This window comes from Streptopelia decaocto (genome assembly GCF_964273445.1).
Source record: "Streptopelia decaocto genome assembly, chromosome: 1".
Taxonomy (NCBI): Eukaryota; Metazoa; Chordata; class Aves; order Columbiformes; family Columbidae; genus Streptopelia; species Streptopelia decaocto.
Window position 1 is genome coordinate 24,033,666 of NC_138663.1, and position 121,896 is coordinate 24,155,561.

The 121,896-nt window shown below is 39.8% G+C and overlaps 2 protein-coding genes across 3 annotated transcripts; one reads left to right on the top strand and one right to left on the bottom strand.

Moving 5' to 3' along the window:
• Positions 1–26,218: 26,218 nt before the first annotated feature.
• Positions 26,219–35,825, bottom strand: LOC309453154 (hyaluronidase-1-like; the record flags this gene model as incomplete). Its single annotated transcript, XM_082076360.1, has 3 exons — positions 26,219–26,644; positions 27,788–27,877; positions 34,908–35,825. 3 exons carry the CDS (start codon positions 35,823–35,825, stop codon positions 26,219–26,221), a joined length of 1,434 nt encoding a protein of 477 aa, XP_081932486.1.
• A 35,281-nt stretch (positions 35,826–71,106) lies between these two features.
• Positions 71,107–121,432, top strand: WASL (WASP like actin nucleation promoting factor). 2 transcript variants are annotated; one of them, XM_082043695.1, is made up of 12 exons: positions 71,107–71,600; positions 97,937–98,071; positions 99,284–99,370; positions 99,914–100,010; positions 104,197–104,220; positions 108,777–108,945; positions 112,253–112,295; positions 112,705–112,858; positions 113,675–113,692; positions 116,109–116,629; positions 118,102–118,210; positions 120,419–121,432. In XM_082043695.1, exons 1-12 carry the CDS (start codon positions 71,481–71,483, stop codon positions 120,478–120,480), a joined length of 1,539 nt encoding a protein of 512 aa, XP_081899821.1. In that variant the 5' UTR covers positions 71,107–71,480; the 3' UTR covers positions 120,481–121,432. The 2 variants fall into 2 exon arrangements, with proteins under 2 accessions (XP_081899821.1, XP_081899822.1); XM_082043696.1 differs by lacking the exon at positions 113,675–113,692.
• The last annotated feature ends 464 nt before the right edge of the window (positions 121,433–121,896 follow it).

Genomic DNA, 121,896 nt, shown 5'->3' on the forward strand with positions numbered 1-121,896 from the left:
GGAGCTACAAGTAAGTCTTTTGCATTCATGTTGCCTTGACTGAATGCTAGTTAGGTCTGTGTTTCTTTTTAATAAAGAGTGGTTTTCTTGGTAGCAGAGGCGTGTAGTAGTCTTTATATCAGAAATCCAGTCTTTTAAAGTAAGGACTTTTCCCTAAATGCTCAGCTGCAATCCCTCCTCCCACTCTCTCAGAGAAACAAGCCTGTGTCTCATTTGTTTAACACATTAATAAATGGTTCATAGGTACAGTGATGACTGGGAAAGCCTTTCCCTTTATTACTGTGATCATTTCAATGACCTGTTCCTGAAGAAATTTGGGAAGAGGCTAGTCTTTTCTTTGCTGAAATCGGATTCCCCATACAGCAGGAAAGTGCAGAGCTGCTCCAGCCTGAACAAACCTTCAGAGAACCAATGCTTGAGCCTTCACCGACCACATCCCGTGAGGGTTAATGAAAGAGCGACATTTTCCATAGTCACACCTAAGGTGTAACTGCAGCCAGTCCTGGCAGATTTCTACATCACCTTGCTTGTCTGCTGAGGGAGAATCCTTACAGAAACATGGATTTCGGGAAGAGCTAATAAGCTTCTGCTTTCAAGAATTACTGTTTACCCAGGACCCTAGCAGAAAATGGGTTCTTTGCCATCATTAAGACATATGGTTTTGTGCTCTCCTTGGAACAGCAGACCATTGACTGTTCAGGAGGCTTACCTTTGCTTAATAGAAGAGGCATGGGCTGAACTACAAATCTTGTTCAAATAAGGATCTGAAACATCTTTTTTTTGATAGAGTGATGGTGTGACACTTCTGTCAAAACAAAGAACGAACTACTACATGTACTAATAGGTGGTTATCAGTTGTTGTAGTTTACAGTGTATTTCTCATTTCTTCTTTCCCACTCTCTCAAAACATGTTTGTAGCCAAAACACATACACGAATTCCCAAATAATCAGAGGAACAGAAGCCTGCAACAACAGCTGATATCTCACTTCTAAATACTCAAAAAATCACATGTAGCTGAGACTTTTTTTTTTGCAGGGAGTTCACAGGATATACCAGACTGTGAAAAGTGATCTGAGTAAGCAGCCCCACTGGCTAAGTTCACATAGCAGAGGGAAGCCACAATACCGCTTAATCTTGTTCTATTTTCTTTTTTTTTTTTAAAGAGGCAGGCCTGTTCAGAAAACCCTGCACTAAAGTGGGAGCCCAGGTCAAAATTCAGGTACTATAAAATATGATTTAAATGTAATTCTGTAATTTTCAGAAAATGACACACCTCAGAGTTTCACCAATGGGGCACAAGGTGAAAGTATATGAAAAAAGATACCAGAGATCAGTGATGTGTTCCGCTATTTTAAATAAATGACAGTGGTGATTAAATTATTCAATATAGCATAAAATAATCTGTCATAACTGAGAGTAATAGGGCTCAGATAGGTAGTTACTCTTTAATCCCTTCTACGTGAAAATGAGAATAAAAGAAACAAACTCCTAACTATTAAGCTGACTCATTAACTGTACTTAGGAGCCCTATTCTCATCAAAATGAAAGCAGAATACAATTTAAAATGAGTGTGCAATGCAATCTGTAGAGTGTTTAAAATGCTGTATTTAGCATTGTTATAGCTGAGTTTAACCATCATTTCAGGGAGTCAGGCACCTGAATTATGCCAAGGCAAATCTGTTTTGCACTCGACTGTCAAAGTGATTTGCAGCAAAACCCCGTACTAGGATTAAGATCAACATCCAGACATCTGGAACTGGTTGAGCGATAAAGAAAAATCCCTGTCTGTAAGATCAAGCAGCAGAAATGGGCAAGAAGGTGCAGCATTTCCCTACAGCTGCCTCGAGGCTAATGGGAAGAAAATAGTTTAGTATTGAATAAGTTAGGATGACTGGGACAAGGGCTGCCTAAACAGAATCAGAGTTTCTGATTTAATTCAAAACACTAAACCTTGCTGTCACTTGGATCTGTACCTCCTAAGTGGCTACACATGCAAATGGGGTTTGCCTGATTGGATCCAGATGAAGTAACAAGTCCGTGGATTTTACAGTCTCTTCACGGTAGGACTGCAGCCAGGTGCCAGCTTCAAATATTCGTCCTTTGCGGCATGACAGTAAATAGAAGCAAAAAGACAAGATATCTTTATCAACATAAAACCAGTAGGAAATGTGGTACAACGTGTAAATACCAGAGAATTACTACAAATGGAAGTTCCAAATAACCTGAAATTCAGAATTACTATCAAGTTCCCCATTTCACAGGGACTTACAGAAGAGCCTAGGAGGCTGATCAGCAGGTAATAATATCAGAGCAGTTTTCCTTATGTTCTCATTCGCGACTACAAATCCATTTCAATAACCTTAGTTGCCTCTGCTAAAATACTAGATGGAGTGAAAGTCATACGTAGTTTCATTTATTTGTGAGGTTCATGCAGATTTTTAGCTGACTGTTCGTTAGTCTTTTGGCTAGGTGAGAGAACACTTAAGGTTATTCTCATACCTTATACCAATAAATAATGTTAAATACTGAATCACATAGGATACTTACTGATCATCTAAATGCTTAGTAGCTTATCAAAGCCTTTAAAAACTTAGATAATAAGCTCTTTTACATGAATTTAGATATCTTTTTTGTTGAAGTGCCTACACAAGCTTCTTCAAAGTTTGTTTTTACTTGTAATACATGCCTTCCACTCTATTCTAGGAATATTCTAGCATGAAAGAGGCACCTATCAAGGTCTCAAGACCCTCGTGGTGTAATTCCCTGGGAGGCACCCCAGCCCAATGCAAGGCCTATTGAAACCAGGGGAAGCTTACCATTTACTATATATGGCCTTAGGTCAGACCATCAAAAGCACTGACCAAAATATTTCTGTGCTTATCATCTGTCCTCCAGTTTTTACTTTCATATGTTATTATTTTCACATTATATTGCTAAGAAATGTTTAGCTTTGCAAAACATAAAAGGAAGAATCACAATTTGTACTATAATAAGATAAAGTATGTTTATTATACTTAAAAGCATCCATGCTCATGGACACACAGAGATTAGTTAATTTTATCACTACCATTTAGTAGGTATAATAACATAAATTGAACTTTAATATTCTGCAGGGAAAAAGCCTACAGCTAGGATAATTGTTCCACTGTCAGTTTTATTATTACATTTTGCATTACATTCTACATACCACAAGCAACAGTTTTAACCACGCAGCTGCTGAGACCCCAGGTGCAGATTTCCAAGCTTGTTTAGGTGTCTAACTCCTACTGAAATCCAAAAAAATAGTTTAGTCACCATAATGCCTAAATCTTAAGGTTATGCCTAAATCTTAAGGTTATGGACGTCGAGGGGAACCCACAGTCTCAAGTTTAAGCCATGCAATTCTTTATAGGATACTCTATGACAATTAGATCCCAGAAAAGAAATTTGCAAATGCCAGCACATCAATTGATGATCTCGAAATGTAGCCAACAAGAAACACAAAGAAAACAAAACAGAAATCCAAAACATTCTAGAACTGGAAATCAGAAGTGCTCCTCACAGAAGAACAGAAGAGAGGTGATTTGATCTTAGAGGTGCAGCTGACAAAAATTTATACCAGATCTCAGACAGCCTGAGTGTCCAGCCTCAAAAGGAGAGGGATGCCAGCAGACGTTTAGCTTTCCCTGTGAGAACAGACTCTGCACATGGGGTACCCTGCCAGGGGGTGACCTGCTGTCATTTGGGAAGTGTCTCCTCACTGTACCATCCTGCATGTCATTACTGCAGATCTTGGCTGCTTGAACCTCACAAAATCATCTGGCCTGCCAATACTGTTGTGAAAGAGATTGAAACTCGGTAGATAATTCTGAAATATCTGAAAGCCCAGTCTCATTGCACCGGCCTGTGCTTTGTTGTTTATCTGCCTGGGCTGTAATAATTAAAAATTACATTTCTCCATGTAGCTGAGGTTTGGGGTTCTTTCTCTGAAAGCAGAATAGCAGAGGATCACTTGAAAAAAACTGAGTCACTGCAAGAAAAAAAGAACCCTCTGTCTCTCTCTGGAAAGAAGCAATATGACAGAGCTGGTTTGTGCCTTGATAAAAAGACATTGCACCCCTGCCTAAAGAGGAATTGTGGCCTAGTATTAAACCAAGGCTTATGTGCCTGGACTGATAGTGAGGTGGGAAATAGGGTCCTCTGACCAAAACTATAATCTCCAATAACATCTGTCCAAGGGCTACTTACTACAAACCAGCTAAACCCCACTGCACCTGAAATGGTCTTCAGGAGGTGCCCTCTCCCATAATAGGTTAGCTTCTGATTTAGTTGTCCCACTTCAGTGGATATGTTGGGTGGGAGAAATCTGGGTCTGTGTACCTGGATGCATGTTTGGATACCAAGGGGTATCATAACATTTGTATAAGATGCATCAATCTATTACAGACAGTTACTAATTTAACATATTCGCAGAAGAGTTTGAAATTTGGTTTTGTAAAACACTGGTTCTCTTTCCCATCACTTAGTTACTAAGAGAAGTAAGATGTGACCTTAACAAAGACAGCAAGAAGAGTCAAAACTAACATCTGATCAAATGTTGCTCAGAAAACTTTAAGAGACATTTTATTTCCTATTAGCATGTACTTCAGTCCTACAGCACAAGCAGAATGTCAAATGAATCATTTTTACACCTTTCTTTTGAAAAATCCACCACAATCAGCTCTGTGATTTTAACAAGCCATTTTTTTCTGAGAAAGACATTCCACCAAGAAAAAAAAAAATCAATGAAAATATCTCTAGTTTTGTTCACTATAAAAATATGTCTTAGAATATTTTAGTGGATCTCCTGCATTTGTTTTTTGAAAGAAACATCCTGAATTTCTCCTTTTTTTTTTTTTTTTTCTTTTAATGAAGGATCATTCTAAACTCAATTTATTTCTTATTGATTGGCTGTGGTTTAGTCACAGCCTCCCCTAACTCAAATGGAATTTAAAATATTTCTTTCTACAATGGAAATGTCAAAAAAATAAAATTAAATTCTTCTGATGCCCTCAAAAGCACCATTAAGAGTGTTCTTTCACCTTGCAATCGTTTGTTTAACATAGTTATTATGGTAATAATTCACTGAGCTTATATATGAGGATAATAGCATGTGTTTGAAGAATGAAAAGCTGCTAAGAGGTGCAAAATCACAAAGGTCTAAGCCTGTGGGATATTTAAGTTTCTGGGACAAAGGAATAATGGAGACCAGTAGAAGTTGGATGATGTGTTTCAAATGTTTGCCTAGGTCAAAGAGAAAAGAGCACGGAACTCAGCATAGGTCTCATGGGTCCTTTATATTATTTGCGGCTACTTGTCTGTTATTTTTCGAGCTACAGAGATTCTAATATAAAGACAATTATATCACATATATATGTGTGTATATGCACATTTTCATGTATATTCTTAAAACCAAAATGACTTCTAATTGTTTCATTGAAACAAATTCTCATTCAAGAATACTTAACCCCTGGGAAACTGGGAAGCTGAGAAGCTGGGGCTTCACAGAGTGCCCTGGAGACATGCTGGATATTCTTTCTGCTCATTGTCATCTCTAAAAGAGCATTCTTCTCCCTACAGACTGAAAGGAAAAGCCTGGGAGACCTTCCACCCCCTCCAGAGGACAGCTGTACTCTTCACTGGGTTAAGAACTGGCTGGATGGCTTGGCCCAAAGAGTTGCGGTGAACATAGTCAAATCCAGTTGATGGCCAGTCACAGATGTGTTACCCAGGGCTCAGTATATGGGTCAGTTCTGTTTAATATCTTTATCGATGATGTGAATGAGGGGATTGAGTGTACCCTCAGTCAGTTTGCAGATGACACCAAATTGGGTGTGAGTGTTGATCTGCTGGAGGGTAGGAAGGCCATACAGAGGGGTCTAGCTGGATCATTGGGCTGAGGCCAATTGTATGAGGTTCAACAAGGCCAAGTGCCGGGTCCTGCACTTAGGTCACAACAACCACAGGCAACACTACAGGCTCAGGGAAGAGTGGCTCGAAAGCTGCCCATTGGAAAAGGATCTGAGGGTGCTGGTCAAGAGCCAGCTGAACATGAGCCAGCAGTGCGCTCAGGTGGCCAAAAAGGCAAACAGCATCCTGGCTTGTATCAGGAATAGTGTGGCCAGCAGGACTAGGAAAATGATTGTGCCCTTGTACTCAGCATTGGTGCAGCCCCACCTTGGATACTGTGTTCAGTTTTGGGCCCTTCATCTTAACAAGGACATTGAGGTGCTGGAGAGAGTTCAGAGGAGGGCAAAAAGGCTGGTGAGGGGTCTGGAGCACAAGTCTTGTGAGGAGCAGCTGAGGGAGCTGGGGCTGTTTGGCCTGGAGAAAAGGAGGCTGATGGGAGACCTTATTGCTGTCTACAGCTACCTGAAAGGAGGTAGTAGTATGGAGGATGTTGGTCTCTTCTCCCAAGTAACAAGTGACAGGATGAGAGGAAATGGCCTCAAGATGCACCAGGGAAGGTTCAGATTGGATATTAGGAAAAATTTCTCCACAGAAAGGGTTGTCAAGCAGTGGAATAGGCTGCCCAGGGCAGTGGTTGAGTCACCATCCCTGAAGGTGTTTAAAAGACATATAGACAAGGTTATTAGGAACTTGGTTTAGTGCTAGAGTTAGGTTATGGTTGGACTTGATAATCTTAAGTGTCTCTTCCAAACAAAATGATTCTATGATTCTATTCTATGATTCTATTATTCTATTTTATGATTCTATGATCTTACAATGGCAGTTGGGACTTAAGGTTATTGTCAAAGACGAGAAACTTGCCTGAACCTTGTTGATTGCATCTTTATATTAGCCATGGGGTACTTTCAGTAACTTTAAATTTAAAAGTCATTGAAATATTGTCATAGATTCAGGATGGAAGTAGACCTGTTGGAGATGGAGTTCCTGCTCTCAGCACTACTTATAAATTTTATTTTATGTAGTTACGACATTAAAAAAAAAAAAAAACAAACACACACACAACACAGGGAGACCTTTTGTTGTTATATTAGAATATATACATTCCTTTCTCAGTAAAGATACTACTCAACAGAGTATGGCTTGTCCTTTTTCTTTCCTGTCTCCTGACTCTTTCATTCCTTTCTATCTCATGGAGGCCTCAAAGCATGAACACTTCATCGTGCAGGACATGAAAGAGGAAAATATGGGCTTGAATTCACTGAAATGGAAAAGAAACTAGAACCCTCCTCTCGTCTTTCATTGTCTGTGAGGATGCTCTATCCAGTATGCCATCCAGTAAGAGGTAGCTATGGGTAGACTCTTTCTCTCTTTACAAAGGGAAGAAGTGAATCTTGTGGCATTTTTTTTTTCAGTAGTAGCAGACTTCTGCTGTCCTAATTGTGGCTGTCATCTGGGCAGAAACCTAGCTTATATAATCCTAGAGAGCCTAATCTCAGAAGATGGGATCAAGAGCCAGACATGTTCCTATGGTCTGTGCATTTTTGACTCAGTCTTCAAGATGCCCCACTCTCTCCATGGCTTATGGACATTAGACCTTGGCGCACAGCTGCAGGGTTTGGATTATGTTTGGGACCATGAAATGTCTAGTCCCCAGCTGCAGAACATGTGAGAATTTTTGTTGGATCGACTCTACTATCCCTCTTGTCTGACTGAAACCAGCCCTTTGACTAAGCAGTAGTTCAAGAAGACTCACCAAATGCAAAAGAAGCAGGCAACACACTGCAAATCTTCTGGTGAGACAGAGTCTGCAGAGCTCTCTGGATGGTCATCAGCAACTTCCTTCAGTCAGTTCCTTCATAACCCTGATAATAGTGGCAGATAAATGTCTCTACCATTACTTCCAGATCTTCATTTGATATTTCTCCTCACATAATAAGTCCTTGGTCCTCTGAAGCATTCATCTGGAAGCTTTTAGGATTCAAATGTAGATATGTCTAGGCTCTCCAGGTTCTTTGCACATGTCATCCATTGTCCTGACAAAGATGCCTACTGCACAACTCAGCTGCTGCTGTGTCATTGATAATGCAGGGTCCTAGTTTAGCATCAACAAAATTTTGCACTTCTGTGCAGTCACTCTGTAAATGGTAGAAAATATATTCTTAGCTGTCGTGAAACTATTCTATTTTTTTTTACATTCTGAAAAATATGCAACATATAAGCAGCCTGCATTAATTAATTCATTCAGGACAACTTAAATTTGTGTGATTTAAAGTATTGTTAGAGAGTTTCTACAGAAAATATAACCCAGTTGAGGTGCAAAAGGCTTTAGCAACTTGCACCCCTCAGAAAACCCCCCAGTCTGTAGATTCCCAGAATCACAGAATCACAGAATGTTAGGGCTTGGAAGGGACCTCAAACGATCACCTAGTCCAATCCCCCTGCCAGAGCAGGAACATCTAGATGAGGCTACACAGGAATGTGTCCAGGTGGGTTTTGAATGTCTCCAGAGTAGGAGACTCCACAACCCCTCTGGGGAGCCTGTTCCAGTGTTCTGTTACCTTCACTGTGAAGAAGTTTCTTCTCAAAACCTCCTGTGTTCCAGTTTATACCGATTACCCCTTGTCTTACCATTGGTTGCCACCGAGAAGAGCCTGGCTCCATCCTTGTGACTCTCACGCTTTACATATTTATAAACATTAATGAGGTCACCCCTCAGTCTCCTCTTCTCCAAACTAAAGACACCCAGCTCCCTCAGCCTTTCCTCATAAGGGAGATGCTCCACTCCCTTCATCATCTTTGTTGCTCTGTGCTGGACTCTCTCCAGCAGTTCCCTGTCCTTCTTGAACTGAGAGGCCTAGAACTAGACACAATATTCCAGATTTGGTCTCACCAGGGCAGAGCAGAGGGAAAGGAGAACCCCTCTTAACCTACCAACCACCCTCCTTCTAATACACCCAAGATGCCATTGGCCTTCTTGGCCACAAGGGCACTGCGCTGGCTCATGGTCATCCTGCTGACAAAGAAGCCATGGTGTACACTAGAAACACAGGCGATGACAGTGTGGCTGTGTGACAAGACTGTGGGGGTCTGGAGATGATGGGGCTTGGGTTTGTCACTTGACTGACTTGGAAAGAAATTCACCCTCCTATTCACATTGACTCTGACAGAAACCACAGCCAAACTTTTGCAGAAAATTGCTGAAGTAATTGATTTTGCTGAGGAAGACTGAACACTTTATTTTCAGCCATTCATTCTCATGCTGGCTGGGGTTTCTATACTATCTGTCAGGAGAAAAGCAGCCCAGAACACCCATTTCACACAGCTTCAAGGATAAAGTCTTTTCTCTTGTCAAATTTTGATGTGTGGCTGTCCTCTACAATGAAATGGCCAGGGAAGGTTCAGATTGGATATTAGGAAAAATTTCTCCATAGAAAGGGTTGTCAAGCAGTGGAACAGGCTGCCCAAGGAAGTGGTTGAGTCACCATCCCTGGAGGTGTCTGAAAGATTTATAGATGAGGCTCTTAGGGACGTGGTTTAGTGCCAGAGTTAGGTTATGGTTGGACTCGATGATTCTATGATTCTGTGAAAGCTCTAGGACATGAAGGAGTCTTATAAATCAATCTTTGATTTTAACGTGGCTAGGTCTGATATCACATAATACAAAGCTTCTCCATCTGATCTCAACAGCCTGCTTAATTTTTCTTCCTCACACATTGCTGGGCACCACTGGTACACCTAATTTGGTGTGACTGATGTGCTAATCAGGCTCTAGATGATGTCCTATTGTTTTATCCAGCTGGAAAGAAATATGACCAGGATGATAGTTATTGAGAAAATGTCTTCCAGTGCCTGATGTTAGCCATTGGCTTCCTTCCCTGCCACTGGTTGCCTGTGAGCCTCACAAGACCTTGTTGAGCCGGGAAGAACAGACCATGTCCCATGGTCATCCTGACTGTGGGACAGCAAAGACTAGTTGAGCAATCAGCTCTGCTAGTATCAAGTACTCAGAACTGGTGCAGTCAGGCAGTGTCTATTAACAGGATAAAATTAGAGTCTTATACATTGCATTTAAATCAGGCACAGGCTGACCTCTGAAGGAAGTTAAATTTATATTTAGACAAATAACAATATCTGCAGCTCCCAGAGAACTCTCTCCAATACTGTTAACAAGATCTCGCTACAGCGAAGAGTAAAGACATCACTGTCAGACTAATTCAGCATTTTGCAGCCTTTCTAAAGTAATCCAGTGGTTTGTTTTGTGGCTGTCCCTCACACTACATTTTCTTTTCATTCTGGTCCTTATGAACTGTATTTTATTGTGGCTAAAGGTTTGTTGTCTAGAGTAAAAGATTATTAAACAAAAAATGCAAAGTTGAGTACTGCCTGAAATGTTGGTAATAAGCAAGTGAACAAACGCTGAGAAAAAAATGCATTTTAATTTACTTTTATGCAAAATTTAATTATAACTATTGGATATCTCATCAATTACTAGAAGCAACTCAAATATTTTCATTAAAATGGGATTTTTAACATGAGAATTCCCCAAAGGATTGCCTCCATTCTGTTTTCGCTGATAAGGGGAAAGAGAGAACCATTCCGCTATGTCAATCAGCTGTTTTCCAGTCCCTCACCAGTTCGAAAGCTGTGATTCCAAAGGCATGCATTGTTCTTTCTGCTTTCCTTAGGAGCTCACTCCGATTCTTATAAAAACCTTAGAAAAAGAGCCTGTAAATAGGCACATTCTATAGGAGGGAAAATGTCAGCATTGCACAACCTTAAATGAAAGGCAAAATGCAACACTTGGGGAATCCTGAGAATTTCAGTTTCGATTTTCATGCTGTTTCTAGGGTTTTTTCAGATAGATACCTTTCACTTTACCTTTTCCTCATATCGCAGACTGTAAGGAGAGGATATTTGGTGCTTGGATGTTTATCTTTTATTTGAACAGTGATTATGGACCATCAACAAGTGAATTACTACACCACAAGCACTGAAGATGAAAGACCATTAATATGCAAGTGACTCCTTAGACATCATCATTGATTTAAGGGAGATGGAGGGTCACAGCAAATCAAAAATCAAAGGAGAAAAACTTCACAGAAGTTAGTTGCCTGAAGGGGAAAAGAGGTGGAAACTGTGCATCATGTGGCAAAGGGGCTGCACACCAGCCTGCAACAGGTATTGATCTTTTCTCTTCTTGCAAAGCTAAGGAAAGGCAAGCTGGATGAAACCACGAAAGCAGGTGTCTGTACCTCCCTTAAAACCTACGAACAGGCTTTTAACTTAAAGACAGAGAAGCACAGCCCCTTACTGGGAAATGTAGTGAGTGGTGGCAGTGGTAGGGGAATAGTGGGACCTAATAGGAGAGGGGGTTAATGCCCTTTCCCAGGCAAGGTACCAGCTTCAGACTCTGTACCTGGGCTGGAAGACTAAACATAGCCCTTAAAAACTGAAAACAGCTCACTTGCTAAACTCTGAAACACAGAAATTGAGACCTGCATCTATAGTCACTGTCTGCAGGGAAGAAAGAAGCCAGGGCTGTGGCAGGTTATGCTGCTTTTTCACAGGCAGCTGTGAAACCTACTGTCTTCTTCATCCAGTTTCTGATAGCATGTCCAGAATCATATAAAGAAGGACTAGGATAAGACACTTATCTTGAAGATACTTGTGTGTGTGTGCAGCTGATGTGAGCAGTACTCCTTGGTTCTGCTGTACCATCTGCCTGCTCTGAGGTAGATACAGGACTAAATTAAATGTTTTTGAGATAGATGCATGCAGAAAGGCTGCTGGTTTCAATTTCCATTTCTGATGTAACACTGAGCAAGTTGCTAACATCTCTGCCTCAGTTTCCCTTCTATAAAAGGGGCAGCTATCTGCGTATTAGTGATTGCATATGTAGGCAGAAGAAAGCATATCAGGGAGAATTAATGTATAAAGTGCCTTCTACATACTACACCAAGTTGCTGAAATCCTTCAAGCTATTCAAATGCATGTTTGAGTATAGCCTAGTGATGAATTCAAGAAAAAAAAAAAAAGGTATTTAAGGACGCACTTTTTCTTTGGAACATTGAGCTCTTTAAAGCATGTGGATAATTAACATGAACCAGCAGAGCTGGCCCAAGTAGGAGGTTTTCCATCCTGATGCACCATCTGTAAGAATGGTTAAAGCATAAATGCAGCCCACATTGTTCCAGCAAAAGCTTACCACAGAGAGAAATAAAAAGGGTTCATCTCTATAACCTAGTGAAGTATACAGTATAATCTTGGAATGTCGTGGAGGAAATCCTTATGGATTCATTCAACCTAAACTGAGAAAAGTGCAAAATATTTTTGAACATTTGAAAGGGGTTTCCTAATGTCAATGGAAGGACACAGGGCTGCACTGCTATCCCAGAGCAAAGAAGGTTCTTTGTTTCTCAGAACTTCACTCTTCATGCAAGAACCAGTGCAGTTCTGATCACGGAAATTGTATTTATGACAACCAGGGTATAAACAGTATCCCCGTAGGCCCTTTGGTCTGATTTTCACTCCTCATGCTAACTGGCTAAATGTTCAACATCATTTGCTGAAATACGCCCTTCCACTTCGGTTATGAGTTTCCTGGACTTTCTTCTGTAGGTATCTTTTGCATCCCACTTGCAGGCCCACTGAGATCTCCAGTGCTCCCATTCTATTACAGGTAATCCACTGAAGTCCTTGGCTGGGATGTTACAGATGTTTTTTTCCAGATGAGTTTGGAATTTGAAGTTCTAAGGTAGGCCACCATTAACAGGCACTTCCTGTGATGTGTACCAAGGATAACAGCCAAGCCTATTAAAATAAAACATGGTTGCATTCTGCCCTCTTGCTTTAGCTAACAGGCTTCCAATAATACAGAGTATTTTCAGGTTCAGTACAACATCATGGCTCAGGGAGCTAAGATCTGTCAGTTGTTCCAGGTGGCTATGCAAGGTGTCCTCTCCCAAACTGGTGGTCGGGCTGGTTTCATTGCAAGGGAAGTCGAGATGGGCACTGTGCCAAGCCATGCCAGGGGCTGAAATGCGAACAATACATAACAGTGTCCCATTTTCAGGCAGTACTTTCATGACTTAAGAGACAACACTAGGAGACAACTTTAGGACAATCTCCCAGTTTGTCTGTAGAACACAAGAGAAGAGGCATTAGTGCTTATTCCATATATAGCTATACAAATTGTTATCAGCCACTTCTAAGGTATCTACCATGGAGGAACAAAGTAAGCACAATCTAACCCAAAAAAAGGGGAAAGATTCACAGATGTAGTAAAACAGTGTAAGTCTGTGGAAGTCAGGGTTAACACAGTTGCTTGTCTTATCTGTCCAAGTCTTAATGAAATCACCAAGGATGTTGCCATGACTTCAGTGGGCCAAGGGACATCTTAGTGGCTGTGGCTGTTGCAGCTGGAGAGGTTGACAAAGAAACAGTTTGTTTATTCTTCAAGCTTTCTCAGCAATAACAAAGATAACCATAAAATCAGTCCTTGGCTTTTATCACCATCTTCACAGCTTCATGAAGATCCCTGACCTGTCTAGTATAATGCTAGCCAGAGATACTCCAAATAGCTCTAAACAAGCACACATATTTCATTGTCATTGTGTAGCACCATAAAGGGATAAAAGTTCAAACCCCTGACAGCAATAAAGCAGATATAGGAAAGCTTGCTCTGAGCTATTTATTAGCATGGCTGCAATATCACATGGAGCTAGTGCCTTCCAGACCAGCTCTGACAGCCCTGCAGGTCACTGTGCTGTGCAATGTGCACCTTGATGCTAAGGCCTGTGGCCACTGCTACAAGCAGAATCATTAGTCAAAAGGTCGCTGCTGATTATGTGTGTATGAAGCAGAAAAGAAACCAGATGTACAGCAAAACCTACATACTTAAGTTATACCTAAGAGAGAGAGACACTTACATGACCTCCAACTCCAGGCTGTCCCCTGCATTCAAAACCCTGGGGAAATCTTGCAAAACTGTTCGGTCAACCATCAGGAATGATAATGGATTTGTATTTGAGTCCTACTTGTTGTTCTTCTCCCTCAGTCCTTTCCTATTTATCTCTTCTGGGAGTGTAACCTGTTGGAGATGAGGATCATGGGTGTTGTATGGGCAGACAGACTATTACAAATACTAATGGCAATACCACATCTATGTTTTCCTTCCTTTTTCTCAAAACAAAAGAAAGCAATCAGGAATATCTATGCATCTGAGGTGCTTTTATAGACCTCCCCACTCCTTCATTTCTTTGCTATTTTAGGGTAGGACTAGCATGACCTAATTTCAGGTACCCACAGCAAAAATATTAACATCCAAGTCAGTCAACCTAGGTACTTTTAATAAGCTGTGGATGCTTTTAGGATACAGTCATCTTACAGTCTGAGACATCAGTGTCCAAGATGTGCGTGTTCCTCCTGCTGAGCAGGCAGGCAGCCCACAAGACCAATGCAATGTGGTGTAGACAGTGCAGTACTCAGCATTTCATCAGAGAAGTCTCACCCCGTGAAGCTCTAAATACTTTACATTTAGTGAAAATGAGACCCAGGTTTTCCAAACCACTACCCACATATCCACAAGTATCCTATCAGCATTAATGGGCCTTTTGGAAAATGGTGTTAATGAAAATTAACCTGATTTGCTGAGTATCTCTCAGAAAGTATATACCATACCAAGAAATCAAACTCAGCAAACCCGCTCTGGCTGGTCAGCATTAGAGGCCAATCTGAATTTTCTCAGGAGAAGCTGGAAGCTGGTGGATTGGCTCTTGTGAGGAGACAAGCAAACAAAGGAACAAAGAACTGGCTTTAGAGAGTCAGGCTTGCTGCCTCACCTCCCCCAGAGGGACGGAGAGAAGGGACATGGGGCTATTGCCAGCCCAGCAGTTCTGCCCCTTACTCCAGCCCCCGTTGGGATCACCATGTGCTTCTGGCTTTCCAGGAGGGCTGCAGGGAGGCTGCAGCAGCGGTGCCCAGCACTTTGCTCTGCTTTGTCTACAACAAACTGGGAAATGCAGGGGCTTTGCTGTGCTGGTGCATGATCACTGAGCGCTGCTCTCACAGTTCACAGAGAATCAGAGCTGTAAGAAAATCCTGGCAGAGGGCAGCAAATCCCTACAATTATTATTATTATTTTTAAATTGCAGCATGTGATTCTAAACTGCAGGATGCTGAGTTCCCCCTGTGAAAGCTGTACCACCCTCCTGCCCCTCTGCTCCTGTGCCAGTCACAGTCTGGATGGGGAGGTGTCACTAGCTGGGCTGGACACATCCCTGCTGTGTTTTACTCCCAGTTTCAGGGGGCACTTCCAACACAGGATCTGTGTCACTTGGCACAACACAGCAGCCACTTGTGCCGTGGGGCACCTCGTGGCATCACCCAGTGCACCACAAACCCTGGAGCAGGCAGAGCCAGTGCTGCCCAGCCAGGCTGCCCCAAACCCTGTGGGGCTCACGGGAGCTGATCTTGCTGGGCTGTGCCCACTGGTGGGAAGTGGGGAGGCTCAGTACTGCCCATGCTGTGGGTCTGCACATCCCTCGTCAGGCAGGGCTGGGGTGTAATTAGCTCTGTCCTTTACTGTGTGCTGGAGATACTGGTTTGCTGCCCCAAGGCCCTCTGAGCTGACACATAGGAAAGGCGGTATCAGCAAGCTGAAAATAATAATGGATAATGAATGATGATGATTGTGATGATTATAACAGTAATGGTAGTAGTAATAATAATAATAATGGTTATTGAAGACTGCAGGAAAGCAGCAGACCACGCCACCCTTCCGAGAGAAATTTGTCATGAGGGACTTAACACAGACAGATATTTGTAGTTGCTCTATTATTAAGGAGAAAACAGTTACTACTTTACATTCTGTGTGAGGGCAAATCACTGAGGTTTACTGCGTGCTGAGTTTATTTCATTTGATGCATTTAACCATCACACAAGCATGTACATATTCCATCTGGGAGCAGGTTCTGAAGTCACTCGTTTGCAGCATGCAGGAAGGATGCCTTGTGTTCAAGCTCCACTCGATATTTTTCCCTTTGCACAGGCTTTTCAAATTTTCTTCCAGTTGTGCGAGATTGCACCATGCTAAAAAATCCTTCTTATTTTTTTGCTAGGTATTTCTTTCATTTGTATCTGTCGTAGTTGAAAAGAAATGGAATTAACGTATCCACTTATATCCCTCCTGCTAATTGTATTTTTCTCTGTAAACCAAGGCAACTCAGAGTCAACCCGTCTTGGTGCCTAGCTGACAGTGAAAATGCACAGTGGGCGGCAATTCCCAACAAAGAAAAAGTAGAAATCATATTTCTTTATTAGACAGGAAACAGCTCTAGCTAAGACTAAGCAAAGTCAGCTTAAAACAGGCTGTTCTGAATTGAATAGACAGTCCTTGAACCAGATCACAGGATACTGCTGAAAAAAAAATAGCTGGCTAAATGATAAGAAAAAGACTAAGCATTAATCAGATGATATAAAGCCTGTATCCCTCTCCCTCACTTAATCTAGAGCTGAGCAACATACTTTCAAGCTTTGGCATTTGTCTTGTAAGAAAAATCCTACTCCAGTGACATTACATTATTTGTATCAAGGGATTAGAAAAATTACAAGTGATGAATAAAGACGATGATCTTTTCTCCTTTATGGTTAACCCTGTAAAAACACCATGATATTGACACAGCACAACCTTGATGGGCTTAAAACAGTCTGCCTCAACAGACAAGCCGACCGCCAAATACCCTTATCGAAGACGTGTGATTTTTGAAACAAGACTTTCACACCCAGAGAGATCAAATAAAAACCCTGCACTTTTACAGAATAATCCCTTTGTCGACTTTTTATCAGCAAAGCAAAAGTTTGTGCACTCAGAACTCTGATGAGCTGGAACAAGTTTTGTCCAGTTGAAGTTTTGCTGTCAGCAGCAAATCTCGCTCTTGTGTCAGTTCTGGATTTGGAGGCAATGTGCTCGGGGGCTGCTGATGGAGGAGATGACCCTGAGAGCCGCAGAGCTTGCAGCAGCCTGAGGGAGGACAGTATGGGAAGATGCATGGCTGCCATCCACTGCCTTCCCTCATATGGGTGTCGCAGGATGGATCTTGACAGTCTTGGTTTAGCACCTATTTGAAATATATTGAGGTAAGTCACAGGTTTAGTAGATTATTTCTAGTAACGCTTAATTTACAGCCAATAAACAAAGTGATTTGAAACAATTCAATGGAATTTGTTATAATCAAAACAGTGACTTGATTAAAGATGTGACAATGGCAGGGTCATACTATACTTACAAAGAGATTAATCAAATTACATGCACATAAGCACACATGTAAATATGGTGTAAAACACATACATACAGGGTTATAAATCACACACACTAGCACACACTAACCCATGGATATGTGAATATATCTGTAAGTATGTGCAGGTATACCTATTACTAAAATTTCCCTCTTGAGTTTAGGGAATTACCCATTTTAATGCAACATTCTCAAGGCGCAATTCATCAAGACTTCAGAGATCTTTGCTGTCGGACTGCAAAGAGTTAGGCCTTCGGAACCCTATGAAATCTTTAGTAGATGATTATCAAATTTTCATGAAGTCAGCTCGTTCAGGCATCCCCATAAGAGGAAGGTTCTGGTCACAGCCCTCTGTGATCCAGGAGAGCTCAAAAGGGTCTCACTTTAGGATCACCACTTGTAGGGTCACAAGATCATTGACTTTTAGTCAGTTAAATTCCACTCTGTCCACAATTAGGATGAGGTAATTTCTGGTGCTTTCCACCATTTGTCTACGTCCAGAACGTTTCAGATTGTAAAGTTCTGGTACCATCCTGCTTGGGCTAGGATCCAGCTAGCAGGTGTGTTAGGTTGCCAGGAGTAACTGACTGTTGCCACCTTTCTCGGGCAGAAGGGAAGTCTTTTCCTGTATGGGAGGAGCTCCAAGAACACCAAGGGAGTGCCTTGGTGCTTTGTCTCACTGCACTTGCATAATGGGAGTTGTTGTCCCTGGCATGCCCTGTTTGTCAGAGTATCCAGGTGCCTGAATGGCCCAGGCAGGGGGGTTGCAACCACCACAGCGGGGACTCATTACACCAGGACATCCTTTAGCGATTTGCCTCAACGACATTTTGCAAAGTATCTCTGTTATGTAAGTAAAAGCAGGGAGCTGAATATTCAGCATACTGAATAATAAAAATGGCGCAGGACCTCACCTCACCGTTATCTGACTGACACAGTGACACTGATGCATTATTATAGCTGAGATTCTAACTGCCAAACTGCCAAGGGATATTTTATAGTGTGTCAAATTTAGGGCAGAGCACCCTCAAAATGCTACAAATTACACTATGCATCTGTTGCAGCAGAGCTATTTCCCACAGCACCTGTAAGGAATATTGGAAAGCAGATACTTGTTATGATGAAAATTTTACTTACTATAATGAAAAATTGAGACTGCTGGACAGAGGAAAGCAGATTTTAGCAGACGACATGCAAGCCTGTGTGGAGGTCATCAGGACAGTCATCTGGTCTCTATCAACTCAATCACTTTTGCTACCATAGTGGACTTTTCTTATGATGTACTGGAGAGCACTTGTGTCCTGGTGGCTGACTAGGTAGATGAACTCCTGAATATGGAAAGTGAAGAAAATTGATCAAGTGTCGTTATGCTTTTTACTTCTCCCCCACTTAATGGTGCCTAGATGTCTCTCATCTATATACAATTACAGTTGACAGTTGTCCAGCCTAGGAGATTAGATTCATGCTTAGTCCTAGCAAAAAGGCAGATGGTTTGATGGATTGATTTAATGGCCCACAGAAACATCAGTCTTTATGTTTAGCTTGTACTTCCCTGATGCTCTTGATGCCAGTGACTGGGTCATTTTCTGGCATACACTGAAATAATCACAAAGCTTCTTTGGCCTATGCCCCACCTGGTAAGGTTCTCAGTGCTACATGCCACTATTTCCCACCTGTTTTAAACACAAAGCTTTTTCCAGTACCCTCCCCTTTCCAAAGAGCTTAGCCTTTGCACTAGGAACTATATTTTGGATGTTTTTACCATAGAATCAACATAATGGCCTGGATCTGGGATAACCTGAGTGGTCTGCATTGCTACCATGTTGTCTTCACGTAACAGCATGTTAAAAAATCACACAGATTACACCATGTGCAAAGCAGCTACATTCACATTGTTTGAGGGAACGTCAGCCTCCAGATGTGAAGACAGTGTTCAGGACTGGGCTTAAGCTCTGACTCCCAGGATGCCCAGGTTTCCTGCCACATCACTTATTTATCTGTAGTTCAACATACCACCGGGATACATTCCTGTGTAGCCTCATCTAGGTGTTCCTGCTCTGGCAGGGCGATTGGACTAGATGATCTTTTGAGGTCCCTTCCAATCCCTAACATTCTGTGATTCTGTGATACCCACACCGTGAAGAGCCACGTTCGGGATACATGTTTAGAGGTCCACAACACAGTGTAGCCAGACACCTGACTTCAGGATGTGTTAGAAAAAAAGCGGGAGCCCATTTTAAGGCATCAGAACTGCTTGGGGTGTCTCCTCCAGGGAGCTCTTGAGTACATGGTGCATCCATGCAGCACGGACCAGATACAGGCTTCATGGCATGTCACTACCATCCTCTTTTTCCTACATTTCTGAGATTCCTGAGAGGAGAGATCAAATACCAACAGATCAGTGCCGTCTACTCTTATTCCTCATAGTATTTTGAATAATGTTGAACTGATTCTTTTAAGAAGTAGCTTTCTTCTCTGTCCACTTTCCTGATTCAGTTGTGTGGCAAACACTAATTGAAAACTAGATAAATTATGCTTGATGTTCTGAGCATGTTCTTCTCACGAAAATTAAACAAAAGGTTAGCCTTGCACAATAGGAAGGAGTTACCTCTCCTCCCACTGACTTTCCTGGGAGTCCAGAAGAGTTGCTTTGTATTTGCAGTAGGGTAAAACTGTGCCCCCAGACTGTGCAGAACAAACTCCCACACACACACACACAGGAGTCATTACAGTTTGCACCCAGCACCAGCAGATTTGGTGACATTCCTTTCTTCCTACTCTTACAGAATAGCTGTAACACAGCAACAAAAAAATAAAAAAGCCATTTGATTCTCCTCCCCCTCCCATCCAAAGCTGAGTATTACATTAGAACTAAATGTTATTGTTGGAGGAAATACAACAACTCAGTGTTGTCAGTCTAAGGGATTATTGCAATTATTTTAAGCCAGGAGTCATGTAAACCTCGGTAAGCCTCATGTATGGATGGACAATTTGAACAAATGTGCTGAGCCTCGCTCAGTGGCCATGCTCCAGCGCAGCCTCTCCATCCAGCTCTCACCAGCCCTCATACGACCTGCTGCTTCCCTGGGAGCATTGAGGGGATATTTTGAGGAACTGCTGCTGATTGTCCTTGCAGCAGCTGGTGAGTGCTGGGAGCCAATGGACTAATACCAGCCTAAAAGGAAAATCCAAGGGTGGGAAAAAACCAAACATCTTGTGCTTGGTTTTCAGCTACTGCAAATCAATAAAGATATACCAGCTTAGATCAGATGAGGTGGTGCACCTTTAAGAACAGAGAAATCACAACAAAATTAAAATAGAGGATTTCATTCTGGAAAATCACAAATCAAATAGTTTCTGTCAAAACTGGGATAAGTCTGCCACTCAAATTTGGATCTTCGATGCAGTCAGGTCAGTTTATTATTGGGTTTTAATCCAAGTATACTCAAACCTGAGTATTGCTGCTGAGATATGAATTCAGTAATGGTGCTTACACATCACCATTCTCTCCAAATCAAGGTGCATCAGTGCCTGAATTCCTGCAGAGGCCCAGAGAGAGCTTGTCTTCTTTCTCGCTACTTCTAGGTTTAGAAAAATTGTTATTTGTCCAAATTCTACAAAATAAAGTTTTGCACTGACATTTAAGAGTACTTGTCTGTGGAGCAGTCCAAAGTTTCTGAAGGGCTTCAGTTCATGCTTTTGCTAAGTAATGCCATGCAATCAGCACTGCTTACCATTTTAGGCACCCAAGGACCTTGCGGGATCTTTGTGCATGACTCAGTTTCATCAGGCTTGAAGAAGCACCTTTGACAGAGCTGCAAAATGTCACCACTGGCCCTGCCAGTTTACATCTCACCTAGGGACAGTGCGCCCCCTCAACTCCTACGGCAGCTGCTGAGGATGAGGAGGAGCAGGAGGAAGATCAGCATTGCCACTGGGGCCCGTGCTCTCCCAGGTAGGGGATCCCTATAGCAAACCACTCCACCTTGGATCCCCATGCCCACGGATCCAAGGCAGCCCAGAGCAGGGATGCAACATCTGGCATGAGCCTGTTTTAACATTCCCATTGAGAACCTTGCGCTCAGCATTAAAATGTTTATATTGAAGTTCACTTCCATGGGGAGAGGCATGAGCAGCTGTATACAGGGGCAGGGATAACAACACAAGGTGAAGGCAAGCGTCAGCTTAAGAAAACCCAGCTGCCCTCTGTGTGCGTGACCCACTGTGGCTGAGGAGTGAGGTGTCAGCCCCATAGGATTTCCCCTATCAGTGGGAAATACAGGGAGACTGGACACAAAGCCAAGGTAAGGAGAAACTTCAGTAAGGGAAAAAACTAAATACTTCTTGTTTTGCTCTGGAAACTCAGCACCTAAGGGAGCAATATAAAAAATGCTCCTAATAATCTGCTGTCTAATTGACTGAGAAGGTTATTACTAGCATAGAAACAAACATCATTTTTCTAGAAGCTGCCCACAAATGTCAGACTGCTTGACTGTCTGAGGAGAATAAGCAGGACTGATACTCTGGGCTGCTTTGCTTCTCACAGATATTGGAGAGCACCTTAAATAAAAGCCAGGAGAGTTCTTGCTGTAATGGAAAAATGAGAAAGGAGCTCTGACTCTTTCTGAGAAAACAAGCTGCCAGCATGTTAAATATCATCCTAGTCAAAAAGTAAATAAAATGTCTGAAGAGGCCACATTTATTGTTGAAATAGGAGCAGCCACATGCACGAAGTTTAAAATATTGTCCTTTGAAATTATAGAAGTCTGATTATTTTTAGCTTGTTAGGTGCTGTTAGCTTCCTGCATAAGCAGGGTTACATAACAGGCACAATCCGAGGGCAGCAGAGGCCATACGTGCTAAGCTATAGGGTTACGCAGCTGCCTCCAAGCTGGCTCCCACCAGGCAGAAAACAAAGCCTCACAACCCCACAATTGTTCTGCTGGTTCTGTCAAACTTGGATTACAGACGTGGATTACAATATGCACAGACATGTGCTTATTCATATACACGTGGACATGTAGTTATGTATGTATATTAACACAAAGATGTATCCTCCTGTTTTCTTATAACAGCTTAAGCCAGGTATTTCTTGAATCAGAAAAATACTACCTTGAAACTACTCTGGTGACATTAAATGAGGGGTTGTGACTGTTGAAAGAAGCAAAGTTAAATCTCAAATGCACTCTTACTTTCGGAAGCTACCAAAAGTGTTTTTCCCTCTTTCTACTGACCTCTAACTGCTCCTCACTGCTGCGTGCTGCGGGATGTGGAAAGCACACGGTGCCATTGCTGGATAGGAACAAGTTAGGGGCTTTAATGTCATTAAGCACCATGTGACATCATGTTTTTCCTGTGTTTTTGTTTTATTTTTAAGAACTGGACTTTTGTCTCTGAGAAGCTGTACTGTTCCCAGCATGTATCGTTCTTCGAAGTGCACTTATTTTTAGAGTAACCTGTATTTGCAAATACTCTCACAGTCTGGCCCAGATTGACAGGAAATTACTTTTCCTGAAATGTAAACAAAAAAGAAGTTGTGGCTACCACAGTGTCTTAACTGTATCAAAGTTTCTTTGGTAAAGTCTTTCATATGTCTTGCTATTATGTGTAATGTGCAACTTTAATTCCCTACCTACAACAAATGCTTTCAGTGCAAAAATGAGGCAATTTCTAATTTAAGCAATATTTTCTTATTTTAGCAATTTTTAACAGAAAAAAATGCCCAAATGCATATTTATGCACAGTATTGCAAATCCAAACTGGTCTGAGATTTCATTCTGTTGGTTTTGTCTGTGAAGGCTGTTAGCAATTTTTTTCTATAACAATATCATTCCCATTTTTACAAAGCCAGTGACCATAGCAAAGAACATTGCATTGGAAAAAGCTGATGTAACACAGAAATGCTGATATGATTATGTTCAGCCAGTGAGGTTTTCTCATATTTTTTCACCTTAAAGACTCAGTGTCAAAAGGAGACTTCAAAAAACACGTTCAATATTCACTCTTTTCAAGTTGTGCCACTCCACATGAGGTTTACCTGCCCTGCCCTTGGCATCTGGTGAACCACCAAGGTCTGGGCTGGTCACTGCCAGGATCCCTCAGCTTTGGGGGAGCCCTGGCACAGCAGTACTCCCCAACCTTGGACTGTCATGCTGCCCATGGTCCCCAATGGAAGCAGAGAGGAAAGCAGAGGGTGCCAGGTACTGCCTCTCCCCTGCCACATGGACCCCAGAAGACAGGTTGGATGAGCCACAACTGATGCTGCCAGCTGCATAACAAGGCTGGCTATTCACAACATATTGTCTTGAGTGGCACTACTCAATTTATGGCTTTGCTACCATTTCCCTGTGGGTTTTTGCAACTTCCTTAGCCCTGTCTCAGCCGCGAGAGCAGCGCAATGTGAGTCAGGTAGATTAATTAATCTGACTTTAGAAAAAAAGCATCAGGGGATGCACCATTTTTTTTAATAAGGGAACTTTTGACCTGGGCGGTTTCTCAGTCCAGGTCATCACAAAGGCACTCAAACTGATGCACCGGCACAAGCAAGAGACAGCACAGCATGATACAAGGATGAGGGGAAAGCCTGGGAGTGGGAAGAAGATGACAGTGGCACCTAAATATGGCCAGACTAGGACTGCAGCCCCACACACCTCCCTGTTAGATGGAAGTGGAGCGAAATGAGTCCCAGCCTCTCCATAAATTTATAAGTTGATCAGAACATATAACATTTTTTCAAGTGCAACACTCAGCAGTGGCAAGAGAGGAGAAGCATGTGAACACAACATTCACCCAAATTTCAAAGTTTTAGAATGCTAAATCAGCAAATTTGAGAAAATCTAGAAGCCTGTCAGTTGCACTTCTATTGATATTGTTTATCTTCTGATGAGAAGCAGAGGGTTAGAGGACTCCACAGCTCAGCATTTGGCAAGAGTAAAAAAATGGGGGAAGAGCGAAAACATGAGGTCTGAGTCCATTATTGTCTTGAAGCAGAGGTTGTTCAGATGAAATACAGCAAATCCTTGTTCCTGTTATCCCCAGAAACCAGTGACCACTTCCCAGGATCAGTTATGCTTTAAGAGTTGGTTCCGGCTAAGGACGTCATCATAAAGGTTATAGTACAGTTCTCTGCTGTTTCAGACTCTCCCTCCTCCAAATAATTCTAACACATACAGAAAGTGAATCATGTCTCTCCAAAGACTGGACCATACTATTAGACTAGAAAAAAAAAAAAAAATCTTTGTAAAATTATGTGTACCAGAATGATCAGGCAAGACCTTCAACAGTATTAAATAGGCTGTAATGAAATGTGCACTTTGCAAAGCTTTCTCTGCTTGCTATTTATTATGTGTATTTGCTATTTATTGTGCTCCACTAGCATCTGGAGTTTGATTTGATCTAAAGTATCATCAAAGACAGAAGTGCACTTATAAAGAATTGTCAAGATTGTAACTATATTATACTGTTTGGGAGGATCAATGAAGCAGGAAAAAAAACCAAACAAACAACAACAAAAAAAAAAACGACAAAAAACACTCCCTTACTTTCGAGGTAGCTGGGCTTTGCAAAAAGAAGCTTCTTCATTTGAATTTTGTTTCACTGTTCAGACCTGGACTAAGTAAATCAATTAGTTCATCACTCATTTTGAAGACTAATATTAATTTGATTCTCACAGAAGATAAAAAATACTTCTTACCAAGGTTTTTACTGTATTTCACATTTCTCTACAGGGAAAAGGGAAAAAGACACCAGGGTGTCAGCAAACTCTCCACTGGAGGGGTGCTGAGTCCCCTGATCAGTGCAAAGCGCCCATGAAAGAAGGGAAGGGAGCAGACGAGACTTTGGTCTCCTTTGTTGTTGGGCCATTTGGCCCTGAAGGTGGTGCATGCTCTGTGGTCCTGTCGAGCAGCAGGCTCCAGCCAGCCTGCATGATCCCATCCTGCATCCACCCAAGTAGAGGGCACTAATGGAGCATCACACTGTGACCGTATCCTGACAGGTGACCGAGGGCGTAGTCACCTCTGGGGTAAGGGGATCAAATGCATACTAGCTTTGGTACCAGCTGTTGTAGTTAGTGGTCCTACATGGGAGCTCACAAGACATGGGAGCCCTTACCTGCAGCTATGCAACCTCTGCCTGCTCTCAGTCAGCAGCACAGCTATCTCCAGCCTCACCGCTGGCAGCTGTAGTTGTAAACAACTTCCAGTGGCATTGTCTATTGGTAAATATTATTTTCTTTACAAAAGAAAGGGTTCTAAGTAGCTGAAATAGAAAGAAAAAAAATGTTTAAAATTACATTTACTTAGATACTTGGTTCCTTCAGTAATTATTAAGAAACTCAGGTCAAATTCTGATTTTGATCTTCTACCTAGACAACCTGGTGATGAGGATGCAGAACCGGACTTGTGATTCTTCACGAAAATGTATGAGCCAAATTCAAAGACTTCTCCTTCCAGGCAGTTATACTACCACAGACATTCATACACTCTTCTGTGTGAAGTGGTAACCTAGACTAAAGAAGGCCATTGGGAAAATTTACACCTGACATAAACTGACAGAGCTTCATGGACTTTAGTAGGTCTCTGTCAGTGTACCTTATTGGAGAAAGTACATCACAGACTGAATCAGGAATATTGCCACCTCACCCACAGCATTTGTATTGCTTGTGTAAGCTTCTCAAAAAGTACCAAAATTTTAACTGATGAACATTTCTGTCAGTTTAACTGAATTCATGCTATCCAAACAAATTATATATATATATATATATATATATATATATGTCTCTACACAGTTTATTCTTATAAGCCTACAGAAATAATGGAAACATTTACGAAGTGACTCACAACATTTAAAAACACATTTCAGTGACATAATGCATGGGCAAAACAGACTAAAACTATTTAGTCAACAATGTTTTTTCCTTTGTAATAAAAACTTGCTAAGGACCAGAAGTCTTAGTGGTACCATTTCTTATTTCCTTGCCCTACCTCAGAAGACTTTAGTGAGCAGCATGAATTAGAAGCTGCGTGACTCCTAAGAGGAAGACATAAAGCTTTTGTTTTCTTGATCTACTGAACACAATGTGAGCCCAGTGCTCCATTAGATTTTGGTCAGGCAATTCACAAAATATTCCCGTCCAGCCCTGGTAACACTGACACATGAATCTCTGCCTCATGGCTTCAATACTCTCCAGGCTGGGTTCACCAGTCACCTGGAACCTGGGGCCCCTGTCTGAGTGACGGGCTTGGATCTTAAAATTAGCGGGTGACAAATGGAGGTAAGCAGAAGAGTCGCTGTTTTTGCGGATACATCTTCCGTTCTTCTTGCACAAGACTTTGCTACAGAGTTTGGCTGCTGAGGTCACATTAATGACATAATGTCCTAAGGGTCCATCAATGTACCGTTTCACAGTTGAACAGCTCTCCTGCAGGAAATAAGACCATGACACATTACACAGTAGCTAGTACTATGTCCCAATTTATTATATCTAAGAAGATGCTAGATACAAAACTGTTCTTGGCTAAAGAAACCTGTAGAGATAAATCTTGTTGAATTTACATACTGGAGTATGTAAATTTAAGTGAGTTTACTACCATGGGTAAGATTAGCAAAATATTAACCTTTACTATATTGTCCATTTCAATGCTTCATAGCAACATACAGTATTAGACTAGGGAGGAGTCCTAGTAAATGGAAGAAGAATTTATATGCTAATCTGAGACTAACTAGTTCCTTAACTGCTGACTCGGAGCGGTGCATGGGACTAACAGGTTTTAAAAAAACATGTTTAGTCACTGCTTTGGTCCTGATCTCTCCAATCCCTTCAATTTCCCAGAAGCCACATCATTTTCAGAAATCAGCACAGATGTTGCTGCAATTGCAGCTGGAAAATTCCAGTTCAGATTTCCCTCATCCTCCACCCAAGTCAGTGGTGCTTTGCCAGAGACTTGAGGAAGAGACGAGCAGACTGCACAAACACCATGGTGGGCACCAAAGCCTAACCCAGGTTTAGGAGTGGGAGCTAGCCTACTGTGCCTCCTACGAAAGTCAGTGCAGCCTCCTACCTCCTCCATCACTACAAGCAGGATTATTTGTAAAAACTTGAGGAATCTGTGAGGAACAAGTAGGCCTTTTCTTGTAGTAGCATCGTTTTCCCTCTGTCATTTCAACACAAACCCCACCAGCAAAGAGAGGAAATACCCTCCCTCTGGACTTCATTCCCTCTCTGTGGATCTCTACAAATGACCACAGCTACAAAGTAGAACACTGTAAAACAAGCTGTGCTTATATTTTTATGTATTGCTCCACAACATGTTTTTCTTCTAATTTGGACTTAATATTCCATGGTACTACCAATGACCTGCCCAAAGTAATGTGCTCTGAAGCAACAGGACTTCTCAGCCTAATGAAAGTATAGAACTAATGAGGCCCGAAAGTAGAACTGACCCACTGTCCTCAGTCACTGGCTGATGATATCGATAAAGATAGGTAGGTGCTACGGAGGGTGTGGTGGCAGAGAAGAGGTATTGAGGTGATTCCTAAATACTAATAAACTGATGTGACCCACCTTTGAGCTGGCATATTGCATACTGCCCCAGAGAACAACTCCAGCTGCTCCCAAAGCTGCACTTTCGCCAATGGTACTGACCAGATCTGTCTGAAAAAGAAGGCAAAAAAACAGACATCAGAAAATGAAAGATATAAAAAGCACTAGGATATGGGCATCATTATTTTTTCCCCGCAGAGGAGACATAGGTCCTGTGGTATATTCTTCAAAATAAATCACTATTTAGCTTAGAAAGCTCTTCTGTGGATCTCCAAAGGTTTGCATAGGTTACATTCATGACTGTGACTACTAAACAATGGAATAATTATAGTTTATTCATAATGAGTCCTCCAGCCAAACTGGTGGAGTAAGAATTGAATGATCTATTTAATCTATCAATCTGTGAATTATTTTAGCAGGGCCTGTTGCAATAGGACAAGGAGTAATGGTTTTAAACTAAAAGAGAGGAGATTCAGGCTAGATACAAGCAAGAAACTTTTTCCAATAAGGACGGTAAAATAGCGGAACAGGTTGCCCAGAGAGGTGGTGGATGTCCTGTCCCTGGAGACATTCAAGGCCAGGCTGGATGGGGCTCTGAGCAACCTGATCTGGTTGAAGATGTCCCTGCTCATTGCAGGGGGGTTGGAGTAGATTACCTTTGAAGGTCCCTTGCAACCAAAACTATTTTATGAGTCTATGATTCTGTGATTCTATGATTATCATACCTACGTAGGCACCATTTTTGGCAAGTGATAATATGCATGATCACACATTATGGGGTCACCCTTACAGTGTCTGATTACAGTTGATAGGCTTTAGGCAGGTGTCTAACTCGTACTGTTTCAGCCATGCCAATGCAGTTATAGACCTGCTGTTCCTACAAGCATGAATGGCATTATTCCAGGAAACATATCTTTGGAAAATGAGACTCTCCCCCAGTGCTACATAGTGCCAAATGAGAAAAAAAAAACAAAAAAAACAAAAAAAAAAAAACACATATCTGCATACTGACTTAACCATGTCCACTCTCAAAGTTGCAGCAACAAGCAATTGCAAGTAATTGAGTTCCAGCAACAGCAGTAATACAACTCTGCCAGAGCACAGACTGTGTGTAGGACAGGAGTCATTGGTGCCTTTCCAACAAGAAGGCAATGCACCTTGCAAGCGACTTAAAGCCATTCCCTGAGACCATGAGCATTGTATCTAGAGAAATGCAACTAGATCTTAGAAAATATGGACGAAGGACCTTCTTCCTCCCTCAAATTTCAAGGCGTGACCAATTGCATCTAAAACGATTTCTACCTACAATACGTGATGAGAAAGTAATTCCTGATAAGTGTTTGTAATGACAGATATTGCAATATTTCTCAATTTGATGAAGAAACAGCAAATTCTTTTAAAAAGTTAGTGATGGTCTTTAAGACAGTCTTTTCACCTCTTCTTAGGAGAAAAGAATCTGAAAGACCAACCAAATTATCACACTATGGTGATGGCATCTTAGAAAGGAAAAATTATAGTGTGGAAGAAGCATGTTATTATTGTTAATTACTACTAAAAAAATTATTTCAATCTGTAAGTGGGCCTGTTGATGTACTGATGCATAGTTAAGGAGTCGCCATTCCTGAAGCATTTATGGCCCAAGAGATACAAAAGAAGGCACAAATAAATGCTTTGGAAAAAGGAGAATCTGCTGAAGAGTTGAAGACAATTACACAGAAGTCAGAGTAAGTGGTGACTCTGACCCTTAACCGAAGTTCGGACAAAACAGTGTGGGAAAACCTGGAGAAGTCTGAAAGAGTAGAGTTTGCCTACTGGCTCTTACTGTAGATTTTAGAGTTATTTAAAGTATAATTGGTCTCATCTAAAGTTCGTGTTGCTGCTGATCATCCAACCAGACTTTTAGAGAATGTCATTAGTCTTAAAAGTATATAGTTCAGAACTAGTTTTATAAAAGAATAGTGGTGTGGGCTGCAGGTGCTACTTTCATGTGGGAAATGATTGGGATTTTTTCTCCTATGAAGTATGTGAATTAAAGATCAAAATATCAAATGTTAAGAGAGTGTGAAATACAGCCTGACCTCTTGGTAATGAGGGTTCCCAGGCTTGCTTCATCCGCAAAACATTTTATGAAGATTATCCAGATACAAAGGCTGGATCATGATTCTACATTGGCCAGATGATGGTTGAGTGATTTAGCAATAACACAGTTCAGATGTCATTAACAATTTAACGAAACTTGTCAGACAGCCAAAATAAATAATCCATAGATGTTTAGCATTTCTGGATGAACTTTGACATGAGCAAACCCTGAAATAAAGATTTTGTAAGTAATATGCTTTAGAGTTAGGGTGCTTGACCAGAAGTCAGTATATCCATCTTTTGTTCTTCCATATTCCACATCTTTCTTTTGTTGCTTTTAGAAATCATTTATATTCAGATCCACAAAGGAATTTCAGCGCTTCATGTCTAATTCCTATGGATATAAAATAATCAAAACCAAGAGCATGACCCTTAAAGTTCACTTAGTCCTCTGGGTGTGTGAAGTCCAATGGCACTGATAATTTCACAGCTGAAGTTCCTGAGGCACCTATGCTTCCACTTTCCCACACACCTAGAATCATCACCTTGCCAATGCTGAGAAACTCAGTGCTTTTCTCAGGCTAAGGACAAAATCTGGCATTTGATTGGAAGGTACATTCCCCTAGGGATGCTTAAAGGGCTCTTGTAGCACCTGCACAGGTATTGGATGCTGGAAAAAACAACAGCTCACTGCAAAAAAAAAATGGTATGGGACTTCATTTAAACATTCTCCTTCCACCTTATATTTCCTCTTTTTATATTCTTTTAAAGAAATGTCAAGTGCTAAGAGTCCTCCCCATGGGGAAAGAGAATTAGAAAGACATGGGCTGAATTTTTCTCTCTCACCTCATGCTTAAAAGATACATCATCTCCTGCTAACCCTCCAGTGGGGGTTACCTTCACCGTGAGGTAACAGACAACATCTAGAGAGATGGCATTTCTCTTTCTGATGCCATTTCACTTTGCACCAATTCAATGAATGTTCAAAGGAGAGCCAGAGAAACAAGTGGGGACCTGACTACAGCTCACAATGAATTCAGCTTAATAATTAGGTAACTTGCCCACAAGGAAAGAAGTAGCATTTTAGACTGTCATTTCTAGGCCTAGTTCCACCTTTCACTGAATGGCTGACTCATGTTCAGTATCTCAAAAACCATCAGCACAGAAGGGCTCTTCCCTGCATAACCTATGCACAGGAAGTTGCACCTTCTTTTTTATTTTTGCTCTCTCATATGTTTGTTCTTTCTGGTCTAGTGATTCCCTAACTGTTTCCTGGTGTCTAACACAAGGCTAGGAAGAGAACTGAGCCAAGAGCTCCTGTGCCAGGGCTGGGTGCTCTGACCACTGGATGGTCACGCAAAGTGGAGGCACCGCTGCCCCCCCATCTCCTGCCACAGATAGGGTTAGAAAATAAAAGTTTCGCCCCAGATTTGGGGTGTTGTGAGAAAACAAAAACAAAGTGCCTTTCATAATGTCTGGGAGGGGCAAATGGGGAGCAGAGATAGGGAGGTACCTCCATGAAGCCCTGACTAAAGCACATGAGCTCTACCAGTGGTGTCAGACACGGCAGTCTTGGTTTTGGGGCTGAAGCCACCACTGCTCCTCACACAGCACAGCTTGGCCTTAGTGGGGGGTCACTGGCATGGCTCTTCCATGTGAGTGTAAGAAGTATGGAAGAAAACATGCAAGTTTAAAAAAGTTTTAGATCTCATTTTAATATGAGCATCTTGGCATATGTCTTGGTGGGAATCCTATTTTACTCCTTGTATCAGATCCTCATCCATCAATGTTAGAGGACTGTCCTGAAGAGGCAACTTTATGGGCCAGCTGCCACTTAGGTGGCTGGTATTTCTCCAAGTGATAAACAAGTCAACAAAGCCTCTATCCTTCTGGTGCTCATTCTTGTTCAGGCTTTTGGGGGCAGTGTGCAACAGCCAAAAATCCTCAAGATCATGCTGGGCTGTCTCCAAGCAGACAGTGGATTTGGCAGTGGAGGAAGCCCTAGTTTCTATCTATGCTTCTCCAGATTTTGATCAGCCAAGTTACTGCACTAGGCATTAAAAAAATAGGTGAGCCAAATCATTTCAGTTTTGGAGCCTGAGAGGAAACAGGACAGTCAGTTCTAGTTACATGTTGAGGAAAGAAAAATAAGTACCTCTGTAATTTTTCCTTTGAATTTTGAACAGTTTAAGTTACAGACATGCTTTTTCTGTATTCAGGAATTGCAGCACTAGCATGACATGGTTGCAGGGAACGGTCTCTGTACACATGCACACCTGGCTATCACAGAAGACTATCTATAGGTGAATGAGAGAAATGTTACCCATTATTCATCATTTGTTAGTTGTCATCCTGCTTTACTAATGACTTCAGCCATCTAGTCAGGAAGCACAGATGCTACTGTGTAACTTCCCTCTCCCACATGTTTAGTAGTGAATTGTCAATGCAGACGGTTTCTACATACCCTATAGATGGTAAACTGCTTATACACATCTCCAGCAAATACAGAAAACTTTCATAATGATTGGGATCCCAATTCAGAATTCATAACCTTTTCCCGAGAAAAATAAGCAGGATGCATTTCTCAGATACCTTATACAAAACTCACCGGATTTCCAGGTGCAGTCAGGGTGAAAGGTACAGCACACGTAGCTACAGCGTCTGTTTCAGACTTGGGTCTTTTGTCTTTCTGAAGGTCTGCTACACCTGTGTCTCTCCCTCACTGACTCTGACTCACAACCATTTTTTCTGTATTCTTCTACTGTAATATTTACTATATTTTTCATACTGTATATGGAAGGGCTTACACATCTAGCTTGAATGTGTCAACAATTATTTCTGTTGGAGCAGAATGTCACAGCTCTTGCACAGCTTGTGGAGCAGAACAGCGGTACTCCTGGCCCAGTCCCTGTCAGAGCTCAGGTATCTGTTAGCCTGCCATCCGTATTTTTCTATGGCCATTTAGCCTGGATGTCATTGTACTATACCAGCTCCTTTCCTTGTCAAATTCATGCACATTGTTGCTGGAGCTTGAAAATTTCATTCCTTGTTTGTAGGTTTGTGAGCACCACTTAGGGGCATGTCATGGGTCAAATGAGAAGCTCTAGTCTGGTCTAAAATCTGAACACACAAAACCATATTTAAAATACCTTAGTGGCTTCGGAGCTATGAGGGAAAACAAGCACACTTTTTTCCTGATAATTCCTATTGAGAGTTTTCTTAATTGTAACCCTGTATGTTCCTGGCAGTCCCCAAGCTGTTTGCACAGATGTGTAGCATCTGAAGACACATCAAGCCCTATCCCTGTGGCTGCCTGCAGAGATGGGTCCTGTTCTTATTAGAAGAGCATAACCCAAAGATGTTCCTCTGGCTATGCAGGGATCTTCCCTGGCTGCAGAGTTGTATAGTGATCTTTAAAGCATCCAAAAGTAAGTGGCTACGCACAACTGAAAAACAGCCCAGCAAGTTCAAGAGTATAACTTAAGAGGAATGTCACTCCAAATTGCCACTCTACTGTTCAGAAAACAGCCTAGGCAAAAGAGTAACTTTATACCAGCACGGATTTTGAACTCGTGCATAACTGGTAGCAGCATATTACTTTTCATAGCTTTCAGTTACATTTGTGGTATTTTTATATCTATCAAGAGACTAATTCATATTATAAAAATGTATTATTACAGCCAGCCTGCTTTTGAAGGATGCTCATTTATTTCACAGCCTGAGTTCTTCAGTGAAGGTGTTCTGGGGGAAATCCTGCCTGTAGCAGCCCCAGTGGCCCTTGCCCTCATTGGGACCCAGCCTGGCCTATTTGCCCAAGATTTCTGAGTCAGCTAGGATGTGCAGTTTCCACATCACACAGAAAATAGCTCCAAAGAGTCCCTGGTGATAAAAATGAGGCAGACGGAATTCATGATTGCTTCTACGTCCCACTTGCTTCCTGGGGGCAGCCTGAAACACCTCTCAGGCTGTCAGGGCTCCAACACACCTCCCCAGCTCCAGCTCCAGCTCCAGGCTGAAGCCTGGACTGACCATTGCCTTTTCCTTTGCCCCTTCTCTCCCTTTTGTTCTGGTCCAAGTCAAGAGCTTGTCTCTGGCAGCAGCAGAAGCAAGTTCTCATGCACCTCTCTGTACACCAAAGGGAGGGAGAAGCCCCAAATGCCCTTAGCCATGGAGGGGTTGTTTCCATGAGCTCCCTGGACCAGACATCCTCCCACCTCATGGAACTGATATTGATCAAAGCAAACGTTCTTGTACTTGGGACAACTACTAGAGAAATGAACTAGCATCTGTGCCTCTCCATTATATATATAAACAAACTCAGAGCCACAATCATCATTACACATGCAGAAAGTCTGGGACTTGTATGCATATATTTTTACTATCAATATTGTGGCCAGTACGTATTTATTGCACTTAATCATTTGTCAAAGGAACATTGCATGACTCAAAAACTTGGTTTCTTTATTAAAAGGACTCCACAGTGTTAGCACTAAATGTTGGATTGTGAAGACATTTGAATATGTTGTACCTCTGAAAAGCAAGATGGCCAATGCTCATCCTGCAGAAGTTAGGAACTCCAGGCCAGACACATTTACTTGACTGCTTTGTTTCTATACTGAGTGAATTTACATTTGGATAAAGAAACGAAAAAGCCCTGAGGCTCCCTTCTCATGAAAGTTTATCTTTCCATTACACTAATTAGTTTTAAACTTCACAAAAATTTGTCAAGTTTGTTTCACAAGCTGTCCTGAAGAATTAAAATATCAAAATGAGTTACTTCCTTAAGGAAATGATTTCTTTGTACTTTCTTTTTAAATCGCCCTCATTAAAAATACACAATGTCATCCTACAGAAACAGACCAAAGCACTGCAACATTAACTCTTGAAAGGTGTAGGGTTTTGTACTGTGGCTACACTACAAAACCCCCTTTTTAGAGGGGTTGCCTTAAATATGAAAAATAAATGCATAAGTGCTTTTATATAAGGAAAACTTTTAGAAAGTATTTTTTTCTACGAAGCTGTTTTCTAATCTCTACATTTCTAAAGATGTCTATCTGCTTACCTCTGTTAAAACATGAAAAGTATAGGCATAAAATGGTCTGGAATAAACAAACACAGGCAAAACATAGTCTTTTCTAGCAATTGAGGCAATACGTATTGCCTCCTTAACCCGATAGTGAACAAATTTGAGTGCATTTGGACTTGACTTCAGTATATAATCCAGGTATATAGAAGGGTAGAGAGCAGTGCTTTCCTTCCACAGCCAAAGCAGGAGGTCATTGCGGGAAGACTCAATGGCTGGACATTTCCCCGTGTATCTTTGGGGGTGTTCTTTGTAATCGTAATTATAGCAGTCTGGGTAAAGATAGTAACCCCACAAACCATTTGGTCTCATATGCTCAGCCAGAAGGATAGTGTTGTTCATGAAACTCTTGCCAGCATTTTCAAATTCCTCTTTAGCCACTTTCCTAATTTTGTCTTCTGACCACTGAGGATGGCGTCTCCTAACCATCTCAAGAGATTTATTTCTATAAATGCTTTTATTGCCCCAGTTCCTATCCCACTGGGGCCTCCAGTTTTCCCAGTCAATGACTGCAAGTCCCTGAAATTTCTTCATAGGTATGCAATAGTCAATGTCAGACTTTGCTTTATTAAGGTGTTTGATAAGACTTTCATTTTGGGGTACCCCTCCATTGACAGGATCTCCATTATCTGAATAGTAGGGGTAATATCCCAAATGCGTGTGATAGAAGATTGTCACATTGGATCCACTCAAAGTCTCATTAGTGTTGGATGCAATGTCAAAAACACTGAGATCCAGGTCCACCTTGTACCGTAGCCTGCACTGCTCAGTCGGCGCATTCCAAACAACAACAAAAGGCTTGTGCAGAACCAGAGGGACTCGTGTTGGCTTCGGCAGGTGAGCATTGACCGTAGTAAGCAGCGCTGTCAGTGCTGACCATTTGACCCAAATATCCATGTTACGTTTTTTGCTGGGAAATTGTTTTGATGTGTCCTTGAAAACAAAAACAAGAGAAGACCCTGAAGGCAGGTAGGATGACAAAAGGAGGTCTTTTGGTTTAATTTGGTTATCTTAAGATTATACCTACCACAAAAAGAGAAAAGTGCAAAACTATGGTATTGTAAAAATTAAGTATAATTTCAAATACTTTGAAAGACTTTTTGATAGACCTCGTTGTCTAGAAGTCTGTTCCGATGCTCAACTTTTTTTTGCTTTCCTTATCACAAAGATACATCCTACAGTTGATTCAGACCTCACCTTAACACTTATTTGCTCCCTGGTGTCTTTAAAAAACTGAGTTAATAAGATGATAACTTAAAACAACAGTATAATAAAAAGAATGTACTGCTCATTTGAAATCTAAGCTTCCAAGTTTGTTCTGCTACAGTCAGTCTTACTTGCCTAGAACATCATCACAGTGCATCTAAGGCCTTCTTCACTACCTATGTATGCTAATGGTCACAATATGAAAGGTAATTTAAGCAAAAGGAAGACACTTCTCTCTCTCACAGTTTAATCAAGAGAACTCAGAAATGCTGCAATTTTCAGCATATCTGTAAAAAGTGTATTGTTATCTACTCCTGATTTTAAATCTCATTTTCTAAATGAATAGATGTAAGAGTGATAATAAATCTGCAGGCTAGAAGGGTGGTTCTATCAATGACTTAATGGTTTAAGCTACTTATTACACTGAAAGCAAATTAAATATCCATATGTCAAAGAAAATATGTTATGTGGATTTGAACTAGCTGGAAAAGCATGCCTGTATCTTTGAAAAAGCGACCTAATCTGTAGAAGTGGAGGCTTATTAGCACTAACCTTTCCTTTCAGGGTCTGCTGTTTTCCCTGAAAGTCACACTGGCCTGGGAACTAGTAGTGCTCTGGGAGCTGCCAGGGTTGCAGGGCTTCTGGTACCCCAGGCACTCACACCCCCACTTTGCACTCCCTGGGGCAGCTGTTCACCCAGTGCCCACAGTCAGCTGCTCCAGAATCTGCCTCAGCTCCTATCGCTGTCAGCTCTGTCCTGGCTTTGCCTTGCAGGTCTGTTTGCTGAGGAATACAGTACCTGTTACTAGTGCTGATGAGCAAACACTACACGGTGGGGTCCAGCTGATGTATCAGCTTGAATTCAAAGATCATAAAAATTGTCTGCTCTTTTGTGCATTACTGCACCTACAGAGTGTTTCAAAAAGATGGACTCATTTTGAAAGGATAAGCCTTTGAAATTGAGTCCATCTTTTTGAAATGTATAGTATGGCATGTCTTATCCTCTCAGTTATCTTCCGTCATCTGTCTGTCAGGTTTCTCCACTTTAATCACATCTAAAATCACTGCAATCAGCCTGCATTGCAGTTTCAATTAATACACTAGTTATATGATTTGGAATGTCCTGAAACCGGGTATTTCCCAAGTTATCATATCATAATTAGCCTAGCTTCACTTGTCCCTGGTATTTTCTCACTTGGTTAACACCAGTTAACCACTTAACTCCCTTCTGAGACAAGAAGAGCTCTTCACACCTATTCATCCATTAGCTCACTGCCGGGATCCCTAAATTTCTTGCTTTCCAAACCAGTATGTTCAACACACCACTCTAAATACTAGACTTTGCAGCAGTCCTTGGGTATTACCTTTTAATCTGTAATGAAATGACAAATCTACAGGAAGGCTGCAGGTACCCTTATTCAAATCTGCCAGCAGACTTATTAAAGAAAAATCTTTTCCACTGTTTGAAAATCTATTGGCTCTTATGAGTGATATAATCCAGGATGTCTCCCTTTGTCATTTGTCCCTTATATTCTTCTATCCTCTGGGTTTGATGTTTCTTTTCCTATCTGCGACTGCTCTCCTTGCCTTCTGCTTTTTCCATGAGTCTTTTTATCTCCTACGGAACAACCTTTCTATCCTCTATCCCCAGTCCTGTGTTTTTCCATCCTTAGTCACAGAAAAGCATTGCATCCCCCCGGTCAGTGGTCTGGTACAAGAACACCTTCCCAAGAGGCAGAAGGACACAATTTGCATTAAGCAATGGCTGCGGGCAGCGAACGAGGAGCAGGACTGTGAGGAGCCACAACGTGGGACTCCCCAGGAGCAAGTCCTCGTTAGCAAGCTGAAGATTTATGCTCCTGTCCTTTCCTCACTCACTCATCATCTAGCTGTTAGAACGTACAAGCGTGACTGTTGGAAAAGGATGCCTGGTTATTTTCACTCCACTGATCTGCTAGAAGGAAATCTTACTCTTGCAACTGATACATTTTTCTCTGCTTTCCTGCAGAGTCTTGCATAATCATCTGAGTAATGTCATAGGCTAGAGGAAAAAAAAAAAGCCACAAAAATGCATTTGCCTTCCTGTTTTATACAAACTGATGAATGCATCACAGTACTTTGCATTCCTTCTTTGATGCAGCAAACTTAGTACATTTGTGAGTGCTTTTTCATTACTTAGACTGGATTGCTTTGCAGTACGTGAGAACAAGCCCATAATATAAACAAAGATTTTCTCAAAAAATGATAGCTCAGATGAAATGGGAAAAGCACCAGGAGAGAAAAAGAACTTTAGTGAATTTCTGTGTAAGAAAAGATCTGGGAAAAAATCCCAGCTGCCTATTCCCACAACCCAAATGCTGATATTGTTCAGCCTTGTGTTATCATGTACATATAATGAGATCATTTTGTCAGGTATTAATGACTAATACAGTACAGTTCTTGTCTAGATCTGACAGCCCTAGGCAGTACAATATTGCAGATAATAAATCATAACAGAGAGAGTCCACGAAATAATAGTGCAGGATAATTTTAAGTCATATTTTTAGTTCCTGGCCAATTCTTGTCACTGTCCCTGACAAGGCTTTAAATACCAGGATTGTTGAGGTCAGCAGGGACCTCTGGAGGTCATCTGGTCCAAAGCCCTGCTCAAGCAGGATCACCTAGAACTGGTCACTCAGGACTATATACGAAACACAAGAAACAAAATGAAAATGTTTATCTTGGGTCATGTTGATAATTCTCAAGAGTTTTCTGATCAAATTGTCATTGAAGTTGTGAAGGAGCCTGGACACCTTTGCTCAACTGTGGACATGCAGATGTCTACATCTGCAAGCTGAACCCCCCCCCAAAAAAAGGGGCAGGAATCTGTCTAATCCTCTTCAAGCTGTTTAGAAGTTATGGGTCTGGTTGGTCAAGACCAGTTATTCAGGGTCCTCCAGTGAATACTGGACACCTCCCAAAGCTAGTATTAATTCTTTAATTAAAGTTACATGGAATTAGTCACCCAGCTGTCTCCATTAACCTAGAAAGGGAGCTAAGAAATACCTAGATAGCATGCCTACCTTTTAGATGGCTAAAGCATGCAATTGCAAAGCATCCCACTTTTCCTGCTACATTTTATTACACACAGGACAAATTCCCACATACACAATTCCTTAAAGGAGCGACAATTACAAAAAATTGTCATTTGAAAAAATTCCAATCCAGTTGCACTAATTTGCAATTACTTCTGGTGTTATTTGCACATAGGTATTTAAATACAGTTGCTTACTTTTTCTTTAAAAAGATATCTGAAGCCAAATGAAACAAGTTTTTAAAGAAACGGGCAAGCCTATAGGTCTGAAAAAAGGGGAAAATAATTTATCTATTGTTTCACAAATACATGAAAGAACCTATAAACAAAAACAAAACATCTTTTATTACAACTTCCACTGTTGTATCTTTGGACTATGGCTTTTTTAGTCTCATGCATTGGCAGTAATTGGGCTGCTTTAATCCTTGGTTTTTAATGAGCACAGACACTAACAATTTATTCTTGAAGCTCATTATCAACCTTTATTCAAATTTTCCTGGTTTTCTGATTCAATGACATATTATCATGGTTAATTTAACCTCCCAAGGATGCACAGAGCTTTCTGAGGCACTGCAGTGTTTTTAGAGCAGAATCTGTTCTGAGTGTTTCTGCTCTATATTCTAAAAACAAAAATGAATTCTTCACAAGTGAAAGAAGTGGGGCCTGATCACAAATCCATTGAAGTTGATGAGGTATTTTTGATTGTATTCATGAAAATTTGGATCATGTTCTCACTGCACAAAATAACATGTAGTTTTCTATTTGCATCAGCTTGTGCTATGAAGCTTAAGGTGAAGTGAGTTACGGCTGGATTTCAATATATCCTTTAATAAGTGTGGTAATATTTGCTATTTCTTCAATAGAAAAGGAGAGTTAATTTCTGTATATTTCTTTCATCATTTTTTTGTAAAAAGAAACAAGAACATGTTTTCTTTTCCCAAGTAAATGCTCTTAACTTCATCCAACTTTTATTTCAACTGTGTTTATTGGTCAGAATTCCACTATATTTAAATTTCAAAATCGTTGATAACAGCTGAACTAAATGTCTTAATTGCACACTTAGATTCCAAAATAAACAGCTTAAAATTAGTCAAAATATAAACTCTCACCCTAAAGAAACCTATTTGCACACCATGTGTTCCACTACAGCCCAATAGTGTTCTCCAGATGGTCAGTTCTGCTTCTCTGCTGGTTTTTATTGATTATCCCAGCATTCTTTGCCTGGTAACACATGATGTTACAGCTGACACTTTTGATTATGATCCATATGTGGATCATATATTCAGCCAATGTGACTTCATCACAGCCAGCAAATGCATCTTCTGATTTTACACTCATCCCTATGCTGACTTCTCAAGGAAGTATAACCCATACTTTTAGCTATAATACCATTCTGTGTTTTCATCTTCTGCTGAGTTTAATTGTTCTCGATGCCCAAAGTATATAATCTGTTCTGGATGAACACCTCATTTGCATGGACGTATTAGCTATTCAGATTTCTCTTGCAGAAGTGGGACATTTTGTTTTGACCACCTATGCAGTTTAATGTCAATGGGCAACAAGATCAGAAGAATCTTCTATCAAATTAACATTTCAGAAAGCTTAATAATCTTTCACTGTATAACTTAGTTAACAATTGATATTCTGGAGATTTCATTTCATTTCATTTCATTATTTCATTTCATTTCATTTCATTTCATTATCATTCTTTACTCACAAGATACTGAAGTAATTTTTGTACTATTCTGGAGGAATTGGTGTAATTTCTCCAGAGTTCTAGTGACGAAGAATTACATATGGAGAAAGAGATTTTAAGCAGAAGTTGCAGTGAAGCAGAGAAAGCATGTAGATTTAGACCTAATTTCAAGGAGGATTTAAAAAGGTGGTTTAGCTGACATTTCAATCTCTCTGAAATACCATAAAGATGGTCTTAAAAGCTAAATCACGTAATGATTTTAAAACCTGGAAGGCCACATCCTATGATTAAAATGGTCTTTTCTCACTCCTTCAGTTCAGGCAGAGAACTGAAAACTACACTCTCCGTTTCAAGGCTGTTGAAATGTGGGCAGTGTCATGTGCAGTGGGAAAGTAAGAACTCACAGAGATGTTGTTTTGCCCATGAAGTACAAGTTAGGCTGGATATCTTACACTGAACTCCATCATTATTTCAGAGTTCACAAATATATTAATAAAAAAATGTAAAAAGGTAAAGAATCTGAAGTTCCTACCGTAACAGCCACTTCAGATTCCCTCACTAACCAGTGTCTGGCTAGCATAATTTAAAATCCAGAACAGGAAGGAGGTGAAGTTAAATTATAGAGGAAAGGCAATTTTTCCCAACTTATCTAGCAGAGAAGAGTCATGCTTTGTGGCCTAAACTAGGTTTACAACACTTTACCCAGCTTGCTTTCAGCCTCCCACATGCACTATTGACTGCTGTCTGGCAACTGCTGAGTATAGCACTGCACTTTCTTTAATTATAGACACACATTCGTTTTGATTGACATTTCTCATATCTGTAGGGAAGAATTTTGCTTGGAAAATAAATTAAACAGGATGGTACTTAAAATGGAGATGAATGTAACTGGATTGTTTGTGTTCCACTGAGGAATGTGCAGAATTGGCAGCTAAAATAAATGTCATTTTTTGAACACAGGCTGGCCACATTTGAGGTAGAAATTATTATTGTGGCTAAGAAATATGGACATTTTAACTGTATTTTAAAATATTATTTCACCATAGAATGACATTTAAAAGTAGCTTGCAAATAACTTGAAAAATCTTGTGCATCAATACTTCATTCTCTATAAGATATGATTTATATGCACACAATATGCATTTAAAATATATCACGTATTTATCTGCACATGTATGTGTATTTCTCTGTCTTCCTGAGAAATAAAACACAGACCAAATCTGTCCATCCTGTCCCTGTCTCGCTCCCTCTCCACTGTTATCCTTCTGTTTCAAAATTATATCAGAAGTCTTGCTTTTCCTGGTTTTGTTGAAAAATGGCTTGCATTAGATAAGGTGGTAAGGTGGACACAGGCTGCATATCTATGGTGACTCCTTCTATGTTCCCAAAGTGTAAAACTGCATTACAGAGAGATTAAATATCTCTTAAATTCTCTTGACTTACATGGCATCCTAATTCTCCAGCTGTATTTCTCAAACTAGATTCCAAATTAGAAAGTAAACAGAAGAAGAACACTATTTTATTTGCAGTCTTCCTTACAGATCAATAAAAGTGTGAAACAGACATATGATTGACTTTTTCTTTTGTGATTCATATTACAGTTCACTTCTGATAGTTGAACAGATATAAGAGTTTGCAAGGCACAAATAACATCCTTTTATTTTTGTACAAAATATGTAAAAATAAATCCAAAGACAAGGAGATGGGGATTCAGGCCTATGCTATCACTGTTGACATTTTTGTAAACTGTGGATTATTCATTTTAAAGCAAATGGAAAATGCCAGAGAACATTTGTGGGTACGTATCAGATTTTTACAGTAAGTGATCTGCTTAGGCATTTCCTGTTTAGCTTTACTGTTTCTGTTATGTGCAGCTCATGTCATGCCTTAATTTGAGATAAAGGACTACAAGAAGGCATGGGAATGAAAGAGAATAGAATTGGTATTCAAAAGATATTCTTCCCATGGAACTCATAATTCTTCTCTTCTATTAAAAATAACAATTTTAATATTTCATGTGTCCTCCTCTATCCTAGTCTATCTGTAACATCTTTGTTGGATATTCATTAGAGGCCAGACTTTTACATTTTTACACACATTGTTTCTTATGCCAATCATAGAATCATAGAACCATTTAGGTTGGAAAAGACCTTTAAGATAATTGAGTCCAACCATTAACCTAACACTGCCAAGTCCACCTCTAAACCATGTCCCTGTGCATCACATTTACATGTATTTTAAATACCTTTGTGCATGGTGACTCAACCACTTCCCTGGGCAGCCTATTCCAATGCCTGACAACCCTTTCCATGAAGAAATTTTTCCTCCTATCCAACCTAAACCTCCTCTGGTGCCACTTGAGGCCATTTCCTCTTGTCCTATCTCTTGTCTCTTGAGAAAAGAGACCAACACCCACCTCGCTATGAGCTCCTTTCAGGTATTTGAAGAGAGCAATAAAGTCTCACAGCAGCATGTGCACTTGCTTCCCAGAAATATAATTGTATCCTGGGCTGCATCAAAAGAAGCATGACTAGTAGGTCAAGGGAGGTGATTCTCCCTCTCTGCTCCACTCTCACAAGACCCCACCTGGAGTACTGGATCCAGATCTGGGGCCCCCAACATAAGAAGGACATGGACCTGTTGGGGCAAGTCCAGAAGAGAGCCATGAAGATGATCAGAGAGCTGGAGCACCTCTCCTATGAAGACAGGCTGAGGCAGTGGGATGTTGTCCAGCCTGGAGAAGAGAAGGTTCCAGGAAGACCTTGTAGCAGCCTTCCAGTACCTAAAGGGGACCTACAAGAAAGCTGTAGAGGGACATTTTACAAGGGCATGTCATGAAAGGACAAGGGGTAATGGCTTTAAACTGAAAGGGGGGAGATTTATATTAGATATAAGGAAGAAATTCTTCCCCATGAGGGTGGTCAGGCACCAGAACAGGCTGCCCAGAGAAACTGTGGATGCCCCGTCCCTGAAAGCGTTCAAAGCCAGGTTGGATGGGGCTGTGAGCAACCTGGTCCAGTGGAAGGCATCCCTGATCATGGCACAGGAGGTGGAAATAGATGATCTTTAAGGTCTCTTCCAACCCAAACCATTCTATAATTCTAAACTTCTATTAAAATCTTGAGTATTATACCATTTTACATATCTAATACATTAATTTAGATTGTATGTATAATAGGAAGCACAGACTGCATGTTTTTATTAAAAAGTTTGATGTTTTGTTATTTTCAATTCCATTCCATCTGCTTCTATTGCATTATAAACTGGAAATGAACATATTCTAGGGTAAAATATTCTCCATTTTTTAAATCACAAATTTTATGTTAAAAGTATAATCTTTTATATGCAATTTTAATATTTATTTCTTCCCCATATGCAAAGAATGAAGGGGAAAAAACAAATTGTATTTTTTGCCTTCTCAAGGGTGCATATTGATTGTCGTAACTGTTAAAGCCTTAATTCCCTGAATAATTAAGTCTAATGGCCTCAGCAGATATCAGCATTCTTCTGGCTCTGGCCCTTAATGGGTAAAAATAAAACTGCCTACCAACAGTATTCTGAAAATAATTTCTTACTGTTTTATAGATTTTCCTTTTAATCTATTGCTAAATAATTTTAACTGAAGATCGTGAACATCAATTGGTATTAACAGAATACATCCTACCTTTGGGCACGTATGTTAATAGCTTATAAGAATAGGTAATAATTTACAACAAATAATACATGAGTTTATATTGATGCAAAGTGTTTAAAATAGTTTAGCTTCTTTCACAGCATCTGCTTAATTCACACATTCATTTTTTGAAAAGTTTATTGTTATTAGAGGCACTTATGAAAGAGAAAATTAAGTTGAATTGATAACACAGAGAATTCCTACAATAAGGTCTTGGCTTACTCTTGAGAAAATGCTGTAAGCTAAATTAACTTTAGCTTTCTCAAAGAAAAATTATGCTTTCAGATGGTGTAATTCAAGAAAATTCAATTGAAATTAATTGAGGGGTGTAAATCTGGAAATATTCCAGTTGAATTAATTGAGTTATTAAGCATTTATAATCTTGTGAGTGGAAAAATGTGTCTTTTAGTCAGCTAAAAAACCCTAATACATTAGCAAATGCTTAAAACAGTTGTGTATTTCCACTGTAAATCTCTGCTTGCAGTAAATAATTCATATTCTTTGGATAAGACAAAAGGAAAAATTATGCTTTGCTGAACAAAAACTCAGGACAATTTGGAAAATGTGCGTACAGCGTTTGAGGTGAAATTAACTTCAGACTTTACTTGCATGCCAATACGCAGCTTGTCTGGTGTCTACATTGTCTCAAATGAATTAAAAATCTCTCTAGCTCCATAAAATACCCACCACAACATATTAATACAAATCATTAATAAACAGAACCCATTGTCAAACAACTAACTGCATCCTCTTTTCAGGTCCTGTTTGTAGGTGATGGACTGCCTTACTGTGAGTTATCTTGAAACAGTTACTCTGAATGTTTTGCTTCTAATGAAAGAAGTATTTTTTTACTTTTCATATGGGATTAAATACATGACCAACATATGATTTCTAGGTGTGCTGTGTTTCATGCATTTAAGTGTTGAATTAAGGAATCAAATTCTGAAATACCTTTAAAGTAAAAATATTACTCTTCAAACACGAATTTTATTCACAAGCAGCATTTCAGGATCCATTTTCTAATTTCAAATTGATGTTGCACATTGGAGTGTAAAGCACCAAATAGCTATTAGACAGAAATTTAAAAAAAAAAAAAAAAAAAGAGAAAAAGAAATACATATATATATATATATATATACACCCCAGGATTGACATGCTACAGAAAATAACACAGAAAGACTTCCTAACTGGTAGACTATAAGCAGAAGTGAAAACTTTGTCTTTACTGATTATTAATTATGTAAATAACATGGCACTTACCTCTATAAAATCAGGGAACAGCAGAAAACTTTGGTGGAACAACTTACAACAGCTGACGTGTTTGTCCCAGGAATGTGCTCTTCCTAATGAGTGGGCTTTTAACTAATGAGAAACTGAGGGCAGAAGATAAGAGCAGAATTTTTCCTAAATACTCAACATGTCATCGCAATGTAAGTAAATAAATTAATTTAAAATTTAGATATATTACTTGTAAGCAGCCTGGCTCTTGCTATAATTATTTTGTATTACTTATTTTTATGGCCTGATATGGCAATGACCAGACTGGTGTTTGAGAAGAATTAAATTGTGTTTTGAGTGTTATGCTCTCTGGACTCAGCAGCAATGGGCATTAACAGCAGGGACAGCTCAGCCACTGTGGCACAGGGAGAAGCAGGGATGCTTACAAAGTTGAGCAAACAAAATAGTTCAGAAACAGCTATTTTAAAGATCTGGCTGGATGGCTGAGCCCAAAGAGTTGTGGTGAATGGAGTTAAATCAACTTGGTGGCCGGTCGCAAGTGGTGTTCCACGGGGCTCCATATTGGGGCCAGTTCTGTTTAATCTCTTTATTGATGATCTGGACAAGGGGATTGAGTGCACCCTTGGTAAGTTTGCAGACAACACCAAGTTGAGTGGGAGTGTTGATCTGTTCAAGGGTAGAAAGGCTCTACAGAGGCATCTGGACAGGGTGGATCAATGAGCTGAGGTAAACTGTATGAAGTTTAACAAGGCCAACTGCCAGGTCATGCACTTGGGTCACAACAACCCCAGACAGCGCTACAGGCTTGGGGAAGAGTGGCTGGAAAGCTGCCTTGTGGAAAAAGACTCAGGGGTGTTGGTCGACAGCTGGCTGAACATGGGCCAGCAGTGTGCCCAGGTGGCCAAAAAGGCCAACAGCATCCTGGCTTGTATCAGGAGTAGTGCGGTCAGCAGGACCAGGGAAGTGCCCTGTACTCGGCCCTGGTAGGAACACAGCACGAACACTGTGTTTTGGACCCCTCACTTCAAGGACATTGAGGTGTTGGATTGTGTCCAAAGAAGAGCAACAAAGCTGGTGAAGGGTCTGAAGCACAAGTATTTATGAGGAGCAGCTAGGGAAACTGGTGTTGTTTAGCCTGGAGAAAAGAAGGCTGAGGACAAACCTTATCACTCTCCACAACTACCTGAAAGGAGGCTGTAGTGAGGTGGGGGTCTCTTTTCCCAAGTAACTAGCTATAGGACAATAAAAAATGGCCTCAGGTTGCACCAGGGGAGGTTTAGATTGGATATTAGGAAAAATTTATTCACAGAAGGGTTGTGAAGCAGTGGAACAGGTTGGCCAGAGAAGTGGTTGAGTCGCCATCTCTGTGGGTGTTTAAAAGATGCGCAGACGAGGTGCTTGGGGATATGATTTAGTGTTGGGCTTGGCAGTGCTACATTAACAGTTGGACTTGATGATCTTAAGAGTCTTTTCCAAACTAAGTGATTCTATTACTCTATTATTTAGGCATAAACATCCCTAAAACTTAACCCAAAGTGCTCGGTCCTTGAGCACTGAACCCTGAACATAATACCTGCAAGTGGACCTTGGGGACCACTGGTTCCTGATCCTGACAGCTGAGCCAGTGGGATCATGTGAGTGATCAAAGCAGGGCAGGAGCGATCAGCAATATCACAGCACCCTTGTGTGCTCCTCAAAGACACTTTTAAAATTATTCAGCATGACAACAGCTTAAACAGCTGTATCTTATCTCAGTGACCAGTCAAACCCCAATCAGACACATAGGAATGGATAGAAGGATGGTCAAGGGCTTTTGTGTGTCATAACAGTGTAGACGAGGAGGTCAGAAACGTTCACATTCCGATGTGGGAACTGTGAAGTGTAAAAGAAGGAAACTCTGAGTTTCCTCGTCTTGTAAAGCATGACTGTTGCCATTTAAGTACTAAATTTGAAATAAATACAGGAAACAAGAAAAGAGAATTATTGGAACAACTACAGACACTGTTGTTGTTGTTGTTGCCACATTTGTCTCCGAATCTGCACAGCTATTTGAATTAAACAGGAAATAAGTAGCTCCCTGAGCCCTGGAAATAGTAAAGGCCAGTTTCCTATGGGCCTGTTTCTCATCCTTGACTGAGCTCCAGACTAAGGTTTCCCAAGGATGAGGCAGTACAGAAGATCTCTCCTGCGCTGGTTCTCCAGCTTGCAGCATGACTCCCTTTTTTTCTTGTGTTTTGCTCAGCAGGTTGTTTCCATCGAAGGGCAGAGATAAGATTGTCTCTGAGACCTGACTGATGTTTGCTGTCAGGGGAGGACATGCAGTTACACAGACAGACAGACAGACTTGTGTCCATATCTACAAGCTCTGCGAGGGCTTTAGTAGGGTGAAATAACTTCTCAGCACTGACTGTTGCCCAATGCCTTTGGTCAATATGACCGAGAACGCATTTAACAGCTGTCCCAGCCATGCCATGTCCCACCCCTGCCACGCTACTGAGGTGCCTCTCGCTGCCCCCCTGCAGCCCCTCTGCCTCACATGACAGTCCTGAGCTCAGGGTTCTCATTCCAGAGCGCAGCAAGGGGGCTCGCCCAGCAGGCCCAGCTTTTCCTGAGCACCTGCTGGGACTCAGCAACAGCTTATTCTAAACAAAGCACAATTTATTCACCTAAAATAGAACATATAACAAAGAGTAAAATTAAACAGACATCTTTTTTGTATTCGGCCTCATATCCATCTTCCTTTTTAAGCTATTGTAAACACCTCTTCAGCCTAATTATCTCAGGGAGTAGAGATCAACCTGACGTATGGGTGAAATGCCTTTTTCTCAATGTGCTTCTAGCTGCATCTTTACCTTGGAGCCCAGAACTGGACACAGTACTCCCCCTTTACTTTCATTCTTGTTCCAGATCTCATTTCACTCCAAGAAAATGTTTTCCTCTTTGTTATCCTTTTCTCAGGTGGAACAATATAAAGAAAATTGAGGCATAATTCACAAGGAATTAACTTTGCTGATTCTCTTTGTTCTATCTGTTCAAATATACCACACAAAGAGTAACTTTCCAATTAAATGATATTTATAATATCAGCATGTAAGAGCCAAATAAATACATAGCTGTGCACATGTACTTGGTTTATATACATACCTAGGTGAAATCTTTGATATAGTCAAAAAATAGACCTGAAAACATTTTAAACAGAGTGGCAGGGTGAAAAAACAACTCAGATTAACCAGTAGAGAGTATGGCATTTCTTTACCTAAATTGGGAAAGAACAACAAACTTGAAATAAACAGCTGGCACCTACCAAGATACCCCCCACTCCAGGGTTTTACTAAGAACTGCACAGAAAAGTGAATCCTGTAGGATAAACAGGAGACAAAGATAACACAAAAACTTGCTTCTTCAAGACATCACAAGTCATTCGGGCAACACTCTGAGCTACTGAAACAAGAGAAATACCCCCAGCCAGTGGGGAAAAAAGCCATGAAGAGCACAAAGCATGTGTTTAGGATGATGAAACAGCCCCAAACAACCCAGAATGGAAGAAACAGCTTTGAGACCAAGTAGTTTCATTTTTACAGTACTACTTTATGGCAATAGTAATACTCAATACAAGTCGGTGTGATACTCTAACCCACCACAGGTTTCAGCTTTTCACCTTTTCACCTGCACTTGGCATTAAGAACCCAGGATGTTTCATTACTGTTGTTATTTTTGCTTGATATTGTGGTTAAATTTGATATTTGAGAAATGGAGATGATGAGGGAGGTGCAGCAGTTGCCATGAGTCAGCAGCTATTGATTCCTGCCATCTGACAACCGATGACTGTGCGTCTATATAAATAATTCTGACAGATGGGAGGAGAATGACACCAGGATTTGCAGTCGAGCTCCTGTCAACATCCTTGTGTGCCACACAAAGCTTCTGCTAGATCTAGAAGCTCAGAGCAGCCTTGCTTTGTGTCACTGAACTTAGGTGGTGGGCATCTATATTGGGAGCCTCAGCCCCAGCCACGCAGAAAATATTCTGTGGGACAGAAGGAACGATGGGCTGCAGCAGAAGAAAGGGTACTGTAGGTAGAGACTGTTGGAGGAATAATTCAGAGAAAGACTTATGCTTCGCTTTTATTTGAATTACAAATGAAACCTAAATCTTTAAGGGAAGAAATTTGAGTAAGAAAGCTGTACCTAAGTAGAGTGGTATTTGTTTAGAGCTGGAAAGGAAGCTCAGCTGTTCTCAGCCTTTTATTATCCATCTAAAAATAACATTTTTATTTCAAAGTTTCATTCCTGATAAATACGACCCAGCTTCCTATGCATCAAGAGAGAAATGCCTCCAGAAATCACAACATATGGATTGCCATTTTAATAAAATGTAGTCTGTTCTCAAACACAGAACTTGTTAGGGTTTGGAGTTTTTTTTCAGGTAACTGACAAATTAGTTAGAATGTATGTTTCCTAACTAATTACTAAGCATGTATTAATATTAGTGTTCAAAGACTATAAGAGAAACACGAAGTCCTGATATATACTAAAATCCAGGTTCTGTGCCATGTCACAAATGCATTCTGAACAAAAAATGCTTCTAAAAACTTCACAGCTTATTAAACAACTGGACAAATATAAAGAATATACATTTAGCAACAAAATTACTTTTAAGAATTTTAGAAAAAGTTAAATTCAATGCTGCCTATAGAATAACTCCTTATGCTCCATAGCTAGGAAAAAAAGCTGGAGAAGGCATGTGAGAATAATCCAGTATTAGACTGAGTTTTAATACTGATTTTTAAAATAAATGTTGTGAAATTTATTAGATCTGTGGGCTATGGGCTTCATTTCAAGTCCATACATGAACCTGGAACTGAATTCCACTCCTAAGGGTCTATTTTATTTAAAGTTAATGTGAAGTAAGAGGGCTCGTGCCCCTGTGGTCTGATTTCCAAGTCGCATCATTGCCTAAAGATGCAAATAGGTACTTACTGATATTGTTAAAAGCCGTTTAACTGATTAAGCCTCATAGGTCTAAGGGCTCATATCTGTAAAATTATGCAAATATTTAATTCCTGTTCATTGGTGACTTGAGTGCAATCAGGCACCCAGCTATCTTTGGCTGTAAGACTGATAGCACTGAACCAGGGTTGTTGCTTTTGAAAATATTATTAGTTATCTGCACTTTAAGCCCCTATATAATTTTATAAATCTATCCCTTCAAGGGTTTGAGAGTTAAAGGATTAGGTCCCTCTCTTGCTTTTCTGAACACATTTAATCATGAGTAGTGGACATTTGATTTTATGGGTAGATAAAGTAAAACTAAAACACATCCTAAAAATATCTAGCTACCCATGAAACAGAATAAACTGCCTCTCCCAGCTTTCTGTTCAGACAGGGACAAGTTTGGGATGCTGATACCTATGGTTAGCTACCTTTTTGTCAAAACTTCTCACCAGCAGCTTTTTGGCATCCTCTTGTGACAGGATTTCAGTCAAGTTTGGCTGGCGTTAAGGACACTGAGGTCACCTCTGCCAGAAAAGTGCTTGGCCCCCATTGCCAGCATTCACACTATGACCCAGTGTCATATCCAACCTCCCTGGAGATGCAGGACCAAATGCAACCTGCCCCACTTATTTTGCTGGGAGACATCAGACTGCCTGCTGCTGAATTGCCAATGCAACCCATGGATGTCGAACCATATAGATACATATTTATTTGTTTATTTGTTTGTTTGTTCAGAGAAACTCCTACTGGAAGGAGTTTCTCTGAATAACATATGTACAACCTGCCTGTGAGTGGCACTTCTGCCATGCAGGAAAGGACAGTGGGTGTGCACAGCTTTAGGGTGAAATAAAGGCCAGACCTGTGAATACCAAGGCAATTACTAATCAGCCATCACCAATGCAAAGTTTGGGTTAGCAACCTCATTTTGTTAGGAAAAAGATCAGGGATTTAACAGTGTTACAAGGATATTTTGCAGTTAGGTTAGAGGTTCCAGCAAAGGAACATCTAATGTTCCCTCTTAGCCTAATGAAAAATATAAAAAAATTGGAGATAAATCCCCTTCACTTTCCTTATGTTTTATAAAGAACCTAACAAATCTATTTAAGACAGAACCTCTTTTTACTGAAATGCCTCTGCATTTCCACAAATATCTAGTTCTGTGGGTAAAGGCAAAAACCATGCAATTTACTACCATTCTTTGGATGTATCCAGGGTTTTGGACATCTTAGTTTTTAGGTATTCTAAAATACCTATGAGCTCCTGAGAATATGCTCAGCAAACCAGACTTTTGCACTTAGATAGTGGAGATCTCACTCTGGTGATGATTATGTTTACAATACAAAGATCCAATACAAAAATAGAAAATACATTCAAAACTTAAAGCTTGCAAACATTTATAAACTTACCACACTCACAACATCATTTTGGAGAGGTAAACACTTTAGTGACAACTCTCACAAAATCAGATCTGTGGCTCCCAAACTCTTGGTGCATCTATCAAATAGGGAAAAGTTTGACGGACCAGCTGAACACATTTCCCTGAAAATAAGAGTCAATAGGTATGAGATGCTGCTGTCTGCAGAGACAATTTACTTAAATACCTTTTTTCTTTTTTTCTGTGCCATTATTTTGGCACTCCTTTAGAAAAAATGTTGTACATTCACTTTTTCCTGAACACCACTGAACTTTCATTGTCACATCAAAAGGACTTGTAATCTCATCACACAAAAAAAGAATAAGTAACAGACCTTGTTCCTGGTTGAACAGGGGAATGAAGTTATATTTAAAGTGTAAGGAGGAAGAAATGGAATTTATTGTTCAGCTTCATGCAGAGAGGTGGCTGACTCACAGGCCTGTACAGCTGATGATACTTGCAAGCAACAGCAGGAGATAAATGAATAAGGAGAAAAAAAATGTCAATTTATGTTGACTGAAGAGGAAACTAAAGAACAGCCATAATTTCCCACATACTTCTGCAAGGCAATTTTCTTCTATTTCTATTGTATAGCCAAAAAGCAGAGGATGGGGCCTGTGGCTAAATCATATCTCCTCAATTTTCGTAGATTTCCTAACGATATTGAAAACAAGCAGAATCATAGAAAACTCATAAGATCAAGTTATTCCTCCATATTGAAGGAGATTTTTCCTTTCCACCAGTTGAGAAAATACTTATTGTGGGAAATCAGTCTTCGCTTATCCAAAAGCTAGCTTGCCCTTTTCTTTGTTGATCACTCAGGCTCATGATATTTTGTCAAAAAGTTGTTTGCCAGCTAGTAGCAATATGATAAATAAAGATATTTGCAGAAGTGTTCACTTTGGTCATGCCCCTTGACCTTTTAAAAGCTCTTTGTGTGGGAGAAGTGAAAGGTGAAAGACTCTAAAAAGTGCTGAAGATGAAACTGGGATGGGAGAACCATGAACCAGCACGTCGAATTCACCGGCGCTGCACACCTTCTTTACACCTGACTAAAACAGAGAGCAAATAAGTGATGTATGAACCTCCTTCCCAACTCTTTTTTCCTTCTTTGCAATATTTTTCTCAATTCTTTCTGCTTCCTGTCTGAATGAGAACCCGTCTTAGCCAGGCAGATCGCCTGCACCCTGCTACGTTTAGCCTAAGGCAGAAAGCTAAAAATCAATCCCAAACAATCAGATCTAGTTTTGGAAAAAAAAAAAAAAAAAAAGAAGTTTTCCATGAATTGTAGAGAGGAAAATAAGAGCAAACATGCAAATGTTTTTCCCTGCCAGAAGAACACAGTTTGGATCATGTGTTCCAAAACTGCCCAGATACAGAAGTTACGTCTTCCTGCCTCTGCTACTCCTTCCTCCTTCCTCTTCCTACCAAAGGGCTTTGTTTTGCTTTATGAGGAAACATGATTCAATTTTAACTGTGAAACACAAAAGCCACTGTCTGAAATCAACACTTTTTCACAGAAGGGGTGTTAATTATGACCTTAAAGACTACCAAATGAGGAGGGGTTTACTCTAAAAATATTGTATAATACAAAAAATATTATATTATATAGAGGAACTATTTGAAAATATGGAGTACTGAGATTTCTAATAAGATTTAATCCAAATTATATCCACTTATTTGTAAATGTTAACCTTAATTTTGAAGCTCTTTCTGTTTCCTCTTTATTCATCTTCCTTCCTCTTTGGAATTTTAATAAAAATGAAATGTATTTTTGCTTCTTACGTAATGAGTAAAAACCAAGGGCCTTGCAATATAACTTCAAATCCAGATTTTTGTGCAAATCAAGGAAGTAGTACAGTCATTTTCCATATGATTTTGTGTCTCATCTCCAAACTAGTTTTTGTTTTTCAAGCACAGGCTGCATATGCATACGGGGAACTCCCATAAGGAACCGGATTACTTAGGTATCAGAGAAACACCCTACGTGACTTAGGCTGCGACACATCCTTAGGCTTTCAGCTTGCCTAAACAAACAAGGTACGGAGCCATCATACTACCCTGAGTCATGCAAAATCCCATGCTTAGGCAATCTGAAGGGATCTCTTTTGACACCCATTGGGATGGTAACGTGCCTCAGGTGGTGAATAACCTGTTTCCTCCAGAATTAGGGGTTGCCGTATGGATGACACCATATCACCTGGGCCAGGCAGAAGCCAGGGTGCGAGTGGGGAATGACATTGAGACAATGACTTGCTTCACGTATTGGAGATTAATTCATGCTTTGTCATCCAGCTACTTGTATTAGGGTTTCTACACTTCAGAAGAGTTCATTGGGTAATAAAAACAATTTCAGCCAGTCACACTGCTGTTGCTAACCATGTGAATGGAAGTAGTTTTGGATTATACTCTCAAATAACACTCACAAGACTGCCTGAAAGATGTAGAAGCCTATGTGATTTGACTTGTAGTAGGAATCACACACACAATTCATTTGAATAAAAGACTGATTTTTCCACCTTAACTACAGACTAATATTTCCATGATAAAACACAAAATCACACCTCTATTCTTAGTAAATGAAAACATTTTCTTATCATGCATTGGACCGACAATGATGCATATGGTCGAGTTTGCCTAATGTTTTTGTGTCATTAGCCATTATTTTTGGGATACTTGAACCCAAAATAAAAGCAAGGAGACCCTCCACACAGTTTTGCTCCCCTGCCGTTTTTTTGGGTGCACCACAGAGGAAGCAGCTATTAAATGAGTATGAGGGGAAGCAGAGAGGGGAAGCAACCAGGGAAGCAGGTAAGAGATGCTGTTGTATGGATGGGAGAAGGTCAGTGCAAAGTTCAGAGTAACCAGCAGCACCAGAAGGGAATGGGCAAGGGGGAGCCAGGAGTGATGACAGACAGCTGCCAAGGGGCTGCCTCTTTTGCCGTGTCCTACTCTTTCATTATTTGACTTCAAGATGATTGTACAGGTGAAGTGTTATACAAAACCATAAATTTGTTTCTTATTTTTTCAGGTTTTCACCTGCAATGAGGTGAAAATAATAATAAACAGCAGTCACAATCCCAAAAGGTCTTATTCTGAAGGGACTATAAAATGATACTGTGAATGTTCTGCTTTTTCACACTCTCTCTGCATTTAATTTAAAAGTTTAAAGTGTTTTGTCTTGTTTTACTAACTGCCAATGTTGTAAACTCAACAGCAACCTAAAGAAAAGCTGGGAGCCGGTAGATTTCCACCCAATTAATCATTCCCAGCAACAAACTCACTCAAGATGTGTTCTCAGCCACACACTGGCAAACCCACTCCTTTTAAATTGCAGCTATATCTGTGCAGATCACCCATCTTCAGTACATTCCCTTAGATATAACACTTTGAAATTTGCTAAACAATTGTTTTTATGGTGCACAGAAAGAAACAGAAACCACTCCGATTGAGTGCTGTGACCCTGAAGAACTGTCAGTGACAATATGCACAAAAAGGCTATTTCTGTCACACAGATTAGCAAATATGTCCCTGAATTCCTGCAGGATGTATCTTATTCTTGTGCTAGAGGGCCACCATAAGGACCATATGTCATTTAAATCCCATTTAAACACAATTTTAAAGGCACTAGTAGGACTTCTGCACTCCATCACCCTTTTCATGGGGATTAATTTGTTAAGTGTAATTTTTATACCGTTTTCAACGCAAAATTTTATTTTACCTTGAGGAAGTGGCACCATCTTGTGGGTGAAAATGAAAGTTTTTTTTCTTTAGTAAATTTAGTTGTTTTTTACTTTTCTCTCATTTTCCTCTTGCTCTCTTTTTTGTTCTCATAATTCTACAGAGTAGCCTTTCGAGTCTAAAGCATAATCATTGTTTCAGAAGACTTGAGAGCAGAGCTGTGCTCTGTTATGCAAAAAGTGCACAATATTTTGATAACTTCCCATGGAACACAGATTTCTGAAACATTGGCTAATGTCTATGAATGATTTTTGAAAAACCCTTTTGAGGTCAGCCCCAGAAAATGAAAACAAACAAACAAACAAAAGGCAAGCTAAAATATATTTATCAATAGCTACATTTGCAGAGGCAATGTGTTACTCCCAGAGTGAGCCAAAATTGTTCAAATTCACATATAGAGGATTTCGGTTTGCTTAAAAATGGAGGCCCATGCCTTCACTTTGAGAACTATCAAGATGTAGACTCATTTTTGTCAGTCTTTTTTTTTTAATCTCAGTTTCTTCTACTTTTAAAGGACTAGTCTGGCTTGTCAGCAACCTCCTGTGGAGACAGAAAAAGAAGTTCAAGAATATTGCTGATGGCAGAGTATAACTTGCTTGTTTAATATGCGAACAGCTGTAGGAATAAGAGTAAAATGTGTAGTGTGCTTGAGCTCATTCATTCAAAGGCATGCCCATAATTACCATCAGGTATCCCAGTGGGCTTCAGCTCTCTTTAGATATCACCAATACAAATGTCTATACCTGAACTTGTCACCAAAGCTACCTTTGAAGCCACTAAGGAGTAACAGTTGCTTTTAAGGTGCAGTTTGTCTCATGGTATACAAATACCTGAAATAGATCAGCTGACTCATACCCTTAAAGTGCCTATTTCTCTTCTTTGGTTATAAAGGGAAAATGATGTGATTAGCACAGATGTAGAAGCTACTGGAGTGATCTGCATGCAGTCAAATGAATCCCACCCTTTGTGCCTCATATAAATGACATTATTGTGATTTTTTTGAGCCCTGTGGATGATATTTAATTCAGCACTTCAAATGACTTAATATGGACTATCTTAAATATAGATTTCAAGAACAAGCTCTAAAGATCAAAACTGAATTAAGAGCCACTAAAATAGCTTAATACAGGGCTGCACATGCTGTGTCAAGAGATTGGTGTGATCCTTTGTGGTGAACCTACAAGAGGAACTATATATTATATCACTGGTAGCTTTACATTTAGAGGCGTTTTCAGTTCTTTTTGCCTTTGGTAAATGTACATACAAAATGGCATTCACAAAAGTTAATGTGTGAAGTAACATTAACTGCTGTTTTTAATCACTGAAATACAAGTTAACCCTAAAATATTTCTTGTTAATTGCAGCTATTTGCCAAAATCAACATGCCAGAATATCAGCTGGCCTGTAAAGCAAAACTCAACACAAGAGTACCCTCCTTCCAAAACCAGAAATTTGTGCAACGAATATGGTTCTGCAATAGCATTACCCCTTGTGAGTGAAGCTCAGAGGCTCTGTCCCTGTTGCTGAACAGAAGGCTGGACTTCACAGCATCTGGGTACAGCTCCTTCCCTTGACCACATCGCAGGACTAGACACTCCCAGAAGCATGGGGGGAAAATGGAAAGGCTGGTCGCTTTTGCTGTGCAACAGTTCCCCTAGACCTGCAAGCTGTGGAGATCCTTTCTGGTGAGATGAAGAGGTGGGGCAGGTCTTGCTCATCCTCCTGATGTGATACAGGACAGCGGTTCAAGAGCCTTCTGCTGCCCAAAGCTCGTGTGGGAAAACAGAAAACGCCCAAGTGCTTCCACCTTCACCACCATGGCTGGACACACCTGGCACCCACGCGTTTCTGGACATGGCTGTCACAGTTTCCAGTTCTTGAAGGTTAAGCTGCTAGGGGAATTGTTCATTTAGGTTTTAGGCCACACCTTATCCTCAAGGAGATTAAGGTCTCCATTTTGGAACTGCTGACTCAGGAAATACCTACAGGGATTCCAGGTGGGATATATCTTCTCTGAGATCACAGAATCACAGAACTCTTTCTCATGATGTTATCTTCTCTTGAGAAGGGCTATTCCAGGACATTACATGGATGCATGTTGTAAAATAATGGCAGTATTTAATCCTGAAGAAGCAAAAGAATATCAAGACATATACCTCTTTCTCTACATATATATACATACATACGAAGTTGTAAAGGCAAATCATAAGAAAATGCTTCCTCAAAATCTTATTTAGCAGGGCTGTAATTAGTTACCTGTTAAATTGTAGAAATTAAGCAATACAGATTAAAATGGCATATAGCAAACCAGCCCAACTATTCACCTGATGAAGAAAGACATCAGAACCTTGCACAATAAACTGAGAACATTTATTAGAAAAAATGAAAAGTTACAGAAATGCAGTATAGACACAATTTGGGTAAGATAAACTGTCTAGAAGTTAAATGTCCACTGTTTAAAGAAAGAGGACAATCCCTACCCTAACACAAAGCTCCTGGCAAATTTAGGAGTTTCCCTGAGCTCCCTGGCTCCACATTTGCAGTAAGCATTTGCAAAGACCAAAATCATTACAGAAATACTGCCTTAGGCAAGGCAAGAATCTGGTTGACCCTTTGGCCAATTCTTGGACTGATTCTCTTTTGATGCTAGAAGCAGTCTAGCTCATTTAAATGCCAGTCACTCCACCCACCTTTTCATCTCCTGCTGTGTTTCTTGGGTTGAAAATGTCACTGAGTAGAAGCTGTTCCCACAGCACCCCAGGCCCAGCAGCGAGCATGATGCCACTTGAACCTTTCCCCAAACCTCTTCTGCAATTTGCAGCACATGATTGCAGAATAAAGACAAGTGCATAATTTCAATGTTAAGTTATTTAAAATTCAAACTTATCCTCATCAGTTTGAAAAAAAAAGTTGGAGTGAGAATGAGAGAACTCAAAGCCAGTTTTATAATTGTAGAAAGCTTGGTCACCGTCATTCGTCATGCTGATTGCCATGTTAATTGTTATGATATCTGCACTTTCATGATCTGCCTGTATTAGAATGGGCAACACCTTAGTATAGTTTTGCTTTTTCAGCATTTGTGACAGGGCAAAATGAGGGAGCATTAGAAATACTAGAAAGAAATTTATCATTATGAAATGGAAGACATCAAAAGATTTATGCAGATTTATCATCATCAAGATTTAGCAATCAAAAAAGATTTACTTAACATGCAGATAATAATAGAAGACACAACCAAAGCAGGAGAATTTGGAATTTCTTCATTCAGTAATCATATATTTTTTAAAATCTTAATCTTAAAGTATTTTCAGCAATATATCAAAAATGGCTTTGATAGACCAGTGCAGGCTTTTAAATCTTAAAGCAGGCAGTGGCTGAAAAGTGGCTCAGCAAGGGTTTAGCACTGAGCTATGGTTGTTTGGGAATCCAGGGTTGTTCCCATACCTTTCATTAGTAAAAAAATCTCATTTCCCTCACTAAAGATAAGACTACATACTGAAGAACCAGTCAGGTTTGCAGTGCATTTAAACTCTCATACATCTACTGAGCTCAACTTGCAGCCACTACGGATCTCTTTGATTCATCGAAAACGTTTACCATAGGAAGACATTTATATTTACTTGCCAGCTGCTTACAAAACCCACAAACACATCAGCACTCTGAGAGAAGGAGGTTTTTCACATCATTTTAGATTCAAATTATCCTGGATGACCAGCAGCGACTTCAAAAATCCATGTGAGGAAGCAGAGCTATTCAAAGCTTTCTAAGAAAAAGCTCTACCTTCTTGGAAGTCCTGCCTGTCCTCAGGGCCCTGGGCTATAAAATCTCATCCAGACAGTGCAGACACATCAAAAGTTCAGTTATAGCCTTAGCTGGTACAAAAGCTCTAGTATAATATGCATTTGAAAGGCCAAAGACAAACGATACTCTTCTAGATGGTCCTCCTCCAGTGAATGTTTTCTTTTATTCATGTGGCCAGGATGCATCCCTATTGGAATAGCAGTACAGGACAAGAAAAATCAGTGATTATATATGCACTAATACACACACATATATATATATAAAAGCATACATATCTATACACGCACAAATGCCCCCATCTATGCAATACATGGCAATTTTAACAAAGTTAACTGTATACGAGCATGTCGCTTTCCAGATTGTGGGCTATCATGAGACATGAAGTACCGATGTGTTACAGACTTGTGAAGTGTCCATTTTGCAGAGGGAAAGGGGGCTACGAAAGCCCTGCAAGTCTTTAGAGGGTATATTATGACTGATTAACTTCACGGACTGCATTGGTTAATGGCTGATTTGGTTTCCAAAAATCTCCAGTTGCTAGCTCAGAAGAGTGTGTTGAAATACAGTTCACTTGTGTAGGTTGTTTACTGGGGTTTTTTGGTTCACTTGTTAAAATTTTAGGCCTAACTTTAGCTATTCGTTTTCATCAAAAGAAAAACATGTACAGCAAAACACAAACTTTGCACTTTTATTAGTAACTGTGCTTTTGAGGGAGAAGGGAATGCTAGACCAGCCGACCACTAACAGTGAGCAACTCTTTGCTTTAAGTTAACAAAGACGGAATAACACAGAGAGTCCGAGATGGTGATCAAAGTTAGTGCTACAAGACAGAAAGTGTTGATATCCATACACTCTGACAGTGGCAGGACCTCACTGTGTTCCTCTCTCGGTTTTCCACTCTTCTGATAAGCACAGTGCTGAGCTGCACAGGGTTTGTGTCCACACATATCACTTGCAATTCCCTTGAGGTGCCCTTCCCCAGGAAGCTGACACCAGTGCTGTATCTTCAGCGATCTAGAGGCTGTGACAGCAGGTGAAAACAAGAAATTACTTGCACAGCATCATATGCATGACCAGTAGAAGGGATCATGTTGGGAGTGGTGGGTTTTATGCTCATGTATCTGTGTAGGTTTTGAGAACTGCACTGAGAACTGCCCAGCACCGAGGAGTGTGAGTGTCCAAAGACTTGACTGTGAGCCCAGCCCAGTGACTAGGGGCAGCTTTACAAAAGTGTAATCATGTGCTGGGATTCAATCAGAGCAGGAACCTCACATGCTCCCAGCCTGCTGGTGTTGTCTTCTCTGCTGTTCCAGAAAGCTGTGCAACATCTTCTCATCTCCTTTTTTCAGCATTCTTCCTTTTCATCATTACAACATCATCTGTGATCTCTCTAGTTGTCTCCTCAGTGTGTGTGCTCAGCATCCTGAGTGGGTTGACTGGCCTTTACATTTGCCAAATGATTATTTTTAATATTGGAAAAATTATTTTTCCCTATGCATATTATTTTTTCTGTGACAAGAGTGGCATTTACATTTTTTATCATTTTTAGCACATTTAGGTTTTTCTCTTATAGGTTAGCCAGAGGTTATAAGGGTAAAACCTGTGGCCAAATTCCACAGTTGCATGAGAGTGACCTCAAAATGAAGCCAAATCAATAGTTACGGGAGACAGAGCAAATGTTGATGAATCCAAAGTAAGTTTAGAGGACATTCTTTTTCTAAATTTTATACATTTAAAATACACACGAGGAAGTATTATGATAGTTATTTTCATTTTATTGACATATTTGTTTCAAATTATGCTTGCAAGAATAGTATCCAGCTCTAATGCGGTATTGAAAGAAAACTCAACAATTTTTAATTTATGTGGCTGTTGCTTTATTCCTGTGGGCAAACACTATTCAATTAATCGCTGCAAGCTGGTGAGTCCTGTTTCATTAGATATCACATCCCCCTGATGGGATGCTAGAGGTGTTCTAGCCCAGCAGTTCACAGCCTTATTTCTTTTCATAGCTACACAAATTCTCTGCAAACCGTTCTCTGAGATACCGCAGCTTAGTGCCCCCGCACCCAGTGAAAGAAATCTATCCTTCAGCATTTATAGAAGTGTACTGTTTAATAGGATTGCATTTAAATTTCTATAAAGGTTGTCAATCCAATGCTTATGACTCAGAATGGAAACTTCCTCCTAGAGAGACTTCATTTAACCACTGATACAGAGAGTGAGCAGTATGCTATAAACTTTCTTTTAAACTAACCAGTAATCCATTCTGCCTTCAGCAGTTTTATTACTTTTTATTAAATGCAGTAGAGATTGTCTATTATTGGAAGGTGTTAAATAGAATGAAAAGGCTTTTTGACAAGACCTGCTAGACATATTTTATAATGTATTTTCTATTCAGAGCAATTTCTTTGCTGCAGACTAAACAGAGACTTAATCAAGATTTGACAGATTTGTTTAGAAGCAACTCTTCTTCAACAGACCCAAAATCTTTTATTATTTTTACACAACTTAAGACAGAAGGATTCTGAATTCCTTCCATAGCAGTGACTGGTTTTATTATTACTTTTTAGATGGTAAGATACCTAAAAGACAAATATGTACAGAAAAACTGAAGGGATTTTCTGAATTATTGAGTCCTGTTCTTTCATGTTAAAAGCAACACTTTATAGCATCACTTTGATAAATGTCTTGAGCTCTGTCTTAAAAGCAGTTCATTTTTTTGCCCCTACTTAATGATGCTGGAGACATGTGACAGACTATCCTCACACTTTGGAATCTGTAAATGTCTGTCTAAATGTATCCATTATTAATTTCTAAACATTTGTCTTGAACCAATGTTGCCCTTACCTTTAAAAAGAGCTATTTCTTCTCTGATGTGTCCCTCATAAACTCCCTAGTCACCTGATAAACAAGGATGCAGTCAATGTAGATAGCTTAGAAATTACGTGTATGCACAGAAATTATATCCAACAGAAATTGTGTCTATTCAATTATCAAGAAGTACATTATATTTAAACTTTTTATAACTTTTCTCTGGTCTTCCATCATTTTGTTTTGCCATGCTACCTCATCTCCTCTTTCCTGTTCTCCCAGACATACTATCTTTCCTCCGAACCTATTCCAGCCTAAATTCAACGTGTCAAAAATGGGCATAGAGAATTACATACGTTATTTCTGATCAGGTGCACGAGGGCCTTGCACAACGGCACTAACGCCCCCTGGACCTGCATTTCCCTTTCCATGGCCACACTGTCAGGGCAGCTCCCAGCCTGCCTCAGGCCTCCCCCTACGTCATTCTCAACCCAGACACTTAAGCACAGCATTTTTTACTACTAAACTTCATCTCATTCCTATGACTCATCCCCAAAGCCACTGTGCTCTTTCTGTCTAGTATTCCAACCCTCCTTTTATTCAAAGACAATAAATAACGGATAAGTACAGCTCATATTGCAAAATTAAGCAGGCTGCAGGTTATGGATTGCATCATATTTGAAATAAGCCACACAATTACAGAGACTTTAGCAAACATTCTGTATATTCAAGAATGATATTAAAAATTGAGTAGGTTATTATTTTATAAAAAACTTTTTTCAGTGTAAATGCAATTTGATTTTTGTCTTCTGTTTTGAACATTTAGAGTTCATGCATTATTCCAGTTAACACCAGGTTATTTCAGTGTGAAGGAAGTCCCCATATGACACAGTCCTGTCTAATATTCTCTTTCAGCCTTGACCATGCACACAGAGATAGATAGCCAGAGAAAGGATAAGTACAAGTACAGTGCAGCAGCTGAAGACACCTGAACCTGCTTTGGAGACTGGAACTATGACTCAGTTATACTTGGTTAGGGATTATGGGTTAAAGAGCATCTTATAACTTGTAAGACTGCCCATATTCCCAGAGTTATGCTATGGTTATAACTATGTGCAACCTAGAAAAGAAAGTGAATTTATTTCTCATGGTTATATGTTGACAATCTAGCTGGCATTCACAAGCAGGAGAACATAATGCCTAAAGGCCATCTCTTCTGCCACTAAGAACATTTCTCATGTTTTCTCGTTCTGAATTGATCACTGTAGCTAGCAGAAATCAAAACACCTAACGAAATAATTATCATGATGTATCATTATGGGAATAATCCTATATTGCCTATATATACTGAAATATCATACCTCAGCCTACTGCAATGTGTAGGTAGTATTAAATTGGTAAAAAAATCATAACGACCCTTATTCCATCTGCTTTAAACAAATGACTTTCTACCACAGCCAAAAATAGCTTAGCTTTTAGGAAGTTTAGTGAAAAATTAAACCCCCCTAAGGAAACACCGTACAGGCTATGCTTATGGAAAATTATTCTCACAGTAATCAGCTGTACATGCTGTCAAACTGGTTCTGTTCTGGTTGCTTAGCTGTCTACCAACCTCCTCTGGCTTTCCGCCACGACCTCTGTGAAAGAGCTGCTATAGCAGTACAAAGTATTTTCTCAGAAAGCCTTATTAACTGTGCCGTACAATTCCAGTTTTCAAACAGCTACTGACTGTACTATAATTATTTTAAGAGTATTTTAAATGAAGATTTTTTTTCACCTTTTCAATAGATACAAGAAAATCCAAGGCCAAGAAACCTGACTAGACAAAGCAGGTCAGCATTGCATATTACACAGTTACAGCAAGCACTGCAAAATTAGAGTTATGAGCTCAAATAAAATCTCTTCTGGTCCTCTTAAAAGCCATAAAAATATTCTATCAGCTGAAAAATAGCAAGTCTGAAGCTGAGAAGTATATATTTTTATAAGACTGATGGTAAACTTGAAGAACTGTGACATCTTAAAAAAAAAAAAAAAAGTATACATCCTCACAAATTTATTTGTCACAAAGAAGTACAGAAAGGAACTTGACTAAGTTTCTCTCCTTTAGGTTGTAGCACACAGAAACAGTACTCAGCAATGGTCAGTTTCAGGAGGCAGGTTCCTGTGGATGTTCTCCAAGTTTAACATTTACTCCCTCCAGATCTGTTGCTGGGTTCTCAGACGTGTTTACAAGGCACCTGGGCAGTAAATCTCTATGGAGCTTCAGGCACTGCTGTGCTACACAAACAGCAGTATTTTAGTTAGCAAAAGAACAAAACAGCTAGATTAATTCCCATAGGACAGCTTCTTCAGGTTGAGCTGATGAGCATGAATGAAGTAGATGTCCACATAACGCACTGATAGCATTTGTACGTGCCATCTTAGCATACCATGGGGAGAGGCCTTAATTGAAGGTAATAATATGGTAGCCAGGAAAGCACCAATTAAAATAACTTGGCTGTCTGTGCTAAATTCTAGATATTCCTAGGGTCTTAAGGAAATCTGTTTATCTTTATTTACTAGGATGCAATCAAACCCAAAGATTTACTTTCAGACTTCATTACCTCTGAGGTGAAACAACTGGACAGACTGCAGATTTTCTTGTTGATGCATCCTACACATAAGCAACCGTCAATTGACTGCACATATAATTTTGAAAAGAAAAAAAAAAAGGATGGTATTCATCCACCGTCTCAAACCAGCTTGCAGCATGTTCAGTTGCATTTTGTTCATATTTGTTAAAGCTCCTACCCCATATATGTGTTAAGCTTCTAGATTTGTTAAACATATAATCTTTTTCCTATAAAAACAACACAGTTCGCTGCACCAGTGGCTCTAGTTGGCCTGGAGCTGATGTAAGTAAACTCCCTGAACACAAAAATCAGGCTGATCAAGATAAGCATGTTCTCAATCTTGCTTTATAAGGTGGAGCCATACGCCTTCAAGAACACCAAGAACACTCATGCATAAAGGCTGTTCTTTTTCTTTTTTCTTTTTTTTTTTTTTTTTCCCTAAATCTTTGCATGAACTAGCAAAACCACTCAGAAGCAAGACAATTAAAGAAGCACTAATGCACCAGAGACATTGTGATGCAAAAAGGAAGCCCCAGGTCTGGCCACATCTGTCAGATGACGGCTGACCTTGGATGGGATCTTGCTCTTTGGCCTCCTAGAGAGAAGTGGCAGTGGAACAAGCCTGGCAGGACACGGCCAGCCCTGACACACCACGGGGCTGCAGGAGGGATCTGTTAGCGTGCGCCCAAGCACAACCCCAACAGGAACCAAGGTGCAGCTCATGCCAGTTCTTTAGGGTTATTATGTGCCAGAAACAGAATTAAAAGAAAAATTTAAAAAAAATTAAAAAAAAAAAAAAAAGAGAGAGAGAGAGGAAGAAAAAAAGAAAAACTACATTAAAGTTATTAGGTCATCCATCAGGATCCAAATTGTGATTGTTGCTGAGTCACGCTACATATTTGCCAGCTGTTCATTGACCTATTGGGAGTAAACTACTGATCTCAAGCTGGTTCTTCAAGGGAGACTATGTACATTATACTTAGCGCTTTCAGTAAAAAAGGTGGATTTTAAATGCGGTTGCTTGTGCTCCCCCCACGCAGTAAGAACGAGGCTTCCCGGTCAGAACCACACTGCTGAGGGTGGGAGGTCAGTCACGCTGCAAACAAGAACTGACATTTCGAAGCAAAGATTTCTGTTGTTAAGGAAATGTGCTCTAACAACAGATTTGCAGACTGCTGTAAGGAAAGAACATGCTTTTCTTATTTTCTTTTTTTTTTTTTTTTAAACTGGTAAAGTTCTTGAGCTTTATGGTGGCTGATTAATGGCTGAAGGGAGATTTCATTATATTGGATTTTAGAACCTGTCAGGAAACTTAGAGGGAGGAGTAAACATTCCTTTCAATACCTGTGGATAAATCAAAATAATCTCATTTACTCCACTCATGGTTATTGCTGGGTGTAAAACTCAGGAGTCATACCTCTGCTAAAGCATAAACCAAGCAAAGAGAATAAAGAGTGTTTCAACAACCCCCACGCTATACAACTCTGAAGAGAAGATTTGATGCAAGGTTAGCTGTGCTGGGAAAGAAAAATGTTTTCTTCCAATGTGCAGAGCAGCTAGAGAACTGTTCCACGGTTACTGCAGACAATGATCAATAAATAAGTATTAAGAGGAGAGAGGATGCCTCAAATTCCAGTATGTCATTTGGTCCATCTTCTCCACAGTCCTGAAAAGAAGACTGATACAGTCTGATATTTCAGGCCACAAAGGAATTGTACAGGAGCTCTTGAAAAGAGGTTGATCTCCCCATAACAGATTTCAAAGTTAACCAGAACTGCCCATATCTTACCCCAGCATATTCAAAGTATGACTCTACATCCAAAGTAAAATCCATGTTATCCTCTGCTGAGCAAATCAGAAGGGCAAAAATAGCTTCCCTTCAAGTAAGCAATCTGAGGTTGAAAACGAGGGCTAGAAAAGCCACAGCAAACAGAAAGACAAACGTAACAGGCACTACAGGGAGAGAAAAAGTTCTAGCTGGCACCCAAGATGGCATTCGTGCAAGAAATGAAAGAAGTTATTGTCCCACAGCATCAGTTCTCAGGCTCCAGCCTGCTCAGTGTGTGGCTGGCCCACAAAAGGAGAGGATTCGTCCTACTCACACTACATGTCCACATCCACACAGAGTTAGCAGGGGCTTTATTGACTAATTAAAAACTTAATTGTCAACTTTGCAACTTCTGTGGCTACTTCATGTCCTTCTATAACTGAAATCTACAGGATATAAATTCAATACAGAGGAAAAAAGCCATCATAGGATCCAGATCCTCTTTCTTCCAGACTATTACCCACCTGAAACAGACAATATAACATCTCTGAGAAAGGAAATGCAGCGACCGAACCTGAAATCAGCCATAACTTAATAGATGACTCAGTTACCTCCAGAGTGAGCTGGGATTCCTAAACATTTAAAGGTTCAGTGCACAGAAGAATAGAAATGAATGAACCTCTTGTCAGTAAAATAATATATCATTTGCCATCAGTTCAGTAATGATGTAAACCCAGTTCTCTTTGATGAGGTCTGTTGAGAAAAACAATATGTTTCACTTGAAAAAAAGAGAACTTGTCTTCACAGCTCAAAACCCACTTCCAACCACAAAGACAGCTCCTTTTTTCGGTTGCCACAAGCAGTTTTGCTGTAAGTGGACTGGTGTTTTCTACAGGCTCAACCAAATAGGGTGTTGAGGGAAAGAAGCTCTTCCCCACTTTTGTTCATTTTTGGTCTGCCCTGTGGACATTCCCGTCCCGTGCGGTGACCATAATCACAGGCTCTCACCCTGGATCTGCCCCAGCCGTGCTCATGTGGTCACTGCAGCACAGTCTGCACTTGTCCCGGGCTGCTCCACGTGTCACCAAGCATAACAGGGGATGGAAGAGTGATGGTAGGAAACATTTCTTCTATGGAGAGCCACATTCTCCTTTAAGCCTGCTCGTTCTTTGCTGTAATTGATTCTCTTCATCTTATGGAAAAGAAGAAAACCAAACTGCGTGGACCTAAATTGAGCACTGGGACAAAATAAAGATTTAGGAAATACAGTGGCACTACTAACAAAAACAATAAATCCTTGGAGAACTAACTTATTCTTGCATTTAGATCATTCAGATTTTGCTAAAACCTTTAAAAATATTATCACTTGTAGCACTAGAAAAATGAACTTTAAGTATAAAGTTTTCCTTACCCTTTTACTCCATTTTCAATTGTAGCATGTTATTTCTGAAATTGTGTGAATATTTAAACTCTGAAACTCAAAGTATGAAAGTATGAAAAATTACCATAGAGGTAATTTAAAAGACAAAATTCGGAGATACATATTTTCTGACAAAGATTAAGTTTGACAAGGATAATAAAAACTGTTTATTAAATAACTATTTATAATACAAACCTTTACAATCATTACACTTGCTTATATTGATACACATTATGTCACTTCCAACGTATTTCAGTATCTCAGTGCTACAAGCTTGTATACCAAAACAGAAAAACACAAAAGAAGAGCAGCTCTCCGTAAAGCTTATGGACATCAGCCGTGGGTAACTACAGTAAGGAATTCAGAGGAAAGCCTCAGATAAACAATGACAACAGTTTCCCTGAGACAGGTCAGAAGGAGCATTGTAATTTCTTCAAAATACAGACATGTAATTCTAGCTGGTGGTCTTCCTTGAGATAACTTTGCCTGAAACTGGACATTTCATGCAGGAATAGCAGCTCATTGCTGGTATTACTGCAAATATAAATATCAAAGGCAAAAATCTATTTTCCAGTGGGTCCCTTAGACTCAACACCTAATACTGATATTTCAATTTCCCTTCAGGACTCGCTGCTTTGCTATGATACAAAAACAGAAACAGCTTTTGCATAATTGATGAAACACAGAGTCTGGAAATAGGCCTTTTTTTCCTTCCCTTTCCTGCCTGCCCCTATTAAAAAAGCAAACAAAATCCTAACAATAGAGCCTGAAGGTTAAAGGGCCCTTATGAACAGCTACCAGCCACCTGGTCTGAGAAGAACAGTATGAAGCAAAATGTATCACGCATAACACCCAGAACTCTCTTTGAATGGCCTGATTTACACCATAGGGAACAACAAAATAACAGAAATGAGAAAAAAAAAATCAAGGAACATAAGTGGTCAGAAAGGTCAGGACAGTACCAGCATGTACTCATCAAAAGTGTACTACATTTTTAGCTATTTACACTATGACCACCAACAGAGGTACATAAATATCCTTGAAATGGCTTTGGCTATGAAATAATTGTTTTATGAAATAAAAAAAAACAAAGCAAAGCCAAACCCAAGTTTCTTGTAAAGTGCTTCCATGTGTTTTATCTTTTCATGTACACTTTCAACAAGCATAATGCTGCCAATATTCTTTAGCTAAAATATTTCCCCGTCCAATAAAATATACACATACTTATACAAGAAAGGAGTGAAAACTGAAGAACCTAGGATTGCTGAGAAGTACTTTGGAAGCATTGGTTCCTACTGTGTTGTTTTGTTTTTATTTTTCCTTTAGAGCAAAGGCCCAAACCACTTCTGCAAGATCTGCAGATTGAGGAGGCCTGTATATGCATATATTTTAAATTATTTTTATACTGGAAGCTCAGGATTTTCCACCATATCCTCCCTTCCTTACACTTTTGGACACAGTTACAGGCTTTGTTAAGTAGAGGGATAAGGGCCTATAAGCAGAGCAGAAGGGTTTGCCATCTGTTCCTGCTCCATCTTTTGGAACATACGAAGTCAGTACAGCTTTGTACAAAGACTTGTGTTCACAGGTTTTCCTCCTGAGCTTCTCTAGTTCCTCTCCTTCTATGCTTCTTCACTTCTTTCCTATAATACAAAGTAAATAATCACGGGAGGATTTCTGTAGCATCTTGCAGATGGACAATTAATTTAGCAGGGGATATGAACCCAACACATTCTTCACCTAAAAACAGGAGCTCACTTTGACAGCTGTTTTTCACTTTTGCATGCGAGAAGCATGAGTATTTATTTCATGCAACCAAAAGCCAGGCTGGGCATAGGGCAGCTGTTCTCTGCGTCTTCAGGCTTCAAAAGGTCTTCCACTTCCATCCCAGCTATTTGCTGTCACATGTGGAGAAGCAGGGGGACTAGAAATCTAGCTGACTAAGGCTGCCGACTGTATACGTGATTCCCCCTCAGCAGCCGACCCCCCGGAGAGCCTGAAGTACTTGCCACTGTTTTTAGGTCTTTCACCTGAGGCTGCGGCCGGCTGGCCGGGCGGGGGGGCTGGGAGCCCCTCACCTGCCCCTGCGCGGGGGCACCAACGGGATCGCCCTGAGCACCCGACCCGCGCAACGATACACCGCACTGGTGCTGAAACGCTGGCATTTCTGTGGAACGACTTTTGAGCTGCAAATTAAATCAGGTTTCATCAAAGATTTAAGGGCTTCTGGCACACCCTCGTTCCCGAGCCCTGCGCGAGGCGCGGCTGCCCCTGGCACTCGCTCGGTGACGGGCCCCAGCCGAGCCAGTGGTGCCGTTCCCGGGGTTTCGGGACTCCCCCTGCCCCAGGGCAGCACGGCCGCACGGTTCCACGGCCCCTCGCCCGCAGCAGCCCGCGGCTCCCCCTGCCGCGCTCCCCTCCCGCCCCGCCCCGGCGGCTCCCGTGTACTCCGGAGCAGCGCTGCGCCGGCCCCCGCAGCCCACCGGACCCCATCCGGGGCAGGCGGCGGTGGGGACAGAGGCGACCGCTCCTTCCTCTTCTTCTGCCTCTTCATCTCCCCCCTGCTCCCCGCCTCCGCAGCCGCCGGGCCGGCCTGGCAGGTACCGAGGCGGAGGGCGCGGGCGGCTGCGTTTGCCAGCGGCTGCCGGGGCGCGCCCCGGTGGGGCGGGAGCGGGAGCGGAAGGCGGTGCCCACCCCCCCCTCCCCGCACGGCGCATGGTCGCGGCGGCAGCGCGCTCGGCGGCCTCCCCTCTGGCTGCCGCGCGCTGTGGTCTCGCCCGCCCCCGCTGCCATGTTGGATCGTGCGGCCGCCGGAGCCGGGCCGGAGTTGGAAGTTTAGCGCCGCTCGGAGCGGCGGGTGCGATCGGCTGCCGGCGCGGAGCGGTACCGGCGCGGCTGCACCTCCTCCCCGCGCCCCCTTCGCGGGCGGCCAGCAGCTGTCCGAGGCCCCGCCGCCCCTCTCCACCTCCCTCCTTCCCCGGCCCCGAGAGGGAGGCTCCGCGATGCGGCTGCTGTGAGGCCGCGGCGGCAGCGGAGGAGGAGGGGGCCGCGGGCGCCAACGGTCGCAGGGCGGTGAGGGCAGCGCCGGGCCGGCCCCGGCCATGAGCAGCAACCCTCAGCAGCAGCCCCCGCAGCCGCGGCGGGTCAGCAATGTGGGGTCCCTGCTGCTCACCCCGCAGGAGAACGAGAGCCTCTTCAGCTTCCTTGGCAAGAAATGCGTGGTGAGTCCCGGCCCGCGGCGGCGGGGAGCGAAGCGGAGGGGACGGCCCGCGGCGCTCCGGGGCCTGGGAGCCCGAGCCCGTCCCCACCCCGGGCGCGGAGGGCCGGGGGAGGCAGGGGGCGTGTGAGGACAGGCCGGCCGGGGCGCCGCCAAGTTGCGGGCTGCGGAAGTTTGAGCCGGCCCGGCCCGCTCCGCTGCCCCGTCCCGGCGCCCGGGAGGGGGGCGGCCTCCGCAGGCCTCGCTCCCTGCCCGCGTCGCCAGTAGCACCCCGGGCGGAGGGAGCGGAGCGGGGGGTGCCGCGGGCAATGAATGGTGGCGACCGCGGCTGCCGGGGGCCCCTCGTCCAACCTGGCCCGGCTGCCTGCCCCGAGCGCCGGGCCCGGCCTCGCCCGCTGCGCCGTGCGGGCTCCAGCTGGAGCGGTGCGCACCGGGGCGGTTCCGAGACCGCTGGGACGGGCTCTGTCCTTCTGCCCTACCTTGTGCATTGGTATCGAGCTCCCGGTGGGCAGCCGGCGGGGCTCAGCCCGCCCGTGTTCTACAGGGGAACTGACCAGCGAGGGAGCAGCCGCGGGGCTCGGCAAAAGTTCAGCTGCTCGGCGAGGCTGGGACGAGCCCCAGGTGCACCTGCGGTGTAACAAAGCAATGTTGGCGAAGTTAAAGGAAGGCTCGTATCAGTGCTAGGCCTGCCTTGGGTGTAGTCTGTGCTTTTCCTAGCCTAAACAACAGGTTCATGTACCTAAACGTGACCCAAATACATTTTTTTCCTGTTTTTTATATATATGGCAACATAATAGTTAAAATAAAAAGCCGTGTAGTAAATGTCTTGCCAAGTATATCAGTAAGTTCTTAGTTTTCAGAATACTTTCTTGCGTGTTAATATAGAACTATATTAAAACTGCATTTATCTGTATTAAATAACTACTTGAAGGCCTCAAAAGTTAAAAACTTTCTTTAGAAAATAAACAGCTTTTAGAAAAATTGTATTTTGGAAAAAATGAAGAAAATAAAGCTGCTTTTTTAAAAAACAAAACAAAACAACAACAAAAAACCAACCAACCAAACAAACAAAAAAAACCAAACACACACCATTTGGTAACCACTGACAATTATGTTACCTCGCTGCCTTCTGATGCTTTGTGTCCAGCACCTAGCATACTCAGGCACTGTGCATCTTGCTGTAATGTTATGACTGGTATTTAATGAACTTAAAATTATGATTTAAAACAGGATATCCGTGCAGTCATAATGGATCCACATAACTCTTTGGACTTTGAAATGGTATTGTTGATCAAACTGGCTGTTGTAAGGAAAGCATAAGATGCGGTAGCTGAACAGGAAGTAGTTGATATTTACACTGGGGTGGGTTAAATAAGATGCTGTCACAGTAACTAAGTTAAATGGGTCAGAAGGTGTGACCATAAAGTATGTAAAGAGAGACTGCTTTTTGAAAACCTATACATTGATAAAATAACTCACTTTCAATTTATTGAACTACTTTCAGGCACACTTTTCATATGTTTAGCTCATTTGCCAAAAAAACCCAAACTTTTCTCTAAATTCAAAAACAGTGCATGAATTTGCGTAAGTTGATTTCCAGTTTGTTTTTCTACAACTCATATTTTCTTGTCAACTGAACGTACTTTTCGTTTTTGTTATGCTCAGCTATAACACTCACCTACTCAAGTTCTCAACTTTTCTGCATAAATAACATGTTGAAAGCACACTTTGGAGGTAAATATCTTCACAGTATCTGGTAGTCATGCAATTTGTGATGGGTTGATAGTTTCATAGACATGACTTTATATCTTTCTTGAAACTACCTGTTCTTGCAGTTTACATGGAATCTTGGATGACTTTTCAGCTGAGGTTCTTCTAATTGTGGCCTGTTCTCTTCCCCTTTTCCCCCAGCCCTATATGCTCTCTAGGTTAAGCCTAGGCTCTTCTTGCTGTAATTCAGGGTCTCTGCTCAATCTTGAGGAGTTAAGCCTTGAAGCTCTAGAGATATTTAACCAGGCTTGTTTGATTTATTGTCACCAAAAAAGGTGACAATTCAGAAACTAATTAATGAACAGATTGAACATCTCTGTCTCTTGGAGGGCAGTGTCTATCAGAGAAGTGGAATGGATGCCTTGAGATGGTAACAGCTTTGACTGTCTAACTGGAATCCATAATGTCTGTCTGTCAGAGCCTGATGGTACTCTTGACCTTCTAGCCTGACTCAGTGTTGGCATGCTTTGCTGATAAATTCCTTTTTACTGTAATGTACATGATATTTGATCTCTTAATAACTATGTTTGAATTATTAATTAGTGAAACTTCAGACTGTAAATGCTACTTTTTAAGAAAGGAAAATCTTGTGAGTTTTAAAGGATGGCACAAGCTTGCTTTCCCATCAGCTGGACTGACTGTGCTACGCGGTGGTGTTTCTGTCTGTGTGGTGCATGGATGGTATTGGATGTGACATACACTTGCCATATTGGCACAATTTTAGGTTATGTTTGACTTGACCTTACGTTTATGTCACTAGTGAAATAAATGACAGAGGAACAGTTGAGACATTAAACTATTATCCTAGAACCTCTATTTGTAGTAATAATTTATAGTGTTCTTATGGAGAGCATAGTGCTGGTATCAGTCCTGAGGGACTTGGGCAAGAAAGCCTGTGCTTTCTGGACCTGATTTATTTCTACCGTCTTTCCTTTTACTCTGTTTTTGACTGATAACAAGGCAGCTACTTTGAAATAACATTGAGGATTTAACTGCTTGATTTTTGCTCTGTGGAAAAGTGAAGGAATTTATCAAGTAGCTTAATTTTGATTGAGCGCTCGCAACCTATGAACTCCAATGCTGACATAATTTCAATGGCATCTTAAGTAATGATGACTGATAAGCACAAAAATTATCCGGGAGTGGGGGAAGTGGTGAAGAGCCATCGCTGTGTGTGTTGCTGAGGCTGATACCACTTTCTGGACTACTACTGATACTCTGGGAATCTTGTCAATTAGGAGGCAAATGTACACACAGGTTACTGATTTTTTTTTTTTTTTTTTTCTTTCCCTGCTTGCTGAGCTGTAAAACGCTTATCTAAATCTATAAGCAATTAAAATACCTTCGCCCATAACAGATCAGATTTTCAAGACCAAGCCACTGGCTAATAGTCAAAGCTGCAGCTATGTTAATTTAATTGAAATATGAATCCAAATCTAGAACTACTTGCAGTAGTTGTCCAGCATAAGGTAGCCCTTTAGGACTTTAATTCTTGCTTAGGCATGCAACTAATTTTCATTCAGGTACATGACATTTGTTATCTAGGTCAGGTGTAAAATTTACTATCTGTAAAAGTTTTTTCAGTAAATATTTGTAATGTAATGAAGAAATAAAAGTCTGTGTCAACTTCTGCTAGGGTGAACTATGAGATTACTTTTGTACATGTTAGTGAAGTATTTTCATGGTTATGCCAAACTTAGAAGTTTTTGCTTAAGTCTGCTTAGTTATAAATCAGTCACTTTGATTTTCTTGTAATGAATGAGATTTGTAAGAAAAAGCAAATCTAGGTGTCCCATTAATGACTTTTGATAAGGAAGGTATTTTTATAATTTTCATGACTAATATTGGTCAGTAATGTCACTGAAAAACTAGTTTATTCTGTAGAAATAATTTTCTATCTGGGAGAGGCCTTAGGAAAGGAAATATGAGAAATGTGTACTTGATAACATTAGAAGTAGGTGATGGAGTATGGATATTGTATACTGCTTACAAGTGGGACTCAGCACTTGGATAATGTCTAATGAGTAAGGCTAGGATTAGGTTATTATTTGTAAGATCATGCTATGGTTGATATGGTAAACAGGAACTGGAAAAAAAAAAAGCAAAAAGAGAAGTGACACAGCAGCAAAGTAAGAAAACTGTTTTGGCTACTTTTAAAGTGCATGTGACCAGAATAATGTATGTCAGAGCCAAAGGACAAATTACAGTAATGGTTGACATAAAACAAAAATAAAATCCAGAATGGCAGATATAGCTCTTAATTGATAAGAATTAAAAGGTTTTATCAAGAAAGGATTTGCAAGATTACTTGTGTGCATGAAAACAGCATGAAGTAAGACTTGAAGGTGGGCTGCAGGTCTGAGTAATGGGCAACTTCACGTGGCTGAGAAGTGTTGGGACTTCAGTTTGAGTTTGCACTGCAGGCCATACATCCAAAAAAGGTTGAGATTGTAGTTTGAGAAGAGTCCTCTCTTGAACAGATAGGAAGAACTGAGTCACCAGTTCAGTGCTGGTTATCTTTGCATGTGGTTTTAAATGAGATGCAGAGGGAGAAGACAAAGTGTATATGATAGGGTCTTGTGAAACGGAAGAATATTGAGAGTTACGCCTGGATTTCTTTTGAGGTCTGTCCTGTTCTATCAAGAGACATGTAACATCTTCAGATGCCTCACTAATATCCACTGCAGTCACTTCCCTAAACAACTTGTCAGCAATGATCTGCCCTTTTAGAGGGAATGATACTGGCTTTTGAGAGTTCTCTGAACCAAATCTGTGCCTAGAAAACTGATTTTCACAGGGATGGGTCAGGTCAAGCTCTTCAGAGCAGGTAGTTTTGCCATCATCCTCAAACTGCCTCTGTGTATCTAGATTATGGTTAGTTACCGTAAAGTGTTTCTCATGCTTATCTTCCTCACAATTTGCTATTAAACTAAGGTGGTGAACTGTGCAGTAAACAGATTATTTACTTATGGATGAGGTGTTTTGAGACCACATGTAAACATGCCACAAGGCATTGCAGCTCATAGCTCTATATATTTTAGGCAAAGCATCAATTCACAAAGTGTGGAATTCAGTTCAGGACTAAGAAACAATAAATTTAGATATTAAAATCCCATCATTGTCATTCGACATTATGGGCTGCTATCTAAATCTCCTGTTCAGCCTAAGTTAGAAACTTAAAATTATCAGCTGAATTTCTGTCTTTGTTTCAGTGACTGTAGTGGTTAAATCTCTTCTGACCGTGCTTGTGGCTCACAAGCTAGACACAGAAATTTGTATCTTTACAGGCAAGGTGAGTCCTGCTGCAAATTTCAGTCACTGTTCATCTCTGTTATGAAGTGTTATGTGTTGTTAAACCAAAGGTGATTTAATAATATAGGACTGGAATAAGTATGTCAATCTATTAAGGCTTCAGCACTCATCCATTCTCTTCTGAGCTACTTTGTAGATCTTCCCTCTGGTTTGGAGGTAGTCAGGTGTCTTAAGTCTCTTAGCATCTCTGTAGTTAATCTGCTGGTGAAGTATACCACTCGTGCACCTGATAACATGCTCTGGAATCATATAGTTTACAGAAACAACAGGATGAAAACAATTTATAGTCACAAGCTGTTGTGTCATAACTTACCAGCTCTTCACAGCAGAGTCAGGTGAGGGAGTTCGGAAGACCGCAAAGTTTTAACGTAAGATTCAGACAAACAGTCGTGTTTTGACTACAAGATTTGCACCAAGATGTCTGGATATCACTTGTTTAGGAGAACACTAATGGAAGATGTAGTTTCTTGTTAGGAGATAAAGATTGAGTTTGCTATTTTGTGCAACTATGTAAATGGAAAGACTCTACTTTGTTTGTCCTTTAGTGGATAATTGATGTGGTTTCTCTGCAATATCTTGTAATAAATATCTATTTGAATGTTATCACTAGAATGTTTCCTCTATGATTATTTTTTGTGGGGTTCTCAAAGGGTTTAGTATAAGCCAGATTTGTAGCGAGCAGAGCATACAAGATCCATCTTATACCATGCAGTTTCAGGGTAAAAAGGTGATAGTGGAGAATGTTCTAACTGTAGATTTTGAATCTCTTATGTCAGTGGGGTTCTGGTATTTCTGCCTGAAAAAACTTCCCTGTCTTTTCTGTAGGGCTTGTGACCCTTATTGCTCCACCATTACTGTCTCTAGTAGTGCTGGAACTAAGAACTTGTTTACTACTATCATGGTAAGTAGTGGCAGCAGTTGCCTCTGGCAGCTCCTAGCTCAGTGCTGGAACGGAGCAAAGTGTTGAAGTGGTTTGCATATGATGAGTGAGTGTCGTGTAAGAACTTTGCAGTAGTTCCGTAACCAACATGATGGAAGGCTTGATTCTTTCATTGACCTTTTATAGACAGCTCTGCAGTGTAGATGGTGAGCTTTAAAGCACTCTGTTTGTCAAAGGAAGTTTGTTGTTCACTTAAGCAGTGTGGTGAGATTTATGGTGTCCTTTCTTCCAGTGAGCATACTTCATAGGCTCGTCTCTTGAGGAATCTCTGAAGTACAGAAATAAAATGGAATATATTGCAGGAGACATATGAAATCTGTCATGGGCACTAGAAAGAGTTGCATATTGGTAGGTTAGGGTACAATTTCCTCAAGAAGAGTTGGCATTATGTGTTACTTGGGCACAGAGGGATTTTTTTTTATTGTCCAGTTTGTTTTCCTTGTAACAGTAAATCATGCAAAATTGATTTAGTGGAACTAGAAGTATATCTTCATGGGTGGTTTTAAACAGCCCACTCTACCAGGGCATGACTCAGTCAGATGCTGTACAAGATAGTTTTATTTCTCAACATATTTGCTTGACTACACTGCTACACTAATTTCTGTGGCTTCCAGACATGTTGTTTATGCCTGGATAACCAATAAAATGGGCGCAGTAGGTGAGCAGTTGCCTTTGGGACAGTTCCAGTTAAATTCTAAGATCCTGAAGTGTGCTGTGGCCTTCACAGGACAGGAGCAGTGTACTAGAAGGGCCAAATGGAAAAAAAAAAAATGTAATGCAAGGAATCATAGGGACACTTTTTTGGAAAGCTGCTTAATTCTTCAAATTCAGTAGTGTGTTTTCAGCTAGTCATGAGTTAAAGGTAGACAATTTTCCTAACACCTTATCGTGTTTATGCAGTGAATGACACTTCAGGCAGCTCAGATTAGAATGCCTGTGTTAAGAATGTATGATTCTGGAAGAAGTTCATTAAATTAATTACTCAGTTCCTGTAGTCTTAATGATCTGTGGAGAAGATCATTGCTGACAAGGAAACTGTTGCTGCAAAGCTGCATGGCACACTGGCAGATTTGCAGATTGCAGCTCACCTTGGGCACTTGCTTTCGTATATGCATCCCACCTTGTTGAAACTGTTTTTCCTGTACTGTTTATTTGGCTGTCATTAAAATCCTCACTCTAAAGCAGTTTTTCTTATTTTAAGTTTTCTCAGAAGTAGTGTTAATGCATTTTCCAGTTCTCCTGTGTGTCTACCTTAAAGCAGAAAGATCACATTAGAGCTTGCTGATCAAGGTCGTGTTTCCATTTCTGTAAGATAGTTTCACATACCGTTTTCCCCTTCAGAACTTTGTGTAAATCAGAACTCCCCTGCATTCATCTCATTTCCCTTCAAAGCGAATGTGTTATGTTGCCTTTATCTCCCCTTGTTAATTAAACACTAAGCAGCATCAGGGTGGTATAGTTATACAGGAGCCTGTCTCTGCTCACCAAGTGTATTTTGTATGCAGGGGTTCTATGCCTGCAATCTGAGAAATGCCAACTTAACAAGAGAAAATGTGTCTTTTCTCCTCTTTGAAAAGTTAAGAAATCTGTATTTCATTATTTGCATTTTAAACTATGGAAAGATAACCCTTGTCTCTAAGATTGCAAACACTTTGAAAATGCATTTACTTCAAGTGTTATTGATGATGGTTTTCCTGAAAGTTAGCCAATGCTTGGTAGGATTATTTACAAGAAAGATTAAGTTAAAATATGGATTCCTAAGTAACATTCTCTGAGTATTAAGTAACAAGGCCTATTACTTGCCTTCCTGTGTAGACTGAAGAACAAGAAGAATATATGAGTATGGGAATTTGGCACTAATTTATAAACACTTTCTCCCCCCTCAAGGTGATGGCCAAGAGATTTATTCACCTGTATGTGATATGTGGATAAAAAATAATATTAATTTATTGTATTAATATCTTTGGGTATAAAATTTAAGAGATTTTTTATATCTTTCTTTGTATATTTTATAACAGAAGCAGTCATTTATTGACCTAAAAAGAATCTTATTTTCTAGATAGAAGATACATCTGTTAGATTTTTATACAGCGGACTACTGTGAAGTCGGTAATGATACTTTAGAAATCAATTTAACCACTATTTCTCTTGTAAGCCACATCCTGCTGATTTGCTTTAAAGTCCTACACAGTGACCTCTGTACCTTGACTCTTGTGTCTCCTTACACTCTTTTATCACACTTTAACAAGTTCTCTTCTGTCCCAGCAAAAGGGTTTCCTCCCCTTACTTCCTCTTTCCCCTTTGTACCTCAAGTGTTTCCAGGATCTTCCTTTCTCCCTCCAGCCCCTGCAACTGTAATCTACACAAAGGTCTCCAGGTAGAGTTGTCTCTCCTCTTCACCATTCTTCCCCTCACTCCCTTTTCCCGCTACTTCTCAGCTCCACAAGTGCTTTATTCTCAGTGATGAACTTGGTGTCTTGTCAGACATGCAGTTCTGCCCATACCCAGGGCTGGTATAGACATGGCTTGTGTTCTTCTAACTCAACAGAGCATTGCACAAGGAAGAAAATGAAGAGATGGTCTCTATGCCATCCAGCTGTTTGCTGCTGCATACACAGACTGCACTTCAGCCTCAGATATGACCGTTAGAGATTTCTCTCCTATTTAATCTTTACTGGCCCAAAATCATTGTTAATGTTGCTACTGAAAAGAGAATGGTAGACAGGAGAGGGGGAAGCAAAAACTGGAGTATGATATTCCTCAGGCTTCTTGCACTGCTCCACCCTCTACTGCTGCTTCTCCAGGGAGGACCAGACTCTCCAGTTCGTAAGCTGCTATATTAAGAAACTGTATACTGGAAGATACAGCTTCAGCAACTCCACAGGCTCAGATTTGAAACCACAGAATTGCTTAGTCCTGCTTTAAGTGAACTGTAAGTTATTTCCTGCTCCTCTAACCATGTGACAGCTCTCTCTGAGCACAGCTAAGATGTGGTCATTCTTTGTAAGCAGACTTTTTTTCTTTTACTCCCCCTCAGTTAGCCAAAGCAAATAGAAACATCACTTGGCTTATGACATGGAATATACACAAAGGCATCCAAATAGGCTTCTCTCTGTGAAACTGTGCTTAATTTTTGTGGTTAACTGAAAAGAGGAAGAAAACTATGAACATCCTGTTAGTGGTATGTGTTCTGTACAATAGCACAGGGAAAAGCTTCCCCTCGTTTTTGCAAAGAAGGAAGCAGTAGTTTCTGATAAATAAAATGCAGGGATGTTTTTTCTTTATTTGCCTTTATTCTGTAGTTAGGAATCTCTCAGATATGAAATAGATTTTATAACTGGGCACACGGAATTCTTTGTGTTTATATTTTTAGTAACCTGGCAATTAACCATTAAAAAAAAATAGGTTTGGGGCTTAGTTTTCTGCAGTTTTATATCAACCAGTCTTTTTTAGCCATACAGTAGGTGTTGTAATTTTGACCTTTCTTAAGCAATGTGGGCCTCTTTAGGTGTTATACTGCACTTTTAGCACTGTTCTCTGTTTGTGTAGCTGCAACTTTAAACTGAAAACTCTATAAGGTTTTAAAGTGTCATTGCAACAGAAGATGCTGGTTGCACTTGATCTCTTGAACTCAGTAGTGATTCAACAAACTGCTTATCTATTTAAGAAAATAATTTGTTTTAGTTTCGTCTTTGAGAGATTTGCCCATATGCTATTCAGGTGCCAAGATTTATATCCTTGAGAGATGGTTGCTATATCTGTATCTCTGTACAGGGTATGCCTTTCCTTGCCTTATTTCAAGCATGTACAAGATGCAACACACCCAGTTGCATTATGTTATTGTTTCATAGCATGAATGGAGATGGATTTCTCTAGGAGGTGTAGATTTTACTTATTCCATGTAATGGTTTTCACTCATCTTTTTATGTCATTTAGAAGGGCTCTCTTTTAGGGTTTCTGTTCTTCACTGAGACTTTTCCTTAACAGTCTCTTTGAACACCTCTGGCTTTTGCTGCCTGTAAGCAAGAAGTCCCATCTATTCCAGTGCCCTCTGTGCTGTTTAGATGAAGGTTGCTTATTGAACAAGTGTTCCTGCTGCTCTCCCAGCTTCACACTGTGTAACCCAGGGGTCCATCCCTCATGCTAGCCATACCTGTCTGGACCATACTTTTCTGTTCCCGATAACCAGAACTGACAGGCTCAAAATATGAGATTGCCACCCAAGGTACATTGAAGCTTAGTGGCAGAAGGATGTGTCTTGTCCTTTCTCTCACCTCTGGTCAGCCAGTTGTGATAATGTATTGATGCTGACAAACTTAAGTAGGGCAGTAGCACGAACTCAGGCACTGTCTGTGACTGTCCATGGTGTTTAATTTGTTGGCACACTCCCTGGCACAGGTTTGGGTAATGCTAGCTAGTGCTCGCCCAAATTAATGAGCATGGGTTTGGGAACAGAATGGTGTAAACACATAGATGGTATGGGTAGGGCCATCCTTGCCCAATTGGTGTTGTGTTGGGAGGAGAGTGAGTTCCTCTGTGCAGATGTGCTTTCTGCTGTTGCCATCAGATCCAGAAAGTGCCCCTGGTCCTAGTTACTAATATTTGCATAACCAGTCAAAGGTACCAGGAGACAAAAGCAAATAAGTGCTGGGGATAGAGAGACAAAGTCAACCATCTGTTCTAGTGTTTTAGTAGCATGTACATCACAGAATAAGAGTCAGTTCTGCTGCTCTTCTCATAACCGTCCTCTCTGACATCAAGCCAGAGTCAAACCTGGTTTTCATGCCAGCAATGAAATTCAGGTTTGTCTCTTTGCTGTCAGAAATTGCTTTTGGAAACCTGAGAAAATGCAGGTGACTAGAAGTTTCCAGCAGACAAAAATGTGCCTGTGCTTGTAGCAACCTACTGCAGTAGACAAATGAACAATTGCATCTGACATGCTGTGAACACAAGCTTGTAGGGCTCCTGGTCCTCTTCTCCAATTTCAGGAGAAAAAAAATCTGCTAAGGAGATCAGGCTAACTTGTAGCTGTGCTTCTACAGATTGCATTAGGTACAGCAGGGGTGACCTTAGAGGCTGCTGCATTTTGCTTATTTCTTGATTACAGAGCACTGGCCTACCAAGAAAATGAGTTCCTGTCTAGAGCTTTCTTTTCTGATGAGTAGTTTGTAAGTAATTTAAGAGAACTGCTCATCTTCAGAGACTCCAGGGATGTGCTGAGGTCTCCTGGAATCTTCCCTGCAGCTGCGTTTCGGAACATTTTAGCAGGTTTATGTCAGTTCAGACACAACAATTTGTTTCCCACTTAAGCTCTAGAGACAGTTCAAGGGGGTGTTGGAGTGTAATTAATGATAGTTTAATCATCACATACTCTGTCTGTTCTGGCATCTTGCCTCAATAACTTCATTCTGTCCCGGATGTAAAGGTGTGAGCTCTGGAACCTTTTCAGTTCTGTCTTCTACATCCACTAGTTCTGTTAGATAGTGTTTAGATGCCTCAGTTCTGTAGACAATTACCTGAAGTTTTTAATTTTTTTTTTTCTCTAGTGTGATCTCTTCTTCCTATTCAAGCCATATTTTTTCCAGTGTCTGGTTTTGTAAGTCAGCACTGGGAGGAACTGCAGCCCTGGTGGTGCTTGGCACTGTAGAAGCAGTTCTTCCACAGCAGGTAGTCATTGCTTCAGAGCAGAAAGGAGACAACAATCCATCATGGATTTAGAAGCTGAGTGCTTTTAGTCTTAATTTCAGGATGGTGACTTGCATGTCTATTCTGGCTGCGATAATTGCTCTAGCAGTGAAATGACGCAGTACCCATATCTGTGTCACTGGAAATAACTTCTTCTCCAAGGTCACCACATACAGACAATATCACTATGATGTAAGTCTGAATTAGCAAAGGGTGTTCTGTAGTTGTCTTATTCTGAATAAACAAGCCAGCCGTAAATAAGGATGTCTGCCATGCGTCATTAAGGCTGTTTTTTCATGTCAGGTGCTTTTGGCACTTGTTGAAGTGCAGCGTGGTGCCCTGGTTTGTTGGAGTAACCTAGTCCTGAAGTGAGGTGACATGTCATTTCTTTGACTCTGGGATTCTTCAGAGGACTGTAGAGTTTGTCAGAGAACTGCAGCTTTTGCATGGGGGTTGGCAGATTTAGAGATCTTAGTTCCATATCAGCTAATATAAAACTCTCAAATCCTGTAGCATATTGTACATCACATGATGGATGGCAGAGGCTGTCTTCTGAAGGATGCACTTTTGAATGACAAATGTCCTATGGGGTGCTTTCATCGCTAAAGCTAGTCTTGCAATTTGTCTGTAAATCTGCTTCATCTTTTGTAAATAAGTCCATGTGCCTGGGAGTGAATTCTGGACTACCGGGAAATTGGGCTTTCCTTTTTCTTCCCAGGTCTCGTCAAGGTGTGGCTGTGTTACTGGCATACCCCCATAGGGAGAACATTGCTGTTTGTACCACAATATTGAAGTTTCTGGCAAACAATATAATTCCTAGATCTTCTGAGAAGCCAGTTATACAGACTTTAATTGGATGTTCCTAAAATTTGCTATACGGAACCTGTAGCAACCGTTATGCATTGCTGTTATGTAGGTCCCACTCCTTATTTCTTCCAGGAGACTGGAAGAGAGATCCTGTTTTTATACTCTATATTTCTATTTTTTTAATAGGGTGTAATTTTTCTTGAATGCTGTCTTGATTGGGTGATCAGCTTGTTTTCTCTAAACTGTATACTCCTGGGACTGATAGTATCTTCTGTATACTGAACATAAAGAGCTTCCTGTTTTTATGCTAACAGATTGAGGCCGTTCAGGTGCTCAGAGCTATTGGTGTAGTTAGTTGATCACAAAGGAAAGGCATATCCACAGAAAAACTGGAAACTCAGTGTCTGCTTTGATAAGGAGGACCTCCTTTCAGTCATTGGGATTTAAGTTATATCTGTACCCTTATGGGGGAATATCTGGTTTCCAAAAGTGTTACACATCTGAAAAAAGTAATCAGCATGTCACTACTAACCTTTTTAAAATAATTTAATGGTTACAACAAGTATTAATTAAGATTTTTTTATTCTGTTAGTGTGGTGTCACAATGTACTTGCTGTCTTTATAGTGTCATAAAAGCATTGCAACTTATCATTGCACAAGTGGAGGTTTTCAGAAAAGTGGCAAACACTTGACCTGGCAGTAGGGCTGTTGCCAGCTCTCCCAGGCAGCAGGAACCAGTGACATTGGGTGTTTTAGCCTCACTGGCAGCTCCAGAGCAGGCCAGAGACTTGCAGAATAGCAATCAAATCTGATGCTTGATTAGAGTAATGATACTGGCTGATTGCACTGCCAGTGCAATACAGATTGATTGTTTTCAGTATTTCATTTTTACTGGGATCAAAAGCAAAGCTGTGTTAAGATCTTTTTCATTAAATTTGTTATTTTGGCTCAGCTTGCACTATTACATTAATTCAGACAACACTCACCAAAAAGAGTAAAGTACAGTTTCAGACCTAACATTTCTTCTAAATGTTCTTTGTAATAACAATTTTCTGTCTTAAGAGTTTTTAAAAAATCTTAAACAACTGTGTTCATGTCACAATTGTATTGGTGTGACTTTGTGGATTCTAAGCTCTTTTATTTATCTAATAAATATTGATTGTCTTTATTGTTAGCTTTGTTTCTCACAAAATATAGTGCTACTTCAGTACAGTTGTAAGTAGAGTAAAATAATTGTAGTATTATCTGTAAATTCAGGCTGGGACATATTTTTAACTTTTCGTGTAGCATATTTGTAATTGCTGCGGAACAGTGTTCACAAGTTATGAACTGGAACAGAGCAGTACTGGAGAACTAATTATCTTCAATTTTTTTTTTTTTTTTTTTTTTTGGTGGGGATACTTTTGTTCTGACCCATCCAAACATAGGAATATTTAAGAATAAAAGACTGAGAGCAATACCACTGGCTCTGTTCCTCAGTTCTGCCTATGGTTGCTCATTAGAACCACTACATGAAGTTGTACTACCAGCTGTGCACTGAAGGAAAAAATTACTATTAAACTGGAAACTGGTGAGGGGACATGAACACCAAAGTGTTGAGTACAGAGGAAAAATACATCCTGCTGCCATCTTTCTGCTGTCTTTGTTGTATAAATAAACACTTTATCGTTAACTGTAAATGAACAAGTTCTTTGTAATTTGTGCTGTTGTGCCCACCAGAACAAGGAACCTGGTGATAAGAAATTTTCTGGCACCTTACAGAGTTACAAAGGAAGAATCTTTGCTTCAGGGAAAGAGTTTTCCCATTCAACATCCCTCTGTGCATTTATTTTTGCTTAGTAGGTAGAAAGTTCAGAAAGGAAGTTGTAAACTCTGTTGTTAATATCTGGGCTTCAAGATTGTTCTCCGTCTGAACTTTTTTGCGAGTTCTAGCTTGGCAGAGGTCACTTGTATCCGTTTATTTTTTCACCTTGAAAACTGAGTATGGGGAGCTTTTCTTACATGGTATAGATTTGAGAGTTCATCATACCTGGGTTCATAATGCAAACAAAAATCTTGAGCTGCAGATCCCATGCCACAGAATATTGCTGAGGCCAGTCTCTTAATGCAGTTTCTAAGAGACCTAAGTAGTAATGCCAAAAGCTAAACTAAGCTATCTCTAGCATTTTTTATTATGTAGCCTTGATTCCTCATTAAAGAAACTTAGATGTATGGGTTGATGATTGCCCTTATTGAAGAGCTGTGTGGGAACAAGGATAAACTACTTTTGCCAGGTGATTATTTAGTCCCTCTCGCATTGCCAGCGTCAGTGGCTTTTAGTTTGTGGGGCTGAGAGGAGACCTTATCGTTCTGTACAACTACCTGAAAGGAGGTTGTAGCAAGTTGGGTGTTGATCTTTTCTCCCAAGCAACAAGGGATAGGATGAGAGGAAACGGCCTCAAGTTGTGTTTCTTTACCAAAAGGGTTGTCAAGTATTAGAATGGGCTGCCCAGGGAAGTGGTTGAGTCACCATCCCTGGAGGTGATTAAAAGACATGTAGATGAGGTTCTTCGGGAGAGGGTTTAGTAGTGGGTGTGGTAGTTTTAGGTTAACAGTTGGACTTGATCTCAAAGGGCTTTTGCAACCAAAACAATTCTATGGTTCTCTGATTTAACGGTTTTTGCTGGTCAAGGTTATCATGGGAGAGACAACTGAGAAATGCCAGGTAGGTGGGAAATTACTTTTATTTCATAAAAATAACTTTCTTTTTGCCATTAAGTTTTGAGTCATTTGCTTTGTGCTCTTTGTTCTTCCATCTTAAGAATCAGGTGTTAATATGCTGTTTAAAAAGTCAGTGATGACTTATCAAAGCATTAGTAAATTTGTTACAAAGAATTTACAGCTATGGTTTGTCTAAATTGAAGGTAAGTGACTTACATTAAGCCCAAGATTTGCATAGAATTGGCCGCATAAGACCACCATTCTGCAACACTGCTTCCAAACTACTAAAGTTTGTTAATATGTGGGTGAATTTAAGTGGCTTTTGACCTCCACAGTACATTAATGAATGCAGTGCTTTGGGCCTACAAAGGAGGAACCTGTACAGGCAGTGACAATTGTAGCTGTTAGATTGTAGCTGGGGTTTTTTTAATCAATAGTTCTGAAGGCACTTTACAGAGGTAGACGTCTGTGTTTCCATATTACAGATAAGGAAACTGGGGCATGGAGGAGGAATAAACTTCACGCAACAGGCTATTGCCAGAACTAAATGAAAAATAGTAGTCCTGCAAGCATTCAGGTGATGCTTTCACTTTTATGTGCATCTTCTACTGTGAAAGAGCTTTTAGTGTTGCATTCCTGGAATGAACTTTTAATTTGGCCAGGGATCATATAACTACTACATCTTCATGCTGCTTTTTCCTATAGTAGGACTTCGAGCTGCGAATAACTATTCATAGCGGACTCCATTGTTGGTATAAAAAAACCTTATGTACAGTTATGAGTTTCCTTATATCTGACTTGAATTTTCATAGCTGTTGTGTTCAAACATGAACTGCTGAGGGAGGAATTAAAACCTGTAGAGCCATGGCAGAGTGGAAGTGTGTGGGGGGGTTGCATCCCTAAGTACCTTTATGTAAGTGGATTGAGGCTGCTTTAGGCGACAGGACACAAGTTCTATACACGATTGTGAGACCAGTGCTGGCTATTAGTCAAAGAGGTTTTATTTTTAATAGCCTTTTCTGAAATTTGTTAATATTTTGAAGGGGTTCTTTGTTTTATGTTGGCATGAAGTTAATGTTTTCTTATAAAAGAGTTTTTTTTCTTTTAAAACAACTTAAGCTGTTTTATTTCAGTGTTCTTTAAGTATCTGAAGTCAAAATTCCTTCTGTTTTTCTGTCCTCAAGTATAAAGATCATAACAGAAGTTCACTTAAGCATCACCTATGCAAAGCAAATATTCCTTTTTGCCTTTTTGATTTTTTTTAAATCTAGAAGTACCAGTATATGCTAAATGGCATTTTCAGGGGCTCATTAGTGAGTGTTCCGAAACTGGGATAATTTGAGAATTTCTGAAGCTTATGCTTTACATCCTTTCTTTAATAAATTTAACTGTTCTGAAGATTTTTACTTGTAAACATGATGATACATATACCATTAAGTGGATCTATAAAGAACTACAGTGGGTCTAATTCTTTAAAAAAGCAACAACAATGTTGTATGTTCAAAGAAGGTGTGAGGATCTGCTTATAAGAACCTGCATTAAATATGAAGCTAGTATGTAGCATCTGGAAAAAGGTGGTTATGCAGAAGACTGATTGATGAAGGCTGAAGAAAGAGGACCGTAGTGCATGAACGCAATAGGTTGCTGGTAGAAGAGGGGAGGATGTTGACTCAAAGGAGCTGGTTTCCCTTATAGCTGTATAGGGAGTGGAACAAGGCAAAACAGATTTGAACTCAAATTTTATCATGTGAGTTGTGTGAAACTCAGGATTCTCGCCTTGAATCTGTATGGCTTGAAACACCAATCTGTGTGTGTTTTTTTTTTTTTTTATATATGATCATGAAACATAGTTTTGAGAACCAGTTACTCTGCATATCTGTACAGTTCTCTATTTCTGTAAGGATTATTCTAGACTTGTGAGTCTTGATTACTTTAAAATGGCTCAAAATCAAAAGGTAGACTTTAACGTTTCATCTAAAAACTCCCTGAGCTTTGAAAAGAAACAGTCTCATGTGCCTTGATTCTGAGTGTCTTGGGAGGCTGGGGGTGGGACTCCAAGACAAAGTGTCTTCTGTAGTGAGAATTTTTGCTCCATGGCAGTAGGACAGTGACAAATTTGTGGACAGCCTGTTGTTCTGAAAGTAACTAAACATACAACTTTACCAACAGAACAGAAAAAACTGTGTCTTGTCACATGTCTGCTGATTCCTGACCATCTGGGGTTTGAGCAGTGTTGGGCAGGGAGAGTTGGCTGAGGAAGCTGTGGGGATGCTCTGCAGGTCAGCAGGATGTGACCGTGCTCAGCTGCTCCTCAATGAAACCCCAGGTTGTGTGTGTCATCTGGGAAATGATCTGCTCTGCTGAGATAGCTTGGCATACTGTAATTGGGAGCGTGCTTGTGGTTGTGGTTATGTCACATCTCTGAAAGGCTGAAGTCTTACACGTGTTGTCTGAACTGAGGTTGTAGGATTTAAAAATAACTTTATTCTGTGTCTGATAAAAGCATGTCTCTTTTAATTAATCATGTGCTGCTTGATTTGGTTTTACATGCTATGCCATTTACCCACATCTTAATTGTTTGTCTTCTGTGATCCACGGTTGTGCAACAAGTGTTTGAAAATGAGCTGGCCAGTTTTAGCTGAACTGGGGGTTCTGGGAGGTACTAGAAGTGAAGTGAAATTGCATCTGAAGACACACAGAAAAACGTGACCTGTTTGTAGCTGGCCGAATGAGGATTAGGAGAGAAGGATCACTTTGAACAACTGTGGACTTAAGTCTGGACAAGCCCTCTTACAGTTTTTTAGATTTATTAAAGAGCAGCCCCACGTTTCATCCCTTTTTTGTTGTAACATCACTCAGTGATCACTAGTACCTTTTTCGCATCAGTAGCAGATTTTCAGTGAGGATATTGCAGCTGACTTGTGTGCTGATCAGAACAAGCCAGGGAATCTGTTCTGGGGTGTTAACATTTTTGGTTTTGGTCTCTTGATCCTTTAAGTGTTTTGGGCTATGTGTTGTGTGGAACTGTCTTTTAACTTAGATTAAGATTCTCATGTTTCAGAAATGATAGGAAATATGAGACATGTTTTTTTGCTATTTTAGAAAATCTTCCTCTCTTCCTTCTCCCTTCAAATAAGAAAAATGGAAGCATCTCTTGGGCAGTGGCTTTATTTTTAATATAGCCTTACTTTATGTATGGAGAAAAAAATACTAATTTCTTAGCATCTGTGCATAGTGCATTTTTTAAATTGGTAAGCAATCATAGGAAATTAAGAAATGAAATGCAAGCTTTAAGCTTAAAATTGAACACTTGGTGATTGTAGCACATAATTTCACAAACAGAACTGGTGAGGCCTCAGTGTCCTCAGTTGAGTAATTTTTCAACTTACACCAAATAAAGCTTTTCTCATGTGATTATTGGGTATTTACAAAAGACTCTCTTATGTCAGTTCTGTCAAATAAAGGGAAATCTTGCTTTAGTTTTCCTGTCTGTGAAGCAATCAGTCTGTCTTCCGAAAATAATGTCCTGTAAATGGAATTAAAGTTAGAAGATTGTTTCCAGCTGCTGAACTTCTTGAAATCTGCCAACAAACTTCTGAGGTTCTGTATCTCTTCTTTCTGTGGGGAAACTAATTTAAAATCCTGTCTGTAGCATCTGAAGATAACTTTTTGCAATACAGGTTTGTCTTTAAAGATTAGATATTAGTGATTTGTTAAATATATCTTTAACAGTTATAATAGGTTTAAAAACTGAAGTAATTACAGTTTACCCTAATTGCAAATAAAGAAGTATCCAAATCCCCAGTGGACAAACACTGTCGCATGTCAGACTAATTTATGAAGATTCTGGAGGCAACTTGGTACAAAGACATAAATCATAGGCCAGTCTGAGAGTTACAAAATCTAACTTACTAATAACCAGTTTCATAGTCAAAATATTGTGCAGTCCTTGAAAGTATTTTTATCTACAGAAAAGTATGTGTGTACTCTCAAGATAGTGTTATCACACTTTTTCTTTTTTTTTTTTTTTACAAGATATAGTAAACATAAGTAGGCCCATTCCACTGTTATTAAGGGGGAAAGGCTAAAAAGACAGTCAGATGGATCTGTTGTACTCGTTCTTCTGTCATCTCGGGCCATAATTCTTGTGGGCCTTCAGATGAAGGTGTCAGCAGGAAGCCAAAGCAGTCTGCCTTTAGTGTCTGTAGTCTTTCTCCTTCTGCTGCTTCTTCCTATTTCCATCCCTTCCCATTTAGAACAGCAAAAGTAAGTAATTACTAGTTGATACTTCTGCATACTTATTGAGATCTTTAAAATTTGCTGGCAATGTGTAGTTGTGTTTCTATTTCTTGCTGTTATGCCTGATTTGCACCTAAATTATCATACTAGACATCTGGATTACCTGTTATCCAGGGCTAATAAATATTGTAGAATTCTGAACCTGATTAAACTCAAGTTTTCTAAGTTACTGTGAAAGTGCAGGGAAGTATTTTTGTCTACTCTGTGAAATGCCTCTGCTACTTAGGTGGAAATTGTGAGGGAAGCACACTTGCATGTTGTTTATGTGGCCTAATTAGTTTAGGGATCATCTGAATAGTGGCAGGCTTATTCAGTTCACTCAAAAGCACTGTTGGAGGAGATGGCAGTGCATGCCTTCCATAGGATTGCGTGGTGATGAGAACATTCACCCTGGAAGTGGGTTATCAGCCTTTCCTAGCAGGAAGGGAATGTACTGTTCCCACATGGCAGGAGATGTCCTCAATGCCAAGAAAATAGCTTCACTGTGCAGAAGGAAAATGAAACTGCCAGAAAGAGCGAACAGAGCTTGGCTGTGTAGGCCACCAAAGGCCTTCCCTTGAGAAGTGAGGAGGAGGTTCCAGCACCTGATCCCTGCAGCAGGTTTTGTTTATGTTTCTGTGTTAAGAGTGATGAGGTTAAATGCATAGGTGTGTTGAGCACAGAAACGTTTTTGGAAGCTCCATAGATTTATGACACTGAAGATGATTGCAGAACAACAGGAAGATACTGTTGCTGTCAAACTTCAGTTTTGTTTGCTTTGAGTAACATAAATTTATTCAAGTATTGACATTTGAGTGTGTAATTGTTTAAACAAACTTTTTTTGAGATAAACTAAGATTTCAAGCAATATTTCTGCTTGGTTGGTCGGTGCTACATTCTGGAGTTCTATCTCCAGAATACTTGTAATCTACAGAAACCAATATCAACCACTGAGTCCTAATTGCCTCATTTTCTGTGGATTAGTCTTGATTTCTCATAATGTTAGCTGCCCTGTATTCTCACTTCTGCTTCTTATCTGTCTCATTCATGAGTCTTGATGAGTTTCCATACCTTCTGCTGTGACTCAGATAATGCTAGGCTGTTAGGGATTGCCGTGGTACTGAGGCTTCCTGTCCTTATTGTGGTCAAGATTAGAGTTACACCTATTTGATTTCCGCAGTGAAGTGGTACTTGACATTAGCACATCTCTATTCCTGAATCTTGCTGTCTAAGGAAGAGTCAATGAGTAGTGACGGCCCTTGATTCTTGCAGAGTCACCCTAGAAGCAAACTATGGGCTATCTTCCTGCTCTGTTATCAAAAAGGAAATGAGTGACGCAAGAGCACCCAGCATCACCTGGTCAGGCCTTCGCACATTGGCTTAGCCATAATAAGGATTTCCACTGTAGTAGGTCTTAAAAAATGCTTGCCACAGGTACCTTCTCATCAGCTGTAGTATTGCTCAGGCCATTTTTTCTAGGTGTCTGCTTTAAGAAAAAGATAATAGAAATATTGATTTCTGTTCTCACAGGGTTTGAATTGCACACAACTATTCACCATAACTTTTTTTCACAGAAGCCTTACAGAGTCTAATTGTGTTCACTGTGACTTTCAGACCAAAAGTCTTCAGACCTGATTTAGTGAAGAACATGAGGAAGAAATTTTTTACAATTAGGGTGGTAAAATACTGGTACAAGTTGCCCAGAGGGTGGTGGATGCCTCATCCCTGGAGACATCCAAGGCCAGGCTGGACGGGGCTTTGAGCAACCTGATCTGGTTGAAGATGTCCCTGCTTATTGCAGGAGGTTTGGACTAGATGACCTTTGAAGGTCCCTTCCATGCAGCCCAAACTGTTCTATGATTTCAAGAAGCTACAGGCATTGTGTCAGCATGTTTATTTTTTTTCAATAGGTTATTCTGCGTGGAAACAATGGCTACTATTTGTATTCTTACATTACAGGGCAATGTCTTTTTTTCCCCAGTTTTATTTGTAGAGTACTTCCAGGGGCTGGGAAGGGTGACTGAGAAAAGCAAGCCTGTCATGTGAGATTAAATTACATATGTATGCAGCGTTCCTGCACATTTATTGGAAATAATGTGACTCTTAATATTGGAGAAAGATTGGTACTCGCGGCTAGTGTGTCCTCAGTAGTACTGTCAACATGTAGCACATAACAATACTGAGCCATTAAAATAATGCATCAAACTTAGTTGTGTTTTTGCATGCACTAAAATGGGAGTGATTAAGCACTGGAGCAGGTTCCTCAGAGGTGATTTGCAGCCTTTAAACTTAACTGGACAGGACCTTGAGCAACTTGAGCTCTAGACTTTTACCCTTGCTGTGAGCAGGCGGTTGGACTGGAAGACTTAGAGGGGCCATGTCTGACCGAAGTAATTCTGTGAGTATTTGATCTTTGTACCACAAGCAGTTGTCAGCTCTACATGAGTGCTACAAAAACCATCCCGATGGGCCTTGAAATGCTTTCTGTTCTGCTGTGTACTGAGGTGGCTGAACATCCTCTTAACAGCCTTAATCTTGCTGCTGCTCTTTGACTTTTGGGCCACTATGTTTTATTGTCTAGTTTCCAGTAATTTCTTAGCTTTTCACAATCCGTGTCAGCCATGACTGATCTAGTGTGATGGCTCTTGCTTGGAATGAGATGTGCCCACTGTCTGTGTTGGCTTGCTTTACTGTTTTTGAGAAACACTGAGTTACAGCAGGTCATTAACTTTGCAGGCTACTGCAGCAACTGTTCACACCAGAAGCTCATCAAAGTACACAGCTATCTGCTGCCCAGTTGGAAACCACCAGTGGCTGCTGTGATCACATTCTACAAATGTGTGATGACTAGTTGTGGCTACCTTTTGCAGGCAGGAGGTGTTTTCATTAGCCTTTGCTGATAAGCACATATCCTGTAGTATGTGTGTCCAAGGACGAGACCAGCTCTGCCAGTAAGGCAGCCAGAGTACAGCTGACAGCACCAGACTCATTGCTTCGTAGCTCATCAGTTTGAGGGGTGTGACAAGTTTCTGGAATCAGTGGCATGTCCTCTGGCCAGAGGTTGACCATGGAAAAAATAAAGGGAGCTGGGGGGGGTTAGTTCTCATCTCCATGGCCCAGCAGTTTTTGGTGAGCTAACTTATTTCTTTCCCCTATGCACCTTTTCCAAATATATAGATAAATAAAAAGGACAAGGTCCTCGCCAAAGCTGTTAAGCAAAGCAGTAATGCCAACTTCAAAATTCTTCTCCTGAAAAAGTATTAACTTTAGACATTAAGTGACAGATCAATTTACTATATCTCAGAAAGAATGCACTAGTTACCTGAGGACTCAATTGTAATCTAATTCTGTATGTAAAATGGGTGGCATGACCTTGTGTGATGAAATATCCCCACAGTTTTAAAGAACCCATACTTACTAATATAACGTTCTCTTCAAGAATGCTGTGAGAAACTGAACTGAGTGTATTAATTGGCTTCAAAATAGACAAAATGAATGCTTATTCAGAAAATATAGTAGGATACTCAAATTATGATATTTGCATAAACATTCTCAGATGCTGCAACTGTGCAGTTAAAGATGACTATTTTATTAATTTATGTGACTAGAATTCATAATAAATAGTAGTAGATTATGTTCATATATTTTCTCAAGCTTTAAATTTTGCTGATAAGTTTGTAAGTTTCCAAAGGCTGTGGATTATTACATATTTTTGCCACCTGTCTTCCAGAAGCTGAATAGCATAAAGCATGGAACCACTGCTCTGCAGGATGAAAATGAGCAGTGACTGAAGTAAAAGGAGTTGGATTTTATTGTCCCTCTCCCCACAAAAATACACCGTGTATTTTTTCCTGTATTGTCCTTTTACTAAAAAAAAAAATGATAGTGGTGTAACAGTGGAATTCATAATTGTATGTTCTAACATCTGAAAGCCTCATGGCGCTCTGTCAGCACTAGGAATTTGCACAATGCTAATGAATAAGTTAAAATGTAATTGAACTCTTAAGCTTAGTAGGCCTCAAAGCAGCACCTACTTTAGATTCAGTGAAATTGTTCTCTAACTTGTAAATTAGGCTCTACTTATAAAGAATTCAGGTGTACATTAAATCTGTTATGATTGGGCAGAATGAGGACACGCTCTTTTTGTACAATATTCTTCTGACTACTCATGGGGTGGGTGCTGGCTCAATGTTTTATACACAATCATCATCGAGTTACGACAGTTACTGGTTTACCCAGATAATCCAGTTGGTGCTTTTACTGCTAGATATGGTAGGAGGCAATGCACAGGGAGCCCTTCATTGGCTCAGATCACTATTTTCTGTGCCTTGAATTTAAGTTGCATAGTTCCTGCCAAGACCACCTATTTCTGTGGGTAGTACTGTTGGGGGGGAGTTTAGTAGAACTGGACTTGTTTTGGAGGGTTGAGAAGGTTTCTTGCATGGACAGTGGGATGATTGCTGCAGTTGAATGTGATGCCTTAGTTACACTGTAGGATGTCCCACCTATACTCTTTTTTGTTGTCTTGTGTCTACAAGATTATCAGCTTAACAATGGGGTAATGATGGAGAAGTGAGAGAAAAGACTGTTAGCGGAAGTTTTGAACGAAGTCTGACCAGTTGTGCCCAAAGTTAAGTCTTTGCCTATTGCAACATAAGAGTAAAAATGGCATCTCTTACACCTGAAACTTAGTGTCAGCTGTTTGGTTGTAGTAGTATGGATAATTGAAGGGTCTCCTTTTTACTCATCTGATAAATCAAGTTATGATTAAAATATTGACGTTGCACTGTAGGTTCCAGGGAGAGCAGTTTTACTCTACACTTAGCTGTAGAGCATTTGAGGAGGCAACTGCAAAGCTTTCTTTTCATCAGTCAGTCATGCTTTAGCTTTTTCTGTAGGTTACCAGAAAGCTTAGTTGTCAGTCTGACAACTTCTGAAGAGGTGGTTGCAAAGAGGAATAGAATTATATCTTGACTTGGGAAAGTTGCATCACAGTTCTTGGTCAGAGGTTATAAAGCTTTCCCAAGGAGTAGCTGTCAGTCTGGCTAGATTACTTTGACTTTATTTTAACAAAATTGGAACGTTTTTTCCCATGAAACCTAGGTTCTTCTTTTGGTTATTTTAAACCCATTGAAAAGTGTGACATGGGTGATACTGATATTTAGTAGATAATGTTATAATGCAACAAGACATGTCTGTATTCTAGATGTCAACTGTTCTGGCAAGTAGTCAGTGTTGATGAAGGCCAAGTAATGCTTGTAGAGCGTGTGGGGAAAATTTAATATGGAGCCCATGACTCAAGACTAGGTGTGATCCCTCCAGAAGGGTCTGGGAACCATAACAGATCTATGAAAACTTCTGCTTAATGTTCCATAGTGAAAAGGAAAACAGAACTCTTTGACTTACAGGGAAATAGAGAACAAAACAGAAAATATTATTATGACCCTGTGTTCAAAGGGCTAACAGACTGGATTCATACAGCATTAGTCTCATCCGCAGTCAAAGAAGGATGTAGTAGGACTAGCTAAGATCCATGTAGGAAACTGACAAGGCTAATTAAAGTGTGATTTTTGTTCAATTTTTTTTTTCTTGGTATAAGACTGGCTTAAAACTAGTATAACTTCCAAATCAGTAGAGAACTTTTAGGGCAAAGAAGTGTCATAAATATATATAAAAGCGTGTGCAGCATGGAGGGGCAACTATGAAACCATTAACACCATGTCCTAATATAAGAACAAGGAGGGACAGTCAACTGAAACTAGCAGCATGGCAGACTTTTAGATAAAAAGCTAACTCTTCACACAGTGCCTACGGGAACAGTGAAATACAACCCTGCCCAATGTTGTGATGCCCAGATGTTCACATGGCTCTGAAGAGTGATGAGATAAATTCACAAAGGAAAAATCCAACATGCGCTGTAAAACACGTATGCTGGCTCAGGGAAGCTTTGAACCTGCCAGTTCCTGGGCTTGTGCTCCCAAGATTCTGCAAGACGATGAGTTTAACAATGAGATGATGTTGGACTCTTGTATTCTTATGTAGGTGTCTGGTGCTGTTGGAGAGTAGATCTTGGGTTAGGTAGCCTCTGGTCTGTCCCATTACAGAGCCTCTAAGCTTTATGACTTGGCTGCTAAACAAATATTCTTCAGAGGCTCCAATTTTCATTTCCTCATAGACCTCTTAAGGTAGGACACATATATACTAGAAAATCTGTTGAGGAGCATTCCCAGTGACTGAAGCAATTTGGTGTGGAATAATCTTAATCTCTTATTAAAAACTCTCAGTTTGAAAACAGGATGATTTCAAGTTGCCAACTGGGAATGAGCCTAGCTCATGTGAATTCTCAAACTGTGCCCAAGAATTTTAGGAGTTTGCTAGTTGGCATAGGCTAAAATCATGCCAGAGGCCATTTGAGCAACTAAGCAACATAGACAGTTGAGTTCCAGTACCCAAGAGTGTTTCCAGGCACTGTGTAATTTACAGCTCTAGCTGGAGTATTGCTTATCTGTCCACTTTGAAGTACTGAAAAGAAAGAAATGCAGTTGCACAGTGGGGCTTCTCTGTGTGACCACCATAGTAACTGGTCTGCCTCTGAAAGTCTCTTTGCTGATATTTTTGAGCAACAATTAATAAAATGTTCAGTTGTGTTCCTAAGCTGTCTAAATCTTGCGTAGAATTGAAAATCTAAAGCACAGAAGTGATTTGAGGTCATTTGAACTTTACCACCTGGGAAACCATCAGAGTTGTTGCCTAGAACAAGGAACAAAATTAAGAGATGTTTTGATAAAAGGCAAAATGTAGAATTTGTAATTTTTTCCTTAAAAGTAATAGCTACCTTTTCTTTTTAGACGATGTCTTCAGCAGTTGTTCAGATATATGCAGCAGATCGCAATGGCATGTGGTCAAAGAAATGCTGTGGTGTAGCTTGCCTTGTAAAGGACAATCCGCAGAGGTCATATTTTATCAGAATATTTGATATTAAGGTAAGCATCTTTTTTTCATTTTTCAGACTCTTTAAGCTTGGTTGTATTCTTCATTTTGAATTGAGTGTTGGTTGTCGTAGCTACAAGCTCATAGAAATTGTCAAGTAAATGGTCGTGCTTTGAGCAGTGCAATTACAGTGCTTATTAATAGGCAAGTGCAACTTTCTCAGGTATTCTAAATTTAAATTATTTCATAGATGTCAGGTTTTATGGATGAAATAAATATCAGATACAATTTTCTTACAGCTCACAGAAGCCGTCCTCTGATTAGTCAAACCAGTGAAAGTATAGTGTCACTGATATGGATAGCTGTCAAAATTATAGTGGGTGTCACTACTTTGGGTGATATTAATGAAACAGATGCTGTCTTCTGTACAGGTGGAAACAATATTTTTGATTAGTGTGTTGATGCATGTGGAAACTGCAGGACAAACAAGGTGTTTGGTTTTTTTCCCCACCACAATATACACATTCATACTGAAAATCTTTGTCCTATTGTAGTATTTCACTCAAGCCAGTGGAAGCTAAAAGATGAAGTGTCCAACATGTGTTTTCATAACAAAAATGCTACCAAGAAGCGTAAGTCCTACTGACTTTGAGACTTTGGAAAGCTTCCCATTATCCGTGTAGCCAGGAACAGCTTGTTATCAGTCAGCATCCAGTGCTTGAAGTCTCTCAGATTTGTTCAGGGTTGCCAGTTGGCGCTTGCATTTGACTTTGTGATTTGGTCACTTGAATATTAGACTTAATGAGAAACCTGTTCCTTAGGTCCTGGACTGTAATGCCATTTAAAGATATAAAAATTCTTAAAAATATGAGGTTTTTGTTTTCTTTAAGTTAACTGTTTTCAAGCCTGAGATAATGACAGGAAACTGGAAGTCTTCTTTATTACTATTGCTGTTATGGCTGTATTCCTATCGCTGGTCACTATTACTGCTCTCGGTATCACTATTGCAGGATTGTAGAACTTGAAAGATGTTTTTTGAAAACATGCAGGAATTGAAACAGAACAGTGACCTAATAGAATAGTCTTCCACAGCACTTCCACAAGTTCCAGTATTTTTTTATTTTGATTGAGCTCATTTGTTGGCTTAATAGCAAAGTAGTTTCTTAATGCCATGCAACTTCCAACTCTTAATAGATTCTATTGTGAAAGAAGCTAAACTCTGCAATTTCTCTTAAGTTTTTTGAATTTTTTTTTCTTTTTTTCAGGATGGGAAATTACTGTGGGAGCAGGAGCTGTACAATAATTTTGTATATAATAGTCCTAGAGGATATTTTCATACCTTTGCTGGAGATGTGAGTCTCGATATCTTTGAATACCTATTTTAAAATACCTTTTATTTGAACAGTAGTTTCTTTTAATATAACTGAGGTTTTTATTTCATTCTCTAAATTATTTATGAAAGTAAAATATTACCTGTCTTCCTTTAAGCTTTTTAAGCTTATTTATAAAAGAATTTTTCTTGTATCTCAACTAGAAAACTTAATCCATAGGACAAAAGCATAAAATGCAATACTTTATTTTCAATTCCCTTTAATGGAATTGCATTTTGACTTGCAGATAATGCTTGTGAACTGTCATATATTCTTAAAGCAGAAATTTTCTTCTCCCCGCTTTGATTCCAAGCTACAAGATTTTGCTCAAATTTGTCAGCCACGAGCTCTAGAAACTTGATTAGTAGACAGACATTCCTAAGAAAGAAAGTTTCACTAAGACTTGGTTCCTAATTTGCAGTCATTATTTTTCTGATAACACCTTCAGAAGGTGTAAGAAGACATTTAAGAAAGGCTTTGAAACATTTTCTTAGTCATGGGTGGGGGAATATTAATGTTTTTCAGACATGTCAAGTTGGTCTTAATTTTGCTAATGAAGAAGAAGCTAAACTATTCCGCAAAACAGTAACAGATTTACTTGGACGACGACAGAGAAAATCTGGTAAATATTCAAATTAATCTTAAATTCAGGCTTGTTTATGTTGTTTGGGGGGAGGCAGGAAGCTATTTCTGTGTCTGAAAGCTGCTGGCAGCACTACTGCCATATTTATGTTTAGGAGTAATTGTGTTATTAAAGCTTGCTTTTTTATTGTGCAAAAATAATATTTTTCTGAAATAACTTAATTTGGTGCTCCTTACTCTAAGTTTCCCTGTAAGCTCAGACTTCAGGGTTGTAGTGTTTGAAAGTATAGATCAGGAAGAGCAAAAATGGTAAGCTGTCAGCAGGAAGGCTAGAAATCTTTCTGTAAGCTGTTTTTGCATTTGATTAAACCCTCTTTTAGCTCTGGGCTGTTTATAACTGGTTTGTTTAAATTCAGCCCAAGTGGGTTGTAACAGATTTTACCATATGGTATATTCAGTAGTTTATGTGAATGAGTTTTTGGCATTGGTCCAGCATTTAGTAGAGAAGTATCTTTTATTCAAAACTAGTGAACAGAAGATATGATGTACCTATACTGTCTATAGCAGCACAGCCAGCCTGAAGGACACTACCCTTTTTGCCAGCTGCAAGATGCCTTAGGAACGTGGTCCGTGTTTTAAAGGGAGCTCAGACTTCCTACAGATCTCGTGTTGGTCTTTTTCCAAGGAGCCCATAAACAACTTGCCTGTCTGACAGCAATGTGTCTGTGAAGAATAAGGTGATATAAAACATACGCTGGGAACACATGGATGTGCTCAGGCTTGCTTTAAGCTGTAGCATGGATTTTTGTTCAAGTTATAGGATGCATTTTTGTGGTCCATTCTGGAACTGAATTGCACTAGCAATACAGAGTAGAGTAATGTAAGGGGAGGAAGCTTTCATCTTGGAGTGCCATCCTTGCAGGTATTCTTGGGAATCTACATGATCTGTATGTGTTCACTTGGATTTTGTTCAGGTATGGTGACTCAGGTGCAGAGCATTTATTCCAGAAGCTTAAATGGCTTCTTTAAGATTCCTTCTGCTCAGAAGTAGAGTAAATTCATAGGGTTTCATGAGAAAAAGTGGATTCATTAAGAAGTGGCATTAGTAATATTTCTTATACTTGTATAAAAGTAGTCTTGCATCAGCTTGCATCTTCCATTCCTGGAGTTTCACTCTGTTATGTGTCTAAAACACAGTGCTACAGTGTGCAGACTTGAATTGGGAGAAAATACATTTGCATTATTGGCCATAGCAAACTTTGAAAATAGCAGTTCAGTCAAACCTCCTGTTCACGGGACAGAGCTTGACCTCTGTCCTTCCATATAGGCTAATATCTTGGTTTGTGTGCCCAAGTTCATGTTGTAGGGTAAGCTTAGTCCATACATTGTATTCTAACAAACAGCTCCCCTTCGCCAAATGCTTACAACTTCAAGCAACTTGAGTTAAAAACAAAACAAAAAACCTACAAGTTTGGTTTTTTTGCTTGTTAAGAGCTGCAAAACGAGAATTGAAAACAGTAATGAGATTACTTAATCAATCCACCAGATGGAGTTCTGTATTTGTCATCGATGTAACTGTATCTAATTTTGCTTTTAAAATAATGGGCATTGCAGTTGCCCAAGTCAAAGCTGATTTGCTGGTGGCGTTTATTTATTTATAAATGCTTATATAAAACATATATTGATTTATGCATAAATTTATAGATAATATAAATGATATATGAAAGTTGTAGCTTATTTATAATGTATATATACATTGTGTGTGTGTATTCTAATGCGTCTTAACCTCTCAAAACAGCGGAAATAGTCTGGTAGTTTTGATGCTTCTCTCTTTTAATGGGATCTTTACTCCCATGGCTTCCAAAATATGTGCCATTTCTTAGCAATGACGAGTGACATGCTTTCAACTGAAGGAGTATTCCACGTGATCACTTAGCAGCCTGTTTTACTGTTCAGGACTTGCTAGGAGACTTCTCCAGGAGTCTTATGGAAAGCTTATGTTGTTGGAAGGTAGCAAGAACAGCAGTTCTGGCTCTCAAAACTATGTTGTGGTGCCAAGACTAGTGCACAAAATATTGTCTGACAGCTGCAAGAGGAGGCAATGGTACTCTGCTCTTCCTCACTCAGCGTGAAATGCACTCTAGCATACAGACAATTCCTGAGTAAATGCATCTGGAGTTCCAGAGAGGTGAAAGTTTGACTCTAAATGAGAAATGTACAAAAGCTTGTAAATGTACAGGTTATCCAATGGAACAGAATAAGGGAGAAAGGCAGAGAAATAATTGTGGATGTGTTGTCTTAATCTTTTTAATATCAGGCTGGTTTTCATCTAGCTAAATTCTCATTTAATAATTTACTTTTAAAGTCAATTAAATTCTTAACCTTAGGTTAGGGAAAAATTACTATATTTAGTTAATTTCTTTGGTAGATTTATTTAAATAATCTCTCCTTAAGCCTATGCCAAATAGTGCCCTAGGTAAACAGGGTAAACACAGTGTTTCTCTTTTCAGTATTTATCAGTGTAGTACATTCTCACTTCAGGTATTCTTGCATGTAGGTACCATTAGTTTTTATTTTATTATCTTGCCTCAGAAACGTCAGTGTGTACACACACACAAGTGTCCTTTCCACATACTGAGCACTCAGTTTCTTGACTAATTTTTATGGACCGCTCATGGGTGGGAGCTCTGTTAGCCCTCTCTGAAGCTGCTTTTTTCCTCCACAAGCTTTTAGCTCATGATGCGCTTCCTAACACACTTCATAAGCTTCAAGCTGGATACTTAATATAGAGAACTTTTTTTCTGCATCTTTGGTCACAGCTTTTGTTTTTGCTGCCTGAGAGACAGGGGCATCTCTGAAGTGCTCAGATTGCATTGGATTCAAGTCTCAGCGGAGATCCTTCTTGTTTCCAGGAATACTTACCGAAGGGACCTCTGTTTTCTGGACATAGGCAGCTGGTGAGGTTGATCTGTTTTGGATCAATAGGCATCTCTATTTTCAAAAAAGGAGAAATCTGCCACTGTCCAGTTAGGTCAGCTGCAGTTCAGAACAGGAGTTCCTATTTTCTAGTCAGCAGTGGGAACCACAGGAAAACAGGTCTAGTATCTTTGGGCCATAAATTAACCTTTTATATACCTAGCAAAATTACAGGAAGTGTTTAAAACATCTTGTTTTGTTTTCCACTACCTTTTCTCTTGAACTCTTTCTTCTAATGGAAATCGTAATGGATTCCCATGATTTGGCCCAGTGCCGCTTAACACTTCTATGAATACCTTGCTGAAAAGTGAAATGTCTCTTACAAATTCTTATTGCAAAACTCTTGGAAGTCTGTTAGGTTTCAGATACTCCAGATCTTAAAGGGAGGGATGTACAGCCTTGACTATAGAGCCATGTTTTTTTGATGTGGTGAGATGGCAAATTGCTTGCCCATATGGATACTGCTAAATGAGAAATTCTCAAGTGTGTGTGTGTAGGTACACAAATAGTGTAGCGTGTGTGTAGGTACACAATTACTGGGGGTTTTGAAGGATGCTTGCAAGGCAGGTAAATCTGGTGGTTAGGAATTAATAGTGAGGGAAATCTTTAAAGGAGAATTTACTGTTGTAGGCTGAGAGTACTGAGGTGTGAAATGTTTACAACTGCATTTTTAACTATCAAGCCAAATTCTTCATGGTCTGTGAAACAGTTTGCTGTTGTGAAGAGACTATCAGATTAGTGCTAAGGAACTTCTAGTTCTGTTCCACATTATTCAGTTACCTGTTGGATAACATAGGGAATTGTCTTGCCCTTCTGTGTCCTCTTTTCTTCACATAAAACAAAGGGAGAACAATACTGTATAAAAGTGCTAATTTTATTTCAAATAAAAATCAATCAGCAGTCTCATTCAGTGGAAATCAAAACACATTTCAAAAATCTTGCATTAATAGGTTGTACCAAACCAGCTGCATTTTGAATATTTCACCTTAATTTGGAGTCAAATGTTATAAACCAACTCAGTAGCTATCTTGTTATGTTCATACTTTGTTTACTTACTTGAAACCTGTGCTTATTATCCAAGATTGAGGTTTTTTTGTTCTGTAATGCTTTGTTTCAATTGCACAACAAGTAGGCTTTAAGGGTATTTATTGGTAGATTCTTGAGTTTGAGTTCACTGGAAACTAAAATTTAGATTTATTATTTCCTGTGATACCTGTGAATAAATACGACTTTTTTTTTTTTTATAACAGAAAAAAGACGAGACCCACCAAATGGTAAGCTTCTTGCATGAATCACTGTGTTTTATTTTTTCCTGCTACTGTTACTTACTGTTTATGTACAGCTTTGTTTTGGAATTGTTCAGGATGGTCATGAGGTGGCAAAAGCAGTAAACTTATCCTTCAGGCTAATATATTTGTTTGGTTTCTGTTCTATGGCATTTGTTTAGTTTGTAGCTTGAAAGATTTGTGGCTTAGCTGGCATTTGTAAAGAATGTTTTTGGAGGAGCATGTGTTGTTGCAAATAGGACTGAGGTCCTTGAGCATCAACTGAGAAGAAAACTTTGTATCTTGCATTTTCTGCTTGGTCTTTGGAATATTCATGCATAGGATCACTACACAGAAATGAATGCTGAAATTAAAAGTTAGCTTATTTGCCTAAAGGTAGCCATAATGATGACTGATGTCATAAAACATTCATAAAATTTCTATTTCAATGTATCCAGCTAACTGTGTAACACAGATATTGGTCATAAGATTGTCAGTATGAAACTTTTTTCATGAAGGCTTATTTGAATCTATTTGCCTCTCAGAAATACATTTTACTGGCATGAAGATACAGATTTCTCTGGAGATCCTCTCAGTAAATTAATGGAAGGAGTCAAAACTAGGTATCAATTTGATTTTTAAAAAAGTTACCATCTATTCTAAAATCAAGTGAAAAATGCCCATCCGTGAACATCAAGTTTGGAGTCTTTGTAGTTCTGAATTCACACTGACATTAAAAAGTGATTTCTCCTGTGATATTTCTGTTGCTGATGTGGATTGTGGGTTGTATCGCTGTACCTGTTAGTTCACTGTTTGAGCAAGGGCACAGTCGGCTGATCATCTGAGGTCCCCTTAGAGCTTGAGGAGGTAGTCTTAATTTTATACTTAACAAAGACATCCAGGCATCTTGGTCGGTGACCAAAACAGGTAATCCTTAACTAATTCTTAATTATGGGAACTACTGATATGTCTTATATCCAAATAAAGCCCCTCCTTACCCACTGCTGTTCCCATGTGGAATGCTTCTCAAAAAAAGTTACTCTTTTTCATAAACTTTTTTTGAGGAAGTTTGGGCAATCATCACTTTAGACCAGGCATTTTTAGTATCAATTCCTTCAACTGGGACTGGGTTGTTTAGTTCTGAAACATTCATAGTAACGCCAGCCATTATGATCTTACCAGCTTTTCTGAGCTTTCAGAAGGTTTTAACTGTTTTGCGTCTTGAGTGACATTTGCTTCTGCTCACCTAAACAGTGTATCTCTGATGGCGATATCTGCAGAGCAGCTCAGAAGGAAAGCAGCAGTGGTGATTCTGTAGTGTTACCTACACTGTTCCTAACATTTAACGTAGAGACAAAGGCTACATTTTTATGTAGCCTTTGTTTCTACTTTAAATGTTACCAACTGTAACACAAACAATATGTTTGTCTAGATTGCTATCTGTGATTGGAATAGATTTAAGAAAACTAAGCCTGCAAAAACTTTTGTGCTCAAAATAGTCTCCATAATTCATCCTGTAAGACCTCAGGCAACAACTTTTTTTTTTTTTTTTTTGAGAAGAATACTGAAATTGCATTCATTGGTCCTGTGCCTCAATCCTGAATATTCTGTGGAAAACATAGGTTTATGCCCAGTGTTTCAGGTTATAATCCATGGTCAAAGCTCTGAACATCCCTGCTCTTTAGTGAGCTGTTTCCCTGGGACATCCATGTACTCTTTCACAGCCTATCCATTTTCCTTGTCTGATTCTGTCAAATTCTTATAAAATTAGCTGGCCTCTCTGCTGGCAAAGAGTTGAGTGTGGTCATGCCCTCTGTAGTCACAGGTGAGACATGGTCAGGGTATGGGTTGCAGCCTCAGGGGTTATACTCTGTACAGACTCTGCATTTCAGTATTTGCAATTCAGACTAGAGCAGATACATACTATCAGCATATAACTAGAAAAAAATGTTGTAGGATCAGCAGGTTTTTGTTCTACCCTCCATATGCAGTGAAATTCTATTGGGAACAAAAAAGAAAAGAAACACCTGCTTCTTTTAGTGGGTATCAATGCATAATTACCTTTAAAACTGAAAAACAAGAACAGTCACATTTCTGTACTCACATGATCCATGCTTGAAATGCTGTGAGGAATTTTGGTTTAGTGGGGCTTGTTTGCTTGGATTTTCTGCATACATTGAAGCTGCATGGAAAAAGCCCTCTGTCTTTTCATATGACATTTTGAATGGTACAGATTTAAGATTTTTTTTTTTTTTTGTAGAATTGCAGGATTAAAATCAAATTGGTATTAACAGTTATGTAAAATGTATTAGTCTGTAATTTCCTGGGATTTGTGTTCTACGCATTTGTAACAGCTAGGTCTCTTTATGCAAATAAAGAAGAGTTATTGTGGTTGAACTGACCTCTTAGTGCAGTTCTGGATGAAATAAGGATTTGTCAGAGAATTAGGTTTTATGGGGATCTTTAAGAACCATGTGGCAGAATTTTGTTTCAGATGTTAACTAGAACAGTTTGCATTTATTGTAGGGCTGTCTGTAGTCTGGGACAGATGCCTAGAGAGGTTCTAAATAAAATACAAAGAATTTATTATAATTAACATTTCAAAATGTTCTGTACTACATTTTCTGGAGCCCTTTCTGAAGATGTCACAGATTCTGGTAACAGTGGATGCTTAGGGCCACTGTACTGTCAGGTGCTTCCTAACGATGAGCTCTATATGCCTCTCTCATCCTCATTTACTGAGCTGTCTACACCTGATGGGGAAGGTGCATGTCTTATGATGGGAAAAATTTTACTGGATATAAATATGGCAGTTCTAGAAGAGTACAATTCTTTCCAAGGTTCTTTTATCCCTCGTGGACATCTAAGGTCTAAACCTGACGGTAAGAAAAAATTTCATCTTTAAGAGTTTACTGTGATCTCTGGTATGAATTAGCATCAAGGAATAAGTATCGGGCTATCTGTCCTTAGTTTCAGTTCAGCTGAATACAATTTTATTTGCAAACGGCTGCTGCTTTGTGGTTAAAACCATGTATGGCTACTTTAGGAATTTACATGCAAAATGGTGTAATTTTATAGAATTTTAGGAATTTCCAGAAGAGTATCAAGGACTTCCTAGAAGTGCTAAGGTGCATCTTTCTTTTTGAACCTCAGTATATCTTTTGAAACTACAAGTATCACTGTAATGGTGAGAAAATACAGTATGTGATTGAAATGAAAATGAACTCCTAGAGTATTTTGGGGGTTGGTTTTGAATCTAATGAAATTAACACTTTTAGATCAAAGCACTTCTGCTTAGTGGAGAACACTTCAGAAAATCTTCCTGCAGTTTCAATGAAGTTTTAAATCATGTCCTTTAAGACTCCTACAGTAGTGTAGGGGTTGTCATGTGGCTTCAGATGAGTTTTGCTGTATCCCAGTGTTGTGTTTCTGTTCTTGTTTCTTGTTCTGGCCTGTACTAGGTCCTTCCCACTGAGGTGTTAAACTCCAAATGCCAGCTATGTTATCGATTGTTTCCTTCTTTCTGATTTGGACTTTTCAATGTGAGATTACATATCATTTTTGCAGGGTTTTTTTTAATATGTATATGTGTGTGTGTATATATATATATATATATATCAAAAATGCATAAACTGCCTGTTAGTATTTAAATCCTACTTTTAGTTATTTATGTCAAGAGTTATCTTCTGTCAAAATTTAAAATAAGACTGGAAAACATGCCAGGTATTCTATATTCATTTGTTAGTATTTTAATACTAAAATGTGAATATTGGCAGGAGTATAAGTCAGATGCATTTTAAATAACAAGAGTAGTAATTCAGAATTGTTTAATGAAGAAAAAGGTTTGAGAACATAATTAATAATTTGAGTGTTTAATTTCTATTCCTGGTGCTGTTTTCACTGTCACTGCTCTTCAAGCTTTGTTTTTATGTGGGACTTTATTTTGCAAACCTGACAAAGAGTAAGAAATAAGAAATCCAGAATAGCCCCATAGATATTGAGATGTACTTGAAGACACTAGTGTATCCAGAGCAGTCTTCTCAAGTTCCGTGCTGTCCCGGTTCTGTGTGCATTGGCAGAAAGCATTCCTGTATGGGAGCTCATCAGCAAAGGTTCCTTCTCCTTTAAGATCAGTTTGCCAAGGTGATGGTGTCCTGGGTATTACCATTGGTGGCACTCACATCTTTCATCTTGTCCAGGATTGTAGCTGAGCTGTACCTTAATGTGTCTGTTTCCATGTGTTCTGTGCACCTGAAAGCTTGTTAGTTTAGATTTACTGTCTTTGCCAAGTTTGCAAAAATCAAATCCTAGTGTAGAAAATTTTTCTGCCATTGCTTTGCTTAAGCATTGTGGTTTTGGGTTTGTTGGTTGGTTGGGGTTTCTTTCTTCAGCAAATCACTTAATTTCTGTTTCTGACATCCAGAACCCAGACAGATATGTGTGGCATGTAGAACTGTGGCTATGATACGATTATTTTGCCACTCAAAAAAAAAAAAAAATATTTGTAGGTTAAATATGGCTTTGTTGAAACACAGTAGTAAAAACCCTGTACTTTACCTTCACAGGCCCAAATCTACCAATGGCGACTGTTGATATCAAAAACCCAGAAATTACAACTAACAGATTTTATACTCCACAAGTCAACAATATTTCGTATACCAAAGAAAAGAAGAAAGGAAAAACTAAAAAGAGAAGACTGACAAAGGCAGATATTGGAACGCCATCTAATTTCCAGTAAGGACTTTTTTCTTGAGTTTGGGTTTGTTCTGTTGGTGGTTGTGGTTTTGGTTTTCTGATTTTTTTTTTTTTTTTTTTTTTGGGGGGGGGGGGGTGGGGTGGGGAGAATTGTTTATTGTTTGGTTTTGGGGTGTCGTTGTTTATGGGGTTTTTTGTTTTGTTTTATTTTAAAATGTCTCCTTGAAGTGGTCAGCTCCGTGCAGACTCATGTTTAGCCTCAGTGGTCAACTCTTTCACACTGTTATTCCTACAGCTGTGCCTGCTTAGCTGTGCTTCCTTGTACAAACTGCACATGGGTCCTGACTCATCATAACAACAGAAATTATGTAGCCATATTTTTATCTCTAGCTTTCTGTTTACAAACTTACTTATTCTGGCATATGGGCTAGTACCCATATCTTGTGATGAAAGTACAGTGTGCATGAATACACCTCTTAGGAATGGGTTGGGTTTTTTCCTAATACCATTTCTTATGTATCTTCAATCTTTTAGAATAGTTATGATGTATGATTTCAAGTTTTGCTTTCATGAAACTTGGGTTTGGTCAGTTTACTGAATTAACTGTTGTCTTCCTGAACTGTAATTTGGTATTTTAATCTTCTGCCTTTTAAAATAACTGTACTTTATTTGTTAAAGCAACAGGAATTTAAAGAGCTTGAGTTAGTTACTGGAAAGCTCAGTTTCTGTCAAATACTAGAAACCCAGTGTCAGGTTTACATGCCAAGAGAATGTCTTGTTCTTTTGAACCATTATTTTGCTTTACTTTCACTGATGTGCCTTCCCAGAAAAACTCTCCATAAAAGTAATGCTGGTATTACCAGTTACAGTAATGTTACTGGACAGTGTTTTGAGAGAGTGCTCTGTACAATGGGATAGTGGATAGAAAGTAAAAGGAGAAATGGGCTAAAATGATTCCCTAACCAAACTGTGCTTAGACAATTCGGACATCAACCATGTTCTTTCTGATCTGAGTACCAGTGAAGTCCTGCATTTGTTAATGTCACTTAAACTGAAAAATGCAAAAAAGAAGGGAAGGAAGGAAGGAAGGAAGGAAGGAAGGAAGGAAGGAAGGAAGGAAGGAAGGAAGGAAGGAAGGAAGGAAGGAAGGAAGGAAGGAAGGAAGGAAGGAAGGAAGGAAGGAAGGAAGGAAGGAAGGAAGGAAGGAAGGAAGGAAGGAAGGAAATCAAATAGTGTTTGGTAGCTGATCACTGTTGTAACTCTACTGATGCAGACTTCAGCATATGCAGACTTAATTGCAAATAATTATTTGCCTTAGTGTGTCTCACCTCTGATCAGAATTTGTAGAAGTAGCGCAGATATAAAATGAATTTGAGACTTGGTTTATAAAGTCTGTCAGGTTCTGACCATTACAAAACACTGTGTGCACTCATAAAATATTGAAGGAGACCTTAGAAAAGCTGAGAATAAGATGATAAAATATTGAATGAAGTTCAAACAAAACGATATGTTCCCAAATCATTAAATGTAATATTAAATTTTAAATGTTGAACCTTTGCAAAAAAAGATTGGAAGTCTGTTTTTTTTCAGCTTAAGGTCTAGTTAAGTTTCCTGTAGAGTGCAAAGTGTCATTGTTCTGTGTAAGATACTTTAATTGCTGGTTTTGTACAAAAGTGTGGGAATTTGTGTTCGGTGGTGTTAGGGAAATATGCCAGTAGGATAACTGGTATGTAACTTGAACTGTGATACTGGTGAAGACAAACTTCATTGCTGTTTGTTTATGCTGGATCAACTTTGCAATCAGTAGATACAACTTTTAAATGCCTTCTGTTGGACAGGTGTGGACTTTCGGTGTTCTGAGAAATAAAATAAACTATACTTAACATTAGTATAACTTCCTGCTGCATGAGTTCTTTTAAATAATGTAAGAGTTGCAGTTTACCTGGTAAATAGGCATTTTAATTGAAAAGACCCCTGAAAACAGTGTGTTATACAGTCAATGTGTACAAATAACTTGTTTTATTCTGAGGATGAAAAATAAATGAGAAATAATGCTAACACTATTCTATGGAAATTTTAATATCAATTAAGTACACTAAGCTTTGAATCGTATGCTCACAGCTTGTTAAAAGAGCATCCTGAATTGCACAGATGTGCAGAGATACATGGGTAAGATTGTGTTGGCTGCTAAATTTGTCAGCTTCCCTATGCCAGTTAATACATTACAATGGTATATGAGGGTGTGTATTAGGAAATGCCTGTCTAATTTATGTGAAACAAGCTGTAGCTTAACACCCAGAATTCTGTAACTAATAAAACATCCTATAGTTTGGTAATGAAGGGCCTTTAAATATTTAGGCAAAACAGAGGTCTTCCTTTTTTTGCCTTTTCTGTAGCATAGTGTCACTTTTAAACCAGAATTTTTACTTCTTGTCCTTCAAACTAAGTAGTTAACAAATCATACCAAGACCATCATTGATCATGGAACTTCAGTAATGACATTAAAAAAACTTATGCTGTTGGTGGTACTGACAGACCCAAGCAGGAGTGCAAGGTCTGTTGCACTGTGTAATTTGACAAGCAGAGCCTAGACTCTGTTGGCTACTAATGGTTCACCTGGTATTTTTAAAACTCTGGAAGTCCAATTCAGAAGACTGCATTGTGTTTCTAGACCTGGTCATTGACAAAAAGAAACCCAAAACATGGAGTTCTGGTGACACGATGGTTCTGTCTCCTAGAGCCAACAGCAGTTGCATGAAGTAGTTTGGAGGGGGCTCAAACTCTTTGCCTTTTTAGCTGATTATAGCATCACATAAAATAATACTTGAGTAGCCGTGTGAAATGGCTACTAGAAGCCTAGGAAGATGGCAGCTGAAAACAGTCCTGACTTTCCTTTGAAAGAAGGCAGTGAATGAGAGAAGGGTGATGAGAGAACAAACAGCGATGTTGGGAAGAGATTTTTCAGCTGCATGATGCTCAAGACTTTGGCAGTAGCTTGAAGTCCAGTTACTATATAAAGGCCAAACTCCTTCCTCGATCTCCATGCAGTCCACCTATCACCATCCATGTGCACTACAGGGTGACAGGGAACCTTCATGTTTTGCTATGGACCATAACCTAAGGGGGGAAAAGAACTTCTCCACTTGGTCTTTTTGACAAAAAAGTGGGAGTAAAGAAGGTTTTACTATTCCATTCTCAAGTGGGGTGCTGAGAAGCAAGAATTGCTTAGAGTGTTATTAGCCTGGAGGTAGAAGCTGGAAGTAATCTCTAGTTATCTCGGTGTCCTGTTATTTTAGTTAACAAGGTCCTTTTTATGCTGATTAAATGGACTTTTCTGCTCTTTTAGACATATTGGACATGTTGGTTGGGATCCAAACACGGGTTTTGATGTAAGTAATTTTATAAGTTATTCAAGATACTGAATAATTAAAAGTTTAGAGGTTTTTAACGTAAGTTGTGAAGATTTGCATTAAATAAACTTAACTGCACATCAAAATAATTATAAATTGTGATTTTATGATATAATTCAAACCTAGAGAGATGTTGGAGTAGAGGAAATAGGAGAGATTCAAGATCGAGGGGAAAACCTGCAAAATTGAGTTTTTGTGAAAGGTACTTACCTCTCCTAAAATAGTCCTTTCTGACTGAAAATTCAACCCGGAGATGTGTCTTTGGCTTTGCTGTTCCTTTTAACTACACAGTTTGTGTTCATTTGTTTGTTTTTTCTCCCCAAACAAATGATATTTTAAAAAATTATTTTATTTCAAGCTACTTAAAACTAATATATCTGACTTGCAGGTGAACAACTTAGACCCAGAACTGAAAAACCTGTTTGATATGTGTGGAATTTCAGAGGCTCAACTGAAAGACAAAGAAACTTCAAAGGTCATATACGATTTCATTGAAAAAACAGGAGGTGTGGAAGCTGTTAAAAATGAACTGCGCAGACAAGGTGGGGTTCCTTTTATTTCCATATAAAAATGAGTAGGGCGTTTTTAGCCTTAAGAAGTAGAGTAGAAGTTGTTGATGATGGGCAATTTTTGATTCTCCTCTCTGAACTTCATGTTACTGCAGTTGCATTGGATTTCACAATGTTTCTGTATACCATACACTATGTTAAATGTTTGTGCATGACCCACGAGAGTTCCCTAACAACTAAGGATCTTATCTATGTCAGTTAATTTCCTGTAACGGTCTGACTATAAAGCTATGCAGTATATTCCATGTAGACTATTTTCAGACTGCATATGTTGCATATTTACTTTATAATCTCAATCTTATAAATAAATTAGAATCTCAGAAGCAATATTGCTGTTTTCAGTTACAGTAGTAGCACATGTCTGACAGGTGTATGTGTGGTGCCCGTTTACCCTGGCAGCACTGTGTAATGAGCCTTGCAACAGCTAGAGGCCTGAAAATTTTATATGAATATTTAAAAGCAGGAAAAAAAACCTTTTTTCTAATTTAAAGTAAAAAGTGCTAGTTTTTAGTAGGCTTCTGCTGCAAGGAAATTCTCAAAGAAGCCATTTCCTGCCCAACCTTGAAATGTGATCTCAGCTGATGCATTATCTAGTAGAATATAGCAAGTAGGTCTGAAAAATTACAGTGCCAAGGTCAAACTTTCAAAAACTTGCCTAGAACACTTTGTAAGAGGAATAGGATATAAGTGCCATTGAAATTATAGCAGTTTGAAACTAGTGAATAATTGTTTAAGTGACTGAAGAGATACAGATTCAGGGTAGAATGACTTGTTACCTTTGTTCCTCAGGTCCCCCTCGGTGGAGCGGTATGTATGTGAGCTGGTGTCTAAGCATATGCTTCAAAGTATTCATGCTGCTGTGTGATTTCTTTCCTAGAAAACTTAGTCCATATCTGGTTTATTGCAATAATAAAATATGGTTAGACTTCTTAGTGAAATTGCAAGCAAAATTTCAGTTATGAATTTTTTCATCAGTAAGAAACCTGTCAGTCTTAACTCTATTTAAATGCTTGCACAGTTGTTGATCCCTGACTGCGGACCATAAAATTGGATTAAGAAGACTTGTCTTGGAGTTTTACGACTAGTTTAAAATACCTTAAAAATGCCTGTCTTTTATTACATATGTGTTAACTTCAAGTTACAGCCACTTGCATGTATGCAATTGAAAGAAAAGCTGCCTTATCTTTAACATGCATGATAAAAATCTACCTCTGTACCTTTTGATAGAGGTAGATAAAATATTCCAGTATTTCAGTGGGTTTATCTGCATTTATGTTAATTGATGTGTTGGTTTGATTGCTGTTTGAAGTGTTCTTTCTCAACTGAAACATGTTTTTCTGGGTTTTATTGCAAGAATTTCTGTGCTTACTTATTCAAGCTGCTAGGATGCTGACTAGAGAGTTGCAGACACATTGTTACTTTCTTTTTTTCCTGCCCTTTCCCTAGTTTTGGTATTGCTGGTTGTTTTTTGGTTTGTTGTGAGGTTTTTTTGTTTTGGTTTATTTTTATTTTTTTTTTTTTTAGTGACAGTACCACTAGTAAAGATTTTATGTACTTTTTTTGTTAATAGCCATGTTCAGCTTAATGTGCATTTATAAAAAAAAAAAAAAAAAAAGCAGTTTTCTTGTTTTGCTTGTACCATCTGTTTGGGGAAGGAGAGAGGATGAGGTGATGGTGCTCCGTCTGTGCTCCTCCTCCCTCGTTGCACTCCAGCTGAGTGCAGACAAGCCTTATAAAAACTCCTGAACTATTGCCACAGATTGGCTGTGACATATCTCTCTATATACCATGCAAGTAAAACCTTTCCCCACAGGAAAAGTGAAACCTTGTGTTCAAAATCTACAGCCTCTGGAGCATGACCATGTTATGTATCTTTCCAGTAATACAGAAAAGCTGTCGGTAGTGCCAGCTGAGTAAGTTGTATTTGAAAATGCTGGCCTCCAATGACCGAAAGGGAAACTACAGTCTTGTCAGCCAAAAAGTGGTGGGATTTTATTTTTTTCTTTTAATCAACAATGGTGGCAATATGCGTCTTGCGAAATATGTAAAGTTTGAGCAGAGATTCTCCCATGTCATTCTTTTGAAGGGATGGAAAAGAAAAATTGAGCAGTTTCTGGAACTTAAGAACATAACACATAACTTTAGGAGGGAGCAGGGAAGGAGGTACTGAGGCACTAGTGTCTCCTATTTCCTCAAAATCCTTTTTTTTTTTTCAGAATGTCTTTTTTCTGTTCCAATGCAGGCAGACTGCTTTTTCAGTATGTAATAGGAAGGAGATAATGAGAAAGAGGTAAAGAAGTATCTTCTTGAGTGTAATACAATTTTTATTATCAAAGCACATGAAATCGAATGTGAATTTTCTCAGTTGTGTGACAACACCAAGATTATTAAGTAGTTAACATGCAGCAACTGCACAGCTTAAAGTACTGTAAGTCATTAGATGCTTAATGGAAGAGGAAATGAAATGGTGGTATTTAAAATGCCATTAGCAGAGCAGGTCCATTTCAAGGCCACTTCATATAGAAATGATCCTGTGCATTGAGGTAGCCCTGAAGTTGTTTCCTTTCTACAGTCTATTCCCTTCCATAAAGGTTGTTTTGGAACTAATTTTCTGTAAAAGGAACTAAGAGTCAGTTTATGCTGCATCATAATGCTTTGGTAGGGTTTTTTTTTTTACTAGAAGATGATGCTTTAAAAATATTTGCCTGTATTATTCCCTAATAAAATAGTGGATAAATCATACAGTGGTAATTTTGTATTTTACTTCAGGTGTATTTTCTAAAACATATTTTCTCTTGCCTTCTGTCCTAGCTCAACAAAAGTTTAGGGGACTTTTTGGGGAATTTTTCTGCATTTTGTCTTGAGAAATTAAAACACTAACTTAAGATACACTTGGATTATGTAGAAAATTGCTACCATAGGACCAAAGCAAAATTAATGACCAAGCTTGCTTTGTAACTTTTAATTGTCTTTTTATGTATTGCACTGCTTCCTGCAGTGCAATACACGACAGACCTGGGGGCTATATTCAGTTTGATTGCATTCCTAGAAGCATAACTTATACTTAGCTATATTCAACTTAATCCAGAATTGGTAAAATTTGCACAGGCACAGAGATCCTTGTAAAAGGCAAGGCAAAGCCTTTTTTCTTTTTCTGCTAGTCTTTGAAAGGCTCATGGGTATTGAGTAGTACATAATTGCAAATTGTTTCCTTTCATTTCAGCGCCACCTCCACCACCACCGTGCAGAGGAGGACCCCCTCCACCTCCACCACCACCTCCCCACAGCTCGGGGCCCCCTCCTCCCCCTGCCAGGGGCCGAGGGGCACCGCCACCTCCTCCTTCCAGAGCTCCCACAGCAGCACCTCCACCCCCACCTCCATCTCGCCCTGGTGCCACGGTGCCCCCACCTCCTCCCAACAGGATGTACCCTCCACCACCACCAGTGCACTCATCATCTGCACCGTCTGGCCCTCCTCCACCGCCACCACCACCAGCAAGCGGATCATCTGTTCCTCCACCGCCACCTCCTCCTCCACCCCCTCCTGGTCCTCCTCCACCACCAGGCCTTCCTTCAGAGGTTGATCACCAGCTTCCAGTTCCTGCAGGAAACAAAGCAGCACTCTTGGATCAAATCAGAGAAGGAGCTCAGTTAAAGAAAGTAGAACAGAACAGTCGACCTGTGTCCTGCTCAGGAAGAGATGCACTGTTAGACCAGATACGGCAGGGTATCCAGCTGAAATCTGTGAGTAAAAGCAGGTTCTCATCTATGTCCCCTTGGGACTTAGCAATGGCTGCAGTGGGTGTGAACAGTAACTTGTGGCTTGATTTTGGGCTGGATCATAACTTTTAGAGTTTTTGAAGGGATGCTTTAAATGGTAGTACTGAGAAAATCACAGAATCAGAGAATGTTAGGGATTGGAAGGGACCTCAAAAGATCATCTAGTCCAATCCCACCACCAGAGCAGGAACACCTAGATGAGGTTACACAGGAATGTGTCCAGGTGGGTTTTGAATGTCTCCAGAGAAGGAGACTCCACAACCCCCCTGGGCAGCCTGTTCCAGTGTTCTGTCACCCTCACTGAGAAGAAGTTTCTTCTTATATTTAAGTGGAACCTCCTGTGTTCCAGTTTGTACCTGTTGCCACTTGTCCTGTCATTGGTTGATACAGAGAAGAGCCTGGCTCCATCCTCGTGACACTCACTTTTTACATATTTATAAACATTAATGAGGTCAAATATGCTTAGAATGCATATTTGCTATAGATGAGAACTAGTGTGTGAAATTATCCTTGTTTCAACTCACTTCTCACTGTTCAGTAAAGCTTTAAGCATTAATCCTACAATGATGATACCACAGTATTGTGGCTGTAAAGAACATATGCAAGAACTATGAAAGATTGCTGGTTTCCTGAATACTTTAGTAAAATCATCTGAACAACTGCAGGGGATGAGTTCAGCAGTAATGGTAGTGGAAGGCAAACACTGTATTATTACTTAGTAGTAGTAGTATTTTTCTCCATCTTAAAATGGAGCTGTGCTCTGCAAATACTGAGGTTTGTAAGAAGGTGGCTGCCTGTGTCTGGAAAAGTGCCACTCATGAGAGATGTTTCTGGTGTTCCTGCTGCAGCTCAGCCTATTACCATTACTATTTCTTCTTGAGGTCACTGAATATCTTCAAAATAATTTTGCCTATAGTTAATTTTCTTTTTTTTTTGGCCACTCTGCACTTGAAGCTTCTGGTATAAGAAGTGTGAGGGCGTGTTAATATTTATTTGCCATTACAGATGTACAGTATCAAAGTCTATTACTTTCAGAAGGGATTATTGGCCCAAAACAGACCTGGTTAACAAACCCAAACAGGAAAAATTATTTTGTGTATATACCAAGGATAAAATAAATAATGATTATGCAGCCACACAAGTCATGCCTGCACAACCATATTAAGAAGCTTTCCTTTAGCTGAGCACTCACTTGATGATAGTCAGAGCTAAAATATTTGATTTTGAGTATGGACTAACTACAGTTGTGGTATGGCAAAAGAAAAAGGGTTGACTTTTTTATAAATAAAAACTTAGCTTAAGCTAAAGAAACAAACTGCAGTTTCTCTCTTGCCTCTGACTGGAAATAAACTCCTTAATTTTATAAGGAAGCTTGTCTCAAAATACACAGTTCTGTTTTGCTAATTGTTTATTTCTAATGTATCCTTTTTTAAAAGGTATCTGATGGTCAGGAGAGTGCACCACCTACACCTGCACCCACCTCAGGAATCGTGGGTGCATTAATGGAAGTTATGCAGAAAAGGAGCAAAGCCATTCATTCTTCAGGTGAGTATGATGGAACTTTTCTGACCTCCTGGTGTCAGGTTTTCAAGAGTTAACACTTCTATTCAACATAAAATATTGTTGGATAAAAGCATGGATTTTGGCATATAGCAGATACAAAATGCTCTAGGCATTTGGAGTCTAGGCAGACCCCTTGCGATGGACTGAATGGTTGGTTCATGCTACTTTGAATTACTGGTGTATAGTAGTTTGCAGTAATACTGAGTTAAAAATTACTAATCAAGGTTAATATCCTTATAAAGATTTCTGGTGGTGTTTTGTTGGTTTTTGTTTTTTTTTTTTTTTTACAACTGACTTATTTGTAGCCACTAGATTTCACAGAATCACAGAATGTTAGCGATTGGAAGGGATCTCGAAAGATCATCTAGTCCAATCCCCCTGCCAGAGCAGGAACACCTAGATGAGGTTACACAGGAAGGTGTCCAGGCAGGTCTTGAATGTCTCCAGAGAAGGAGACTCCACAACCCCCCTGGGCAGCCTGTTCCAGTGCTCTGTCACCCTCACTGAGAAGAAGTTTCTTCTCAATTTTAAGTGGAACCTTTTGTGTTCCAGTTTGTAATCATTACTCCTTGTCCTATCATTGGTTGTCACCAAGAAGAGCCTGGCTCCATCCTCCTGACACTCACCATTTATATATCTGTAAACATTAATGAGGTCACCCCTCAGTCTCCTCTTCTACAAGCTAAAGAGACCCAGGTCCCTCAGCCTTTCCTCATAAGGGAGATGCTGCACTCCCGTAATCATCTTTGTTGCCCTGCGCTGGACTCTCTCCAGCAGTTCCCTGTCCTTCTTGAACTGAGGGGCCCGGAACTGGACACAATATTCCAGATGTGGTCTCAGCAGGGCGGAGTAGAGGGGAAGGAGAACCTCTCTTGACCTACTAACCACCCCTCTTATAATACACCCCAGGATGCCATTGGCCTTCCCGACCACAAGGGCACAGTGCTGGCTCATGGTCATCCTGCTGTTCACCAGGACCCCCAGGTCCCTTTCCCCTACGCTGCTCTCTAATAGGTCATTCCCCAACTTATACTGGAACCTGGCGTTGTTCCTACCCAGATGTAACACTCTACAATTTGTGATGAAATAAGTTGTCAAAATATTTTGGAAGGAAGGTTTTTAATGCTTTTTGTCTCTAGAAGCCAAAGATCTTGCAAAGATTCATGCTCTTAAAACTGTGGCTTCCAGTGTGCTGTGGATGCCACCTGCTGGATAAAAGTCAGATAACTAGTGTTACTTGACTAGTCCTCTACAAGTACTGAATCAACTTTTCATACTTCAGTACTTGGAAAAAATAAGGTTGTTAGATGATTTGCATTTCTCAAATACTTGCTTGTAATCAAAGCAGTTAGAAGCTGCAGCACAGCTGTTTGGTCACATCTCTTCTGTTTAGGCTTTGATATATTTTTGTTCCAGAGCTTGCCTCCATACCAAAACTGCACTTGCAGTCTGTAGACCATTTGACTAAGTGCAATATAGCTTGTTGATTTGCTGTCCTATGTAGTTATTTCCAATTTTGGTACTTTACATAGATTAAATAGCAGAAGAGTGCTCAATGCAGCATTTTCCCAGGGAAGGAAATGCTCTTGCCTAACAAATAAGTAGTTTAATTTTAACAGGCTACAATTTTGAAATTAGGATATGTGTAAAAATAGTGGAAGGCTGAATAAAGTTAACAACAAACATTGATGTTGATGTGTGTTACACAGCTCAGAATGTTCCAGTAACTGCAGTGGACTTCAGCTCACAATTTTTATTTTTTTTTTTTAATCTGCTTGTACAGTAAACAGAAATCTTGTTATGTAGTAAAGTTGGAGAAGCAGTTCTTACATTTCAGAAATCTGTCCTTGAAGTTTAAAACCCAATCTGGAACAAGCTGGCCACTCTCACATTCTCTAAGAAAGAGTAGTAAGTGTTAAATGAGAACTTCCGATTCATTTTGTCATAGTAGAAAACAAGGCACCTGAGGAAAGGAATGAGAATGGAAAAATATTAGATTTAACTTTCAGACAGTATCAATCGAAACTAAATGTCATGTCTAAGAGTCTTAAAATAGAGTATTCCCAAATGTATTGTCATGTCCTCTGTGAACTGATTGCGCTGTTTTCAGAAAGTTGTGGGAGAAGTCAGTAACACGTTTGCCATGTTAACTGGTTGCATGCAAGTGACTTGTTTATTTTCATCTTACAGATGAAGATGAGGATGAAGATGATGAAGAAGACTTTGAGGATGATGACGAATGGGATGATTGATCATATATTATTATATATATATATTTTTTAAGGTGAATGATATACTAAACACTACTTTCTGTCTATGGAATCTGTAAAATTATCATGTAAATGTTCTATCAATTTGCTGTATATTTTTGTTGCCTTTTGCTTTTTTATTAATCTGTGCAATACCTCATTTAATCTGTAAAGGTTTGTCATAATCCTCTACAAAGCTACTCCCTGTTAATGTGTGCAAGTTTACACCTGGATGATCATGTACATGTGAATACTTTCCATTCCACCAATAAGGGAGTTTAATATGCGAGACTGACAAAAACCTTAATGTAATTTAGTTATAATGCAAGAAGGAAAACACTATTTTCATACCCTACTTTTTCTGTATCTAAATTTTCTTATTAAAACCTAGTATAGCACTATGTTCTTTAAGTGATGCAGCTCTTAGTTTATTTAGCCCCTTCATTTCAAATGCAATGCTACGTGAATGTTACAGCTGGTTTATACTATTTCATGGTTTCAAATACATCACAACGTTGCAGTTCAAATCTTAGCAGTATACTTTACATAAAACAAAATCATGACAGAAATGCACAGCTAGTTGTGAAGATACCTGGCCCTAGCTGTAGCTTTACTGACTGCTATTGAACAGCAGTAGTAATTACATCCTTCAATTAGGGAGTTCTCTATCTGAAGTTAAACAGGGTGGCTTTACTTTGTAATAGTGGCAAAGGCATCTTTGATGCAGATAAGTTGTCTTTTTTCCTTCCCAGCTCTTACTTGCAGAATGAAGAAGTGTAAATTACTGGGGGCTATGCTGGAGGCTGCAAATTGCTACGGTTTGATTTATTTTTAAAATCAATTTTATGTGGTTTTCAGGCTGAAGGGCTGCGTTTAATGCTTGCTTTAATAATGTTTAATTACTTTTTAAAATTTGTAGGACATTGGTGTACTAATAAAGTAAACATAAGTGGTATTACTTTGCAGTCTTTGCGTTATGGTACACAAGAAATGCTGAAACGCCAGTCCTACATCCATGAAGTTGGAAAGCCATTAACTCAGAATATACACTTTGAATAAGTACTGAACTTTATGCAATGTTCTGTCTTTATGTGTTGGCTTTAAGACTACGGGTTGTGATGAAGATCAAGAACCCGATTCACAAGAATACTATTTGAATAAGTGGATGGCAAATGGGATTCTCATTTCACAGCTTGCACATTTATATAAGTTGTACTTTGTAGTGCAGTAAACATTGGCATATCTGCCTATTACAAAATACTAATCTATGCTATGTGGGTATTCAATATCTGCAGCATTAATTACTGTACTTACTGTAACTTTCAGGTAGAAATCTTTTAAAAAACCACATTATCTGACACAGAATGTTTAGTTAAGTCAGTCGTATTTGGAGTGTAGTTAATGCATAGTGTCCTGGGT

Bases quoted from the DNA above. Each gene is read 5' to 3' on its own strand.
- WASL (XM_082043695.1), top strand. From the start codon at position 71,481: ATGAGCAGCAACCCTCAGCAGCAGCCCCCGCAGCCGCGGCGGGTCAGC. The intron at 99,371-99,913 runs GTGAGTCTCGAT...AATGTTTTTCAG, and splicing joins TTCATACCTTTGCTGGAGAT to ACATGTCAAGTTGGTCTTAA. The intron at 100,011-104,196 runs GTAAATATTCAA...TTTTTATAACAG, and splicing joins ACGACGACAGAGAAAATCTG to AAAAAAGACGAGACCCACCA.